The sequence below is a fragment of the Saccoglossus kowalevskii genome, chromosome 21 (assembly GCF_978046115.1).
Source record: "Saccoglossus kowalevskii chromosome 21, keSacKowa6.1, whole genome shotgun sequence".
NCBI classification, from domain to species: Eukaryota; Metazoa; Hemichordata; class Enteropneusta; family Harrimaniidae; genus Saccoglossus; species Saccoglossus kowalevskii.
The window spans coordinates 21,427,935-21,571,187 of NC_140661.1; the positions used below are offsets into that span (position 1 = coordinate 21,427,935).

The 143,253-nt window shown below is 35.3% G+C and overlaps 6 protein-coding genes across 6 annotated transcripts; 3 read left to right on the forward strand and 3 right to left on the reverse strand.

Moving 5' to 3' along the window:
* The first annotated feature begins 961 nt into the window (after nucleotides 1–961).
* LOC100373041 (myeloid differentiation primary response gene 88) lies at nucleotides 962–11,054 on the forward strand. Its single transcript, XM_006823850.3, has 5 exons — nucleotides 962–1,417; nucleotides 6,321–6,485; nucleotides 6,968–7,145; nucleotides 9,096–9,187; nucleotides 10,684–11,054. The coding sequence occupies exons 1-5, from the start codon at nucleotides 1,084–1,086 to the stop codon at nucleotides 10,830–10,832; spliced, it is 918 nt and encodes a 305-aa protein (XP_006823913.1). The 5' UTR covers nucleotides 962–1,083; the 3' UTR covers nucleotides 10,833–11,054.
* A 5,705-nt stretch (nucleotides 11,055–16,759) lies between these two features.
* On the reverse strand, nucleotides 16,760–22,174 carry LOC100372893 (max-like protein X). The gene is made up of 8 exons (XM_085495464.1): nucleotides 22,072–22,174; nucleotides 21,744–21,804; nucleotides 20,408–20,539; nucleotides 20,206–20,306; nucleotides 19,372–19,568; nucleotides 18,216–18,300; nucleotides 17,720–17,836; nucleotides 16,760–17,225 (listed from the first exon to the last, which is right to left on the reverse strand). Exons 1-8 carry the CDS (start codon nucleotides 22,108–22,110, stop codon nucleotides 17,169–17,171), a joined length of 789 nt encoding a protein of 262 aa, XP_085351590.1. The 5' UTR covers nucleotides 22,111–22,174; the 3' UTR covers nucleotides 16,760–17,168.
* A 243-nt stretch (nucleotides 22,175–22,417) lies between these two features.
* LOC100372743 (transmembrane protein 169-like) lies at nucleotides 22,418–24,391 on the forward strand. Its single transcript, XM_002740580.4, has 2 exons — nucleotides 22,418–22,551; nucleotides 23,542–24,391. Exon 2 carries the CDS (start codon nucleotides 23,567–23,569, stop codon nucleotides 24,386–24,388), a length of 822 nt encoding a protein of 273 aa, XP_002740626.3. The 5' UTR covers nucleotides 22,418–22,551; nucleotides 23,542–23,566; the 3' UTR covers nucleotides 24,389–24,391.
* Nucleotides 24,392–31,241: 6,850 nt separating this feature from the next.
* Nucleotides 31,242–63,977, reverse strand: LOC100372593 (F-box/LRR-repeat protein 7-like). The gene is made up of 4 exons (XM_002740579.4): nucleotides 63,540–63,977; nucleotides 60,175–60,276; nucleotides 46,212–46,787; nucleotides 31,242–39,398 (listed from the first exon to the last, which is right to left on the reverse strand). The coding sequence occupies exons 1-4, from the start codon at nucleotides 63,574–63,576 to the stop codon at nucleotides 38,662–38,664; spliced, it is 1,452 nt and encodes a 483-aa protein (XP_002740625.1). The 5' UTR covers nucleotides 63,577–63,977; the 3' UTR covers nucleotides 31,242–38,661.
* An 18,120-nt stretch (nucleotides 63,978–82,097) lies between these two features.
* On the reverse strand, nucleotides 82,098–111,728 carry LOC102801622 (uncharacterized). Its single transcript, XM_085495071.1, has 7 exons — nucleotides 111,599–111,728; nucleotides 101,379–102,541; nucleotides 100,505–100,622; nucleotides 98,509–98,609; nucleotides 97,880–97,980; nucleotides 93,659–93,711; nucleotides 82,098–89,206 (listed from the first exon to the last, which is right to left on the reverse strand). Exons 1-7 carry the CDS (start codon nucleotides 111,726–111,728, stop codon nucleotides 84,222–84,224), a joined length of 6,651 nt encoding a protein of 2,216 aa, XP_085351197.1. The 3' UTR covers nucleotides 82,098–84,221.
* An 11,796-nt stretch (nucleotides 111,729–123,524) lies between these two features.
* Nucleotides 123,525–141,605, forward strand: LOC100372442 (uncharacterized). The gene is made up of 5 exons (XM_002740578.4): nucleotides 123,525–123,688; nucleotides 132,691–132,987; nucleotides 134,684–137,185; nucleotides 137,775–137,942; nucleotides 138,446–141,605. The coding sequence occupies exons 1-5, from the start codon at nucleotides 123,631–123,633 to the stop codon at nucleotides 138,682–138,684; spliced, it is 3,264 nt and encodes a 1,087-aa protein (XP_002740624.1). The 5' UTR covers nucleotides 123,525–123,630; the 3' UTR covers nucleotides 138,685–141,605.
* Nucleotides 141,606–143,253: the final 1,648 nt, after the last annotated feature.

The window sequence follows — 143,253 nt, forward strand, 5'->3', positions numbered from 1 at the left end:
AGGACATTCAAACTCGCAGTTATCGTTCAAAAGATAATGATGGTGCGAAATATGTCTGGGTTTTTAAAGAAAATGCTTTGTCACAGAATAATAGTCTGTTAAAGGTGCCAAGTATGAAATAATTTAAGGACAAAAAAACAAATCTGCATAGAAATCGGAATAATAGCTCTTTTGATTATCGGAGACGCATTTCAATGGGCTTGATTACGGACAATGCATGACGTAAATTTCACCAGGAAATTCCGCAGTGTGCTCTCGCAATCGCGTACTTAGTCATTTTTACAAGGTTCGCCATTTTTGATGTCACGTGATAATTATGTAAACAATGACTGTCAAGTTTGTGCGAACTTGTACCTCTATACTTAGTCTTTTGATATATATAACCTAAATTACTGTTCTGAACGAGACAACAGACAGAGAATGTTTTATTTAAAAACGTCACAAAACCCTTCTCGCTACCTTAAGCATGGAAACAAGGTCTGATTTGGGGCAGTCTCGCGTCTAGAGGCCTTATCGCATTCTCCTTCCCAGAGTTCCTTGCGGTTAGATCACCGAAAGTATTCGCGATAGAACTCTGCCTGGGGAGATTGGCATTATCGGTCACGGTGATTTCACAATACTATCGGGATTTCCCACAACCACCACCATACTTTCCTAAGCTGACTTCTGATTGGACAATAATGCGATTTGCTTATGAGGAAATAGGGGTATTAGTACTACTACATGTAGTTAGCTACCGAAGTAAACGAGGAAATCTGAATATGTCGCAATACCATGCACAGTAATAACTAGATAACAAATGCTACGGGACGTTCGACGGGTTAATGCTGCGCATGCCCGGAACTATATTATACAAGAACCAAACCGAGAATAGCCTGGAATCACTTTCCAGTGCCAGTGCACTCACGATAAATCGAGAAGTATCTCTTGGTAGCGTTCCTGAGCTGAACAGGCGAATTTACCGTATATTTATTGCATCAATGTCCTGTCAACGAATATACGTGATTGGTTCAGCCGGTCAGTGTTACTAGTACAATAGCAGCCTGTTTGTCAACGTGCACGAGTTGAGAGACGTCGACATCAATGGCGGAAGTTGGCGCATATGGGTTTGAGGAAGTCGGTGAGGCCAGAGTACCCGCCTCATATTTTTCAATACCAGCTAATATAATCAGGCCGAAATCGTTACTCGTTTTGTGCCAGCATATGAATATCCCTCGTCCCGGCAAAGACTGGATGATGTTGGCCGACAATATGGATTATTCTATGCTAGAAATACAGACCTTCGAACGGAGCCAAGATCCGACAAGATCGTTAATGAACGACTGGGGTATGAAAGGGTCAACCATTGGAGAATTATTACAAATGTTACTTGACCTTGACCGTTATGATGTATTTGACGATCTTCGGAAACCTTTAGGTAAGTCTTCCAGTGTTCAATTTGCTAAAATATTATTGCGACAGTCGAAATGCGGAAGTGGTGAACTCTCATTACAGCTCCCTGGTTGAACTATTCTGATTACAGCAGGCCAAACGAGATTCGTGTGGGTAACATGCAACTTCCCTGGGATAGTCCGCAAATAAGATTCCTGTTACAAAAATGTTGCAATATGAAAACAGACAACTTAGCCATAGAACATAGATAACAAATATTTCATTACAGCTCCCTGGTCCAATTAATATCAAGTGGCGCAAGAAGGAAGTAAGATTGTCACAGAAATGTGGATCAGATCATCTAATAATAAGAAAGTCCCTTGCCATATTGCAATGTTCACAGGCACTTTCCTAGGGAGTTTGCGGCAGGGCTCCAGAAGGAGTACCTACACTTTATGCAATTTTTTTTTTAAATTATGCTAATTTATTCATGACGTAGCAGTTTCTGTGCTCATGAATATTCATTAATTAGTGGGTCAATACATTCTAAAAGGGGCGATATATTATTTTTGGGGGAAGAGTTAGAAAGGGGGATTAGCAATTCTTAGGGGGTCAATACAAAAGAAGGGACCCATTTGGAGAGCAGCCATGCTCCTCGTGTCTGTTGTTGCACGTGACCTACAGCTGTCAACTGTGTTCGTTCTTCGACTGTGTTCGTTCTTCGACGACTTCGACTGGCTTCCATGTGGGGTAGTATTCTTGCGTTCTGTTTTCCTGACTTGAGTTTTTGAATCCGCTGTTTATGTTTTTAACGTCTTTCATGTCTTTTGTAGGAGTGTCCAATCCGTGATTCAAACTTGCGATCTTTGAGTTCCCAGCGCACTGTCTTCACACAGGAGTTAGGATTTAAGTCCTATTCATAGGAGCACTGTCTTCACTAGCATTAAAAAATCTAACTAAACATACTGGATTCGAACCAGCGATCGCTCACATTGCTCAACTGAGCTATGTGGGTAGTCATGCAAATTAAATAATTTGTTGTCATATTTAGCTTTATTGCCAAATGGTGTTTGCGAGAAAAAGATGGGCAGGCAAGGGAATTGAACCCAGGTCTTCCTGATCACTATGTAGAGAACTGACCCACAAGACCACAATGGATTGACTGGATGTGTTTGCATTTGATAAGACTATATAGTGTGTGTATATATAGAAATACAACATATTTCTATTATTGAGTTACAATTGTCCAAAAAATTGCCAATTTTGTGTTTTTACTTGTGTAAACTATATGCATGCCATAACCCGTTAGTGTACATCTTGCCAATTGGGTGTTTGCCATTTGCGTTGCCCATACCTGACCCGACCCTAACCCTAATGCCAAAACACGTTCCTGTTAATAATTCCGTTGCCCATACCTGACCCGACCCTAACCCTAATGCCAAGACACGTTCCTGTTTATAATTGCTCAATAATGATACTCTGTTGTGCACTGTCTGCGGGTAAGTTGCATTGATGTCAACTGATTAAACAAGTCGCGTTTAAGTAATTTCCACTATTAACAAGTGGTTAAATTGTGACAATAAATGTGTGGACAAATATTTGAGATTAATTTTGGTGTAGACAACTCTCGTTTAATTATTTTACACCATTAAAAGTTGTTAAATTGAGAGAATAGATGTCTCAACAAATATTTAATACTTAGTTTGATGTAAACAACTCACGTTTGATTAATTCCCACAATTACAGGTTGTTAAATTGAAAGAATAAATGTGCGGACAAATATTTTAGACTTATTTTTGTGTAGACATCTCTCGTTTGATTAATTCCCACAATTACATGTTGTTAAATTGAGATAATAAATGTACGGACAAATATTTTAGACTTATTTTGGTGTAGACAGCTCTCGTTTAATTATTTTACACCATTACAAGTTGTTAAATTGAGAGAATAAATGTATGGACAAATATTTTAGACTTATTTTGGTGTAGACAGCTCTCGTTTAATTATTTTACACCATTACAAGTTGTTAAATTGAGAGAATAAGTGTGCGGACAAATATTTTAGACTTATTTTGGTGTAGACAGCTCTCGTTTGATTAATTCCCACAATTACAAGTTGTTAAATTGAGAGAATAAATGTGCGGACAAATATTTTAGACTTATTTTGGTGTAGACAGCTCTCGTTTAATTATTTTACACCATTACAAGTTGTTAAATTGAGAGAATAAATGTGCGGACAAATATTTTAGACTTATTTTGGTGTAGACAACTCTCATTTAATAATTTTACACCATTACAAGTTGTTAAATTGAGAGAATAAATGTATGGACAAGTATTTGAAACTTATTTTGGTGTAGACAACTCTCATTTGATTAATTCCAACAATTACAAGTTCTTAAATTGACAGAATGAATGTATGGACAAATATTGACCATTATATTTGTGAGTAAATACCTGTTGTTTAATTAATTTCCACCTCTACAAGGTTGAGAGAATAAATGTGTCGACAAATATTTGATACTTATTTAGGTGTAAGAACTCGTGTTTGACCAACTTCCACCATTGCAAGTTGTTAAACTAATGAAATAAATATACTGGTATCATTGGATATTTGATTTCATTGTGAAACTTTCTAACAAAATGTTAACTGCTGGCTTCGAACCCTCAATCAACAATTCCGCAGACCCAGTATAAATTCAACAACACCACAGAAGATATTCGTCTGTTGCCTGAATTGTTTTCGTAATATAGGGAACGCCATCGACACTTTAACAAAACTTACCTTGACTTGGGTCTTGTTTATCTCTTGTCACAATCTGGAAACTGTTGAACAAATTGCGCGTCGTCCAGTTTAAGACGTTCGTTATTTTATTATTTATTCATTCAGTTTTGTATGGTGGAGTTTTGTGAGGTTTATTATTTTTTTGCGACGTTCTTTGTTTACTTGTTTACGGTTTGAGAGATTTCAGTTTATTTGATTTACGTTTTTACGGTAGCTCTGAGCGGGACTCGAACCCACTGTCTTTTCAAGCTAATTTTGTTTTATTTTGATGGCACGCTTGTGTACCACGCCACGACGTTGGTCGTTAAGTGGTGTTCATTTTTCTAACTACTCCAGTGTTCCGATGAGTTGAACGGAAAAGCCAAAACGATTGCTGGTTTCTGATTGCTTCGGTTCTGGTGAGTGTGTATCTAGTGTGATTCGAACCCATGTCGTTTGTATTCGGCGTTTTTTTATTTCCCATGTTGGCTACGCCGTAATATGCAACCACTTCCCCGTTTTATTGTGATTTTGAGTGTTTAATGATGTCTTCCTCACCCGTCACGCCATGACCCAGTTTCAACCACACGGCCATTTTGCAACACAGTTCGTGACCCTCGGCGTCACCCGACTGACTATATGAGCGTTCTGTTCAACTGTTAAGCTAGGATTTATTACCGTTATTATCATTATATTGTCACGTGATTTGTTTTACCTTATGTGTAATGTCTTAAGTATCTTTATTGTAATTTGTATATACCAATTCGTATATACCGAGGAAACGACCCCGATTGAAGGTCATGTATTTTATGACGTAACCAATTCGTGTGTAGGTACTGCTTCTAGATCTGTGCCGAGTTTGCTAACTACACATGGTTTTGTCGGAATAGAGGGTTATTTACATTCTTAAATAAAAAATACACATGCAAAAATTCTAAAGATCACAGGTTATGCTCCAGTCAATGTCAACCCTCACCCTTCCCACCTCTGGGTTTAGTGGGGTTTTGGAAATTATTGTTGTAAAATTTGCCAAATGCCCCACCTCCTGGGGCAAGAAGGATAGGCAAATCCCCACCCAAAACAAACCCCCCACATTTCCCCCACCGATCGCCACTGTCTGCTATGCTTGCTATCAGCAGAGTACTCAATGAACGTATACGCATACGCAGCTAGCGGGACACGAAACACGACTATTACCCTACCTCCTTGGGCACAGTTTTGCGGTAAACCCTGTCTAATGCCCCACATTTGTGCCGTAACGCCCGAGATGGGAGGGGTCAGGGTTGACATTTACTGGGAGCATTACTAGGGCAGGACTCCAGAAGACTTAATTACACTTTATGCAAATTTTCAAAAAAATATGCTAATTTATTCATGATGTAGCAGTTTCTGTGCTCATGAATATTCATTAATTAGTGGGTCAATACATTCTAAAAGGGGCGATATATTATTTTGTAGCTATTTCACGTGTCTGTATTTTCGTTGAATTTCTTGTCTTCTGTCAAGTTGTGATCTGGCTTCAGGATTTTGGTTTTAGTAACTTGTTTTTGAAGTCGGTAATTCAGGTAATGGCTCATACCTGACATGAAGAGGCCTGTGTAGGGTACTACATTTTCTATACTTGAACATGCTTTCCTTCCTTTTATCAGGAAAACTAGTTATCTTTCTTGCAGGAATAAGTTTTTGAAGTCTTTTGACTTGTTTATTTTGCTCAATCATGTTTTCAATTTGACTCTTGCTGGCGTCTGCAGCATATGATACGTATCTATCGTGTTTTGCAGTATGACTCCTTGAACAAACTTTCTTTTTAAGTGCACATTCATTATACCCTGTACAATTTTATCAAGAATCGTACAGCCTTCCTGATTTGGCTTATAGAATTTGCATGACTTGGCTCTTGGTGTCAACCCCAAATTGTAAACTTTATCAGAGCATGAATCATAGTTTGTTCAAATATTGTGACAGAAAAGAGGCTCTAATTGCTAGATTATGCTTTGCTACATCAACAGACCTTCTATTTTGACAGTCAGGTAACTTGTTTACCTTTATCTAGTTTTGTGGTTTTATTTTTTCTGTAACTTTCTCTGTAGATTTTTTTTCCAACCCCCAAACTTTCTAATGGTCAACAGCTTAGTTTAGAATTTTTAAAATTAGCACCATTTCAATAATCTTATACTTTTGTTTTTAAGAAAGAGACATTGGAAAATGGAAAATAGATCAGAAGAAAGCACAAGATGAACTTGATGCTCCCATCCAAGTCAATGAAATACATACAAGTACACAGTCGGTAAATTATCCGAATCTACCTTCCACTGATGAATTAAGGGGAATTACTTTAAGAGATCATGCAAGTGGTGAGTATCATGCATGTACATGTATCTAGCTATGATTACTCAAAAGTAATATCCAGCATATTAATACAATTTTAGTTCAGCTGGCTACAACCCTAAAACAACTTGCTGAACTGCCATTCTGTACATGTGCAGTAGTGGGGGTGTATGTTCACCGATATTTAACAAATATTCACAATATAGAGTTTGTAGTTAACAAAATATTGAAATGTAGAATGAAGCAGAGCATCATGAATATTTTCTAGTTAACCGACTCAAAACTGTAGAGTGGCTTAGGTTTGTAATAAATTGTAAACATCAAAGTATTTTATGTTTAAAAACTACTTTAAGGAAGGCAACACGAGTTGACAATGGTGGTTCAAAGGGTAATGATATGCAAATTATCTAATTAGTATGCACAAACACAAGTTGAGTGGTGGTGAAAGGGTTAACAAATATCTACAGCTCGCTGGCCAGGCATGTTCTGACTTCCTCTTTACTTCCAGGTCCACCAGAAATTTTTGATGCCTATGTGTGTGCGTGCGATAAAGATCATTCATTTGTCCTTGAAGTAATGAAGCGACTGGAGAAACCACCGTATAATTTAAAGCTTTGCGTTGAATTTCGGGATTTAGTACCAGGAAATACTTATGTGTCAGCAACAGTAGAACTTATCCATAACAGGTATGTAGAGTATGTGATTTAAGTGAAATAAAAAATTTCTTTATCTTTTCTCACTTTTAATGGGTCTTTCCATGTATGTGTGTGTGTCTATATGTCTGTTCCATCGGTATCTTAAGAACTGCTTGATAAATTTCAATGACACTTGGTTCATAGATGCCTTGGAACAATGCACAAACCTGATTTGTGTTTGAAATCTGTGCATATTAATTTCCTATTTTGCTTAATAATTAACCATTCCCAAGAAGCACATCAGACTTCAATGATACTTGGTACATCGAAGCTCTGGGGTAAATATGTCATTCATTTAGAATTGAGTTTTGTGCATACTAATTGCCTAATTTGCATAATAATTAACCATTCCCAAGAACCACATCAGACATGATACTTGGTACATAGAAGCTCTGGGGTAAATATGTCATTCATTTAGAATTGAGTTTTGTGCATACTAATTACCTAATTTGCATAATAATTAACCATTCCCAAGAACCACATCAGACTTCAATGATACTTGGTACATAGAAGCTCTGGGGTAAATATGTCATTCATTTAGAGTTGAATTTTGTGCATACTAATTACCTAATTTGCATAATAATTTGGATGAATTAGCAGATTTATAGGGTTTTCACAGATATTTCTAGTACCATTCATAAAATTTGAATGAAACTAGGTGCTTTTGAATAATCCACAAACCAGATTGAAATGCATGCGTATTATTAATGATTAGCCAATTTCAGCCTTTCATTTGAAAACCACTTATCTGATTTCAATGAAACTCGGTACAAAGGTGATTGCTCTAGGAAAAGACTACACACCACAGATGTAAAATCTAATTTATTTCTGTTTATATTATGAACTTCAATATGTAGTGTCTCTCGAAGAAAAGATCTGTACTAGCCAACAGGAATCTTTTTTTTTTAAGAGGCTTTGGAACTTTTGAATGTAGGAGAAAAAAAACTTGGGTGACAGAAATAAATAAAAGAAATGAATTACTGTAAAATATTTTATTTTCGCTGAAAATAATTCTTGGATGTTTTGTATGGAATTTATTTTCACTGGTTTTTGGCGAGTTAGGAAATATAGGGAAAAACGTATATTCGCTGAATTTTATTTTCACTGAATCACTCCTTCCATTAATTCCAAGCGAAAATAAAAGTATTTTACAGTAGATTATACATATGTGGTTTGAAGTCTTGTGATATATCCTATAAACCACTCACTTTCAATCTCTGTGTGTGCCAAAGAAATGTATGATGAATGAATTCCAAACGAATGGCCAGGATAACTTGGGTAATTTGTTGTGTCTAATGTTTTTTAAACTTGGTTATGTTATGAATCTATGTATAATCTTTAAAATTGGCGTGACTGGTTGCTGGATCAAATTCAAAATGGCCATCTGGTGGTCATTTTGTTGTCTGATTCATTTACAACTTCAGATTTAGGTTGGTTTCATTGGCACATCAGTTACTTTCTTATATAGTTTATGGGCAATCAGGGAAAGGTACTAGTAGTTTAACTATGTTTATGTGTCTTAATGCCGACGAGTGTCTAATCATACCAAGGTAGGTTTCATGTAAATTGTGTACGAGTGCGTGATGTTATTTCAGATAGATGATATGATGATTGAAAATTCAAGTAATGTTTGTTAATGCAATCACCTGTTCTTTGATCGTTGTTCATAAAGTTAGGTAGGCTTTTATAAGTATCCTTAGGCAGCTTGGTATTGCCTTGTGTACTACTGTAGAATACTTTGTTAGCTGGAATAATATTCGCTGAAAAGACTTTTTGGATGTTTTGTATGGAATTTATTTTCACTGATTTTTGACAAGTTGAATGTAAAATATAGGAAAAAGATATATTCGCTGGATTTTATTTGCACAGAATCATTCCGTCAGTGAAAATAAAGTATTTTACAGTACATGTATGTGACCAGTTTGATGTTTTTGATTTCAGATGCAAAAGAATGATCATTGTTGTATCACCAGATTTTCTTAATAGTGAACAGTGTGAATTTCAAGCCAAAGTAGCACTCTCTTTCTCGCCTGGTAAGTACATTGAAATGGTGGAGACAAGAAAAAAATTCTGTTTCCTGTAATAGCCTAAAAAAATTAGTGTATATAGGGAGGATTTTCACTTTTATTTCAGTCTCTGTCTGTCTAGAGTCATATAATTCTTTCATTCTTTGCATGTGCCTAGTACTTTATGTTAGACATGTGCATGTGCAGTGGTTTAGTGATTTGATCCAAGACTGGCAGCCATTTTGTTTTTTTGAAAATGTGGTACCTTGAACATGTTTTGTCAGTTTTTGTTCAAATTCATTTCATACATTATACTATTAAGGAAGCATGTCCATGACAATTTGTTTCAAGATCGAATCATGTGGAAATATGGTACATACATTAAACATCTCAGAATACATACCCATGACAATTTGTTTTACAATCAGATCAAAGATGGCCAACTGCTGGCAATATACTACATCTTCAAAACTTATGTACCATTTTGATTTATATTTGGCACATACATCATACATATTGGAATACATATCCGTGTCAGTTTGTTTCATAATCAGATCAAAGATGATAGAATTGCAGCCATCTTGATTTTTGGTCATATTACTCTTAGACATGAATAACATTTCCCCTAATTGCAACAGGGACTGTTTCATTACCTACCAATGACTTGTTTTTTATATTTTACTTTTTTTCTTAAAGTGAACTTATTGAATGAAGTTATTTGTACCACAATCATGCAATTTATATAAACTTGACTTCGAGATTAAGAATTTAGAAATACTACTAATTAACATAATACTGTAGAATACTTTATTTTCGCTGGAATTAATTTTCGCTGAAAAGGCTTTTTGGGCGTTTTGTATTGAATTTATTTTCACTGATTTTTGATGAGTTTAATGTGAAATATAGGAAAAAAAGTATATTCGCTGGATTTTATTTTCACGGAATTATCCCTCCAGCGAAAATAAATTCCAAGCGAAAATAAAGTATTCTACAGTAGTTGATTTCCTTGTGTCATAATGTGCTGTGTGTGCAGACGTTTGTGGCAGCAAACTATTCAGCAATTTACTATACTGTAAAAACCATTTATTTTCACTAACATTTATGTTTTAATATATATCCACTGTGTTTTAATTTCAAGAATTTGTCAAGGAAACCATAAGTTTTATTGTTATTTTACATGTTCATGTAGATTTAATTTAGCGGATTTTACAGCAAAAATAGTGGAATTAGAACCAATAATTAATGCATTTACAGTATACAATAAATGACTGACTGGTGGCCATATCGTTGTCCTTTATTTGTCCATATCGCACTCATGGCAGACTGCAATGCAATCTGGGAGGCTTTGTGTGTGTATGTCTGTCTGTTCATCTGTTCCACTTGTATCTCAAAAAGCACTCACCAAATTCCAATAAAAACTTGATACATAGATGCTTCGGGAAAATCTGAAAACTGATTAGTTTTTCGTTGAAATATTAATTATCTAATTTCCATAATAATTCAATTTTGATTTCCTTTTCCAGGTGCAAGAATGAAGCGCATTGTTCCAATACTACTAAAAGCATGTGAAATGCCACCAATTCTGAGGCATATTACGAAATGCGACTACACCAGACCTGACCTGCGAGAATGGTTCTGGCAGAGACTCTTTCGTTCTTTGAACCTACGATAGTTATTCACACGTGGAGGACTGTGGCAGTTCTAGATGCATACTCATTATTGTTGAGGAATACACAAAATATTCACCAAATAGAATCAAAATATCGAATATTATATATTTTTGTACTGTTTTAATTAGAAGATATTTGTTGAATGACTATCGAGATGTTGCTGATTCTACTTTTAGTGTAGGTTTTTGGTGAAAATGAGTGAAATATCAAAGGTTTGGAAATGCTTCTTCGTGTCAAATGCTTTACTACAAAGTGACCAACACTGACAAAGTTGAGATAGATTTGTAATTTTGCTCTTTGTGTTGAGATTTTCACCCTGGGTCTTATAATAATTAGATAATCAATATGCATGTTTTTCAACATTAAACTAATGTCTGTGGATTATCCCAATGAACCAAATAAATTATGCAAATTTATCAATTATTATGCATAGATTTAGGTCTGTGTACGGTTCCAGGGTGCACATGTATCAAGTTTCATAATGTGATGATTAATCCTAAAAAAAAAAGGTGCCAAGCTGACAGTCTGCGAAATCCGTGGATTAAAAGTGCTAAGTCCAAATTGTGTGGGACGATATCGACGAACTTCAGTAATAAGTTGTAGGGATTTTGTTCGACGGCGACTTGGACTTTGAGGGTTTTGAGTTTGACGAAGATGGCAATGAACGTACAAATAAAGATCTGAGAAGTTTTTTTTCAAACAGCTATGAATTTTTATAATTTTTACTGTGTAAATTTGTAAGTTATTATTGATCTTGTATGACGGTTGATGCGTAATTTGTCGAGACCGGAAATCATTTTACGCAGTTTAACCCCTGACATTTTAATTAATTTTGAGTTCACGCGTGTTTGTTGGCGGGAAAATCCTAATTCAAATGATTCCTCACAGTCGATTTTTATTATTTCTGGTTTTTTGTCACATTATAAGCAATACATTATTTTTGTTCTACTTCTAGTATTGCATATTGTTCATTTATTTCCGTTGCATGTTTTCATTTGCCGTTCTATTCCCTGCCGCAGTTCGATCGAACTGCGTGTTGCCGATTTTCGCGAATTTTCGTTTTTTTTGCCGGGGATCTCCTGGCAAACGCCCACCCCTTCTTTTTGGCAATTTTCCATGTTCAAGACCCTGGGCTTATACCCGGATAAATACGGTACTAGAAGCCATTCACAATTATGGGGATTATCGGTATTTGAGGCCATAGTGATGCATGTTGTTGCAGAAAATATTTGGTTCACTGGGTGAAAAATGCAATGGGCAACCAAATGCCAGCATTTATACTGAATTCAAACAAATGTTAGCTTTAACCGCTTTATGCAAAACTACTGAAAACAGAGTTGCAGTGAACATTTTACTTTGCAATACACGTTTAGCGATAGAACTCTAAATGGTGATGCATAAACTGTAATAGGCATAATTATAGTGCATTGGGCAATTCAACAAACCTGAAACAATGCTTTGCAAACTTTTATCAATTAAGAACTTTCATTCACATCTAAAATTCAAAATCAAACTTGGTCAAAGCCAGAGCACCTCTGTGACAATTAAATTAGAAATGGTCTTATAATAATTAGATAATCAATATGCATGTTTTTTCAACATTAAACTAATGTCTGTGGATTATCCCAATGAACCAAATAAATTATGCAAATTTATCAATTATTATGCATAGATTTAGGTCTGTGTACTGTTCTAGGGTGCACATGTATCAAGTTTCATGTGATGATTAATCCTTAAAAAAACATAGTTGAACTCTGGAGACCTTGCCCTTTGTTATATAATATAATTCCCTTTAACATAGTTCGTTTCAATATAAATATACATTGTCATAATTAATTTTGAATACAAAAAAGTTTTGGGGTTGAACCAACAGTGGGGAATCAGTCTACCGAATGTCCTTTAAAGATGTACATATCTTACAAAAACATTTGTGCCTTATTTGTTTAATTATTTTAAGGGACATAATTTCCAGCTTTATTCAAAGTAATTCAGATATTTTAGTATAAAAACAAATGCCTCATTGCAAAAAAAAGTGCTGCATTTAGACGTGAATAGATTCATAAAACATGCAAGATAACAGAAAATCTTAGCTGGCTTTTGTCCAAGTATTTTGTACAGGTGTCTGTCAAAAATTAACGATTCACTGAGACAAATATGAACTGCCTCATTGTGTGACTACTGTATTATATGAAAAGTAAAAAAAAAAAAAAACCCTTTATGAATAGCTACATGTATCATGTTGCAAGCTCTGCTTTGTATGCAAATCAACTTGAATAGTTAGTTGGTGTCCAGTGGAGGGAGAAGTCAACAGTACTGTTGCCTCCTGAGAACCTACATCTTCAAACACTGCAATCTTTGTTTGAAGTGAGTTTTTAAACTAGTATTATAAAAACTATCATTCTGTTCTAATAGCTGAAACATATTCCTGTGAGTTTTCATTTGTCGAATGAACTGTTTGTCAAATACAGAATACATATATTTTAGAACAATTTTCTTTTTAAAATGTGGATGAAATGTTTTGCTTTTTATGTATTTTTTATGTATTGTTTTTGATTTGATAACTTTGAACTAAACAGATTTTCTATTAGCTTCAGATCTTGATCAAAGTTTGGCACCCAGTTCATAGGAGTGCTTATATTGATTTTCTGACATCTTGTTTTCTGTAAAGATTTATTGGTAGGTTTGCAAATGTGTATCAGACTGTGCAATCTCTCCATGAGTTGGTTTTGAAACCCAGTAAGGGATTCTGAGATACATTACCAAGGATATTATTACAAGATAAATCATTTGCTTCATTGAACACATACAACAATGCATATTTCCACTGAGATCAGTGACCTTTGATGTGTATCACCAGTGATCAGTCAAGTAGAAACAGTCAAAATATTTTATCAGTTTTTCTCAATTTTTGCATGATATTTTCATACAGGACATCTGTTGTTCAAACTCAGGGAAGACTTTATACTGATGAACAAGGTGACCAAGTTTGATGAAGTTTGGAATAGAATTAGTAAAGTTATCATGCACACAATAACAATTATTAACGACGACGACGACAATGCCGGACAAAAAATTTCCCTTAATATACCTTTCCCTTCCATCTTTGATGGTACGGGCAAGGTAAAAATGGTGGAAAGCTGAAAAGTAAATTATTATGCAAATTAGGAAATTATTATGGATATAACTCTAAACTAATTACCATAGATTATTGGATTGCCTTATAGTATACATGTACAAAGATTCATTGAATTTCAATTTCGCTAGACTTCATGTTCTATTTACCATGGAAAAACACCAGAGCATGTGCTGTTTGATTTTGTAGACAGTAAATATAGGTTTATAATATTGAGTATTCTGCCAAGGTATAATGGCGAGGCAGCAGGCAAAGATGGCCTGCAGCATGCAAAGATGGCCTGCAGCAGGCAAAGATGGCCTGCAGCAGGCAAAGATGGCTTGCAGAAGGCAAAGATGGCCTGCAGCATGCATGTTCCAAATACATTCATTTTTGAGAATAATTTAACAACTGGTCATATTGCAAGACTTGGACCCCTTTGATGCTGTTTACAGCTTTAATTTTTATTGGAAACTACAAGATTATCCAACTGTTTTCTATAAGGTGATACAAGTTTACAATGGCCCAATCTGATTCAATGCAATTATTGAAAAAGCTCTGGTCCTCGTTTTTTAATATATAGAACAGGAAGTTCTCTCCCACAAGGCATTGCTGCAACATGCCCAAATTGTCATCATTTGACTAAAACTGACTACTACCGGTATTACGCACCTCACAAAACTCTTATACTGGTTTGTAAACAATTACAACATTCCTTATACATTTGTTTGAAATGTATACAATAAATGTAACATAATTGAATGTGGAGGAAAAAAAGTATTTACCAACAAGATATCTTAAATCTTATATTTCAAATAACTTGCTTTAAAGTGGTGGAGTCGTCACTTACGCATACGTCAGGTGCCCATATAAACAAGCGTCTACCCATGAGCCTCTGCGTTTTTAGCATGTGTTGTTATCATTGCTTGGGACTCAATTCCTTTGAGTGCCCAGGTGACGACCCTCCCACTTTAATTTAAAAACACACTGCCTGCTGATGCTGTATTTTTTTTTCTCATTCATTCTAGCTGGCATTCAGCTGACCATGTGTTGCATTTAGGATTTTGACATTGCTACTATCAATTTCTCAAATTCACAAAAATGTTTAAATATTTGAGCGTTATCACATTGCCAGCTACAAACCACAAATAGCAAAAATGAATGGGAAACGGCATTAAATATAGTAACATAAATACCAGTAGATGAAAGAACTGCAATATATACAAACTTGCTTAGATTTAATTTGACAACACAAGCTTAGATTACCAAGAAATCCTCACTGGACACTCATTTATTGTCAACCTGCACGATTTTCTCACAGCCTGGGTGGCAATTGCACAGAGACATACACAACTTCCAATGATGGCAGAAGAACACTATCAGAGGAACTTGTACATTTAAGCTTGTGATTGGAATACACAATATTGAGTTGCAATCGCAGATTTATACCATGACAAAATTTGTAAAATTGAAAGAATCAGTGTGCAGTTACAGTTAATTACAATTATTAGTTCTTATACTGTAAAATACTTTATTTTAGCTGGAATTATATTTTGCTGAAAAGACACTGAGTGTTTTGTATGGAATTTATTTTCACTGATTTTTGGTGACTTGAATGTCAAATATAGGAAAAAAGGTATATTCACCGGATATTATTTTGACTGAATCATTCCTTCGTCGAAAAATTTATTCCAACAAAAATAAAGTATTTTATAATACTACCACATGGCATTGTAAACCACTACTCAAATCTGAATCCTATTCAGCTTTTATGTGCCACACTGAAGTGAGTGTTCGAAATCCACCTTTGGCTGTATTTCTTTCTTTTATTTATAAATAATTATATAATTATATTTATAAATTAAAGCAAGCCATGCACGGCACAGTCCCCATTTAGTTATCAAATTTAAGATGTAGTTGGAACATAAACACATCAGAGATATGGATCCAGAGAAGCTGATTACAATGATTTTTTTTAACATTAAGATGAATGACATTCAGTCATCTTGTATCTGATTATGAAAAGAGTACTTGTCCACATTGTGAGATATTGCTCTGGAACAGCATTAATTAAAAAAATGGCTACCGGTTGAATCAAATTGTCAAACCAATATATCTATGAAATTATGTATAATGAATATATAAAATTTGAACATCAGTCAAAGCATGTCAGAGATATGGCTTTAGAACTGCATTCATTTAAACTAAATGGCAGTCAGTAGGCCATTTTGAATGCGATCAGAAAAACAAAATGAGAAGCATCAAGGTCCCATAATGTCGAATGTATGTACATAGTTTGATTGAAATCTATCCATAAATGCCAGAAATGCTTGATATTTGATTATTTTTTAGCACAAAAATGGCCACCATTCGGCCATTTTGAATCAGATCATGAAACAAATGTATATGCATAATATTATGTATGATGTATGTGTGAAGTCCAGGCATGTCTATGATATAGGTCCGAACGAATGCACGCACAGTGATCAATCTATAAGACCCTGACTTTGGACAGTGTCTGAACAGGCACTAATAAGTGTCAAACAACTGACCTGAACAATGACCATATAAGAGGTATAATTATACTAGACACACAAACAACAGGTGTGATATATTTACAGAATCTAACCTATCAAATGATTGAAGGGAAATAAGCTATACGTGTTGGCAAATGTTATTATCTCTGCAGCACAAAAATCATCCATTAACACAACGACTGCTGAAAACCTATATGGATTGACGCATGAATGGGGAAAACAAAGTCAGCAAGCGAAGTGCTAAAGATGCACTACCTATGTTTCTTCATCAAAGTCAAAAATACTGTTGTGATAATTAAAGTGGGAGGGTTGTCACCTGCAAACGCGTGGGAATTGAGTTTCAAGCAACGATAACAAAACACGCTAAAAACGCAAAGGCTCATGGGTAGACACTTGTTTGTAAATAATGACACACTATGGCCATCTGACGCATGTGCAGGTGACAACTCCCCCGGTTTAATGCACACACAAGGGAAAAAATGTACATTTGCAACTAGACAGTTGGGAAAATATGGACATATCAGCAATTGCTCACTTATTTGGTGCCACAAAGGTAAAACAACGATGAATATCACAACTCCTACTCCTTCAAAAATATATGAAACAACTGGCATAAAAAAATGCAGCTCAAATTATTTTTAAAATAAGAAATAAATTATCATTAATTCAAAACACGATCCTGTGAATTCCTAATAAAGTTGACTGTTGAGATTTCGCAGTACTCTCAGAACCAATTCACGAAGTGACTACAAAAAAAAAAGATATTAAAAAAGAATTATAAAAAGAACAGGGAAACTTATTTTGTTCAACTTGATGAATGGCAAAGCCAATTTTTGTTTTTGACCTATAGCCAACTGCTATGTCAAACATAAGCAGCACTTATTTTGACTGAGCACTTATTTGCTATACAGGCAAATATATTCATATCGGTTATGTGGAAAGTTCTGTGGAAATATTCTTACTGGTTGCGAGAGAACCATAAGAAAGTAATCAAGGACAAGAGCTCAGTTGAACATGATAATATTTCTCATCAAAATTTTGCAGTTGAATTGAAGCATACAGTATATATAGAAGGCAGTATTTGATACATCGAAAAAGAACCTGTCAACAGGCAAACTGGTTTCTGATAAGGTCTGAAAGTGTCAACAAATTCATTAAATTTTATCTCCAAGAGTGCTTTAAAATCATCAAATTGCAAAATTGTCAAGCAGTGAAAATTAATTGGTTTACAGTACTTTACCTGTGGTTTGCAATACTCCTCCAACCAACTGAACACACCCTGTGACAATTCAGCAAAACTGACTACTGATATTGAAGAATTAAAGGACTGGAACTGTGCATCCATGATGGTTTTAAACTGAAGAATAAGAAACATCCCATTATTACAATGGCAACAGCAATGAAATCGCATTATCACAATGGCGACAGCGGTAAGATATGGAGAGGATGACAAAATTGCAGAACATAATGACAAATATAGGAGATATACGACTAAAAGAAGATGACAAAATCTCTGCATGTAATTCCTATCTACTGGTGGAAGCAGTGAAACTTGACTAGGAAGATAAATTGAGTATGCTTACGTAAATTACAGAGGTAATATTTTAATGATTCAGTATCTATCAAATGCACTTTATGATTACATGCAATTCTCTAGGTGATGCGCTTCTAATGAAGTAAATACGGTAGACTAGTGCCAACAGTAAGAATTTCCAATGAATGGCTAGTATACTTACAACTGTGAATTTGACTTCGTCCGACACTTGATTTCTACCACTGGCTGGAGTATTCTGGTGTGCTTTAACTATCTGTTCATAGTTTCTAAAACAGAAATTCTCAAATCAATCAACACCACAATATTAGCATATCTAGTAACAATGGCAAATATTATACATCTATAACACCGAAAACAAGAGAATATGAAACATTTGAGATGAACAAAATATTTTTTTGTGAGCATTTCAGTTTACAATATTACATTAAAGACTGTTACAATCAGAAATCTAGAAAGCTGAAAAATGAGTTTGGATAATAAAATTGACAGAATTTGTTATTATTTTTTAAGCACATGTCAACCAACTAATACTGCATCATTTAAATATGACTTATTTTGACCATAGAAACAGTTCTGTCACTCACGTAGAGCATGTGCTAGCCATTTAATAAATTTTTGTGTGGAAAGTTTATTTATTTTGACAGAAAATCACTTTTTACTATTTGTTATTTTTATTTATGAACATTTTCAGATAGCAACAGCAATAGCTAGTCTTGCCAAAATTGTTCATGCAACATTTTGCTAATTTTAGTGTATATTTTGTCTCAGTGGCTATAGGTTTGCTCAAAACTTAAACTTTAAAAGGTTAATGGTTAATTAGATACCTACTAAATACTGTGTATTTGAATCATATTGTGATACATGTACAAATTGATGTGCATATGTATAATATTATGTATGATGTATGTGTGAAGTTTGAATTTAAACAGTCTAGACATGTCTAAGATATAGGTCGGGAAGCACACATGCACGCACACACCGAGGTCAATCCATAAGTCCCATTTCCGAACAGGGGCTAAAAATATTAGATGGAAAACCCTGATAGATATAACCACAGTGTGCTCTAACAGAACTGATTTTATAGTGATGTAAAGTCAAAATGAAATTTCAAAAATCAAGTTGGTTCAGCTTTTCTAGAGATTTTACATGGCAATAGGTGATTTTTGAAGGCATAAACTTAAATGTTGTGGCCTCTGGTTACGAAACAAATTTCATGATTACTACATCAATACATGATTTTTTGTTGCCTCATTGTCACACCAGAGAATGATAAGCATATTTATTTAAGCACAAAATATCAGTGAGAAGTCATCAAATTTAAATTAAGAATTACATACGCTTTCATAATTTTAAGCGCCATGACTTCTTTTCTCAGTGCACTCAGTTCATCTTCTTGTTTCTTTTTCTGTTGAACCAAGTACTGTATATAATCTATTGATCTTTGAAGAATGGCGGCTTTGCTGAGTTTCTGTGATCCAACAGTATCAGCCTGCTGACACGTCGGCACAATGCATTGTAAATCTTCATATCCTTTCTGAAAATACAAAAAATATAAATATACAGTCAAGTCAAACAAGCCAAACTGGGGCACTCTGGTTTTATCAATAGCGTTTGTTTCAAATGACGTCACTGAGCAATAAGTCATGTAATAAACTATTTCGGACCTTCAATAACAAAATACAACATACTTATTTATAACTATTGAAATAATAAAAGAAGTTTGTTCAGGCAATAAACTTTATCGGGATTCACAACAAATTATCAAAAATCACAGTACAGTAAAGTAATCCAGTTGGGGGTTGGAAAAGTCCTTATCATTTGCACATGTTCAGCTGGAGAGTAACAATTTCTATCATTTTCACATGTTGTTCTCATTCCACATAACTGGAGAGTAACAATTTCTATAATTTTCACATGTTGTTCTCATTCCACACAAATAATGGTACAATATTTTGCAAATTTGTTTGCATTTTTTATCTACTCTTTTTCATTTTGGAAGTAAAAGAGACATATTTTTCATTATCCTTGAAATGAAAAATTATAAAAAAACAAAAAAATATTAAAACAAATGTAAATTAGATCATGTTTGCTATGAACTTTCCCAGGGGAGAACATTGCACACATGTACTTATGAAATGATCGGCTTTTGATATATAACCAAGATGGCTTGCCTTGATTGCATCTCTTCTTTTTTGCTCAGCTGCTGTATGAGCACTTCGTCTTCTATCTTTGTAACTTTTGAGATTAGTAGTGTCACCATCATCGTCGTCATCTAAAATGGAATGCACAAATTATTGACCACACCTTTCTCTATTTCAACACGAGTAAATCACAAAGTGGTGATACAGTCGCAATGCAAATGAGAGACTTTACCTGTTAACTGCAGTGATGAATTGCTTTCATTGTGAGACAATGACGTAGCAGACGTAGTTTGTCTGGGTGCAAATCCTCTCTGTCCACCATTATTTGGGTCTTCTATTTTCATATCACCGTTCCCACTGAAACCTAGATCAAAATTAATTAAAATTAGTTCAAGGAACACAGACAAGAAACCCCTATCCTAGGTGAACTATTTTCCAAAATTGAAACCAAAATCAAACTGTATGAAGGATTACTATGTGAACTCGGTTCCTGGCCCAGCATCTGAGAAATCTCAGAAGTGCTCTTTTCCAGTGTGTGAAACTCTTCTTGGTTTACTTAGAATTAGGTTCTCTGTTTACAATAAGGTACAGATCTGTGGGATACAGCAATCGTAAAAATCCGGAAGCTTGAAAATATGCTTACCCAGGGCCTGCATATTTGTTATCGTGACGAGAGCTAAATGAACAACTAATGAGTGCTAACTGAACAACTAATCTTGAGTTCCTGTTTACTCATCTATTCGTACATATTGTTTGTTAGCTGACCACTTCTCCCTTATTCAAATCTCTCATCATACTACTACTTTTACCAGGTTAGGATGGTTCTCAACACCATCTGGTATGTTGTGTGCATTTAAGTGGTCTTTTCATGTTGCATATTCCCAGCATAGAATAAGTTTGGTTATAAGCATCATTTTTTTAGGAATGGCAGGTGGCGGAGTGGAAGCCATATTGGGTTGTGCAGCTAGGCAATTTGGTTACCAGTTTGAATCATTATTTTCAGTGTTATTTTCTCCATATATAGCACTATGTTTCCTGTGAATTATTTCTATTATATTTTTTTCAAATGTTTTGTTTTGGATATTAAAATGTTTGTTATGGCGTATGTGAGATGATTACATGAGTGTAGTACAACAGGTATGTGCTAATTGTTGTGTTGTTGTATGACCCAAATAAACTCAACGACTTCCTGATTATTGTTGACCATTGTTTATACCAATACACAGTGACAATTGCAAATAACAAGTTTGTCTGATAACAGTAACAATAACTTATTCTAATGACTTGTGCATGCTAAACTGTCGGCACTAAATTTTAAGGGGTGTGTGTGCAAATGACAAATGCATAAACAGTGATGTTCTGATGTATATATTTACACAGATAATGTTTATTGGCATACAACGTCTTGTAAATAAGACTATGATAAACAGATCAACGAGCTGCAACTTTTGTTGACTAAATGTTGATCCGTGGATTATGACAGATTGCATGTTGACAGAGTGCCATCAACTACCTGCAACTTCTTTTTGTCAACAATGGCGTTAAGTGTAATTGTTGATTGTACTCACTTTGATCGAAACCTGTATCTCCGAAACTCGATTCGTTATTTCCAGCAGAATATCCTGCGGTCTACCAAAAATATAGAATGCGTTAAAAGTCAACAAAATATTGAAAAGTGTTGAAAAAAGATTGCAACATAACATAATCAAAACAAGATATATTAGCTATGACCAGGGCCAGGGGACAACATCTCGTAGTTTTCTGATACGAATAACGTTTCAGAAGCGTTGGCCATAACGATAAACAATATCTTCCTAACATGTCCACATATTAATTATAAAATCTGCACACTTAATTGTTTAATACGCGTCTTCGCAAACGCTAATTTTAACCAACCTGTTCCTGTAACCATATTCCATCTTCATCGTCCGCCATTTTGGTTTTGCACTGGCCAAAAGTACCCGGATAATAGAGGGTGTGGATGAATCCAATAAGTATTTAGGGATGTCCGTGCTACAAAATAATAAGGGGGCAACAAATCGCCTATGTTATGTTGTTGTACATTGAACGATGACATTTTTCTTATTTTTATATTATATTTTTAGCTTAAATGGTGTTCATGACAAGATATTTTTAGTCTGTGTAAAATATTTACAAACTTTCACTTTTTACATTGCCCTCAAAAATAAAATGACAATTTCACTCCATTCCTGAGGAAGTGCTAATCCAACGTACTAGTATTTCCGGTTATTAACTTGCAAACGCGCGATTGACCTTTCTGTGATTTGTTCGGCCTTTCTCTCCGAAATATCGACCTACACCATACTCGGATGAATCACAGAGACGAAATGAAAGACGAAGGAGTCAACATAAAAGGTAAAATTTACAAAAATGACTTGCCAGACGAGAGCATATTAATCATGGTTATGTAGAAGTTTGTCAACACCAGTGTCAGTGATCCTGTCTGTCAGTGTCGAAATATGGATGTTGATGTATAGTGAATGGAAGACGTTTGTTGAAATAACGTCGTCTTTATAATGCGACCCGTTTTGATATTTCTACGTTACGTGTACACAATGTAGTGATTCCCACTCTTATGACACTGTTGTCAACTGTTTTCAGTTTCTTACAGTGGAGTTACTGTTGCCCGCCTGTACCTAAAGTGAACACTAGTCCGCACTATCGGGTCAACTATTTGAACTCATGGGTAGTGGCTAGGAGGGTGAAAATTTGTTGTTTTGTTCGCATTCCCTTATCTTTACATTTTTCTTTTTTTTTTTGAATATACCAACATTTTTTTCCTGGAATCACCTTGCATGCATTTTTTTCTCTTTAAAGAAGTAGTGGTAATGTTAGTTCAGTTTCAGTTAGTTAAACAGCAATTTCACTTCGAATTTCTGCCAGATCGGTATTTGCAACAAATGATGTCGATTGATGGTTAAAGCCAGGGAGTTGTCACCTGTACATGTGGCAACGGCCATAGCGTCTTCTTGTTTGCAAATAAAAGTCTACGCATGAGCCTTTGCTATGTCTTGTTATCATCACTTTTATAGTTATAAGACTCAATTCCCCCATATGTATAGGTGGCGACCCCCTCCCTTTTTAATTAGTGTATAGTCGACCTGTATTGTAAAAAAATACTACAATGAATATCCATATGTGAAAATAATCCCAATGTTCATTCAAGCTATTGCAAACTAAATGTGGCAATAAGCATTCTGTAGAAGTAAATGCAAAATGGACGTAATAATACACTTGTTTGGCAATTTTTTTTCATCGATTCCTTGACATCATGGTATAATTTTTTGTCTGGCCTTGTATTCAGTGTAAAACAATAATTGATTTTGCATATTGCTTCATTTCTAGAAAGTAAAGTAAATAACGTCAACTGATGCCAGCAAACATGCCAAAAGCGCACGAGAAAACGCGTCACATGGATGATCAAGACAAAAACTTGAAGAAGGAACAGGAGAATATAAGTAATGAGGAAAGAAGCCAAAAACTTGAGCCAGTTGAAGAAACTGATGTGCACCTACTCCAACAAGGTACCAGAGAGAAATTAAATGATTGTTGTCATGACGATGAAAGACATATGACTCGCAGTCGGGATACGTTAAATACCACCACATCTTCAATCGGGAGTAAAAAAATCACATTGACTGGGACGATTCGAAGAGGTAAAAATTCTACCGACAATAACATCATACAAGTTACCTTATCTGAAGAACAGTTGGAGCTCATGAAAGACAACCATGCACAGAATGACTGTGTATGGGGAGTGGACAGAGGATTGCATGTTTTGCTCTTTAGCCTTATATGTATACCGTTTTCGTTTATTGCGTCATTTGTGTTTGCTGGTTATCAAGGAACACTTACGTGGTACAGCATATTTTTGTATTACTATGATGAGAAGACGATCCTTCATAAAATATTCATCTGTCCGGTTCTGATCCTTTTTTTCCCACCAGTGATAGTCGTTTTAACATTGGGAATCTCTTTGTACGCGATGGTCATCCAGGTTTCGTGGTTCTTCTCATCGTGGAGGAGAGACTTTTTCGACTTTGAGAAAGGTTTTTATGGTTGGTTATGCCATAAGTTGAATTTAGAGGATTGCTGTGCTTACGATGTTGTTGAAGTGTCTGCTGAAGTTACCATGGATGCCAGTGATAACGAGAATGATTTCCAAACGCTTGAGGCGCAAACTTCATTTTAAAAATTTGAACTTCTTGACTAGCCCCATGTTCATTGCTGGGAAACATGGCAGTATTAGAGTAAGATGAACCTAAAACATATTTTTACTCACCATTTTTTGACAGAATTTTGTGATCTTCGAAATTTATTTATAAAATCTTTTAACAATATTTAATCTGTTTGATCTGCAACAAACCTGTGACAAAAACAGCCATGAGATCTCATTGAGTGCAAGGAAACGATGCAACTTGTTTTTCCTCTCAATTTGTATTTTATTCTTTCCATCACCACTCATTATGGTTCCAGTCAGTGCCCAGTAGATGTGATCAAAGCGATTGAATTGGAACACTATTTGAAGATAAAAAACATGTTGCATGGTTCTTAAGATCTCTGCAGTCATTTTTGTCAAATAAACATAAAAATTAACAGATTTTAAAAGGGGAACATTGGGTCCAGAAAATAGTCACATGCAGTTAGACTATTAAATGGCATGCAATTTTTTGCTCGTCAGTTTATGCAATAGCTTATGTAATCGTGTAAGTTATATGCGACTACTTGCCCAACTCACCCGTCTGTGCTCAGAATGAAGTCTTATTTCCTAAGACATAGGTCGCACATCCTGGCCATCTCAAACTATTTTTTTTAATATTAGTGACTGCTGCTTTTATTTAATTTTTTTTGAAAAATAATTGAAAAATTCTTATTTATGATAAATTTGACAAAGACGTGTGACCTTTTTTTTAATTCTGAAAAAACCAGCATGGGAAATTATGCCCATTTAGCCAAAAATTTACAAAGAAATTATAGAAAATGACATTAAAATTTACAAAATCAGACAGGAAAAGTGATGGTGTTTTGAAGCTTCATTCAGACCTAGTGTTCAGGAGATTTAAATTGTTGCTGATAAGATTACACAGCCAAGATAAATCCCTACAGACTCTAAAATACAATAACATTTAATTTCCTGTCTGATTGCTGTATAGTGCCTACAGAGAAGATGAGTCATAGCAATCACTGTATATCACAGATACCGTAAATAGATCTCATGCATGACCTCCCTAAAGGTCACACAATGTGAATTCTCAATTATTTTCAAACAAAAATGTCATTGAAGTAAAAAAAAACAGTGAAACATGACAGAAATTGATGTATGATATTTAAAATTATTACTGTCAATGAGCAACAATACCACCAGAAAGTACCAGGATGTGTGACCTTTATTGGTCATGCATTAGACCTTTTGTATGTCCACAGTTAAATCTGTACAAAAGTGTTGATTGGATTTTATTGACTAGCTTTAAACGTAATTACAGATTCCATTGTATCCGCGGAAACGCATAGTTCAGCTCAGCATGCTGGTAATGCTGAGAAAGGGTGTATTGTTTGCTGGGTTATATTTTAGGTGGTAGCTAAATACGCCAAGTTATTTGTAAAATGCCTCATTTCCTTCACAAGCCAGTAAATTTCAAGACCTAATGAATAATCTTTAAAACTAGTTATTTACCATATTTACTCTATTAGGAGTTCACATATTATGTAGGGAAATCCTGCAGTCACAGTCACATATTTACTTGTGGGGGAATACTCTCAGTGCAACAAAAGTATTCCCTTCTTCTTTATAAATTACAATACCGCAGTTGAATTCAACCAGCCAATCAACATGCACATTGCGCAACAACGTCAATTGAAGACATTCTAATATTATTCTATCAGCCAATAGGAACCTTGTTTAAAATTGAATTGTGAAATTTTCAAATATTTATAAAGATGGAGGGAATGGGTTTATCACACTGAGAGTATGTATACAGCGTTTCATGAACTTGATAAACATGTTTGTCCACAGTGGCTGAATAAATAAACCTTGGCTGGTGAAGATGTTAGTAGATCAGATAGAAATTGGTATAACCTCGTTTCTTTTATCTTGATGTTTATTTTTTTATACTAATATTACAAATGCTTAATGCTAAAGGATTATTTGTAATGGAAAAGGGGAAGGAGAAATTCAGTTTTGTGCGAATATTTTCACAAATGTCCACCAAAAAGTTTTTATATTCACGTTTTTCGTAATTTGTTTACATTATGCAATATTATGCATTTTTTATGCAATTTTTCCCTGTTTCACCTATGCTAATTTTATTTGTAATGAAATCTTGCTTACTGCCCCGCATGAGTGTCTGAGAGACCCTTAGTAAGCACTTAACAATCTGTAAACCAAATACGAGTCTGCTGTGGATGAAGTTACTCAGAAATATTTCAAATGTTTATTTTAACTGTCACTAATTCAGATTTGACTCGTGCGTTCACCTTTAACCTTACAAATATCATATAATGATTTTAAGTATTTGTTATTCCAGTCATGGAATACTATTGTAATTCACATTCTGTCAGGAAATTATGACCCCCTAACGGTCACATATCCTGTGTTTTGTATGACCCTTAAAAAGAGTCGCGCATCGTGGCATTTTCTGTGATTTGTTATTCATTAACAATTGTCTGTGCCTTAGGAATCTATGGTGAAATGCCATAAGACCAACAAAACTTTACTGTATTTTGTCAACGTTTTCTGAACTTTGTACGATGACCCCATATTTATATACGTTTTTAATCATCCTGATATTTGTAAAAGATAAAGAAAATCAGATTTACTTTTCAGTATCATTTCCAAAATTATCAAAAGGAAACATAAAAGCATTGATATATTTTTATTCTGCAAACATTCCTTCGCAATTAACTGTTAGTAGTTTCATTGACATTCAATGTTTTTATTATTCTGACTACTGATATTTTTTTACTGCTCTAGAGGGCGCTATACTCATACGGTGAATTACAAGAATGTTGAGTTTTTGATGACTTCATCAATATTATTAAGATGCTGATTTTCATATTATTATTGAGATTGTTTTAAAAAGCAACCAAATATTTAAATCTGTACATGTTGTATTCTGCTCAGCTAAACACTAAGAGGCTGAACCAATGTCCACTTTTCAGAGAGATAATTTATTTAGATGGTTTTCATTGACTTTCTTGAAATTTTGTTCGTCTGAGCAGTGTGTCCGCTATTGAACTAATTTTTTATTGTTCTTGAGTCACAATAGAATCTCAAAAAATCAAGAGAGAGAAAGAGGTCTTCAGAAAAAAGAAAGAAAAAAGACTGGCTGCGAGTGATTTCTGAAGGCACAACTACTATAATTTCCTTTGTTTTTACGCCTATTTTGGTATATATAAAATGTGGATTTCATTTCATTAAAATCACAAATTCAATATATAGTAAGATGTTTTTCAAGATCCTTTATCGATTTTTTTGATTCTATGTTGTGTCAATAATGTACCAGGAAATTAGCGTAACAAGTTGTCATGAAATATTTGTCTGTGATGGATCATACCAGTGTAGAGGGCACACTGCATGCAAATTCCATTATTAGTGGACTCTTAAGATGACATGTTTATCTATGGGTGGAGACTTTTATACATCTTATCGAATGCATGAGACATATTTTAAGAGTGTCCATGTTTCATAATTACTGAGGTGAATTCACTTGCATTTGAAAGGTCAAAAGAAAAGCTGAAAAATCCACCAAAAATTGGAGGTACTAAAATGTGAACGTTTTGGACATATTTCCCAGAATTCACACATATGACTCGCAGCAGTCTCCAAACACAAATCTAAGAAAGCAATTTTAATCGTTTTGTGTTTAAAATAAGTCAAACATTGAAAAGCAAATACAGTGTTACTTTTAGTATAATGTATAACAACACTTTGGTGTTACAGTCATAGTTCCTGATTGTTATTCCATTTTCAGAAATCTCTAATCTTCACTGAATATGAATATTACATTTTATGATTTAACTATTTGATAAGCATTCATTATAGAAAAAAAATGAATGTGTGTGGAAACACTGCGTAGTTTTCAGTTTTTCTTATCACTATGAAATAATTTGTCATATTAACTGTCTTAGTTTTAACAAAGTGTCTTTGGTTTTAAGTGATACATTTGTAATCATATAACTTTTTAATACAACTTGAATTATTGCATATTCCATTTTAATTTAATACTCAGCATTAACATTTAATATTAAGTACAAACAAATCTGGCAATGTTTTTATGAAATATGATGTAAAATGCTTTTGCATTATCAACTTTTTTTATGTGATTTGACATTATTATTTTTTTTTTTTTGATGTGTTAATTTGTTTCAGGAATGAATGATTATGTTATAGAAATTATAAAGAATGTTTAACTTGAGTTGCTCTTTCAATTTTATACTTTGTCTTAACCACTGATTTTCTGGAAAGTTTTCTTTTCATCCATTTTTGTTACGCACCTTATTTTCTAAACTTTATACATTACCATAATCTGAATAATTTTTTATATTGTTTGTAAAATTGTCTTGATTATTGTAAAGAAGAAAATATTTTTAGGTTTTTGGTACCTGTGATATATTGTCTGATTACCTCAGCAACTAGTCGGCTCGTTCCAAGTTCGTTTGACATCCCCGATCCCATGCATACAAACAAATATTTTTAGGAGTTTGCAGTGTTTCGATGAAACTACTGTAAAATGACTAATTTTCACTGGGATTAAATTTCACTGATTTAGCATTTCAGGCATATTCAGTGAGTTTTAAATTCACGGTTTTATCATTTAGATAATGTGTTCTATGCTAAATTTGACATATTCCCTGGGTTTTAATTTAGCGCATTTTCCAGTCAGCGAAATAAGCAGAATTAAAACCCAGTGAATAATTAACCCTTTTACAGTATTTACCTGCCATGCTGGGGTGAGATAGATACATATGTTGGTGACAATTTGAGTAATGGCTACAAATAAGTGCAATACCAAGTGAAAATACCAATTTATACTGAAATATTTAAGCCATCAATTTCATTTTACAGAAAATATTCAGGAGGTAGGTTAATAATACAAGTAGCATAACACTTATTGTGTCGATAATCTGATTGCTAGAGTTCAATTCCTACTAATAGCTGAGTGCAAATAAAGGGTCAACAGCCGTGAGTGTGCCACAGACTAAATGTGGAAGCAAATCCACTGGCCAAGAATTATTTATTGTAACACTACTGTCTTGAATTGGCCAGTAAGGTTTCTAGAATTCCCTTGGTTATATGCCCTAACCTGGGTATGGGGTGGGAGCTGAGATTAAACAACAGACAACTCTGCATATATTACAAATAAATCTATGTGTAGGGTATTCACAACTACATTTTGATTGGCAGAAACTTACCATTTTGCAACAGTTGTGGTACAAATTACTTAAAACATGGTTACAGCACATGTATGCATTTGACACAAGATCATGATTGAGGTCTACTGCTACTTCTGCTTGAGGGAACTTGTTGGACGCCAGTATGATGCATGTATAGCCATAACGCCATTATGATAAAAAGATGGTTAAGAACTACTCGTCACAGAATATAGTTATTGTGGCAAAATGTGCTATACCATTATCACTTGTAACATAGATCTACTGAAGGGTCTATGCTTGTAATCAGCACATAAACAAATCAGTGACATTAAATGTCGGGAACAGACCTGGCACAATAATAATTTTGAAAAAAATGAGCTGAATGAAAATGAGTAAAATTTACACCACAGTATACCCATCAAAAGACTCATCCTTTGTGATTATACTGCCCTCTATGGCCACTGATTGGAAGTACTTGCCTGTTTATGGTTTGTTTGTCCACTCGAAAAATTAGAATTGTTGAATGTGTTATGTGACCTGCAAACACCAATAAGAAGAGAAAAGTGAAATGATGAGCTACCAAAGAAAAAAACAAAGATTTAGATTTCAAACATTGGGGGCGCTATATTCTATTTTTGTTTCATACAACCTACAAGTATTAGATTTCCATAAATGACAAAATTTTGGATGTACATGTATTGCGTTGAAAAACATGTTTCATATATAAAAATGTCAAGCCACATGTCAAACTCCTACAATACTATATGGATGGAAGCAACAAAAAAACTTCTAAAACATTGATTTTTCAATATTCAACAGTAGCCCGTCTTGACACAGGACTCTAGTGTTAACAATAAACAAACATACACACTCTAGTCTCACAGCTGATGTTATTGAAGTGAGCCCTCACACATCATGTTTCAGAGGAAAAAAACCTCATTGGGTAAAGAAAACCACATGATCTGGATACGGCTGCTGATTGGCTAATTGGTGATGTGACACCAGCAAAAATTATTTTAAGCTTGTTATGATCCTAAATTGTAACTGATAAGTGGGTAGAGAATTTAAGATATTTCTTTCTTTCTGTTAAATAATTTCAATAAAGGGGAAAATCAGTGTTGTAACACTGATGTTGATGGTGATTGCATATTCTGTAAATTACTTTATTTTCGTTTAGAATTTATTTTTTTGGCTGAAGGGATAATTCAGTGAAAATAAAATCCAGCGAATATACATACAAAAATCAGTGAAAATAAATTCCATACAAAACACCCAAAAAATCTTTTCAGCAAAAATTAATTCCAACTAAAATAAAGTATTTTACAGTAGTATTGCACAAAATAATAATACCACATACATTATTATGTGCATTAGATTCACATTTTATAAATATTTTTATAAATGTAATTTCAGTGTTTTTTTTTGTTTTTTTTGGGTTATTTCCATTTATTTACACTTTATAGTTCCTTTACATAAAGATATTATTATTATTTAAAATATAATTGACTAAAAAAACACATAGTTATTGCACTATTTTAGTACCAAATAGACCTAGGCAGGGTTTAGTTTTGTGAATGTTGACAAAAGTTGATTTTGATGGGTCTCTATTTTACAAGGGAAGTTAATTTTTTTAATATATTTTTTAATCCATTAAAACAAAATAACAGTCACAATTATGCCAAATATATATATTTTTTATTTAAAAAGCAGCCTTGTTTTAAAAGAAGCCTGACTTATGTACAGGATAAAAGCATATAATATTTTTATATTGAAATCATTAACGGCATAGGATACAAGTAATGTACAATCTAGTATGTGTTCTTTCAATGAACACCGTCAATGTGAAAATTAGTTACAGATGAGTTAATTCATTTAATAATAAATAGATTTTAAAACTATATTATCAGCATTCATGTTTGAATTTCATATTTCTATATTTTGACATTAATGAAATTTATATATTTTCACTTGTTTACAAGTTTTGGTGAATTGACGCAAGTTGTTCAAATATAATTGTATATTTACCTAACTTGATCTCCTATGTAAATTTACCAAGGCATATGAACAAATTATGTTAATTTATCAAATCACATGTTTTGGTAAATTTACATAACTTGTTCACATGTCTTGGTAAATTTACATTACTTGTTCACATGTCTTGGTAAATTTACATAACTTGTTCACATGTCTTGGTAAATTTACATAACTTGTTCACATGTTTTGGTAAATTTACATAACTTGTTCACATGTTTTGGTAAATTTACATAACTTGTTCACATGTTTTGGTAAATTTACGTAACTTGTTCACATGTCTTGGTAAATTTACATAACTTGTTCACATGTTTTGGTAAATTTACATAACTTGTTCACATGTCTTGGTAAATTTACATAACTTGTTCACATGTCTCTGTAAATTTACATAACTTGTTCACATTTCTTGGTAAATTTACATAACTTGTTCACATGTCTCTGTAAATTTAAGTAACTTGTTCACATGTCTCTGTAAATTTACATAACTTGTTCACATTTCTTGGTAAATTTACATAACTTGTTCACATGTCTCTGTAAATTTACATAACTTGTTCACATTTCTTGGTAAATTTACGTAACTTGTTCACATGTCTGTAAATTTACATAACTTGTTCACATGTCTCGGTAAATTTACATAAATTGTTCACATGTTTTGGTAAATTTAAATAACTTGTTCACATGTCTCGGTAAATTTACATACTTTGTTCACACGTCTCAGTAAATTTACATAACTTGTTAGATGTCTCAGTAAATTTACATACTTTGTTCACATGTCTTGGTAAATTTACATAAATTGTTCACATGTCTCGGCAAATTTACATAACTTGTTCACATGTCCTGGTAAATTAAGAGAAAAATAACTGAAGAAATGCCAGGCACTGAATAGAAGAATAAATAAAAACAAAAATGCCACTTTTTAAAGCAATCATCACTGATGTTAAAATGTTCAAGTGAAGTCAAACCAGAAGTATACTTTATTTAACAAGAAGGGGAGATTTTATAGGTTCAAATATTTTGTTTTTAGCTTTTTAATCATAAATAGGGTTGTTCAAGAGTCTTTTCGCTTATCTCTGTAGGGAATATTGCAGGAATTGGAAAATAATTTTTTGTCACAAATGTTTATTTAAGTGTGCTCATTCATTTAAAAAGACTAGATGTGGTATTCAGTGTAATGGGAAATTGTTAGGACCACTCCAAAAATAGTGTTGGATAGTGCATTATTTCAATATTTGTTTTCTTCGATATTCATCGTCCGTTGTTGAAAAGTGTCAGTGATTTCGTTGTTCACATTCCAGATAGACACCTGTCTATATGAAGTATTGCTACTTAAACAATGACATCACAGAACTGAAACTGCCGAAAATCGAAATGTGTTAAATTTTTCCACAACAAGGTATAATTTGTATCAATACACATAATTGCTTAATGAGGCGATGGTTACTGCATGGGACTACTTTGTTACGGTTCTTGAACACAGACATATTTCTCACAGGAAAGTAGTGATACATATTATTGTGAAGTGATCAAATCATGCAAGAGAGCCCTCAATGGTTGAGCTCACTGTGTTAGCATGAAGGTGATGAGAATAAAACAAAATTCAAAGAACTAAAACAAAACAAAAATTTCAAAGAACTAAAACATAAAATAGTATTACCAAAATTGTTTTTAATTTTGATTTTTCAATGGTGGTCCCTCTTATGCCACAAGCAAGTAAAATAGTTTGTCGTTCAGATTTGAATTCTCCACCCCTGCAAGCGAAATGGTACATTCCACAGCATTGAATTTTCCAACTATAATTTCAATGGCTATATACCAGCTTTAGTTGAGATTCAGTGAACCAGATCAGAATCTACAAATTGGATTACAGCTTAAGATCAAAGACAATAATCAGCGATACAGACGCTCACACCAAAATTGTTTTCAGATGCAAAGATTTTGTCACAGTTGTGAACTTTTCAACCCCAAACTCATTCATTATTCATAGCTTTTCACAAATTTTCACAATTTTCTCATAAATTTTGGTTGAAACCTATGAACAATGGAGTGTTCTGTGTAATTGGTTCAAAATTAGGGAAAACTGTTTATGTAAAAAAAAATGCTGCACAAGATTTCCCAGTGCCTGACAGTTTCATAATAAAAAATAAAAAAAATCATGGTACAATTTAATGAAAAAATTTTGGTAAACATATTTGATGAGAAATTGACACAATTATGTTTACCTTGCTCTAAACTTTGTTTTTGTTTTTGTAGTTTGGCTTCAAGTAAATGAACATTGACACCTGGTGTTAACTTCTTAAGTGGTTTGTGGTTTTGAGTTTTTGTGCGATAGTGGAGATATCAAATTTCAAGTTTCCATAGACTTTTTGTAGAGTGGTTGATAAGAAGAGAGAGGGAGGAAGGGTTAGGGAGGTCATTTCCGAAGGCAGTGCTCTGGGTTTTGTCCAAAAAAAAATGTACCAATACAAGCGCAATTTGGTTTCTTTTCTGACACACACTATCTGAAAGTGGGTCTAAAATTTCAGTATACAGTATTAAATTTGGACATAAGTTGGATCACTGGAAACATTGGGTCAGGAAAAAGAATATCTATGGCACACTTCTGGTTTCATTCATGTTGACATTCAAGACCAGTGAAATATGTAGTACCTATTCAGACCTCTAACCCAAGGCACTCTATGCATGTATCAAATTTCTACAACTTTATTAATGAAATATTACATGGGGGCATTTTAATTTGTTGATTTAATAATATCATCTCTATGCATACTGCAAAGAATTCTGGGTAACCCACTGAATAAATGATGAGACATTTTAAATTATGTTAGACTGGGGACAATATGCAGTATAGGTGACTTCTATACTGGTTTCCATGGTAACAGTAGCCGATAATTGTGTACGAGCAATATACAACTATAAGCCTGGTATTGTTATGTACATTGGAATTGGAAGTATATACAGCACTTTTTAATACTACAGTGCCTACTAATAATTAAAACTTGATTTAATACGACCATTCACTGTATTTTCTTCATGAAAAGCTTTTGAATTTACAGTGAAAAGTGGGAAGCTGTACTAAGGTATAAACATATTTATAAAAATTTGTAAATATCGATTCATTCAAAATATTAAATAGTGATCGGCTCCAAAGCTGAACATTATCATCACCGATAATGTGCGCGCATGCCTTAACAGGACATAGCAACTGTGAATGTCAGCTTATTTAGAATGAAGAACTTGTTGATATTAATTGGAACTCAGGATGCTGTTACAGAACCATTTCTGAATTGGTCAATTTGAAATCTAACAGCCATTTTGATTTATAAACCAGCAACTTTTTACCAAAAATGACAAAAATATTCATCAAAATTAGAGAATTGAAGATATCATCACGAAATGAACAAATCTAAGAGAGGTCTGCCTAAGGTACATATACACCAAGTATCAAAGCAATAAGAATAGTAGTTGTCAAGAAGAAGTCGAAAAAATAAAAAGTAGACATGAATGGCGATGGATGATCATATGATAAGCTCTGCTCGACAAAGTCAACAGCGAAGCTAAAAAGTATATTTATAAAATGTTTATAACATCCCCAGTCTTCTGCCTTTCACTGTATATAAAAAGGTTTGTATTAACAAATCACAAGTGGACCTTTCAACAACATGTTTCCAACCAAAGTTTCGGAACAGCATCCTGTGTATTTTCATGTAGTTTACTATAATTTATTCATTAACTTGGACGTAATTCACCATTGGCAACAGGACTTGATCACATTTTCTAAAAAAAAATATGAAAAATATCAAGTTTGTTTGTTTTGTGAAATGCTGACAAAATTTTCTTAGATGATTACAACACATCTGTGTGACTATCGGTACCGGTAATACTGTAAATAGGGTATTTGATTTTTTGGTAAAACCTGAAAGCATGTTCTTAACAATTCTTTATTTTGTTTCGTTGTTTCTGTTTTAATAGTAAATTATTTTAATCTGGCACATTCTGAACAGTTTTGATGAAAAAAAAGTTCAGAAACAGAGCATAAAACATTTCACTTCTAAGCTATATAAATGATATATTGCTTTGTTTCTTTGCTTGAAGGCTTTTACAGTGGGTGGGTAGGAAAATATATCCAGAGGCTGTTCAACATGCTGGGAACAAAAAATATTTACTTCCTATATTGACAAATTATCCCAATGGCATTTAAGTTATGAGAGAGGTCAAGAATCAGGGTCATCTGTGAAAAGCCAGTTTCAAGAGGCTGTTTAAGTATTCGTATCTCCAGACCATTAAGCACTTCCAAATCAATTAGAAAACTTGTTAGGGTTGGTAATTTGAGAAATTGAGTGTAACAATTTGGTGCTGTTTAGAATTATAATCATGTTATGCTTATTAGTACAAAGCATTTAATATGAAGTGACAAGTCACTGGTGATGAATGCCCCTCACATGCCCTGCAGTTGTTTAGGGTCATGGTTCCGACCTGAGGGGTTTTACCAAGTATATGTCTGAACTTATTCTACTTTTCACAAAAACATAATTAATGATTTCCTTGAGCTACTCTTGGTAAATCACCGATTAGAAAATGGTGTCTCAAGTCTTTGAGATGTCCTAGTTTTTTTCTGCAAACATTTCATTTGCAGTTATTGCATGTATTAATAAAGTGATTTTCATTTAAATTACAAATCAATTGCACATTTTAATTGCTATGAACAGTGTATGGGAAAAAGTGCCCCCCCCCCCTCAAACTGTGGCATCAGTGAATTTTTCTTTTAAAATGAAACTATCGAAATTGATTCACTCGATTAATTTTCAGTAGTCTTAACCTTTTTACCACCAGTTCCTTTTTATCACAAATTCACAAAATAGTCCCGTTTATAGTCTGCACTTTCCTTCAGAAGATTAGGACAAAAATATTTTGAGTAAAAACTGAAAATTGACTCAAATTGTGTCTGTTGGCTCCAAAATTAGGGTTCATTTCCAGAAATATTGAAGAATATTTAAGAATATATCCTGTGGTAAAAAGGTTAACTCTACCGACATCAGATTATGTTTCCTGACAGAACTTTTTCTATTTTCCAGTTTTTACCAAATGCGAGTTTAATCTTGGAACTAACTTACATCTAACTTAACACTGCTTACAACTTTTGGTGAAAAAATTAAAAATAGTGATTTAACTGATAGAAAGTGGATATTGTACAGGGACTTTCTTGGAGGTGATGATTATTGGACAATGACGAAAAGAGGTAAATTCTACTGTACTTGCATCCTCAAGTCTGCAGAAACTTGACATATCATTGCAAAAGATTTTTAGTTCATATTTTGCAATTGCAATTATAATTATAATTATTTGAAAAAAACATTATCATCAATAATTTTTGGCAGATCTTGTAGTTTGAGCAAACTGTTGACCACAGATAAGATTTTTATACCAGACTATAATATCTGATATCAGAGAGAAAAAGAATGTCCAATATCTAAATAAGGAATAAAACTTCTGGTTTCATTCATGTTTTTAACGTGAAAATTGGAACATTTCTAACATATGGAAAATTCTCCAAAGTTTGATCTGCTGGTGATTTCCCCCAATTTAAAAATTATTGAATTTCAAATTACAATTGTGGACCTTGCTCAATATTGATCAAAAACTGCCAGGAGCTTTAGTTCCAAATATGGAATTGACTGCCAAATTTGGGCATGCATATCCAAATACGGACATGGCAGCATAATTAGTCATGTGTTAACTACCAAATATGGAGTTTTGCAGACAAACTTGGTGAAAGGAAGTTGCACTATAACATTGATTGGCAGCATTAGCAACAATTAAAAAAATGATACATAATAATATAATTACATATATATTTACAACTTACTAAAAAAAGAAACTTTGCAATTACAAACACTTGATGAAATAAAAATATTTTTGAAGGTAAGTACTTACGAGTGGACCATTTAAATTACAAGGGCGTACTTGAAAGTTAGATTTCAAAGAAATTAGTTTTTTGACTATATTGCATACTGTTTGTATTTTTTTCAGCAGCTGCCTAATATTCAAATTTAATATGACATTCAGTTCACCCCCTCTGAAATTTTAATCGTTCACCATCTGAAATTTTAAAGGTTCACCTTTAAAATTTAGACTTGCTAAAAAAACAAGCTAAACATCTTGACAAGTTATTTTACTGTGTATTTCAAGGTAATAGTGGGGATTCAAGACTGAATGGCGGCATTACATTTTTTTTCTTAGTTGTGGATTAGTAACTTTGGCAATAATTGTATACCCTAGTGATATTTTTCAGACCACATGTGATGTCCTATCTGAATGTCTATCTTAGATGTTAAAAATATGAAGAAGTATAGAAATACTGGAAGACTTTTTAAAGACACTTGAGTGGTCTCACATGAGGAACAGTTTGATTCTTTGGTGATGAATACTTTTTAGTATCTTAGGAAGGCCTGGGAAACTGAATAAAACATTTGTGTCAACTACTGTTCAGTGTAATCGGCCTATTGCAGTACATGACTGGAGATTCACCTATTGCAACAAAAACAGGGATTGTGATTGGCCAACTTCATAAGCATGTGGTGATGAATAGCACAACTGCTGCAACACAAGCTGTTATTGGTCAGTTGCAGAAACAGAAATGTTGATTATTCAATTGCATTAACACAAACTGTGATTGGTCAATATCAGTATGACCAATTAACTGCTGTAACACCACTGACGGTGATAAAGGAAGTCCTACGCTGGCAAATTATGTCTGGTTGATTGTACTAATTAATGCAGGTGATGACTGGTTAATACTGGTTGGTAGTTCAGCTATAAGTATCAAAAGTTGCACCTGGACATCTCTAGCACAATTACCTCCTACACAAAGATATAAATAGTGTTGTTGAATAGCATCAATTGATCATCTCATGAAATATGAACATGAATCACATTGCAGATGGCAAAACATCATTTAAGATTTGTGGAATCAGGCAGCCAATATACACCACCCAGGCAGGATTTGAATAATACACTGTTTACACTTGCAGCTGATTCACAGTTACCTATACATATGTGGGCCTTTCAATAAAAGGCGGGGTTGGTGTGTTCAATGATACAACGTTTACACTCTCGCTTGATCGCTCGGTAGGCTTCTAACGAGAGATTACACTCTTGAATGTTAAGCTGTTGTAAATCCGGACAGCATTTGGATAGCGCTGATATGCCTTTATCGGTAATGGACGTGCACGATTTGATACTAAGTCTACGCAAACTCATGCAGTTGGCCGCAACTTTACTTAGTCCAACGTCTGAAATGGCAGTACATTTTCCCACATCCAGTGATCGTAACCGTTGGCAGTTACGAGCCAAGTGCTCCATGGATAAGTTTGTGATTTGATAGCAGCCTCTGACGTTCAAGTACCTGATTTTGAAACAATACTTGGCGATGTACCTGACTCCAACGTCTGTTACATGTTCGCATTTTGCCACGCTCAAATACCTAAGTCGTGTGTTCAACTTTGCAACTTCTCTTAATGCATAATCCGTTATTCGGTGGCAGTCACTGATGGACAGCTCTCGCAGTGCTGTACAATGGGTCGCTACGTACTGTACTCCAACGTCACTAATGTTCACGCAGCGACGTAAATACAAATTGACAAGTTCAATGCAATTTGACGCAATGATCTGTAGACCAGCGTCTTCCAATGCATAACAGTCTGTCATGTCGAGGTAACGGATACGGATACGTTTTCCATGAAGCGGGCATGCGTGTAAGCTTGCTTCAAGCGAGAGGTCGATGCAAGTTATCTGCGGGCAACCTAAGAAGAAATAAGAAAGATAAATTTTATGATCTTAAGAATACTATTAAGTATATGTATTTATGCAGTATGACAATCATATTGATCGCCATGTATGATGCAATGCCAAACTCTCTGAAAAGACATGGTGGGTCTATATTCACTGACAACTCCTCAATAGAAGATTCCACTCTTGAAAAGGGGTGACATAGTGGGTTGATATTCACCAACAGCTAATCTACTCAATGGAAGACTCCACTCTTGAAAAGGGGTGACATGATAGATTGATATTCACCAACAGATAATCTACTCAATGGAAGATTACACTCTTGAAAAGGGGTGACATGGTGGGTCAATATTCACCAACAGCTAATCTACTCAATGGAAAATTAAAAGGGCTGACATTGTGGGTTGATATTCACCAATAGCTAATCTTCTCAATGGAAGATTCCACTCTTGAAAAGGGGTGACATGATGGGTTGATATTCACCAACAGCTAATCTCCTAAATGGAAGATTACACTCTTGAAAAGGGGTGACATGGTGGGTCAATATTCACCAACAGCTAATCTACTCAATGGAAGATTAAAAGGGCTGACATTGTGGGTTGATATTTACCAATAGCTAATCTACTCAATGGAAGATTCCACTCTTGAAAAGGGGTGACATGATGGGTTGATATTCACCAACAGCTTATCTCCTAAATGGAAGATTCCACTCTTGAAAAGGGGTGACATGGTATGTCAATATTCACTGACAACTGATTCCACATCTGATAATGCCAATAGTATTTCATTCACATTTTCAAATTTTTTATCAACACTGATTCAGAAATGCTGGGGGAACTATTATTCATTATCTTATTATTTTCTTTGGTACTGAAGTGATGGTTGTATTTAGTGAATGGTGGCCATTTTGTTTGTATTATAAGCTTTTACCATTAGTTGCTATGGCAATTATGCAATATCTCAAATTGTACGCTAGTGACATAGCGTCAAATATCTGGGTTTAGATAAGTGTTAAGTGTGTTAACTATTATAAAAATAGTAATTTTGAAAACAATTAAGCCAATTTTCTCAAAATACGGTACTTGTAAACACACAAAAGAATGCTGTTGCATGTTACAATGGAACTACTGTGGAATACTTTATTTTCGCTGGAATTAATTTTCACTGAAAAGGCTTTTTGGGCGTTTTGCTTGGAATTTATTTTCACTGATTTTTGATGAGTTTAATGTAAATGTAATGTAATGTATATTCGCTGGATTTTATTTTCACGGAATCATGCCTTCAGCGAAAATAGCGAAAATACATTCCAAGCAAAAATAAAGTATTCTACAGTATAATTCCATGGCTATACTTAACACACCAATGAACATTGTCATGTGAGTTATCACCAACTTACTCAAAAATGAGTGTACATTAAAAAATGAAACACTTCTGGATCTATTTCTTATATACATGTACATTAATTTCAATAGTAAACCTTACACATTGAAATAAAATCATTGTTATAAATTTAGCATTATAAAATAAATGTCAAACAGCATCCAAAACAAAGAAAATTTAATAGTTTTTAATTCCAGTATATATTTGGTATATTTTTTTAAATTTTTTTTTAAAGTCAATCAAATAGTTATTTGATGAATAAAACATGATAAAGTTAATTTCAAAAGATCATTTCAATGAGTATTTGTTTATTTAAATTTTGTAACAATTAGTCTTCACACCTGCGTCTGGCCAGCAAACAGGAATGTGACCCGATATGATCTTTTTGACGCATTCCCTTTTATAGATTGTGGGATACTGTAATTTACGGCGTAGACTATGACAGCAGTATTGTCTGCTTTCACACTTAATGTGTAACCAACGTGCCATGTTATTGGTAGTCCACGTTAATGGAGCATGTCGCCTATCTCACCATACAGTCATGTTTTAGCATAATGGAATAATACTTCATGTTTATGGCGTTATCTCGTCTTTGTGGAACCCTTTGATAAAGTCGATATCAATTTTTATTCATCTATGCATTTATTTCATCCACAACTACAACAGAAATCAAAGAAAGCTCAGAAAGAACTCCCGTGTGCTGAGAGAGTTTTGGAGACACATTAAAAATTAATTCAAAATTACTTATACTTGAGATATTGATGGAATAGCTGAAAACTAATTATGCAAATAAGGTAACTAATATGAACAGATTTAAGTGTAAAACTAATAAGGTCTGCACAATGTACCAAGTTTCATTGAAATGTGATTAGAACCAAAAAAATATTAATTATTATGCTAATTAGAGAATTAATATGAACAGATTTTAACCCAAAATTAATCAGACTGTTTACTGTCCTAGAGCATTTATGTACCAAGTTTTATTCAAATGTGATGATCAATACTTGAGATATCAGTATTAATTAATTATGTTAATTAGGTGATTAAGAAGCATAAATATTTACCAAAAACTAATATGGTGCATAGTCTTAGGTTCATTGAAATGTGATGGGTACTCTTTAAAAGTTTTATTGAAATCCAATGAGTGGTTTTTAGACATCATAGAACAGCAAAAAATTAACTAATTATGCAAATTAGGTAATTAATAGGCACAATTATTTATCCCAAAATTAATTAGGTCTCTGCACAGTCCTAGAATATCTATGTCGCAAGTCTCATTGAAATGTGATGATTAGTACTTGAGATACATGTATCAGGTGAAAAGCTGAAAATTAACTAATTATGCTAATAAGGTGATTAATATGCACAAATATTTACCCAAAAAATAATTAGGTCTCTGCACAGTCCTCAAGTAACTATGTACTAAGTTTCATTGAAACGTGATCATTACTACTCGAAATATCAAAAGCTGAAAATTAATTAATTATGCAAATTAGGTAATTAATATGTACTGATATTACCCTAAAAACTATCAGGTATGTGCAGTGTCATATGACACCTATGTACCAAGTATTATTGAAATGTTATGATTAGTACTTGAGATATCAGTGGAAAAGCCGAAAATTGATTAATCATTATGTAAATTAGGTAATTAATAATATTAACAGATTTTTACATAAAACTAATCAAATCTGCGCATTAGTTCAGAGCATCCATGTGCCAAGTTTCATTGAAATCCAATGAGTGGTTCTTCAAAAATCAGTGGAACAGTCATAGAACAGCTTAAAATCAGTTAATTATCATGCAAATTAGGTAATTAATATTCATAGATTTTTACCCAAAACTAATCAAATCTGCGCACTAGTTCAGAGCATCCATGTGCCAAATTTCATCAAAATCCAATGAGTGGTTCTTCAGATATCAGTGGAACAGTCTTGGAACAGCTAAAAATCAGCTAATTATCATGCAAATTAGGTAATTAATATTCATAGATTTTTACCAAAACCTAATCAACTCTGCACATTATCCCAGAGCATCTATGTACCAAGTTTCACCAAAATTTGATTAGTGGTTCTTGAGATAACAGTGGAACAAAAAAAGTGACATTCATACATACATACATACATACATACATACATACATACATACATACATACATACATACATACATACATACATACAGACATACAGACATACAGACAGGGTAACTGCAAAGACTCCCTTTTGTGCTTCGCACACGGGAGTCAAAAACATTCATAACTTTTTTACTTAAGTTATACAAAATATCGTAAAATCTGTATTAGTAGCCGCATCCCTAATAGAAGTCGCATCCATTCTTTTTGAACAATTTGGAATCAAAAATTCACAATTTCTCATATGTGTAGATGCTCTAATAGAAGGCGCATCCCCTCTGTTGCATTGGACCATTTCAATAGAAGTCGCGGCTTCTAATACAGATTTACAGTAAATTTGTTCATAGACTCTTCATATTCGTCTGTTGATGCCCATTTTTTCTATAGATTTTTGTGTGTCCATGCCGATGTGTTAAAATGAAATCGTATTTAACGAAAACAAGTAAAATGTTATCTAATTTCCAAAAGTAGCACAAGACATGAAATGTTAATAATTTTTCTTTCCAGCCATACAGAATCAAATTATAGTTGCTTTCATCCATAAATTTTATTTAACTGGTTACCATGGAATCAATCAAAGTCCTAGAATAAATGTTAAGTGATGCCATCGATATGCATAAGTTTTACGGAACCATGGAAGAAAGGAAGAAATCATTATGGTTACTATGGTGATGACCAGTACTAGACATATATGTAGAAATTCCCTTTCATGGAATACACATACAGGAAAGCATTCACAATTTGATTTTTGAAGAGCATTCACAAGTTCAATATATCAAAAATGCTGCTGTAACTTCCTCTTATGGACCACCATGAATAGTTTCCTGTTACAAAATTATTCTGTTTTGCTTGAGCCACGAAATTTTATCTTATGCGATAGTAAAGCGGTTTACTGTATTTGCTCCAGTAGAATCTCACTTAATGTTTTCACCGTCAGACTTTCTCATCCAAATTATTCTAGACTTTTTTCATATATTCTTCAATATTTCTGGACATGAACTCTAATTTTGGAGTCAACAGACGAAATTTGAGTCAATTTTCAGTTTTTACTCAAAAGATTTGGTTATTTTTATCCCAATCTTCTGATTGAAACTGCAGACTATAAACTATTTTGTGAATTTGTGATAAAAAGAAGGAACTGGTGATGAGAAGGTTAAGGCAAAAAATTGCATTTACTGTTCTTGTTCTCATTGGCTACAGGTTACAAAAAAAAACATAGATAATTTATTTGTATGTTATTTACAAAATTTTATTTTTTGTAGTCGAGGGGTCAAAGGTCAAATCTACAAATGTATACATACATCCTGCACATAAAATGTACCTTTTAGATTTTTTAAACTTGTACTTTAGATTAATTGACACTAGTAAACCACAAGCAAGCTGTAACAGAAAATGTACCCGCATGTTACTAAAGAAACTGCAAAATGAAAATTTAGGCTAAGAAAAAAAAAAAGTTTCTGCACTATTTTTTTTAACTAAAATTGATGCAGATGAAAGGTTTTTTAATTTCATATTAGAATTCTCATAAAAATTTTAATTTTACGTTAATTTTGTTCAAAAATGTTAAATTAAATAAAAGCATGTAGCACTGGTAGCATAGTGGGTGTCGCATCAGACTCATGATCGGTAGACCCAAGTTCAAATCCAACCTTAGGCTATACATCAAAGGTGTTCAACCCCTACCCTGGGTGAGTGTGCCACAGACTCAATGGGAAGGCCAATTCCACTGGCCGAGATTCATTCACTAACGAATGCAACTTTGGGGGAACTTTGGTTAAGATCTATAGGTACATGTACTTGCGTTCAACCAAGCCTGGTTGACACCAGGATAGCGCATTAAATTGCCATTTGATAGAGAGATGGCCACATAGCCATGTCATGTGTTTAGTCCCAAAACATGAATATGACTCCTGTGGCAAAAATGCACTATATGTCAGCACTTGCCACTTGCAAATTGCACATACAAAAAAAAATTCAGGAGAGACAACAGTGGCATTCAATGTCCAGAGCTGTAAAAAAGCATGTTATTTTTTTATGTTACTATTTTATTAAAAAACTAGACTGAAATACTTCAGTCTATTTTTAGATAATTTTTTAACTATTTTTTAACTACTTCTCACACAAATTTTGCATATTTTTTGGTAATTTTCTATAAATGATTTGTTAATTTTGAACCAAAAAGGTAAAATATTTGTTATTGCTGTATATAAAAAAATTTCAAAAAAGATTTATTTAATATTGGTTTATTTTGAAAATGACAAAAACAGTTGATATTGTTCAGACTACTGAAGAAGATGTGTGGTTAGGTTTTAGTATAAACACAATGCTGATATTGTAAATGTTATGATCACAGTAAATGTCATATTAACAATTAACCATGATAGCCATGGTCAACATCACAGTATTCATGGTCAACATCATAACATTCACAGTGAAGCTCATGATATTCACACTTAACATTATGATATTCATGGTAAAAGTTATGATATTCTCAGTAAACATGATATTGATAGTAAACATTGTTGTATTCACAGTAAACATGATATTCTCAGTAAACATTATGATATCCACAGAGAACACCATGATAAACATGGTAAACATCATGATATTGATGAACATTATGATATTGATGGCAAACATGATATTCATGGTAAACATTATGATATTCATGGTAAACATGATATTCATGGTAAACATTATGATATTCATGGTAAACATTATGATATTCATGGTAAACATTATGATATTCATGATAACCATTATGATATTCATGGTAAACATTATGATATTCATGGTAAACATTATGATATTCATGGTAAACATTATGATATTCATGGTAAACATTATGATATTCATGATAACCATTATGATATTCATGGTAAACATTATGATATTCATGGTAAACATTATGATATTCATGATAACCATTATGATATTCATGGTAAACATTATGATATTCATGGTAAACATTATGATATTCATGATAACCATTATGATATTCATGGTAAACATTATGATATTCATGATAACCATTATGATATTCATGGTAAACATTATGATATTCATGGAAAACATTATGATATTCATGGTAACCATTAAGATATTCATGGTAAACATTAAACAATGTGTTCTACGTGTGTTGTATCATTACATGGATCCCACATTGAAAAGCCCTTTAAATTCATAGTAAACCACAAAACAGAGTTCTTTGTAATTCGCCAAAAGTCACTTCGCCTTCCTGTCTTGAGTATCCCAGCTGAGTGCTGCAAAATATAAAATAATTCCACTTTGCAAAATTCTTGGCGTTATACTGACCTGAAATGTCTAAATAGTCCAAGTGCGGACATTTTGATATAACTTCGAACAACGCATCGTTTGTGATCTGGTAACAGAATGATAACTCTAAGTGTTGCAACTCAGGACACCGACGACTTATTTCGTATAATCCTCGGTCAGTGAGCCTTTCGCAACCGCTTAATATAATCCTTTCCACCGTTAAACACACGTACGGCGTCTGTCGGCAGAGACGTTTTGTAAGTACTCTTAATGCACGATCAATGTTTATAAAATTTCCTTGCAGTTTTATTTGTCTCCATAGCAACGGTTGCCAACTGAGGTGATACCACATACGACATACTTGCGAAGATTTACATATGTCTAGTGTCGTTAAATACGAGAATATTTTGACAATAAGCACATCAGATAAAGTGTCAAAGATGCATTTCTCGCCGACTTTAATCCTCGTCTTTTTCCGTGTTGCACGCTTTTCGATTCCGGTGTCACTGGCAGTGCTGGAAGGGGGATCTGTGCTAGATACATTGCCACTGGAGAGATGACCATTGGACGCAATACCCGAGTTCATGGAAAGGTCACGATCCACAGGAAAATGATCTAGAAGTGGTAAAAGCAGAAAATTAATAATGTTAAAACAAAATATTTGTTCCCATGGAAACAGTGCTTGTCTTTGCTATAATAACAATATACATATGTCACATGACACCTGCATTGAGCACAACACAGCACTAGCAGACTTTCTCGTCCAATTTTTTCAGCACTTTTTTCTTATATTCTTCAATATTTCTGAAAATGGACCCTGATTTTGAAGTCAACAGACACAATTTTAGTCAGTTTCAGTTTTTACTCAAAAAATTTGGACAGTTCAGACTATAAACGGGGATGTTTTGTGAATTTGTGATGAAAAGAGGGAACTGGTGGTGAAAAGGTTAATTAAAGGGCCTTGATCACCACAGCACATTTTCGAATTTTGTGTAAACAAACACCTTATTTTACACATAATGGTTGTATACATTACTACCGTAATGTGACCCATATCGAACATGACACAACGCAATGATCACCACATTTTAACACTTCGAACATTAGAATTTTTCTAACTGAAAAATTTTGATGCAACATTTAGCCTATTTTTAAGTATTTTTTCATAATATCATTGTAAAAATGTTCTATTACCTACAGGTCAAGATAAAAAATGTGTGAAAAATACAACTTTATTTTATTTTATTTTGTGAATGATGACAAAAGTCTACTTTTGGTTAATACACGATGTCATTTTCCAGATTAACTATATGTAACATCAGTGTGCCCTCAAAAACCAATATGGTGTGCCACAGATTTGCTATGATGCACCTAGTTAATAATTAATTTAATAATTAATAATTAATTTATGCAACGGAAATAATAATCTTACTATATACAGAATTTGTAATTTGGTAGAATAAAATATATGAAAATCAGAGGAAACAACATTTCCGTCTGTGACTCGCAAGTCACGCACTCATGATTGTCACATTAATATTTATATTCAACAAACTTTATTTTTTGGTGGGGGAGGGGGTGATCTGGGATCCCTACAAAATCTGTCCTGTTAGAAGGCACCGTGTGGAACATGTAGATGCCAATTAATTTTGAACAAAAATATCTTAAGGTAGCGGGACTATTATTTGCATACTTGTTTTCATCTTCTAATTGTGACTAAATGACTACAAATAGACCCAGGAAAGTATATATTTTTAGAACCGTCAGACTTCAAGCTTTTCACAAGTGTATTTTGCATGCCCGTATCTGCATTCTACGACGCATTACTCAATCAAAGGTGAAAAATTACTTTTTCTGTAAAAAAAATAATTACGCATTTATGCTGGCGATAAGAAGTATTTTTTTCACTTTTCCTAGTTGTTCAATAGTCTGGTAAATTGAATGTGTCTGGTCAGTTTTATTCAAGCAACGCGTTTTAAAAAATAGTGTGCTGAATTTCAATTACTGTTTTAGTGGCATTGCCCCCAACTCAAACCACAACTCGTTGGTAAATAATCGATGAAATAGTTTGTCTGGACACAATTAAGTTCCTCTCACTGTCACCTTAAAGCTGTGAAAATTTGGTGTTAATCCGACGATAATAAGTATACCTTATTTTTTGTTAAAGACCTTGTATTTTTAAAAACATAAACTCCTAGAAAACGTCCATGAAGTAACAGCAAAGATTTTCAAGCTTGTTTATCGACACAATCAATTTGTTTTCCCATCAAGGTCTGTTTTAACATGTGTAGGGACATCCAAATGTGTAAGGCTATTGGAAACCAAACAAAATAAAGGAATGGGATAGCTATAGTTGTGTTCACGTTACACGAAGTACGGGCTAAGATTTAAGCTGATTTAGGCTTATCTAGCATATTTGCATTTCGGCTAGACCCAATTGCGTCCACGCACAGGGATGGCCAGTCGTTAGCACGGGCTAAGGGGTGCCATTAGTCGGTGACCTTTGGTAAGCCGCTTATTACAAACGAAAAATGGATGACACGCACACGCGCACGAGGTTCTATTTCTGCTGCTGGCATGTTTCGTTCTAATTTTGAAGCGACGTGCACAGGAACGCGAGAGAAGACGGACCCAACTTATTTGGATGCACATAAACAGTATACAACGGTCGTAACAGAATACAGAGTTTTATTAATGCATGTCGTAGACAGCGAACCAAATTTATTTTGTCTACGATTGGAGCTGCTGTACGCTCTACTACAGTGACCCGATTAGTGTGGAAGCGAGCGCGGAGTAATGACTGGTGGAATATTGTCGTACATCGTTGTGTCGTCACCGGAAGCGCTGTCCCAGCACAAACCTGTGTCATATGACGCCTTACTAGCCGATTTTGGCTAAAATTCCGCTCTGGCACCTCTTTACAACAGTGTTTATACGCGGAACTTGATATTGCTTTTTACAATTTGGGTTGCCTTTGAATCACATATTTTAGTGAAATATTGTTTATAGAGTGAAATATTATTGTCATACATAATTCAATTTTTGAAACAACAGAAACTAACACATAATAACGATAATCAAATCTGTGTTTGAAGTTCGAAAGTAGTTGCGTTATTTCCGGTTTCAACTAGTTCGAAAATAGAACGTCTTTGAGCGCAATAAAATCACGCGTAGAACTCCATCCGAACCAGACTCTAGCAGTGTAAACTTATTGCAATTTGCGCAATTTGGGCCCAGTTTGTTCTTATAAGTTTTCTAAGTTTCATTTATCATTATTTAGTAAACAGGTCTCTGAAAAGATTTAATATATCCGTAAAATACGTGGCAATCGACAATTGACTTCGAAACGTTCGAAATTTCAAACAAATTCCTGGCACACCTTGCGCGATATGCGTCAGATCGGTGTAGAAGACGCCGAACTGCAGCGTCAATGGTCGTACATGGGACAATTTTCACACCCAAAGGTCGCCGCAGAGGGCGCTTAGCCCTGGGCTAAGCGTTCGCGCATACTTCGTTAGCCCGTGCTAAGGTCTAGACCGCGTCTTAAATTCGGGTCAGATTTAACCCATACTTAGCATTCCTTAGCCCGTGCTAAGCGTTCACGCACGTTTCCTTAGCACGGGCTAAGGAATTTGACCTCTTAGCCCGTGCTAAGGAGCTGTGCGTGAACGCAACTTATAATTGGATAAATTCGGCATATGAAAACACCAAAATCAATGATTTTTTTCAGTGGCTGTGTGAACTTGTGTCTGACACATTCATATGCAAATGACTAATCTGTGAAACAAATAGGGGCGGAGACAAACCACTCAAATGTTCAGAAACATTAATTGTGTGTCAGATAGCTACTGATAACACATCCTAACAATGCTTTGTCTTGAGTTTATCTTTGAAACTTATAGGCACACAGATTAAACCTGTGTTGTTGATTTTGGAAAACACTATTGAGACTGCCTTGCTTCCCTTCAGAAAATCTACATTTTAACCAACTTACATGACATTCTATGTTTATGTTGACTTTATCACATGAAAGTTTATAGTGCATTTCATCAATTAATAAATAATAAATGTGAAAATTTTAATTTTCAACACAAATAATAGTCTCGCTACCTTAAATCAATATTTAAAATAACACACCAAATTTTATTTATATTTTTTCCACCAGGCGACAGTTTCAGACAATGTATATGATGAATGAGAGTACTGATGACAGAAACTATAATGCTCTCTGTCACAGAAATCATATTCTTATTTACAGAACTATTACATGACATAAAAATATAACTATTATAGTTTCTCATCCTACCATCAAGCGTGCAGAAAAGATCAAAAACAATCAGCTGCAAACCAAACCAGAAATCGCATCCATTTATTAACTAAAACTCAGGCAATTTTAAAAATTCTTCTAGAATAAAAAAAAAATACTTCTTTTTTATAACATGCTTGAATTTAATTAATTAGAAGATGTTGAATCAATATTTATGATATATGACAAAAAATGAGATTTATAAATAAATAAATAAACTGTTTTACTGAATATGATACCCAAACCTTATTTTTGATTGAAATTTAAACAAACACATACGTTTAAGTTGACTTTTCCGATATTACCAACACCAGAACGGTTAAATAGGCTTCATTTTTGGCAATTTTAACACTAGGCTGATACAGTTCACTCTTTGATTTGTAATCCAATATTAAAGTCACTGTATATTTAAGAAATTCCTTTAATGGGAAAACTTCCAAGTTAAGACTATAATCTCACAGCAAATTTACTTTCTGGATTAAAATTACAATAGAAAACGAAAGATTAACAGTGTAATCAAAATAAACAACAGTATCCCATAATTCCATAGTGGATTTACGTCTTTCAATTGAAGTGATCATACATGTTCATATATTTATTTTCAATAACATAAAATTGAAAGGAAACTTAAAGCATTTATCCTTCACATATCAATTCAACTTGAGACCAGTCAATGTTTTTGGGGTGAATCAAGGTTGGAGGCTTCGGGGGGGGGGGATTCGGGGGCTGGACAATCTTAAATGAAAAAAGTTTTCTAGTTGAATTGAAGATAAAAAAATAGACTACAACGACCTCACATTCTTTCACTTACAATACAATAAAAATAAAAGTTATCAATGTAAACATAAGGTTTCATTTGTCAAGCCTCCACCCCTGATTTTGAATGGTTTACCTTCACCATATAACACACAGCAGTAGTATTGGTAGGAGTTATGTCTGGGTACAATGCACTGTTGTCTACAAAAATAAAGCAAACAACTAAACAAAAGGCAATACAGTTTAATTGATCAAAGAATGTATACCCTGCTTTTTTGGTTGCAAGCCCTCGTTATGAGAGGTTCACTACGAACACTGAATACTGTCTGACACTGGGGTCATTATCAGCATATTAATTACCTTCAAGGAGACAGTATGGCTATTTATACAACCTCCAATGCATTATTAGTGGTATGTAAACATAAATTTAATGTGACATTGCTCAAAAAACAGAAAATTTGCTCAATGAGTTTAGTCATTATATTCTGGACTTTTTTTTTGTCAGTTACATCAGAAGACATGTATACATATTTTAGTGATGTAGATACATTGATATAACATGTATCTTATTTTACTTCAGTCTGTGAACATTTGGAGATATATTTTGCCAGCTTTGATGTAGAAATACAACATGAAACGAATAAATAACTATGTTGACATTGCAGTACATTTTTATACCAACATTGAACTTTTTAATACAACTAATTTTTCTATAATTTCTTAATTAATTAAAAACAATTGTTCACAATTTTTCAGTGGTCACAGATCTTGATATGATTTTTTTTTAAATCTGGGGAAAATTATTTTGGTTTAGTTTGTGAGAAGTGACAGAAGTTTACTTGGGTGTCAAAGGGTTAATAAGGTTAAGCAAATAATTTTATGAAAACAGTATATTTGTTTTCTGTTATTTTTCAAGTTTTCAGAAGATGGAGAATTATTTATGAGATGAGTGTTAATTATCTGAAAGCTGAAGTTTTGTACATAGGAAGGGATCATGCACCAATGAGTATTGAGTACATAATAACAACCGCCATATTTAGAAATCTGCAAAAAGCCATTTGTGAATTTATAAAGCGAGTTTAGTAAATTCAAACATTTGTCAAAATTATATGTAGTGGTTGGTCATTGATTTTTGTCACAATAATGTGGAGTCACGACATGAGCAATATTTAGATGTTGTACTGTGTATAGAACAAGGCATGGTGTGCGCTATATGTTAGACAGAAAAACAGTAATAGAACAATGAGAACTTGTTTATGCAACTCTGACATCAGGAGTGCTTTACTGTGGGCACTTCATCTCAGAATACCCATATCGCCAACCATTCAGTCAGTTAACTGCCACGCTAGTTTGCAACATTGCTAGCCATTTCGCTGAAACTTTTAGCGTGTATGATATCAAAACACAGACAGTATTGCACATGTTTGCAATCACAAACAACCTAACCATTCAGCAAAGTGGCTGCAAGACAATGTTCAAACTAGTGAGGTATATAGCTGGATGAATGACTGACTAGAGGTATTCAGAGAGGTTTCGACCACATGATTTGGCGAAAATAAAATCCAGTGAATATATCATTTTTTTCTATATTTTTCATTCAACTCATCAATAATTAGTGAAAATAAATTTAATACAAAACACCCAAAAATTCTTTTCAGCGAAAATTAATTCCAGCTAAAACAAAATATTTTACAATATTAAGAATTTATTGAAGGGAATATGCGTGTTTGAATGTTTATTCTCTACTCAAATATATTTGAATCGAAATCTATTACTTTTAAGTTAACATGCACGTATTCACAAAGATTCGCCTTCGTTTTCAAATTACGCGACCTGTAGTAATTTCAGAATAATCTTGAATCCAAGTGATTCCTAAAATATTTCCCAGTTGAATATTGTCTAACAATTATAAATATTTAACATTAATACATAAAAGACTACAATAAGGCAATCGTAAATGAATAATCAGGATGTACGATTTGAAAACGTACCATCCTGCATGTGGAATTACTGACTAACGCATTATAGACAAAATAATTTGTACATTTATAATGTCTACCACCTCATTATTCAGGAAAATGTCTCACAACACAGGAATTACATAAACCCAATAAAATTCCAAAACAAACAACCATTTTCACTTTAATATGCCGATAAATGTGGTGGAATAATATTCCTGATTCAGAAGTATATCTTTGTTTGCGCAACCTCTAACAACATAAATATGCAAAGAAAATGTTATCTGAATACAAACAGATAAATATATCCAGTGACATGCCATTATGGTGATGTAAACAATTGCATATTTAATTTAGTAGACTCTGACCCAGGTATCGAGATCTCAATACCAATATTAAGACTGAATTCAGAAATGCTATACCAGCATATCTGGATGACGCATGATTATATTTTTGTGTTCTACATTTTTTGGAAATTTTAGAAATTATTTAATTATAGATACATCATAAAATGATTTTTTTTTTGGATGTGTGTGTTTGGGGAGACAGGGGCGTTACCAATGGTGGTGGTTAGGAAGGTAGTGTGTAAAATGCCTTTTTTAGTTAATATAAGATATGGCTTTTTTATGATTCAATGCGACAAAATGTTAGAATCAAGTCGACGATTCATATTAAATCACCATCAAATTATTATCAGTTTATCTTGAACATTATAATCATATAGTCATGACAAAATATTGTATATCACTATGTTGATAATTTTTATCAAAATTATACTTTGTTTTTTTAAATGTTTTGAAATAACTTCTTTTTGAAATTATATTTTAACAATATAGTTTAAACAAAAGAATATTTATATGCCGTGTATGCCTTACTTGCCTCTAAAATTATGTACATTCCCGATCGCCGAATCGTCTGTTGAAGTGATGTCAGCACCATCCAATTCAATACTAAACCAAGTATCCACCATTGCAAACACCACTGTGTTCTTTTTACATACACGCACAAAAAATTATACGTCCTTTTGAAACGGAAGATGCTGACAACTGCCAGTAATTTGCGAACAACAAAATTGCGTATTTATAAATGCTGACAGCTGTCACCGCTGACTCGGTGATAACCCGATAGACACAGATTGGTCTGCTTCAATTTCTGTTGCTATATTGGATACAACGAATGCCAACACAACATATGTTCTATTGTTATATTCAGAATATCAGTATGTGGGCGAAACTGAATAAAACATGTTTAATATCATTGGTTTTATTTTCTGTTGTTGTTGTTTTTTTCGGTAAAAAATGTCAGTGCTGATAACATACACTTACTGATTAATCCTCTCAATACCAAGGTAAACTTTTGTCACAGAATAAATTCCATAATTACTAAAATCTGGATCAAGGTTTACAACTAATCTGAGATTATGTCAATTTTCTCCAAAATTATCAAACATACAAACATGCAAAAATTGTCATCAAAATTTTGGTGGAAAAAATCATGGCCCTGAGATTGGTAATTGGTAATTGCTAATCACAGTGACAAATATTTTTTTATTTATTATTTTTATTTATTTGTATATAAATTATGCATTAAACCCATATTATTTATTAGTAAACATAGAAATATTTTTTTCAAAATTTCTGAAAATTTGTTATATCAATGTCACAATCATTTTAACATATGTTTGCAAACTCCTCCTCCACCCACTCGATATAAAGGTCACCGCCCTCACTTCATGAATATTCATGACACCATATTGTTACATTGTCCACACCAATAAACAAACTCATTATCCACTGGTTTTTTTAGAGGGTGCATTATAATACAGAAAACACTAGATTTATATTGCAGAATAAATACCAAATGCTCAGAGATTGTCTCTCAGCTATTGTCTTGTTGGTCATAGATCATGGGGTCAAAGGTCAGGAATATTATAAGTGCTTGTGATCAAAGTATGGAAATAAACATTGCGACATACGATCAATGAATTACAAATAAACACCAATAGTGAACAATATGTTAAATGGCGGTGATCGTCACACCATGTCCTGTTTGATATGGATGTATACAACGCATGTAAAATACATTGTTTACACAAAATTCGAACACGCTCTGCATGACGACCACCGTCCTTTAATATAATTAATATAGTCTAGTAGTTTATAAAAACATTTCCTCAATAAAGCATTCCCTATCAAATGTATATTCTTACTCAGATCATGGTGTTTATCATACTTAAATAAATTACTATAAATTGCTTTAATTTCTCGAGAGTTATTTCGAATTTCACGGTTCTACGCCACTTCCCTACCAATAGAATTGGGCTAAATTTTGTCGCCATAATTGCCATAAAATTGACAAATTGTGAATAGTTAGCAATCAACAATATTCAGAAAAACATTTTGGCAGGTCAAATTATGGGGTTCAAAGGTAAAATTAAAATTGTTGTATAACCAGCCAGTCTAATAAGTACTACCCCCCACCCCCACCCCCGTATCTTTTTAACCAAAGTTCAGATTATTTTTCCCTTGACAATTGGTAAGCATTCATTATATGAAAAGCTCAATTTAACATTATCAATTTAATCTCGGATTCAAATCAGGTATGACATGGAAAAATTTTAATTAGCTTATAGTATAGTATAGTAGTTGCATTTGTGAACAGCTCTTCAGCACGTGCTAAGAGGACAGAAAAGTTAACCCATGCTAAGAAATTTTGCGTTACCCTTTATGTATGGGCTAAGAAATGTTAAAGCGCGGTAGTCGCAGTCCAAATGGCCAAATGCCAGTTATTTTTGTGCTAAAAATCATAAAAATCAAGCATTTCTGGCATTCCATAACTGGATCTTGGCAATTATGGATAGATTTTGTTCAAACTTAGTACACACATTAGAGACTATGCACGTCATTTTATTTTTCAGATCGGATTTAAAATGGCTGAGCCATTTTGTTTAAATGAATGCACTTCTAGAGCCATATCTCTGATATGCTTCGAATGATTATGTTCAAATTTTATATATTCGTTTTACATCATGTTATAGATATATAGATGTATTCACAATGGCCGACTGGTGGCCATTTTGTTTTAATTAATGCTGTTCCAGAGCAATATTTCTCAATATGAACAAGCGCTCGTTTGACAATCAGATACAAGATGTCAATCATTTTAAAGCGCGGTAGTCGTGGGTCTCATATAAACAAAGATGGCGACTTTGACTGTTGCGCAGATCAACGAGTACGAACTGAGACGTTTCCAAGCTTTAATTAGGTAATTTTCATGTGATTGAAAGGTATCGAAGGAGCCACCGGCGGTAATCAGTGCAAGTCCCGCCCAGGTCAAACCTCATACTTGTGATTTCCATTTGAAGAGCGCATTGGATTGTGGGAAAATCAATGTTTATCAACACAAATGTCGAACATGCGCAGCGCGGCGACTATCGCGTTTTAAGTGCATAGAAGATGAGACTCTAGTAATAGTTGATGAAACTGTATTTTACTACTGTCATTCTGCAATCTGCACTTACCAGTACTAAATTTTCATTGTTATTGTTTTATAACATAGTAGAACAAACATGTTATTAACGTGAGTGCATGGTTAAAAGGACTGAAGATTTGTATATTCTTAACAAGATTGGACACCGCTTTAGTCTGTGCTAATTGCTGTTCTCGTACGTGCATGAATGCAATTGGGTATAGCCCATATGCAAACACATGGGATTATCATTAAATCTTAATTAGCCCATACTTGGTATAGCCTGAACACCGCTAATTTTAATTTTAACCAAAAAGTGAAACTTGTATACAGATTATTTCCCCCTAGACAGTTGATAAACATTCATTATTTGAAAAGCTCAACTTAAGATTATCAATAATCTCAGATTCAAATCTTGTATGACGTGGGAAAATTTTAATTTACATATTGATGAACAATACGTTTATGTAATCATATCAAGTATAGCATTAACGCGTCGCTGATTTTTTACCACAACAATCAATAATGTCATATTGGCGGTGGCAGCAATAACAATTTTATTGGAAAGTATCCAGACTTGCATAATCTCACATCTGCCTTACTTGTAATAGAGAGTGATTTAATAATCACTACAAATTCTTAATGTTTGTCTGAGTGAGCGGAACAAAGGTTTCCTAAAACTTGTAAGAGCTATAAGTGAATGCTTGTTAGTAGATTACCTATATGTACCATGGGTATTCACAGACAGAGTACTTGTGTATCGTTCATTTGGGCATTCACTGCAATGCAATGTAAGTGATTAAAAAAATACATTTAATTAAACCTAGATTTTTTGTCTCATTTTATTTTGTCATATGAGATTGTGAAAACGAATTTCAAGAATGAAGTTTCAAATTATACAGATTCAGGGGCCTCTAACTGTGAAATGTTTTGTTCACTGTGAATTTTGCTTGACGTTTTCTGCTTTATCCTGGCAGCAATTTCACTGGTATTGACGCTACAAAATAATAACAATAATGAACTCCCGGCCAACTGATAATGGACTCACTGCACACACTGTGCCCTGTATATTTCAAACAAAGTGTGTTTTCACCCATTATGGGTTGGTGGGTCATATATTGTTATTTAAATTAAGGTTTGTAGATGTGATATTTGATAAGGATCACACGAAAATTGAAGAAGTCGTGTAAATTACAATATGATCGCAAGAGAACAGAATCCCAATGCAATAGTTTCTGGTAGTGTTTTTGCTTATACATGTATTACATATGTTTAACATTTTTAAATGCAGCAATAATCTTGTTTATTTATGTTTACGACATCAAACATGATTCGTTGCTATTGGTTAGTACAACATTTGATTGATGTGCATGAAATAAGCTAGACTTTAAAAAACAAAGAAAGATTAAAATTGATACTGTACAAAAAGATTAAAATACCGTAAAGGTTAGATTAAAAAATACTGTAAATGCTTTTAGTTATTTGCTATGTAATTATATATTTGCCTATTTGTTATATGTTATATTCACTTATTTTCTAGATAGCTAAATGTTTTCAATAACTTAAAACAATTTAACGCACAATTTATCAAGACTTATTTGACTTTCAATATTTATCTTACAATTTTTTCCTTCGGTCATGGTCAATTCACAAGAATTAGGATTACGACACTTTTAATATACTGATCAAAGCTTACGAAGTGGAGTAAATGATTTATCTGTTGCAAGTTTAACGATAAACTTACTTCAATCCTTTAAACGCTACCAGTGCACATGCTGAGAACGCAAATCAAGATAATTACACGTTCGTAATCACTGTATTAGAAAGGTTTCGCAAACTGCTTGACATTGATGTAAACAGTACTTCACACCATGTAGACGAGCATCAAGAAGTCACCATTGATGTCCAAATAAAACAACTTTAAAAGCAGTCTACTTAGTTTTTTTCCAATGATATCAATGCATGCATTGAGATGTCCTCGGTTTGTATTGTGTTCGGCCGGACCCATCTTTATGTTCCCAGAACAATCGTTAAGAAGGCTGAGATAAAAGGGTGCATGATCTAGTGAGGCAGGTCAGATCTTGATGTCCACTAGACAGCCATACTACTATTATGCACATAATACTTCAAGCTTTCACTCAAAATGTATTACCGGTAAGAATTAATTCACATGAGGAGCAAATTCCTAGCATAAAATGGTGAAAGCACCTCAATAATCAATAATTATGCACGCCAATATTTGTTACTTCTCTTTCGAATTTATTTCGCTGAAATTTATACCAGAAAATCTATTTGTCTTATTTCCGAAATCTTGAAAGTTCACTTAGCCAATCACAATAGACCTTACTTACTGATGGATGATATGTTATAAATGTTTTGATTGGTTAAGCAAATTTTGCTTAAATTCCTGCATTTTTTTTATTTCTATCTACCTTACCCCCCCCCCTCCCATCTTGCTAACAACTAACAAAAAATAAAATGCCAAAATGCACTATTATTAACTGTGAATACTAACATATTGATAATTGCCAGTTTTTAGACATCAAACACAGGCACATAAATCAAGCACACTTTGTGCCCCGTATATTTCAAACAAAGTGTGTTTTAATTCACCCATTATGAGTAGGTGGGACATGAATGAAGGTTTGTAGATGTGATATGTGATCACACGAAAATTGAAGAAGTCATGTAAATTTCAATATGATTGCAATATCACAAGAGAACTCACGGAATCCTAATATATGAGTATGCACATCCCCAACAGTATTTGGAAGTGTTCTTGTTTATACATGTATTACAGATTACGTAATCAAACATTTTCAATCACTAGATTCGTTCTGTGTTGCTATTGGTTAATACAACATTTGATTGATGTGCACGAAATAAGCTAGACTTTAAAACAAAGAAAGATTAAAATTGGTACTGTACTTTGCTCAGTGACATATGGTTCAAAATAAGATATGTATAGTGTCTTACAAGGTGAGAGGTTTTTCATGCGTCTTTATTGTGGTACATGGAAACCACTGCTAAAATAGCATTTTATGATTATATACCTTAGAAGTTGTTTTTTTAACAATAAAGTACGAGTTAGGACCATGAGCCTTGAACGCAAATAGCAGATATGTGTGCAAGGTAAAAGTCAACCAAAGAAGAATAATAGAACAGAACTACACTGCATATATCAAGAGAGTTAAAAATATTGGTTTATCAATTTTCATAACTCGTAAATATACTATAATTTCATGATTATTAAATTATTATTATTATTATTATATTCTGGAGGTATTCAACTTAGCTATTATTACATGATTTTATGTTGATTTAAACTATACATGAATTATAAACACCTCATTAACATAATCAGATTACATGTGCCTTGACAGAACACAGAGTTGTTGACAACAGGTTTTATTGACTCACCAGGCATAAGGCATATCTTGTATTGATTATAAGTGTTCATTAATAGAGATCAAGTGCGTGCATACTAGGAGACTGAACGCAAAGATTCACTTACCGCCATGATTCACTCTACCATTCGGTATTGACTTAGTCGGTGCTACTTCGTCAATGGTTGCCGTACTCAAGTCTGAATGTGATAGGCTGGAGTTGGTGTTCGCTGTGAACAGAATGTAGTAAATAGATGATGAATATTATGTTTGAATGTAACCCTCTTGTTGCCATAGAAACTAGTCCACACTAGCTTCCTGTTTTTTTCTTTCTTTCTTTCTTTCTTAATAATAATAATAATAATAATAATAATGTTTTATTGCATCTTTGGAAATAATATTTCCATCCGTGTACAGCAATAAACTGATAAGATATAAAAATAGTTTAAAATTGAGAACACTCAGGAGTCAATGCCCTCTCTTCTAATAGAAAAAAGGTTCTATAAATATTCTCCAACCTGTCTGACCATGTTGTCTTCACTCGTACTCATTAGATAAATTAATTCCTGCTTTTTTGCTTTTTTTTCAACATTTGAAAGTAATCTTTGTATGTGTTTCCATGAAGAAATGTTGTTCATTTTCAATCTTTCCAATATTTACATGTTCTCATTTCTAGAGATGTTTTGGGTTGGGTATGTCATACTTTCTCTATGTCCATTGTATGGTTACTTACACTAAAACATGTCATTGTGTTTCTTTCCTTTCAATTGAGTATAGATAAATAACATTCAAAAGTGTTCAACTCTTTGAATTTAGCAAACATCCTAAATTAAGTTTGCTATTTGCTATTCCAATTGTACCCAGTCTCTATTGCCTCCAGGTTCAATTCACCTTGGCCCCAATTTCCCAACTGTACCCAGGCTCTATTGCCTCCAGGCTCAATTCACCTTGGCCCCAATTTCCCAACTGTACCCAGGCTCTATTGTCTCCAGGCTCAATTCACCTTGGCCCCAATTTTCCAACTGTACCCAGGCTCTATTGCCTCCAGGCTCAATTCACCTTGGCCCCAATTTCCCCCACTATACCCAGTCTCTATTGCCTCCAGGCTCAATTCACCTTGGCCCCAATTTCCCCCACTATACCCAGTCTCTATTGCCTCCAGGCTCAATTCACCTTGGCCCTAATTTCCCCCACTATACCCAGTCTCTATTGCCTCCAGGCTCAATTCACCTTGGCCCCAATTTTCCAACTGTACCCAGGCTCTATTGCCTTCAGGCTCAATTCACCTTGGCCCCAATTTCCCAACTGAACCCAGGCTCTATTGCCTTCAGGCTCAATTCACCTTGGCCCCAATTTTCCAACTGTACCCAGGCTCTATTGCCTCCAGGCTCAATTCACCTTGGCCCCAATTTCCCCCACTATACCCAGTCTCTATTGCCTCCAGGCTCAATTCACCTTGGCCCCAATTTTCCAACTGTACCCAGGCTCTATTGCCTCCAGGCTCAATTCACCTTGGCCCCAATTTCCCCCACTATACCCAGTCTCTATTGCCTCCAGGCTCAATTCACCTTGGCCCCAATTTCCCAACTGTACCCAGGCTCTATTGCCTTCAGGCTCAATTCACCTTGGCCCCAATTTCCCAACTGTACCCAGGCTCTATTGCCTCCAGGCTCAATTCACCTTGGCCCCAATTTCCCAACTGTACCCAGGCTCTATTGGCTCCAGACCCAATTCACCCTGGCTCCAATTTCCCCACTATACCCAGGCTCTATTGCCTCTATGCCCAGTTCACCCTGTTAGAATATGACTTTATTTCCCACTTTAAATCCCAAAATACAACCTAATTTTGAATCTGGAATCTTGCTTTGAGACATGTTCAATACAACTTACCTAGAAAGTATGAAATGTTCAATGTTTGCTTGGACGCAGTGGCAATGTATTTTACATAAAGTTAAAGCGCAGTGGTCGTCGTGCAGTGTGTGTTCCAATTTTATGTAAATAAACAATGTATTTCACATGCGTTGTATACGTCGCTATGAGTCCCATATCGAACAGGACGCAGCATGACGACTACCGTCCTTTAACTTTTATTCTCTCTTTTGACACTGATTTGCTTTTGCAATTTAACATTCTGTGTCAAACGATGATAGTACCTCTTGTACTTGCATTCTTTAAAATTTATTTCAGTGAACAAATCTCTGTAGTTTTTGCATTAACAAATTTGATGGAATCAATCTTTTGCATTTATGACAGTAAATCAGCCAATGATTGAAAAAAATATATACAAAGACTCATGGGTAATGGATGTTACCAAGTATGTTCTATAGCCAATGAAAGCATCTTCTTTGCATTTGAATGAAGTGTGAGGATCTTTTGGAATATATGTTGTTTTATAAATGTCCATGTTTATGTTTTCATGAAACCGGTATACTCTGAAATTATACTTTGTATAAATCTTAAAGCTTATAGACTTGTCATTCAGGCAAACTCTTAGTTAGTGGCGAATTGAGAGACGGCTCTTGGTGGCAGATAATGGAACAGAAACGTATTTGTTTCCATTGTACATTTTCCGGAGATACAACATAACAGAACTTACATTCTCAGTGTTGCTGGACAATGCTCAGGGTTATCTATGGGCGTTAGATTTCAAAACATACTTGTCAAATCATTAAATCACGAAATGATGCGAGTATTTAAACAATGAATATTGTTAACAAAAGTGGACACTGGACCGTCGTGTTTGTTTGTTTTTGACGCTAATTTCGCTCCGATTTGTTTATTACACGTTGTGTATTGGCAACCTGTAGACATTGATATTCAATTCACTCGCGCTGTTCTTGCTGGATGAGTACTAGTACTCCAAACAACCGACTGACTCGATTGCCGTGGTTGTAGGCGCCGATGAGTAGGTGTTAACTTGATAAGTGAAATAACAATCATCGCGGTAATGACGGACAGTAAATATAACACAGGCTTTTGTTCTATAAATAGCTTAATTAGATCACATTTGTAAACTGCATTGTGCGAGGGGCGTGTGTTATTTTTTGTTTTGGAAGCACGCAATTGTTTCCTCACGTCGCGCTTTACCAACACTTAGAAAAAATTTTAGGTTTGTTTACAGCAAAGCTGACAAATACTTTGCGTGAAATACGATCAGGATTGTGACGTTCTGCTCCAAGTCCTCTGTATAGGTGTGCGCCAACTAAAACTCTGAGTCTGGGCTCTGTTTCGACTGTTGAAAAACGGGCGACGAACCGATTGTTAACACTGCAACACTTACTCACGTTCAGTAATCGTACGTGACGTATGCCTGTTTTTGTGGAATAAATGTCGAAACTAAATAATGTTTCTGACACCTACTCAAAGCAGAGATGGATCGGTCACTCACTGGGGGGAAACAATCTGCCTTAAAATGTATTGGTGATACAACGGGGGAATAACATACAGACATATCCCATCTATCCCATCAACAAGTATCGACATATATTCTTACCTTCGCCGTGAAGTTGACGGGAACTATTTACACCCATAATCTGCCTAATACAATCCGCACAAGCGCCGGAAGAAAGTCAAGAACTATCAAAACTTAACCGTTGTCCAGACATTGGCGGTTCCACCGACACATAATTATATGTCACTTGATTCGACTTTTGGACTCCACGCATCCTTAACTTATATCCATTTGCAAAAAAACACTTGTTGTTGACTCAAATAAGCTCAAACTAACGATCTACAGATATCCCGGGCAACGAAGATCCTCTCTAGGTTTGAGGTGATGATCACGGTCGATGTGCTCGGAAACTGAAAGCGGGTCAACGATCCGATTGTGGCCGTGCTGTTTGTAAGCTATTCGTAAAAAGCGTGGTGTGTAGGTCGACGTGTAAGCTGTCCCCGTATGGACCGACACAGTGTAATAATACAAAGCAATGCCCGACAACTGTTCGTCTACTCTGTATTATGTTGGAAGGCTTCAAATCGATCCCCTTAATTTAAATATCAATGCACAGACGGCCATTTTTCGTGTCTGGTGTCACGGAAGGGAGGCGCTCGACGTGTTTATTTCCATTCAACACGACCTATTCCATTCCAATGTCCATTGCTCTAAAACGGCACGGATGGAAGGCGTTGGTATTTGACGAAAGAGTTTAAATCCATTGTGTTTTGGTACCAGCGATTACAAGTTCCACAAAATCACTTCTCCGTAAGCACAGGACATATTTGGAAAGCCAGCACGTATTAAATATTTTTTTGGGGAAATGCTCGTGCTTCCGCACTTTTTACATGGAAACCGAGGCACGTTAAACAATCAACGCCCTCTATCGGCGAAATATCAAGACATCATTGTTTTCTTTTTTCGAGCGATTGTGAATAAATGAATTTTGAAGGTGAACATTTCTAAGATCATTAAATGTTCACAGAAAAAAGGGCGCTGATATTCAATACAATAACATTATTAAATATAGCGAAAACAAAATAAAAATTAAGTATTTCACAGTACACACGATATAAGCAGGATATCCGAATCAGAAGTTACTTGTAATTAGCGCAGATGTGGCTGTAATTGAGTTTTTAGCATCTAGGAAGCACGCGGGACTCTCCGACCGACAATTCCAATACAGCCTTCTCATAAATGAGAATACTCGGAATTTATTAATTTCGCAATACAAAGTACTCAAAGGAAATACAAGAATATTGACTTTAAAAAGTTGAGGGTTGCCTTATTTTCGAGAAAATGGTGGTTGTATTTTAGTGGATTGTTGTCATTTTTTGCGATATTATAGCGCTTTTACCATAGGTTTCCATGACAGTGCAAACGAATCGAACAGGGTTTTAAGTTGTCCAAGATAAAAAAAAAAAAAAAAAAAAAAAAAACTAGCGGAAAAATTTTGACATGCATATATCAGGGGTAAATCTCTTCCACGGGGTCTCCACACTTGTCAGGGGGGGAACTCGTCTCGTCTCTCTATCTCGTCCCCTTGAGGTACGGGATCGGGAAAGTCACTTTAACTTTACAGTCAAATAAGACACACACAACGAAATACGTTTCAACTCTCGTCTTAGTCGGTCAATCGAGCACTCTATAAGACACAGCGCCCTGGGGAAAAGTCCCCAAGACTGTCGCAAGGCTGAACCAAGACTCGCCCAAGACTGGACTGCCTCAAGGCTCGCCCCTGGACTCTCTCGGACTCTCGACTGCCCAGGACTGCCCTCGACTGCGTCTATCGTGCTGTACTCGCCAAGACCAACTCAAACTCTCCTTATTCATTTTCAAAACTCTAACCAATTACAAAACAGTAAAAAGACTCTATGGCGTAACCTTCAATCATAAAGCCAATCATACTAAGTACTGAATACGTCATATCTTTTGATTAATCGTTCACTACATTAATAACTATGGAATACCAACTGTCAGAATCGCGACGGATATCTGGTAATTAGTTCTAAATCACTGAGCCAAGTTCCGTCCAAAACTTCAAATAGGCCTACACGATGACAGACATAACACAGCAATTCGCTAATAATCAGTTAATTAAGTCGGTTAAAAGATACGCAAAAACAAATTCATGACACATAACCCACGAACGCCCTGCCCTAACTATAGATTTCGGAACCAGACTTCAAACAAATAATGTCTTGGTGTATTTGTTTTTATCCCAGATTATCATAATGTAAATGTAAAAATTCAATGCTTTCTTCTACTGTCTAGCATGTAAGTTTGTTTCTAATATTACCTCTATTGAATGGGCCAGGAGATCGAATATTCCATGAACAGAAAGCCTACTAGTGGCTTCATTAAAAAAAATCAAGTGACACTCTTCCCCACAAAAAAAGACATATAAAGACCACGCATACAGGTATTTTAAAACCGGGACAATCAAAATAATAATCACGTACCACTAGTCGCAGACGACTGTAAACGCAGTACTACTACACTGCATCGAGTCGACTGGCGCAGTCGGGGCGATTAATTTGTTTTTGTAGTTTAAATAAAATATAAAAAAAAAACGCGAAATGGCAGTTACACCTTCATTTCGCAATTTATTTAATTTTATTTAAACTACAAAAACAAATTAATCGCCCCGACTGCGCCAGTCTATGAATCGAGCAGAGAGTTTACAAGAGTGTGTGATTTATTATTACATAGACTTATGATGCATATCATTTACGGTGATGTCCAGTGTGAAATTTCGCAATATTTACGTTAAACCAGAGGTGCGTTTGTGTATCTATAACATCATTGTACGAGTTCAAATAGTACACGGAGAAAAACAAGTTGAAACAAAATCCAGAAATGCTAGATTTTGGTGATTTGAAAAGGCTGCCATCTTGAATCTAATCGGCAGACAAATATATATGCCTATGTGTGACATGATGTAAGATGTAATGTGATTGGTCAATGTATAACAGAGATAGGGATACGTGATCAATCGCGGCCATCGTATAAAGATCGAGAATATTCGATATAACATATCGCATAACACAGCCTTTACTCCTTTGGGTGTTCTACTTCTTACATCTTTATCCATGTTCATGTACAGAGAGGGGTGTTAACAATAATAATACTAATAATTAATACTACTACTACTACTACTACTACTACTACTACTACTACTACTACTACTACTACTACTAATAATAATAATAATAATAATAATAATAATAATTTATTGCATCCTTAGAAATACAATGTTTCTATCACTTAATAGCAATAAAGATTAGTTGTGATAACTACTACTACAAAAAGAAAGTTAGTTGTTAATGGGATAAAGCAAGTGTTACATATCAAATGGCATTTTCATTTCTTGATTGAAATGAGTCGTGAATATAATTGCCAATCTTTTTTATCATTACATAATTTTTTGAAATCATCAAGAATTGAATTTCTGGAGATCATCCTGTGTTTCTTGTGGAAATGTAATGTTATATATCATAATAACAATTCATCTTCTATTTCATTCTGTGTACATTGTCTGCAAATTCAGTTTTCAGTAGGTATTTTTGGTAATTTTTCTATTGCTAAATTGTGATTACTAGTTCGAAATGTTGTCATTGAAATTCTTTGTTTCAAATTCAACACATCCAAGTATTTTTTCAAAATTATGAGAGTCTTTGTATTTTTCATTAGTCCCCCAGTTTTTTTTGTCAGTTATATTCCCCCGAAATTTATGTATTTTTGTTTGACAACTTTGGCAAATCATTCTGTTGTTCTAGTGAAAAAATCATGAACTGTGCGCATCTAGGAGAGGGTATGTAGTGTGATAACATATTGGTCCGCTTACTATATTTTGAGGTTTTAAAGTGTCTGTATACATTCTAACAGGGTTCTAACAGGGTCGGTCACAAAATCATACAATACCGGTATACAATTAACCCAAGCGATAATTAATTAAATCAGGATGTGATTGTTTGTATTGGACAGAAGACGCCCAAAATTAATAACCAAGCGATTATCGCCATTGTAGTGACCAATTGTGTTACGGGCGTCATTGCGTCGCGCTAGTCTTGTTTCAAAAATGATAGACGCCCTGACCAACACAATATTCAGGTATGAGGTAGCGAAGACGATTTCGGGCGGAGGCCGATAAATGTCACGTGTAAGAAAGGTCAATGTCCTAACCCTAACCCTTGGGGTTTTTGCTTGTCTTTCTAATAAAGGAGGTCGATCTCGTATAAATTACAATTTTGCCTCTTAGTCCTTCGTTGAGGGCGCAGTGACTCCGCTGATCGCGATGCCAACGTGGAAAGGCTCAAAGAGCCAAGACATAAAGGGTGTATTCTGTAATATTAATTGTTGTAACGATAGCAATGGCCATGATAAGTACTCTGTGTACATAATTTATAGACGATGAACATCAGTATATAACAGATAAAGGCTGCTTATTTTGCAATATTCAATTTTATAGGAAAGACACTTTCTGAAAAGTGTAAATGGACTGTATTGATATTATAGTACTGTTTAAAAAAAAACGCTCTAAGTGATAAAGGGTGTGTTATGCGGTATTGATTTTAATTCTCGTTCCTCGGATTGATATGGCCCTGGAACAGCATTCTTAAAAGCATTTTGTATCAGATCTGAAAACCAAAATGGCGTACGTGTATCAAAGTCATATAATCAAAAATAATTTCTTAACCAAGAAATCTAATTAAAAAATCTATGTATGTATTTTTAGAAAGCATCTGACAGCGTCTGGTAAGTCTGTACTTAATATTCTTCAATTGTGCTAGTAACAGCAAAAACACATTACTGAAGGAAGCATTCAAGTCCCAAGTGGCGTACTAGTATACAACAGATTGTTTATTCACATCACATTCGAACACGTGTTGCGTGACGAACCCCCCGATTTAAGACATAGCAAAGAAAAACATAGATCACAAGTGAAAGCATGTCCAAGTTATCACATTTTAAACAAACAAGATGGCCGCCAGTTGGCCATATTTGATCTCATTGCAAATTGAATTGACATGTACATATATCCATTTATGACATGCTAAATATCAATGAAAATGATACATGGGTGACAGAGATGTAGTAATATGGCCAAAAATAAAAACAGCCGTTATTCGGCCATATTTGATCTGATTATGAAACAAACTGACATGTATGATATATGTGTCAAATACGGATGAAAATGGTACATAAATATTGGAAATATAGTAGTAAGGCCAACAAGTCAGATGGCTGTCAATTGACCATCCTTGATCCGATTTTAAAACGAATTGTCCTGGACATGTATCTTAACATGTATAAAGTCTGTGCCAAATTTGAATGAAAACTGACAAAGCATGTCCAAAATACCACATATAAAAAAAACAAGATGCCTGTCAAATCGGCCATGTTTGATCCAATTGCAAAAGAAATTGCCGTGGACATGTATCCTAAAATGTATAATCTATGTACCAAGTTTGAATGAAAACTGATAGCTGAGAGTCAGCCATTTTGAATCGAGCCGATAAATCACTGCAAGTGCATATGTCCAACATAAAGAACTAGGCACATGCAAAGAATGAACGGAATCGGTCCAAAGGATTATGAAATACGACTCTGGACGGACGGACGGACGGACTGACGTACAGACGGACGGAAGGGCGGACTCAAGGACGGTCGGATGACATGTGTCCTAACATGTATAATCTATGTACCAAATTTGAATGAAAACTGACAAAGCATGTCCAAAATACGACATTTTCAAATAACAAGATGGCTGCCAGTCGGCCAATTTGAATCGAATCGCTAAACCACTGCATGTGCATATGTCCCACATAAAGTACTAGGCACATGCAAAGAATGAACGGAATCAGTCCAAAGGATTCTGAGATACGACTCCGGACGGACGGACGGACGGAGGCCGAATTATAAGTCCCGGTTTTCGGACTTCGTCCGAACAGGGACTAAAAAGGGCAGACAACTACAATGACAATAATTTCGAAATTTCAATTAAACAACATTTATGAAAATTTTAAGGATTTATTCAAACAACATTGCATGGACAGAAGAGATTAGCGATGATAATCGAAAAAAAAGTGCAAAAAATAAACTTAGAACTTACAGGTTATTTAAAAAATCCGCATTGAAAGATAATTAATTGATTTGAAAAATGTTTCCCTTCGCGAGTCGCTAACCAAATTTTGATTAAGTAATCACTCCCTGAAAATTTAATATGGTCGCCATATACCTGTTGATGAAAGGATCTGTGAACATTGTGACGAAGATGAAGGTCGAAGATGAACGACATTTTGTAATGGTTTGTACAAAATACCAAATGCACAGAAAGAAATTGTTTTCAGATACTAACAATAATAAATTTGACACAATGCAAAATAAATTTGAATACATAATGGACACCAATTACTTGTCAATACCTCTTGAAAAGTTCATCTCATTAAGTATGCACGTACAGAAATAACTCCTCAGTCTGATTTGACTTTTCCTCTAATTTTTCTTCGTGTTTTTATTTGTTTGTTTGTTAGTTTTTCCGTTGTTTTTCAATTGTAACCCTTTTCATCTATTCCGAAGAATGTTATATAAATATATAATATACAATGTATCTCCCAGGTTTGAACGAAATCCGTCCATACGCGACCAAGATCGGGACCCCAAATAGCAGTGATCTTTGATTTTTTAGCATGGAAAGGCACGCATCCTGAAACGCATGTGTATATGATTCTACGTTATCCGTGATTCATATTCCAATCTTATCAAAAAAATAACTGAACTCATGATTTGTTGTTTGTCGTCAAAACAGAGAAACTTTTGCTGCGTTGTCAAAAAATAAATTTCTTTGCTGTTCGTATTGTTGGCATGCCATTACGAAGTGTGCTTCGTCTTCAATTTCCATAGCAGTACATAAGTCGCACATTGCTTTGTCAAATTCAAATATATGAAGCACTCACTTTGAGAGACTGTTTCGATTTAATTGAATAGTAAGCAAGTTCGAGAAGTCGTAACAACTAAATAACTTAGGCATTACGTATCCTGCGTTCTGTTAGAGAATGCCAACATTGGCAGGCAGTCTCAACAACTGTTGGTGCAGGGTATTATTCTTGTACGTATTTTTTTTATGTGCACTTGGCTGTTAATCTAGCTTGATTCCGTACTTGTTGCGCTTCTATGTACAATTATGGCGGAACTATAAGAAATCTTCAACCAATACCATAATGTTTTTAAGGTAGCGAGAAGGTTTTGTGACGTTTTCGAATAAAACATTCTCTGTCTGTTGTCTCGTTCAGAACAGTAATTTAGCTTATATATTTCAAAAGACTAAGTATAGAGGTACAAGTTCGCACAAACTGGACAGTCATTGTTTACATAATTATCACGTGATATCAAAAATGGCGAACCTTGTAAAAATGACTAAGTCCGCGATTGCAAGAGCACACTGCGGAATTTCCTGGTGAAATTTACGTCATGCATTGTCCGTAATCAAGTCCATTGAAATGTGTCCCCGGTAATCAAAAGATCTATTATTCCGATTTCTATGCAGGTTTATTTTTTTGTCCCCAAATTATTTCATACTTGGCGCCTTTAACAGATTATTATTCTGTGACAAAGCATTTTCTTTAAAAACCCAGACATATTTCGCACCATCATTATCTTTTGAACGATAACTGCGAGTTTGAATGTCCTAGTCCGAACGCACTTCATTTGGCGGCGGTCCCAATGAGTCGTACTCAGTCAAAACCTCAACTCGAGAAAAACGCGAAAAACAGTTTTGGTTAATGAAACACTGTAGATTTGCTGCATTATTATAAATATACACTAAAAATGGCCAAAAATATTAACCTCTGATATCATAGAACTCATAAAGAGTGTCAGATAATGAATAATTTCATGCTCGAGCGTGTAAAATGAAGAAAAATGCTGGCATTTGAGTCCGTACTCCAGGAACGTTCGGGTTTCCATTGTTATGCAAACGCACAACGAGGGATAATCCTCTGACAAACATTACTGTCCCAATGTACACGCTGACAGTTTACAAACAGGCTAATCCTTCAAGTGTCTCTGATAAGAGATCTAATAGAACGGTTTTCATGGTGAAACAAAATGGCCGATGTTTGAAAAAAATTTCTGTTTCAGACTGCGACACTGAGTGGCAGATTTTTCTTTGCCTCGTCTGTCAACGCTTTCTTTTCTTCGCCATTGCGTTATAAAAATGGTATTAGTAAAATAGATAATTGACTTGAAAAATAAAACGATTTAAAAGAAAGTTGCGCAAAGTTACAGTACTTATTTCGCACAACCTCCCACCCGCTTCCGCTTTCCAATCACCTTTTTCACTCGCTTTTGCGACCGCTTGTTGTATTCGACCGGACAATTTCCGCTTTATTTTTGACCGTGCAAACCCTGAAATATCACCGCCCGCTCGCTCGCGCGCATTTGAAATTAGGATTAATAGACAAATTTCCGAGGTTCACATTGTCTTATAATTGTCTTTCTGGTTTTTATGAATGTTCAACAGCTGACAAAAGTTCAAATACTTGAATGGGCTACATAAGTTCGAAAGTACAAGCATGCTATGTACGATATTTGATGGGCAGTGCTGTCTGTCTGTTATTAGTAATACGGTTTTGGCCTTGATACTGCCGAGAATGTACTCTGCTCCAAGTATGACATTTACCGGTATATGCAGAATTAGAATTCATTGGAATGCAAATGTAATAAATTTATATTAAGGTAGAGATGCAGTTTACCTGACAGGTATTTTAATTAGTTAATTAGGAAACCAAGATGACCTCGCTTGTCCACAAAACTATATATTTTCGGAAAGCTTATTGTATGAATTTTAAAATGTTGTTAGTATTTTTTTTATGGACACTGTAGTTTGAAATATGCTCAAAAATGTACTTTTTTGGTCAAAAGTGATTTAAAAAAATTAGCTTCTGTTTCCTGTCAAAATTGGTTTATGGGTACATCTGTTTAATATGCAGAAAGTGCCGTCTTGAAAACACTCTACCAGTTGTCAATTTTGCAGGGCAGCAGCTCAAATTTCACTATTTCAGGTTTATGCATAAATTAACACCCAGGCGAGTGGATGTGTGATAAAAATATAGGTCATCCTTGGTAAACAAATTTCAAAAACAGCTTGAAAAAGTTGGAGGCATTCACTTTCTTTTGAGGTGTAATTTCAACCTGAAAAAAATGAATATAGAATTTGTAGAAAGGGAAATAATATATGTGGGACAACTTTTTAAAACTCCTGTAGAATTAAGGACATGGAAAGACTTATTACAGAATGGAATCCCACAGAATTCAATGTTACGTTGGTTTGGCATTATTAATGCCATTCCACATGAATGGAAAACTAATGTAAACAGAAAGAAATTACAAAATTTTGAAATAACTGAAGAAAATATACAGATGCAAATAGGTAATATAAATGTTCATTTAACTGATTGGAACACTAGAAATATTACAAAAAAGCTTGTAGAATTTTATTTTATACCACCAAGATCTGAACTGTATTTCACCTTGACATTGAATGCACAAATAGATTGCTGGTTAGCATTATATTCACTACCATTTATAACAACAATTGACACAAAATTGAGAACTTTTCAGTTTAAGATTTTACACAATATACTGCAAACAAATGTATTATTGGCGAAAATCAAACCATCTCTTGCTGAATCTTCAAAGTGTTTCTTTTGCGGAGAACAGGATGAAACTTTGTTACATCTATTTTACGATTTTATTTTTATTAGGGAATTCTGGGATGTTTTTTACATGCTGTAGGGAAGGAAAATGGGATTGGTAAATACACTTAATCCCATACAGGTTATCTTTGGAGATTTTTCCATTCTCTTAAATTTTACATTATTGGCAGCCAGATATTACATATACAGTGTGTCACGCGCAACGTAATATTACCGTAATTGGTATAGTACAGGTGTGATGGTTCAAATACCAAAATGGCAACAGTAACAAAAAGACTTCCCTGGCGGCGATGATCAAATACGAACACGGAGCCAACAGATGAGGTTTCAACTGGTACTGGTATTATTATACTCTGCAAACATCAAGTACAATAACGCGGTAAAACTCCACTACTCCAATAACTAGATACTTAAACTCCAATACAATTCAACGAGATCTCCGATCTGAACTCAGTGCTGAACAACTCCCCTATATATACCCCCACTGTCTATAAATAGACCATTACATCAGCATACATAATGAGTCTGGAACTACAAATTTCTAGAATGTTCCATTACCTTCTATTGCCTTCTACAGTGTTCTATTACCTATTCAACCAGTTTCTAAAAATTCCACCCAGACACAGTACGGTTCTAGAACATTCTCAGTCACACGGAAGTGGTAAACAAGTCGTATGCGACATGCCTCCTCTCTCAAGAATATTATAACATATAATATTACATGACTAGCAACGACGTCAATAATACGAATACGATAACAATTTCAAATAAAACAACAATACAATATATCAAATCGAACTGAATAAAGCTCTGAGTACATAAATTCGAAAATCACATACAGTAGAATATAATAAAATATGAAATATAGTCATAAACGAATAACATTCTACTATACTGTTCAAAAGTTCCTCAGTCCATCAATCTACTCAGGTAGTCTGCTACCACATTGTCCCGTCCAGGAATATCCTCAACACGATAAATATATCCTTGCAGAGTCATCGCCCATCTCATCACTCGGTCATTTGCAAACTTGGCTTTATCCAGGTAAGACAATGGTTTATGATCCATCTGCAAAATGAACTCCACACCAGCTAAATATAGGCAAAATTTATTCATGCCCCATACAATGGCTAAACATTCCCTTTCTACAGTTGAATATTTCTTTTCTGCATCCGATAACTTTTTACTTGCATAAGCAACTGGATGAAGCTTCTCACCATGATTCTGCATAAGTACTGCTCCAATTCCTACCTGAGACGCGTCCGTCCGCAACACATGGTTCCTGTGGGTCTGGCAACTGCAAAATTGCTTTGCCCAATAAGTATTCCCGCAAAGTGTTATATTCTTTCTCCTGGGCTTCTCCCCATACAACTTTGTTAGGTTGTCCTTTCCCAATTGTGTCCAATTTCATGACCCAGGAATTCTACTGATGTTGCACCCAGAACACACTTGGATGGTCTAGCTGTTATGTCCGCTGCCCTTAGTCTTCGTAACAACTTAGATAATACTTGAACATGCTCATCCTAGCAGCTGGAATAAACTATCAGGTCATCTATCTAGCTTCCAACCCCCTCCATACCTGACAATAATTTCCTGATTCCCCGCACCAGAGTAGCTCCCAAATTCTTCATTCCAAATGGCATCTTTAAAAATTCATAAGTTCCATCGGGAGTAACAAATGCTGTCTTTGGTATATCTGGTATCTGCCAATAACCCTTACTTAAATCAATTTTTGATAGGAACTTACTATTATGTAGCCTCTGGAATATGTCCCCTGTTGTTACCATTGGCTCAGGGTCGGTTACAGTGACCTTAATCAATTTCCTATAGTCTACACATATGCGATTCGATCCATCCTTCTTCTTTACAATCACCACCGGTGACGCATAGGGTGATGTGGACTTCCTGATTACTCCCATTTTTAACATATCTTCAATATCTTGCCTAAGGTTCTCCCTTATTGCATATGGTAGTGAGTATGGCTTAGATCGTATTGGTGTATCATTTGTCAGGTCAATCTTATGACTGATTATCTTGGTCTTTCCTGGCAAGTCAGTAAACACCTTATCATAGGTATTGACTAAACCCACCAGTTCTTTTCTCTGGTGTTCTGTCAGGTCTGTACCAATTTGAACATCTTTACCTGACTCCTTGGGTTTACAAGTTCCTAACTCTAGAAGATCATCTTCGTCTACAGCATTCTCTTCATCTGACTCGTTGCACTCCGCTGTAGCTGCGCGCACAGCATTCATCAGGTCTATGGCCGTATTTGGTGAGTAACTTGTCCCACTTCCATCTGGTTGAGGTGACGTCTCCCGCTCAACATACAACTTTAACATATTTACATGATACGTCTTCACTTTGTCACCTACCCTCACTCGATAATCGTTTTCGCCTATTACCTGCTCCACCACATAAGGACAATCAATAGCTTGTTGTTGTCAGTTGGCAGCAAAATTAACACCTTATCTCCTTCCTTGAGCACTCGCTTCTTCGTTTTACGATCATAGTAACACTTGTATCGGTTCTGCGCCTTTTGTAATTCCTCTCGAGCAATCTCTAAAGTCTGTTCTAATCGATCTCTCAACTCAAATACATACTGGTAACTACTAACTATCTCAGGAGTATCGCTTTCTTTGGTCCATAACTCTTTAAGGATCTTCATTGGGCCTCTAACCGTTCGACCATATAACAGCTCAAATGGGAAAAAACCAGTTGATTCCTGTGGTACCTCTCTATATGCGAAGAGTAAAGCACTAATATACCGATGCCATTGCCTTGGTTGTTCATGGCACAACCGCTTTAACATCTTCTTCAAAGTACCATTAAACTTTTCCACCAGTCCATTACAAATGGGGTGATAGAGCGTAGACGTCAGTGTCTTAATGCTGAGCAATCTTGATACTTCTTGCATGCATTCTGACACAAACTGAGTCCCCATGTCACTTAGTACTTCTTCTGGAACCCCCAATCGGCTATAAAAGTCAATCAACGCCTCGGCTACAGTCTCTGTATCTATATTTTTAAGTGGAACCGCCTCTGAATACCGTGTAGAATACCATAGTTAAGATGTATCGATGACCCCCATCACTGGCTGGCGTAATTGGTCCAACCAAATCTATAGCCACACGCTTGAATGGCATATCAATTAAAGGGGCCTTCACAACTGATCCCTTTGAAACAGTCTTCTGGCACACATCACACGACCTACAAAAACTGGTAACATCTTGATGTAGCCCAGACCAATAAAAGCTAGTCACAATCCGGTCTTCTGTCTTCTTTATCCCCATGTGTCCACCAAATATTGAATCATGGGCAATCTCCATAACATGAGTCCTCAACAGTTTCGGCACAACCACTTGACGTACCGTCTTGCCTCCTGGAACTGAACGATCCCGATACACATGATATATATCAAGCCTCCATATACCTGGAACTCGGTTGTATGGTGCCCTCTCACTTCTGGTTCTCTCTCTTATTATAATACTTCTTCAACGTGTGTCTGCTTGCTGCATCTCGATTAATTTGTCTTTTGTTACATGTGCTCCAGTCTTCACATCACACACTTTGAGCGGATTCACCTTACCAGATTTTTACGCTTGCGCTCTGGTTGTTACTGCTCCACTCACATTCCACACTGGATCCGGGTCATCTGGTGGTCTTGCTCCGGGCACATTCCCAACAATTAACTCATAGATTGGGTCCTGCACACATAATGCTTCAACCATGCCTCTCAAATATGGCGTATCAATTTCCACCATGGGGACTGGAACCAATCTTACAGTACGATCAACCATCAATATATGACCCATCTTTTTTGTATACTGGTCATCTGGTACCAAGCTCTTCTTGACTAAAATGCCATTACACCCAGTGTCTCTCAACATGGTCACAGCTGTGTCACCAACCTTCCCTTGACCCACAGGCAAAGTCCTGTCCTCCACAACACCACTTCGATCCATACATACACCATTCACAACCTTTAACTGCTCCCCCGATGCCAACAACAAATGATCCTTCTCAATCATTTTAGGCACATCACTGTTAATTTGAACAGCACAGCTAGCACTGATATTAGACTCCTCTTTAACCACTGCAGCTGCACCAGTAGTAGTGCTGGGTTTGACACTCTTTCTTTCTTGACCCCTGTGTTGTCCACTACAGCAGAACTTAGCCACATGTCCTATGGCACCACACTGAAGGCACTGTTCACCTTTGTCATGGTTGACATCAGTAATGCGGGATGGACATTGTGCTGCTCGATGACCAACACCCTGACATACATAACACCGGATACTACTACCCTGTCCCACATCAGTATTTCTAATGGCAGTCTCATTATCATTACGCCTCACCTGGTCCTTTGTGGATAACTGTCGACCATGTGCCACTAGATACTGCTTTGCTATTACTGCCAACTCATCTAAATCTTTGGGTGCTCTTTCTTTAAGATAAACTGCAAGATCTCTTGTACAGGCACCAATAAACTGCTCCTTCACCATCAAGTCGGTAACACCATCATATGTTACTGCAGTGCCTGACAACTCAACCCATTTAGCAAAATAATTCTTAAGCCGCACAATTAACTGGTCAGGACTCTTGGAACTTTCAGGTTTAATTTCACGGAATCGCTTCCTGTACCCATCCTCTGTGAAATTGTATCTTGTCAACAGCGCCACCTTCACACGATCATAGTCAACTGCATCAGTGTTGGACATCCTGGAATATACTTCCAGTGCTCTACCAGTCAACAGCGCACTCAATTTTGTGGCTCATCCATCTCTATGCCAACTCGCATTCGTTGCAAACCTCTCAAACCGCAATAAATAACTATCAAGTTCGTCCTTACCATCAACAAATGCAGGCAACTTTGGTGACTGTGCATCACTGACCACATTTCGTTGACCGCCAAAATCAGCCTGTTGGAACCCCGGCATTGCTGCTTGCAACTCTAATTTCTTCAACTCAAATTCTCTTTCCTTTTCTCGCTGCTCTGCTTCCACTTCCAGCCGTAACTTTTCCTTTCTTTCTTCAATCTCCATTTTCCTCACCTCTACTTCTATTTCCATTTTTGCCTTTCTCTCTTCCCTCGCCGCTTGTCTGTCAGCCCGCTGAGAACTCAGTTGCTTCAAAATAAATTTCCTCTTGTCTTCTCCAGTCATTTCCAGTTCATCCGCCCATTCCATCAACTCGTTTCGACATATCTTTCATCTCGCTGGCCATGTTGTCTTCTATATGTCTTCACTGTTCCCGGACGAGCCCCCAGATGTCACACGCAACGTAATATTACCATAATTGGTATATTACAGGTGTGATGGTTCAAATACCAAAATGGCAACAGTAACAGAAAGACTTCCCTGGCGGCGATGATATAATACGAACACGGAGCCAACAGATGAGGTATAGGTAGGGCAGTTCTACCACAATTATGATTTCCATATTTTAAAATTGTCTGCTAATTATTAAATGTCACCTATTGCAAATTGTTGTCAATACATGTATGTTTCATACCACATAGGTGGTTAAGGTGCACACTCAATATTTTTACTGTAATTAGTGACTTAATTAGTGTCTGCTAGCATATAGATAGGCCAGTTCCACCACAATTATGATTTCCATATTTTAAAATTGTTTGCTAATTATTAAATGTCACCTATCACAAATTGTAGTCCATACATGTATGTTTCATACCACATAGGTGGTTAAGGTGCACACTCAATATTTTAACTGTAATTTGTGATTTAATTAGTGTCTGCTAGCAAAAAGAGCAGTTCTACCACAATTATGATTTCCATATTTTAAAATTGTCTGCTAATTATTAAATGTCACCTATCACAAATTGTAGTCCATACATGTATGTTTCATACCACATAGGTGGTTAGGGTGCACACTCAATATTTTTACTGTAATTAGTGACTTAATTAGTGTCTGCTAGCAAATAGATAGGGCAGTTCTACCACAATTATGATTTCCATATTTTAAAATGGTCTGCTAATTATTGAATGTCACCTATCACAAATTGTAGTCCATACATGTATGTTTCATACCACATAGGTGGTTAAGGTGCACACTCAATATTGTTACTGTAATTTGTGACTTAATTAGTGTCTGCTAGCAAAAAGAGCAGTTCTACCATAATTATGATTTCCATATTTTAAAATTGTCTGCTAATTATTAAATGTCACCTATCACAAATTGTAGTCCATACATGTATGTTTCACACCACATAGGTGGTTAAGGTGCACACTCAATATTTTAACTGTAATTTGTGATTTAATTAGTGTCTGCTAGCAAAAAGAGCAGTTCTACCATAATTATGATTTCCATATTTTAAAATTGTCTGCTAATTATTAAATGTCACCTATCACAAATTGTAGTCAATACATGTATGTTTCATACCATATATGTGGATAAGGTGCACACTCAATATTTTTACTGTAATTTGTGATTTAATTAGTGTCTGCTAGCAAAAAGAGCAGTTCTACCATAATTATGATTTCCATATTTTAAAATTGTCTGCTAATTATTAAATGTCACCTATCACAAATTGTAATCAATACATGTATGTTTCATACCATATATGTGGATAAGGTGCACACTCAATATTTCCCAAAAAATATTGGGAATAGTGTTTATATACACGCACATAGAGATACACTTTCAGGGGGAGAGAGTACATTTTTTAGAATTTCTCTGTTTAAATGAATATTAGCCATTTACATTAATAATAATGATGTCAAACTATGATTACGTGATGCAAAAAGATGTGATAAACTTTGATTCAAAGCATTATTATGCCTTATAGATTGTGGCTGCTAGTGTGTCTGCTAGCTTCCACTGTCTGTTGGGAGTGTCTGCCAGCTTCAGCCGAGTTCAAACGGTTTGTTAACACTGAGAGTATCCTGCAAGGAAAGCGTAAGAGCGACCAATCCGTGACTAAAAAACTAACTGACAACGTTATAGAATATGACGAATATTATAAAACATTGCGACCGCGCATTTACGGACGGGAAATTCGACAAAAAACTACTTGAAACCGTATCATGTATGTACGGCGACAACCCTCCCCAGACGTGTGATCGTGTGTTGCCAGTGATAACCTTTTTAAAGCGATTATTTGGTGGCACATCAACCTTTTGGTTCTCATCGTCGAGAACTTATAATCGAATAACACCCATTCTACTTATGTATTCAATTTCATTATTGATATACTGGATGAAGTCTTCATAGGACATTTGTTGCAGGCAGCTTTCAGTTATATACATCGGCGTGATACGGATATTTCCATAGTAGGAATAATGCACTTTGATCAATAATTCTGTCATGATCAATCGGTCAGCTGGTTCTGTAAAATAACTCTACGGGTAACTAACGTTCTTTACAGTGCCACCACTTTATGCGCCCCTCTCACTGGAATAACATGTGACGCAAATTGAAGTATGAAACTAAGAGAGCGGCCTCGATCGTTTATTGGAGGAAAAATTTAAAACTAATGTACCGCCACTTTTATGGGCGGAGCTTTCTTCTGGTGCGCTTCAATTTGCAGACATGCTGTCTGCATTATTTGTAACAACTTCTGTAAATGTGAAAACAAAGTGTGTAACCTATTGCAGTAAGTTATCAACGTCTAGCGTCAAATCAGTGCCTGGAATTGCTGTAAAATCGTTTTTTGAGTATGTTCCACTATTCACAATTCTACAAAATTTTAACAGTCTATAGCCCTGGATAATAAAAAAAATTCACTCCCAAGTGCCCACGAACCTGCATCTCAACCTTAAGTTAATTCACTGATTTGTTATTCTTTTTTGATATATGGACCATGCTTCATGTATCTATTTGTTCATTGTCTTTTGGGGGTGATGATGATTCTGAATAAAGTCAATAATAATAATAATAAATATCCCAAGATGTGTGTATGAAAATTGAAATTAGGCGGTCCAGACATGTCCAAAATACAGATGGGGCACTGAAAAATCATGTGATTATACTGCAATACTTTATGGTGTTTTGATTTTTCCAAAGTTTGTGATTTATCAAAAAAGGGAGGTAAATTTTTATTTAAAAATCAGTGGGACAGGGATAGTTTTTGATTTTGAGAACACAGTATGTGTCCTACCTTCACCAGCCAAATACTCAAGACATGATGCTGTTACGTTATACAACTATTGCTTACTGAAATTATTTTTTAAACACACATAGTTAAATATAATAATTCATCGAAAAAGATTTGTGTTTATAACTGAAAATGCATGTTTATTTGCGCACTTCAGAAATTTTCTCATGTATCCACTTCCCATCAATTAATGAATCATTAAATCTATTGCTGTCTCCATTGTTTACCTGCTGTCGCGTGTATTGAATCATTAATTCCGTGTTGGTGCTTACTGCTCCGTGTTTCGGGAAACAAGATCGCTAACTACATGTATAATAAAAGACATACATTGCCAAGAACTCTAGATAAGTGTACCGTATTTGCTCTATTAGAAGAGCATCTCCAATAGAAGCACATGTAAAACAAACGTTGAATTGATTGTATATCGATTTATTAAAATATCTAGCATTTTGATCATAGAAACACTTGTCATTTACGTTAGAGCATGAGCTACTAATAGAGCAAATACGGTATCACTTTATTGATGAGCTCATCAAGGTTGTAAACCATTTCTTGGTAACATATTTACATAATGTACTTTTCATGTTCTTGTTGAGATAAACATAGTCTATGCAGTTTGCCTTGAACTCAATCGCACTTGCCATTTTGTTATTCATTTTGTGTACAAAGTGGCGACCACCACCGCTTTTCCGCCATTTTGTGACACTAGCATACAAGACCACTTATATTAACAGACTCAACAAACATGTGACACACTGTAACCCATACAATTCACCACACAAGACATTTCATTTATTAATGAATAATTTGGGTTTCTTTAATTGAAATCATGATTCATTTGTACAGACACCATACATTTTAAAAGTCCAATCATTGCAAACATTTAAAAAAAAAAACAATTCACAGAAAATTAAAATAATATGCAATTTGTAGCACGAGAAAATCCCAACAGAGCACGAGAAATTACAAGTTATTACATCAGGCAAATTTGACTACCGGGGTATATTTTTTATATTCCATATAATATTATATTAACATGAACATTGTGACACAACACGAGAAGGAAGAAAACAATGGCTGATAAGGTCAACAATAAACACAAGGTTTAATACACTAGCATGCAGTTAGTATAAACAGAATTGTGATTCTAATATAAATTAACTGGCCAACTATGAGCATAGCCTGTATGTCTTAAAACATTACTGATTTCATGTGTATTCAAGAGTATACCTCATGTGTTTTTGCATTCACTTGTGTTTATCCACAGTAATACACAAAAATAATATCGCTAACAAACGCAAGTTGTTTCTTTTAATTATTCACCATATTATGAATCACAGAACTCGTAAAGAATAAAACAATACAGGACATTGGATGCACTATTGAGATAAAAATAGATTATGCAGGATAAAACTAAATCAATCAAACAATAAAATATTAAACGCAAATTTGCAATACCGACAAATAATTTAAATTGCAGATTTTGTATTATTTTAACTTTATCTAAAAGACTGGTAAAACATTACTATTAGAGACTCGCATAGGAACAATCTCTCTTACTGGCAGTCAATTGGTTCATACCTGAAATGGGCTGTGATTGGACTTATCAGGCCAGGCCAATCAGAGAGTTCCTTAGTGGTAGTTAATTGGGTCATACATAAAGGACTGACATGGCCAATCATAAAGTCCCTTATTTCAGTTAGTTACCAGTCAGTTAGTCCAAAACACAGACTCTGATCCAAAGTTTAGAATATATTGTCAAATTTTTTTTTTGATTTATGCAAAATGAAAAAACAAAGCAGCACTAACAATAAAATATAAACAAGTTTTTTGTTGCACTTACTATACAAGTATTTTCTCAAGAATTGCACATGATTGAATAAGTATTTTTGTGTGTGAATTTCTGAAGATTGAGACTTAACAAAAATATTTTCATCATTTATAAAATATTAAAACAAGGCTGGCAAAATATAAAAATGATCTAATTCAAAAAAATTACCCAGCTGTTTCCCATCACATAAGAACAATCTGTATTCAGTTTTTAAAAAGTAACAATCACAAAAACACCATTATATACATCTACAAGTATAAAAATTGAAATATATATCGGAAATACATTTTTATGTTGTATTCAATTATGATTCTCTTGACACACGTAACAAAATAGTTTCCCTGTTAATCAATACTGTTAATTTGCAGTTTTCATAGCAAACATAATGTGACTGCAGTTTGGTGAGAGACTATTGACAGACACAGGACCTAATTTGACTGTTAACAAGATAAATGTAGTGAAATACTGTATTTGTTTTATATACTAGCGCATATACCGGTACCTACGAAAATGACTGAAATGTGTCCATGGTCGATATAAGTTGTGATCTTACAAAACAATTACAGTTTATGGTTTATGCAAGTTTCTATTAGAGATGTATTTCTAATAGAGCAAATTTAGTATTACATAATTGCAAACGTGAGTGGAGTGATGTTGCCGATTAATCCATCATGACTACACGACAGAACCCACGGCCTAAGTTATATTGCACATTAACTCACCCCCCCATAAATGCTATATATGTAGAAGTCAGTAAAAAGTGTTTAAAAAAGCTTTTACACTTCTATTCACCTCTGATAAGGGTTAAAATTTGATTCAGACAGCTCGAGTTCAGATTCTTAATCCTTTAAACGCATGAATTTTTTTTGTCAAAATTATGATGCAACATTTTGCCCGATGTATTTTCAATAATTTATTTTTGACTAGACGAACACATAATACAGATCTGGATCAAAATTTTGGAAAAAAATATTGAAATGTGGCAAAAATTTGATTTTGCCGCTCAAAAGTTTAAGTCTCTACCAATATTATCTGTTTTTGCTTCATTTAATTGAGGTCAATATGAAATAATTCTAGAATTATTGTTTTTTCTTCCCACGAAGTACTATTTTGTGTTTGAACACTGGACAATGGTACCTTTTATGTGCACTCAATGAACCAGAGTGAGTAAACTTTTTCTGGCACCAGGAGCACTGAAACTGTCGAATCTTCAGATGTATGCTTTGTATGTGGCTAACGAGGTGGGATGGAGTCTGAAATGATTTACTGCATTTATCGCATTTGTAGCAACGAATGGCACCGCAGTGCTGCAACTTGTAGTGTCGCTTTAAACTATGTTTATTGTCGTACACCTTCTCGCACTTTTTACAATGATATCCCATGTTTTGTTTCTGGATCTCGTCTTTGATATCTTTGATTCCACGGTGGGACGTTCTCAGATGCGTTTCCAGATCACTGACGCTACGTAAACACAACTTGCACTCCTGTGCCGTGCCAGTGTTTAGTTTTGTGTTGCTATTCCCATGCTTGTGTACATTCATGTGTTGCACAAATTGTGATCGCTCGTTCACCTCATTGCATATGCAGCAAAGAACATGACTGGTATTGATTTTTTGATAAAAATGACAGTTACATAATTGGCATATAAATGGCAGAGACTCAATACCGATTACATCGCTCTCAAGTCCACTCTCACCCTCCTCTTCACTATCTTCCGCTCTGATCAGACCATCAACGACAACATATCGTTTGGGGTTGACTTTCTCATCACACTTTTTACATTTATTGTTCTTCGCAAAGTATTTAAACTTCGTCCAACAAGTTGGACACTGATGAAGTATGGACCCTGCATTGACAGCAATTCGGAGCTCGTTTTTAACGCGACAGACAAATGATTCATTACATGCAGGGCACTGCTGGATGGCTATTTGGCAGCTGTAATCATCGCCTATCGTACGATGTGATGAGACTAAACACATTATACAGCTTGACTTTTTAATTTTACTCGCATCAGCCTGACTGGAAGGTATCACCTCAGTCGTTTTCTTCTCAACGGTCTCAATGTCAGGTGTGCCAGTTTCCGGCACACTGGCATTGTGCACCGAGACAGATTCTACGCCTGCATTCGTTTCATCACCCGATACCAAATCGGGGATACTGTCATCCGAGGAAGTAACAGAATGCACCGTCTTACTGTTGGACGTAGCATCGGCTTCCTCCCGCACCTCCTCCTGGAAGAACAAGTACGGGTTTGAACACCGATGATAACCAGTAATATGACGCGTTAGAGTCGGTAAATCAAGGAAGTAGTGGAGGCATAAAATACACTTGTACTTTGTGACGATTGACATACTCGCTGGAATTGTGATCACGGATGTTGACGGCATTGAGTGAAGTTGTTCCTGGGCAACAGTAGACCTCTCTTGATGCTCTTTAGTCATGTGGAAAGTAAGATGCAGTTTATTGTCAAAAGATTTCTCACAATATTTACATTGATGATCTCGTTTCTGGTATGCAGGTAGTTTGCCAGCCTCTAACATTTGATAGTAACTTTCTCTACATAACGTAGTTGCAGATTGTTGTTGAATTCCAGTTGATTCACCGCTAGATGAATATGTACCAGGTTCTACAGGTAGAGATGTGGCAGTAGCAGGGAGGGTTACAATCACAGGTTTCCCCAATAATGGTCGAGGTAATATGCTGCGATATTTTGATAAAGCACTGCTTTGATGAGAAGATGATGATGTTTTGGCGGCTATTTGTGCATAATTTAGAACAGCTTCATTTTGTTGTGGTGACTGTTTCTCTATTAATGGAGATGGTCGCTGTTGCAATGACTGTTGCTGCATCTGAGATTGTTGTTGCTCAGATGACTGTTGCTGTTCCAATGACTGTTGCTGTTCTGATGGTTGTTGCTGTTGCTGTTCTGATGGTTGTTGCTGTTGCAATGAATGTTGTTGCTGAGTTATCTGCATCTGTTTCCGGCGTTGTCGCTCTTCTTCAATAAAAGGCTGCAGCGAAAAAGTGTTTGCAATCTTTAATTCCAACCCCTGCGCCTGTTTGGCTGCTAGCCGCTTTGATCTTCGTTTTCTGCTTACCCTTTTTCGCATCGTTTCCGCCACATTAGTAGATGATTTTTTGGAAAATACCTTTACTGGTATTGTTTTCACACGCTGCCATGACGACGGAGTTGGTGGAGATGTTTTCTGCATCAGCACAGAGTGGCGTTCTTCTAAGTGTTTGTAGTACGTTCCCTCATATGCGAATACTTTACTGCATAATTTGCACTTCATAACTTCTCGTAATGGAATATTTTCGTTTCTATGAGCAACTTTCAAATGTCCACTCAATGTTCCAGAATGATTGTACGCCTTACCGCACAGATGACATTTGTATGGCCGTAAATCAAAGTGTTTGTTCATATGCTCTTTTAAATGGTATGACAAATGAAATGTCTTATCGCAAATTTCGCATTTAAATCTTTTGTCTTGCAGATGTGACGGATAATGGCGGTTGTAGTTACGAGTACAGTTAAACAGCCGTCCACACTCTTCACATTCAAGATAGCCATCAGCCCGATAAATCGGTTGCCGAGTAACAATGGAGACATCAAGCCCATCTTTGGTTTTCAACAACTCACCTTCTGATCCACTCGCTGGTATCGCAGGTAATTCAACCGCCTCAGAATGTTGCGGCAAAGACATTGGAGGATCTGGAGGATTATTAAATCCTAATGGTACGCAATGCATCAAATTTGATGATGGTTCGATTTGCACAGGTACAGGCTCAGAGGTGTCAGCCTGCAGTAGTAGCGATGTGAGTACTGGCGTTGATTCAGATGAGGAATGCACAGTGTTTCTCTCTTCTTCGAATTCCCTGCTGTCTGTGGTTTCACTCGTTTCTTGCTTAATGCGTACACCAACAAATACATCTTTATCGGAACACTCCATTTCACTCATATCTTCATCACACTCTCCTGCAGGGGAACATGGTTCTTGCTTTATTTTGACGATCTGCTCTTGGACAAGATCATGCGACCCATCACGTGGCATGGCCTCTTCAGTGGGTGATGCCACCTTGGGGGATGCCATTTCCTTTTCTTCAGATGCTGGATCAAATTCAGAAGCACTCTCTGAAGAGTCCCCAAATTTCATATTCACTTGCCGAACACCCAAAAGTTCAGAGACATCCACTCTCTGGATTTTCTCTCCTGCAACGCTCTTACTAAGAACCATGGGTAATTTACGCTTTTTGATAACTTGCTTCTGCAAATGTGGATGCATGGTTCGTCCCCCTATGGGTCGAGTCAGTCGAGGTATGGCGATTTTACCAGGGATTCTATGCAAGCCGCTTGCTACACTGTCATCAATTTTAGCAGTATCAAAATCTGACCCACTTTTCATTGGTGCCTCAAGATGGTCACTGTTATCAGCAGGGATTTCTGGTTTGTATGATGAAGTCTGGGGATCGTCAGCTGGCAATTCAACAGCACAAGTTTTGCTATCAGGAACAGGTAGTGCTTGATTCTGATGCTGAGTGAACTGTTGTACTGCCTGTATGGGTTGTATTGGTGATACCTGTATCACACGTTTGGGTTGAATGGCAGCAAGATGGGACATTGTCTGGATGGCAGGACTAGGCTTGGGTTGAATGGGTGACATATGGGGTACTGACTGAAGTGCAGGACTTATTCTAGGTTGAATGGGTGAGACATGGGGCATTGTTTGCAGTGATTGACTTGGTTTGGGTTGAATGGGTGAGACATGGGACATTGTTTGCAGTGATGGACTCGGTTTGGGTTGAATGGGCGAGACATGGGACATTGGCTGAAATGATGGACTTGGCTTTGGCTGAATATGTGAGGTGTGGGACATTGTCTGGATAGCTTGATTTGGTTTGGGTTGAATTGGGGAAACATGTGACATTGTCTGCACAGCTGGACTTAGTCTGGTTCTCAGTGGAGGAGTGTAGGATGTTGGCTTTGGTTGTATTGAAAGTTGTTGAGGTACTGCTTGCATGGGACTGGGTGTTGAAACAACTTGTACAACTGGCTTAGTATGTTGTGTCATTCCAAGGGATTTTGCCTGGATCTGTGCTCCTGGAGACTTTTGTTGTATCACTGGACTTGGTCGCGGTGAAATAACTGCATAGGAAGTACTGGCTGGTGTGATAGTGCTCGGCAGTTGTGCAGGCATCCCTGGTTTTGCAGGCATCAGTGGGGCGAGCACTTTGAGAGGCTTAATTCCTGCAGCAGCAGATCCTGTTGATGTCATAGTGGATGCAGCGGAAACTGCAGTAACTGTGACTGAAGTTATCTCTGAAGGTGTTGCTGTCACTACAGGTGCTGCAGCATTTGTGAATACTGTTTGCGTTGGCGCAATATTTGCATGCGTTGTCTGGTTCTGTAAGCCGGCAAACATTGGTTGTATCATACTAGCTGGTAGGAGTGAACCAGCCTGGCCAGTCATCATATTTGGAGGAATGTTGGCGAGAACGAATATTGGTGCAGTACTGTTCACTGCGGTATTTCCTCCACCTGTACCAATTGGTGCCATGACATATTGAATTTGCGGCTGTGAAACGGGCATGACAATACTCGGAGATGACATAGTTGACACGGTAACTGGTGGCGGGCTAGACATAGAAGTAACTGTATTTGACACAGGCTCAATACTTGTAGGCACTGATTCAGCAGTTTTTGGTAAAATAACTCGACGATGCTGTGACTGCAACTGTGACTCGGTGACCATTTTACAACGGGATAGATGTTTCATTAAAGATCGACTCAGTATTTCTTTTTTACAATACATACAGCTAGTCATGTCAGGAACGCGTAACATTTGTGTTCGCTTATACAAAGTCCCACATTTTTTCTCATGCCTTTTCATGGAGCTCCTTGTGGAAAACATAGCGTTGCATTTCCAGCACTGTACACGTGGGTCGGTTGAGAGAATCTCTTTATCGATCGAAGCATTGTCCTCGGTACATCGATGTAGGTGGATCTTCAGCCCTCCAATGCTCATGAATGACCTGTTGCAGTATTTACACGTTGGACGGCCATCTTCTGTAAAAGATATAGGTTATATAGTTTTCAAGTGCCAATGTCAACTTTTGTCACCTTCCATCACCTTCAACAAAGTAAATTCTACCTGTGCATATTAATTAGGCAATTTGCATATTAGCAGTATGAAGATTTCCTATTTTTCCTTTAAGACAAGCTGCCTGGTCGATAGACAATTATGTTAATTTGGTCAAAATTTAACGAAAAATATTATGGACACAAATTTTGTAATTTTTGTAGGAAAAATAATGGCATTCGAAAGGTGAAGACAGATCTGTATTGCATGCATGAATTTGATTTTCTTTCATTTTTTCTTAAAATGTGACTAATAACTAAAAAAAAGGTACAAATTAGAACATCATGTCCTTGTACCAAATGTAACAAAATGTGAACAAAATGTGACCCAAATGTGAACAAAATGTGACTGAAATGTGAACAAAATGTGACCCAAATATGAACAAAATGTGACCCAAATATGAACAAAATGTGACCAAAATGTAACCCAAATATGAACAAAATGTGACCCAAATATGAACAAAATGTGACCAAAATGTAACCCAAATATGAACAAAATGTAACCCAAATATGAACAAAATGTAACCCAAATATGAACAAAATGTGACCCAAATATGAACAAAATGTGAACAAAATGTGACCCAAATATGAACAAAATGTGAACAAAATGTGACTGAAATGTGAACAAAATGTGACCCAAATATGAACAAAATGTGACCCAAATATGAACAAAATGTGACCAAAATGTAACCCAAATATGAACAAAATGTGACCCAAATATGAACAAAATGTGACCAAAATGTAACCCAAATATGAACAAAATGTAACCCAAATATGAACAAAATGTGACCCAAATATGAACAAAATGTGAACAAAATGTGACCCAAATATGAACAAAATGTGACACAAATATGAACAAAATGTAACCCAAATATGAACAAAATGTGACCCAAATATGAACAAAATGTGACCCAAATATGAACAAAATGTGACCCAAATATGCAAAAAATGTGAACAAAATGTGACCCAAATTTTGTAATTTTTGTAGGAAAAATAATGGCATTCGAAAGGTGAAGACAGATCTGTATTGCATGCATAAATTTGATTTTCTTTCATTTTTTCTTAAAATGTGACTAATAACTAAAAAAAAAAGGTACAAATTAGAACATCATGTCCTTGTACCAAATGTAACAAAATGTGAACAAAATGTGACCCAAATGTGAACAAAATGTGACTGAAATGTGAACAAAATGTGACCCAAATATGAACAAAATGTGACCCAAATATGAACAAAATGTGACCAAAATGTAACCCAAATATGAACAAAATGTGACCCAAATATGAACAAAATGTGACCCAAATGTGAACAAAATGTGACTGAAATGTGAATAAAATGTGACCCAAATATGAACAAAATGTGACCCAAATATGAACAAAATGTGGCCAAAATGTAACCCAAATATGAACAAAATGTGACCCAAATATGAACAAAATGTGACCAAAATGTAACCCAAATATGAACAAAATGTAACCCAAATATGAACAAAATGTAACCCAAATATGAACAAAATGTGACCCAAATATGAACAAAATGTGAACAAAATGTGACCCAAATATGAACAAAATGTGAACAAAATGTGACTGAAATGTGAACAAAATGTGACCCAAATATGAACAAAATGTGACCCAAATATGAACAAAATGTGACCAAAATGTAACCCAAATATGAACAAAATGTGACCCAAATATGAACAAAATGTGACCAAAATGTAACCCAAATATGAACAAAATGTAACCCAAATATGAACAAAATGTGACCCAAATATGAACAAAATGTGAACAAAATGTGACCCAAATATGAACAAAATGTGACACAAATATGAACAAAATGTAACCCAAATATGAACAAAATGTGACCCAAATATGAACAAAATGTGACCCAAATATGAACAAAATGTGACCCAAATATGCAAAAAATGTGAACAAAATGTGACCCAAATTTTGTAATTTTTGTAGGAAAAATAATGGCATTCGAAAGGTGAAGACAGATCTGTATTGCATGCATGAATTTGATTTTCTTTCATTTTTTCTTAAAATGTGACTAATAACTAAAAAAAAAGGTACAAATTAGAACATCATGTCCTTGTACCAAATGTAACAAAATGTGAACAAAATGTGACCCAAATGTGAACAAAATGTGACTGAAATGTGAACAAAATGTGACCCAAATATGAACAAAATGTGACCCAAATATGAACAAAATGTGGCCAAAATGTAACCCAAATATGAACAAAATGTAACCCAAATATGAACAAAATGTGACCCAAATATGAACAAAATGTGAACAAAATGTGACCCAAATATGAACAAAATGTGGCCAAAATGTAACCCAAATATGAACAAAATGTAACCCAAATATGAACAAAATGTGACCCAAATATGAACAAAATGTGACCCAAATATGAACAAAATGTGACCCAAATATGAACAAAATGTAACCCAAATATGAACAAAATGTGACCCAAATATGAACAAAATGTGACCCAAATATGAACAAAATGTGACCCAAATATGAACAAAATGTGACCCAAATATGCAAAAAATGTGAACAAAATGTGACCCAAATGTGAACAAAGTGTGAACAAAATGTGACCCAAATGTGAACAAAATGTAACCCAAATATGAACAAGTCATTGTCAATGACACGTCCCCGTTCCGTTCATATTTGAGTGACATATACATTCAAAGCAGATCATGACCGAAATGCACCTGCATATGTACAACACATTGTGCTAAATCTGAACAAAATCCATCCATGCATGACTGAGATCCGGTTCTGGAATTGTGAAAATACGTGATTTTGATGCATTTTCGGCCTTAAAATGGCCATCATTCCGCTATTGTTAAGCAGATCATGAAACAAATGCACATATCTATTTGTGACATGATGTACCATGTGTGTGTGAAGTTTGAACTTGATCAATCCAGACATGTCTTGGATACGGATCCAGAACTGAATTCTTTAAAACAAAATGGCCGCCAGTCGGCCATTTCGAACTTGATCCGAAAAAAAAAAAAAAAAAGACGTGCATCAAGGTCCTATTATGTTTAATGTATGTACCAAATTTGAACAAAATCCATCCATGCATAACTGAGATACGGGTCCGGAATGGTGAAAATGTGCGATTTCAATGCATTTTCGGCCTTAAAGCGGCCCCCATTTGGCTATCGTTAATGAGATCATGAAACAAATGCACATACATATTTGTGACATGATGTACCTTGTGTGTGTGAAGTTTGAACTTGATCAATCCAGACATGTCTCGGATACGGATCCAGAACTGAATTCTTTAAAACAAAATGGCCGCCAGTCGGCTATTTTGAACTTGATCCGAAAAAAAATGACGTGCATCAAGGTCCTATTATGTTTAATGTATGTACCAAATTTGAACAAAATCCGTCCATGCATAACTGAGATCCGGGTCCGGAATGGTGAAAATGTGCGATTTTGATGCATTTTCGGCCTTAAAATGGCCGCTATTCGGCTATCGTTAATTGGATCATGAAAAAAATGCATGTGCATATGTCCCATATAATGTGTGATGTATGAGTGAAGTTTGAACTTAATTGGTCCATGCATGTTCGAGATACAGGTGATCACGGACGGACGGACGGACGCACGGACGGACGGACGCACACAGGGCAAAACATAAGTCCCCGTTTTCGGACTGCGTCCGAACGGGGACTAACAAAATGTGACCCAAATATGAACAAAATGTGGCCCAAATATGAACAAAACGTGACCCAAATATGAACAAAATGTGATCCAAATATGAAAAAAATGTGACCCAAATATGAACAAAATGTGATCCAAATATGAAAAAAATGTGACCCAAATATGAACAAAATATAACCCAAATGTAAACCAAAATGTGAACAAAATGTGATCCAAATAGGAACAAAATGTTACCCAAATGTGAACAAAATGTGAACCAAATGTGACCCAAATATGAACAAAATGTGACCCAAATGTGACCCAAATATGAACAAAATGTGACCCAAATATGAACAAAATGTGACCCAAATGTGACCCAAATGTGAACAAAATTTGAACAAAATTTGACCCAAATGTGAACAAAATGTAACCCAAATATGAACAAAATGTGATCCAAATATGAACAAAATGTGACCCAAATATGAACAAAATGTGACCCAAATATGAACAAAATGTGACCCAAATGTAAACCAAAATGTGACCCAAATGTAAACAAAATGTGAACAAAATGTGATCCAAATATGAACAAAATGTAACCCAAATATGAACAAAATGTGACCCAAATATGAACAAAATGTGACCCAAATGTGAACAAAATGTGAACAAAATGTGACCCAAATGTGAACAAAATTGCTGGATCTATTCTTTTTTCATACAATACTTACTCATAGAATAATTGGCCAATGATAACGGGACATCAGAATCTTCAGAACTTTCTCTGTAAATAAAAATATTAAGAAGTGAAAAACAACAAAAACATCGGCCTCAACCATATTTTCTCTACAAAGAGCATGCACTTAACCCTTTGAGTGTGAAATTTTGTTCCTGTTAAAACTAGGGTAAAGGATGAGACAAACATTTTATGCTGAAAATAGCAGACTATTGTCTAGATGGTACCTGAAGTTGACTGACGCTCAAAGGATTAACCAACATGACAAAATACATGCAGCTTCAATAACGGACATGGTTAACACACTATTCCCACAGGAATATTCTGAAACTGTGCTTAACAAGTCATTGATTTGTGAAATACTTGACAAAAGACAGTATGGCAATATTATCAACTATTGACCTAAGGTCAATTCGACTGCGTACTTTGCGAGATAAATTCAAGATGTATGTGACTCAAGATGACATAGCTGGAGGGACAACTGGACAATGTACAAGATACAAGATGACATGGCTGGAGGGACAACTGGACAATGTACATGATACAAGATGACATAGCTGGAGAAACAACTGGACAATGTACATGATACAAGATGACATGGCTGCACGGACAACAGGACAATGTACATGATACAAGATGACATGGCTGGAGGGACAACTGGATGATGTACATGATACAAGATGACATGGCTGGAGGGACAACTGGATAATGTACATGATACAAGATGACATGGCTGGAGGGACAACTGGACAATGTACATGATACAAGATGACATGGCTGGAGAGACAACTGGACGATGTACATGATACAAGATGACATAGCTGGAGAGACAACTGGACAATGTACATGATATAAGATGACATGGCTGCACGGACAACTGGACAATGTACATGATACAAGATGACACGGCTGGAGGGACAACTGGACGATGTACATGATACAAGATGACATGGCTGGAGAGACAACTGGATGATGTACATGATACAAGATGACATAGCTGGAGAGACAACTGGATGATGTACATGATACAAGATGACATGGCTGGAGAGACAACTGGACGATGTACATGATACAAGATGACATAGCTGGAGAGACAACTGGACAATGTACATGATACAAGATGACATGGCTGCACGGACAACTGGACAATGTACATGATACAAGAATGACATGGCTGGAGGAACAACTGGACGATGTACATGATACAAGATGACATAGCTGGAGAGACAACTGGACAATGTACATGATACAAGATGACATGGCTGCACGGACAACTGGACAATGTACATGATACAAGATGACATGGCTGGAGGGACAACTGGACGATGTACATGATACAAGATGACATGGCTGGAGAGACAACTGGATGATGTACATGATACAAGATGACATAGCTGGAGAGACAACTGGATGATGTACATGATACAAGATGACATGGCTGGAGAGACAACTGGACGATGTACATGATACAAGATGACATAGCTGGAGAGACAACTGGACAATGTACATGATACAAGATGACATGGCTGCACGGACAACTGGACAATGTACATGATACAAGATGACATGGCTGGAGGAACAACTGGATGATGTACATGATACAAGATGACATAACTGGAGAGACAACTGGACAATGTACATGATACAAGATGACATGGCTGCACGGACAACTGGACAATGTACATGATACAAGATGACATGGCTGGAGGAACAACTGGACGATGTACATGATACAAGATGACATAGCTGGAGAGACAACTGGACAATGTACATGATACAAGATGACATGGCTGCACGGACAACTGGACAATGTACATGATACAAGATGACATAGCTGGACGGACAACTGGATGATGTACATGATACAAGATGACATGGCTGGAGGGACAACTGGATGATGTACATGATACAAGATGACATAGCTGGAGAGACAACTGGACAATGTACATGATACAAGATGACATGGCTGGAGGGACAACTGGACAATGTACATGATACAAGATGACATGGCTGCACGGACAACTGGACAATGTACATGATACAAGATGACATGGCTGGAGGGACAACTGGACAATGTACATGATACAAGATGACATAGCTGGAGAAACAACTGGACAATGTACATGATACAAGATGACATGGCTGGAGAGACAACTGGATGATGTACATGATACAAGATGACATGGCTGGAGAGACAACTGGATGATGTACATGATACAAGATGACATAGCTAGAGGGACAACTGGATAATGCACATGATACAAGATGACATGGCTGGAGGGACAACTGGATGATGTACATGATACAAGATGACATGGCTGGAGAGACAACTGGACGATGTACATGATACAAGATGACATAGCTGGAGAGACAACTGGACAATGTACATGATACAAGATGACATGGCTGCACGGACAACTGGACAATGTACATGATACAAGATGACATGGCTGGAGGAACAACTGGACAATGTACATGATACAAGATGACATAGCTGGAGAGACAACTGGACAATGTACATGATACAAGATGACATGGCTGCACGGACAACTGGACAATGTACATGATACAAGATGACATAGCTGGACGGACAACTGGATGATGTACATGATACAAGATGACATGGCTGGAGGGACAACTGGATGATGTACATGATACAAGATGACATAGCTGGAGAGACAACTGGACAATGTACATGATACAAGATGACATGGCTGGAGGGACAACTGGACAATGTACATGATACAAGATGACATGGCTGGAGGGACAACTGGACAATGTACATGATACAAGATGACATGGCTGGAGGGACAACTGGACAATGTACATGATACAAGATGACATAGCTGGAGAAACAACTGGACAATGTACATGATACAAGATGACATGGCTGGAGAGACAACTGGATGATGTACATGATACAAGATGACATAGCTAGAGGGACAACTGGATAATGCACATGATACAAGATGACATGGCTGGAGAGACAACTGGATAATGTACATGATACAAGATGACATAGCTGGAGGGACAACTGGACAATGTACATGATACAAGATGACATAGCTGGAGAAACAACTGGACAATGTACATGATACAAGATGACATAGCTGGAGGGACAACTGGACAATGTACATGATACAAGGTGACACAGCTGGAGGGACAACTGGACAATGTACATGATACAAGATGACATGGCTGGAGAAACAACTGGACAATGTACATGATACAAGATGACATAGCTGGAGAAACAACTGGACAATGTACATGATACAAGATGACATAGCTGGAGGGACAACTGGACAATGTACATGATACAAGATGACATGGCTGGAGGAACAACTGGACAATGTACATGATACAAGATGACATGGCTGGACGGACAACTGGACAATGTACATAATACAAGATGACATAGCTGGAGGGACAACTGGATGATGTACACGATACAAGATGACATAGCTGGAGGGACAACTGGATGATGCACATGATACAAGGTGACACAGCTGGAGGGACAACTGGATAATGTACATGATACAAGATGACATGGCTGGAGAGACAACTGGACAATGTACATGATACAAGATGACATAGCTGGAGGGACAACTGGATGATGCACATGATACAAGGTGACACAGCTGGAGGGACAACTGGATAATGTACATGCTACAAGATGACATAGCTGGAGGGACAACTGGACAATGTACATAATACAAGATGACACAGCTGGAGGGACAACTGGATAATGTACATGATACAAGATGACATGGCTGGAGGGACAACTGGACAATGTACATGATACAAGATGACACAGCTGGAGGGACAACTGGACAATGTACATGATACAAGATGACATGGCTGGAGGGACAACTGGACAATGTACATAATACAAGATGACACAGCTGGAGGGACAACTGGATAATGTACATGATACAAGATGACATGGCTGGAGGGACAACTGGACAATGTACATGATACATGATGACACAGCTGGAGGGACAACTGGATGATGTACATGATACAAGATGACATAGCTGGAGGGACAATTGGATATTAATGTACATGATACAAGATGACATGGCTGGAGGGACAACTGGACAATGTACATGATACATGATGACATAGCTGGAGGGACAACTGGATGATGTACATGATACAAGATGACATGGCTGGAGGGACAACTGGATGATGATTCAATATTAGACAAGATACTTACACTGTACTGTCAACAGACTGTTCACATGATATCAGCATACTACTGTCATCCATACTGTCATGTTCATTATCGCTGTCATTTTCATCTTCCTCTGCAATAACCTAAAATGTGCATACACAACGTTAAGCCATTATTCTTCACAAGAAGAACTAATTTTTATGTATTTTTCTATAATAATTTACATAATAATAATTTTTCTATAATAATTTACATGAGATGGACAAAACAGAAAAATTCAAGACAATCATCAACGCATCAAATAAACATTTACTGAAAACACTAATCCAATAAATTGATAATGCAAACTTGAAATGAAGCATTTATTAATTTCTTTGTTTTTTGATACTTTTATTATAATTAATTTGTGTTCATATTTATTAATTTAACTTTATTACTCAGAGCCCAAAAAGATTGTAGTTTCTTTATGATGATAATAAAGTGTTATTGTATTGTTTTGTAATATAGACCAAATGGCCATAATAGTCACTTTTTTTTCACTTTCTTATTTGTTTAAAATTATTAACTTAATTAAATTAATTTCTCAAAATGAGTTATAAATATTGAGGTCAGAGTACATGTAGAAAATCCAAACTAAATATAGAATCAACCATGTTGCCATGGTTACTCACCCATTTGTACTCTTCATCTTCATCTTCTACATCTTCTGGTTCTTGTTTTATTTTAATAGCAGAGGTTGAGGGGGCACTGTCATCGAGCTCTTCATCAGTCTCTGCAAGAAAGAACACTCCAATCAGTTTTGCAAAGTTTTATCATACAGTTGGCAACAAATTTTCACAAATTTCTTGAGACTGTGGAATTGATGTCATTAATCTGTGGTCCACGAGATGAGTTGCAGCATCTTTTGTGAAATATTGTCTTTATCAATGTCCTTAAATCCTAAAGAACCTAAGATTCCTAAAGGCAAAAATTAAACAGTTTAAACAGTTCTGTTACCATAGAAACCAATGAGTAAAAATCAAAACTGAGATAAGTGGAATTTTCTTGAGAAATTCCAGACTATGTTTTCTCTGACATTCCATACGTTGTATTAACAGGGAATGCTAAGCAAATTTAAACATTTAAACTTAAAGCGGGGATGTCGTCACCTGCGCATGCGTCAGATGGCCATAGCGTATCATTGTTTTAAAAAAAAGCATTTACCCATGAGCCTTTGCGTTTCTTAGCATGTGTTGTTCTAGTCGCTTGGGACTCAATTCCCGTGCATGCTCAGGTGACGATCTTCATGCTTTAAATTCGGCATATTCAAAACATAAAACTGCTGATAGGTTTCTACTTTTTAAGATTTATGATTTAATCTGTTATGACATTTGCATATGATTTTGAAACATGTAATTTTCTTAGTAAAGCTGAAGTACTGAAGTGCTGTATGCATTATTAGAGTAAGTTATCACCTTAATAGAAGGTTGCACTGACATGCATAGTTATCTTTACAATTACACTGTATTAGTATCAATAGATGTTGGTGGTTGTCATGCAGAGCATGTTGGAATATCATGGAAACAAAAGTATTTTACAAGACTTGGTTATGTTGTATGACACAGCTAGAAACTTTAGTGATTTTTGGATTTTATGGCTATGCTGAAGACAAAGTTTCCCAAAATTCACCAACACTCTGTGTCATAAGACACCATAGAAATTGTCCATGCTACAAATTTTCGATATTTCATTTCACTCATGGAAACAGTACGTCATCAATCTATTTTCTATTCTAGTTTGAAGCTTGCTATAATACATATTTTTTCATCACCTGTCTACATGCCTTTTCACAGTCCAGTATTCCTCATTTAACACAGCTAAAAAAACTGTCGATTGACAGTAAAATTTCACCAAACCTGCTGACTCTGTCAGAAAAAAAGTTTTGATTTCCAACTATCCATATTACATTTCAATATTTATAAACAGAAGATTTATAATTCCTGGCTGTAACCATGACAACTGCCAATCAATTTAGTGTTGCCGTCAACTATTTGAATTATATTTTTACACACAGAATGTAAAAAGACAGTTTGTTACTACTGATATTAGTGGAAGAACACAAAGACACTATTAGTGACGAAATAATTGAAAAGGTATGGTTTTAAGAAAATATATTAATCCTTTGAGCACCAAAGTTGACTTCTGTCAGCTTTCAAAAAATAAAACCATATTTTTTGTTCAAAAACTTCAATTAAGACCTGTAGCCAATTGATTGAAAATGAAGTCCATTTGTTACAAAATTATCAAAACAAATTTCGGAAAATGCATAAATATAGGCAAAATTTGGATGGGAGAAATTCTGGTGCTCAAAAAGTTAACACACTCCTTGTATACAGGATCCATTGACACCCAACAGAGCAATGTAGACACATGGATGTGAAATTATTGCTTCCATGGAAAGAAACATCACCCATAATGCAATGAGGCAAACACTAGAACTTATGAATAATTACTTTATTTTATAATATATTGAATACACTTGAATGATATCTAGTTTGGAAGATAAAATGAAATGTCAGAAGGAAGGTCAGCTTCACCCCGACCCGACCCAGCTAGATCTGACCCAGAAACATCACTTATCTAAACCATAAAATTTAGGAAATCCATTGTCTTCAATCGATAATTTACCTGAATAAACTGGACTTTGACAATTTGTATCATACTTGTCGTCCTGACCAGTTGACGACATATCAGGGATCGCAGCGGTCTCAGAGGACTGGTCATTGGCTGGTACATCTTCACTGGCCTGGAAAGGTGAACAAAAAATAATTGAAACTATCCCAGAAATTTGCAATAAATGCTAGCCGATTCATGTAACATTTTAAGAATATATGAAAGGCTTAATCTATAATGATGACTTGTAGTGAAATATTTAAACTTTCGAATAATTACCGGGTATCTAATAATATTATCAAAAACAACATTTTTAGTTCCTAGGAGATTACTGACTAGCACAAAGAAAGAACGGCGATCAAATTGACCGACATATAGCAGAGGTTGATGAGATCCCATATATGGTATTCTCATGATACCGGTAACCTCATTATTAAAACCTCTCAACAAACAAGCTGCTTTCTGATTGGTCTGAATTTTAGGTGTTAGGGTTGGGTAGCCAATCAGGCACAATCTTGCATTGATTCCATTCTATTCACTCAACAGTACAAACCAGGAGCAGAGACCTCCCTGCTTTCACTAAAAAACACTAGAAAAGAGTTGAACTTGAAGTAAATTTTTTTTTGATTCACATATTATTTTTGATGAGAAATTAATGTTTAATATGATATTTTAATACAAGGTCAAAAATTTCTTATATAACAGGATAGACGTTGCATACCTCTGAAATGATTTGATAATCAAAAAATGTCCATGAAAATAAAATATGGGATAGCCATGACCCCAGAGAAATTTTCAGAGTGCCGAAAATAATGCGTTTTTTCCTGGATTCCATGAAGTAGAACGGCGAATAACATGCTCACCGAGATCAGTGAAATAAGGCATTTACCTGGTTGTCAAGTTGTATACCAGCAAGATTGAACATTTCTCGAATGTAGCCACGTAGTCTATTGATCCCGACGGTCCTCATGGAAAAACGGATATTTCCAGTGGGACCATTGGGCAGAGGTCGGCGGTAGAATTCACCACTCCGCTGTATCAACTCAATGTATCTTTTCATTAGCTTTACAACACATCTTGAACTGTCTGGGACAGCGTACACTTTCCCACCACGGTGTGTTCTTTTTCGTCTCCTCGTAGATATTTTCCCGACGTTGATCTTCAGAAACTCGCCATCAGCATCTACGTCAAACTGAAACTGGCTGACTTGCAAATCCAAATGATCCTGAGCGGCCACGTAATCAAACAACTTACACAGATAAAAATAAACAGCAAAACTATAGGACTGTGCAGTTTCCAGAGCAAACACTTTCTCCCAAAGTTTATTCTCGTGCTTCTCTGTAAAGTTTGAAAGCTTGAACTGAGGTAAACTGTTGATAGGTGGAATTTCTCTTGTGGATAGCTCTTGCCATCGCTCTTCATAGGCCCGCCGGAAATTTTTAAACATCGGATTGTAGCCATCCATAAAATTCATATCGCTTCGAAGGCACTCATCTCGTAGATATCGACAAATGGAAAAACATATACACCTCAACGTGTCTGCCGGGTACTCACTGCGATCACGCCGATGAACTTCTTTGACAAATTTACAGCTCCAGAGATTGAATTCCTCTGGAGTTAGTCGAGACGTTAACTCGGGTGCCTGAAGGTGAGGGTTGCTCTTATTGTGCTCCCTGCGCCATTCATTCCATACCCGCATGCCGTATAGTGTTGAACGCTTTGTATTGCCACGTCTCTTTTCAAAGTCACCAGTAGGTGCGACAACCTGAGGGACTTGCGAGTTACTAAAGACCTGAACATTTGGTGGAGCCATTTGATTGGTTAATTGGAACACCATATTACTATCAATTAGTGGAAAACTCGTTATTGATGTTGGCTCATTCACAGTCCCTGGCTGTGAAGCTACTAATCGTGGCCTCTCATTGTCAGTCATTAATCGTGAAGTCTTCCCATCTGTGGTTAGATTCAAAGCTTCACCATCACTTGTGAGTTGCGGAACCTCACCTCCAGTCACGTTTTGTGGTACCTCGCCATCAGACTGTTGATCAGATTCTGCTAGACACAAAAAAATAAAAGATACATGCTATGTTTCCTAGGTAACCTCAAATTACTTACAATCAATTTTGTTATTTTAATGACAACAGCCAATATACAGTCAGATGATGAAAACTGTATGTTTTTGACTTATTCATAAGTCATTGAACATAAAGTCAAACACAAAACCGCTCAAGTTTGAAATTTAAAATGGGAATCATCTTTGATCAAATTTCAAAACAAAATATGTAGGCCATTATTTCATTCTGTGAAATGAATCAGTTTTAAGATTGAACTACCGGTATAATATAATTACAAAATGTTCATTTATCAAAATAAAGTCAAATACACCATTCGTATGTTTCTGGTGCGCAGCGTAGTATTTCGATAGTTGCTCAAGTTTGTTCATGTTCCACATGGTCACTGGCTTGTCGTAAGTGCATATACCAACTACACCAAGCGACAGTAACTATCACGCTATTTTAAATCACACATTTGCCAGCTAAGTTGTGCTGGTCTGGCAAATATTTGGAGAACTATTTTAGTTAATATCACATGCCTGCTTTGACTACAAACAGGAAAGAATAAAATGCCAAATTTGATGATATCATGTGATACTGAAATCAACAAATGGTCCAGGGACAAAATGGTGGATTTGATGAAGTACTCATTAATCAGACAAAATTATCAGTGGATGAAGTACTCAGACAAAAATACCACCGAAACCTGCAAATGGTCTATGGGATGAATTAAATGGCGGAGTGGATGAAGTACTCAGTCAAAAATATCACTGAAACCTGAAAATGGTCTATGGGATGAATTAAATGGTGGAGTGGATGAAGTACTCAGTCAAAAATATCACTGAAACCTGCAAATGATCTATGGGATAAATTAAATGGCGGAGTTGATGAAGTACTCAGACAAAAATATTACTGAAACCTGCAAATGATCTATGGGATGAATTAAATGGCTGAATGGATGAAGTACTCAGTCAAAAATATCACTGAAACCTGCAAATGGTAAATTAATTTTATTGGTGTAAACTGTATGATGATTTGACAGCATTCGTAAAGACACTGTTACTTGTGGAATCCTAATAAATGTTCACTATTACAAAATGTCATCATGAAGATTCATTGAGTGTATGGTCTCAAGGACAAAATCCCTCTAAACACTTCATATAAAATGCAGTGTGCACCGAAGTACTTCAAAACCCTGGCCATATTCACAGTTAATATCATGCAACAAGTTTGGAATTAAAGCAATATCGCCCTCTAGAGAAAGGTGCAAGAAATTCCCTTGTTTTTATGTGTCTGTAAGTGAAGTTCCCCAAACTTATTACAGTAACATGAAAATCTCTCTTTTTTACATGACAACATAAAGGTACAGTAAGGCCCACAAAAATATATGCAAGCTTTTGGTCATCAAGCCTGACTTCGCCTTCATTGTTTTTTTTTGTCAGCATTTTAGAAAAAAAAAAAAAAAAAATTTTCTTGAGAAATTAAATAAAAGCATTACCGGTACTTTAGTGGCAATTTGAAAATAAAAAAGCAGTGCGTGCATCAATTTTTAAAGTCAAATTACCAATGAATAATTTTCTTGTTTGGGCTGATTGGCTTCAAAACATACAACTTAATTTAAATTCATTGAAAACTGCTACATTTTGCAGCTGTGAACATCTTATCAAAATTCTCATAGTTTAGACTTAATGTCCTGAAAATTATCACGAAATTTGAACAGTGACAACAATTTTGATATTAAATGTTACATCTAATGACGCCAGTACAAGTAGTTACTAATATTCCTGGAAAGACAAAAGATTTATTCTTGATATTTAAAAATGCATGTTCAGTCTGAGATTACAATGTTCTTTTCCAAATTACCCCCCCCCCCCTCCTCCTTCTCCTCCTCCATACCCAGACCTTCTTTCTGCCCCTAAAAAGTTATTGTTAATGAGCAGCTTCTCACTGACAAATATACACAAAAAATGTTACATAATACAAACCACACAAGCAGAAATACTAAACCACATGCAAAGAGCAAGTAGTGAAGATAAAAGACATCTGGATATAATTGTCACATTACTGAGGTGTTCAGTTTACCCTTTCAATGTCAAAGTCAACTTTTTGTTTACCACTCACAAAATAAAAATCTCACAATAGTTTGTTATATCTTTTCCAAAATTTTAATCAAGTCATTCGGCAAATTAGTTTAAAATTAACCAAAAAATGAAACTACATAAAAATAGGCAGAACATTGCACCAAAATTGAGGTGCCCAAATGTGTTAAGCCCTAAAATAATTGAGCAGCATTCAGAAAAAGAAACCATGGCAGATACATTTGTTTGTTCTTAAAATACCAAACACTTTTACATGTATATGTATTTCAATTATTAACATTGCACAACATTGCCATAATTTTTTTCGGCAAATATCAAATTTGATGATATTTATTTTCACCCCTGCAGAAATAGTGATGCAGTCCACAGAAGGCATGACAATAGTGCAGACACCAGTAAAACACAGCAGGATACAGTCAGTTGTAGCTCACTGTTATCACAAACTAGTCAATTACTCAAAGAAACCAGATACCTTCACAGGAATGACCATTTTATTGATGGTTTTGGGGGGATCCCGGTCACAAAACTTAGGAGGGGGAAAGATAAGCCAAGACGAAATGAACAAATATATTGCTTCAACATGGTGAAGAAGAACAACAACATTCATGATTACTTAAATGCGGCGCAGTTATGGTAATATGTAAATTAGACTGTGCGCAAAACGTATTTTTGAAGATACTGATCATAAGTACGTTCCCTGTATTTCCACTGATAATGGTATCTTCTGCACTGTACACAGTGTAGAACTATCAGAAAACCTCTGATAAAATTGGTATGTTGTTTAGAAGATAGAAACACTGCTGGAAGGAGAATGGAAGGAGAATGGAAGGTGAAATTTATGAACCACTGTCGTCAAAAACTTGAAAACTATCAACTTTGAAAGCGAAAGGTATGGCAGATTGCCGACGGCATTCCACAGAATCGTGCCTACGTGTTTGAAACATCACCGCTGGGGCCAGGCAAAGGTTGGCTGCATTATCCAGATTCAAACCACATGCCAGCAAACCATTCCCTCGATTACACCTTGCTGGGCTCCAGCATTGTTAATTGCAATGTCAAAATAAACACGAAAACATCACCACATCGGTGAAAACTATTTTTTTTACGTACATGTTTATCATAAACACAAGCAAAAGACTTGGAGGAGTCTTTCTTATGTAACTGGTTTCTCAGCCTGTTAAGGTGTTTTTCACCCTTGATCTTTGCCTCTGCTTATCAAGGGGGCAATGTACAGACCATTTGTGTTGTGTGTAATCATTCAATGAAGGGAAACCAGGGAGAACACGCAAGCACGCATGTACAACATATTAGATGATATGATGAGTGAAAAACAATGAAAAACAGCAACAGAAACAAACACAGCTTTTGTATAAAATATCTAGGGTGTGTGAAGGTATGTAATGACGTACATAGTCACTTGTGATATAGATAACTGCCCATTAACTTCACAACATACAACCTTTGCTGCAAGGAGAGCACTTATTCAGATCATTGCTATGTATGTCATACACACTTAAGGGTTTAACCTGCATACTGAAGGGGGGGGTCAAAACAAAAAGATTTGTTGTCACTATGTATGTCATACAGTTAAGGATTTGAACCAAATTTAGGAGACAAAAAAACTTTGAAAGATCACGACAGTGCATTTCAAACAGTTAAAAAAAAAAGGGACAAACCAGCATTTTGAAGGGGGGTCAAAAAATTTAATATTTTTTTTTGTCAACACACGAAATGCACCTGTTTTGTAACTTGTTTGGCCAATCCTCTCAAAATATTTCGATCAAAATCTGTGAATGTTTTTTTTGAAAAATATGTTGACTAATAATTTACAAGCAAGATTAATTGAACAAATCTGAAAGTTATTGCATTCGCAAGGTATACTTATCAAACCAGGCCATATTTCTCAACTAACTTAATCTACGGAAACATGATTTTTGGCAACTGAAAGAAACCACAATATACTGTTGCTTTTATTATATTACGATTATGACTTCCCATGTCAAAGACTTCAAACAAAATGTTGCCAACACAAAAACAGAAAGTAATCACCTCAAATAAGTAAACGCATGGTAATAAGTCACATGGTGTTTTTTATCAATAATATCATAGATGGGGAAATCAATAATAGATTTAAAAAAATCATTTTTCATCTGTCTTGGTGATGTTTGCATGTGTATACTGTAGAATACTTTATTTTCGCATAGAATTAATTTTTGCTATTTTTGCTGAAGGAGTGATTCAGTGAAAATAAAATCCAGCAAATATACCGGTTTTCCTATATTTTACATTCAAAAATCAGTGAAAATAAACTCCATACAAAACACCCAAAAGTCTTTTCAGCAAAAATTAATGCCAGCTAAAATAAAGTATTTTACTGTAGCATAAAACTTCCTAAAATGTTACCTTGTACATGTATTTTGGTGCAAAAACTGTAATTTTGGCTCATTATTACATGAAAAGTACAACAACAACAAAATATCATGCCTTTTACTTTAGTAATTTACATCAAGACAAGAAACATCTCTTCTAAGACACAGGTATGCTGGATCCCCTACTGTCTAAATGGTTACTCCCAAACTGAGCACCAGAGATATCTCCCATACCAGCTAGTTCTCGTTGTCTGATATAATAACTGTGGCTCCATTTAAAAGTACAGTCATGTGTTTTCACTCAGGTATTCTAATCTTGTACAGCCCACTAATACCAAGACTACCCTGAGTGAACAAAAGAACTCTATTACAATTTGAAAGCTATTACAGAGATTAGCTGGCACTAAATTTAAAAGACTAACTTTGATAAGTTTAGAACACACACACACATTCACTCAAACACTGCACATCAAAAATAGGGTTGACTCGTAAAATTAGAAGGGGGGGGGGGTTAGTACAGTAAATTTTTGTAAAACGACCAGCAAACACCAGTTAAAATTCCAACACAGTAAAATTGGAAAAAAAATATTTAAAATAAAACCCACTCAGAGTTTCTAATGGACAACCTCTAGATCTTTAATTGCTTGGCTTGACAAAAAATTAACACAATGTGTAATTGTAAAATTCGTAAAAAAAAAAAAATGACACCACATCTATATATAGACAAGTTTGTTCAGTTATAATAACTTACAATATGCTGCTTTGGGGTTTGATTTATTTTTAAATGAAAGATTGTCATGATTTCTCCAGGACTTGTGAAAATCTCGCATCCTTGTGGAGCAAAGTTTCTAGGATGCAGTAATTTTGAACATCCGACCAAGACAAGTTAGGTGGGAGGTATAACAATATACCTTGTAGTAAAGAACAGTGTGCTGTGAATCTTTTCATGTTGTTTTAATCAATGTAAATACCAATCAAAAATATTTTATTTTTGTTGTGCCAAATGAACATACATAGCGTTAAATGTGACAGCACCAAGACAGCTGGAAAATGACTTATGGTGTGAAAAAAATTTAGTTTCCATTTCCGCATGTGCTAAGCGGCTCAACCGGATCTGGATGACGCCGGGATAGTACCGGTACATTAAATTGCCATACTATGTCAATATGATGGAATGATGTTCAGACATGTCCAAAACATGGAATACGATTTCTGTGACAAAGTAAGCATAGTAATTCAGTTCAGTTCATTCAATAAACTAACTCTTTCAATAGTATTGTTCACGCACAGATCCTTAGCACGGGCTGAAAGGTCAAATATACTAGCCCATGCTAATATAGCCTTTCTTAGCCTGTGCTAAGCGTTCGCGTAGGTTAAGTACAGATTAAATCTGGCCCATCTTTACGACACAGTCCAGATGCTTAACATGGGCTAATGAAGTGTGCGTGAACGCTTAGTTCGGACTAAGCGCCCAAAACGCTATTGTATTCAATGTTCATTTTGAAGATTTACTATTATCTTCATAACTATTCATTTCGGTGTGCCATTTCCAACATGACGATCAATGCGAACACACATAGAGAGATTGTTCTCGAGAAAAAATGAACTGATGGCAAGACTCTGTGCTACTTCCTGTTATTCTGCAATCTGCGCTTTCTGAATTTGCTTGGTATCATTTTATTGTATACCATCCTAGTTACTATACTAGTAATCATAGTTAAAGTTATATTCTCAACAAGTTTGGGCATTCTTCAGCCTGTGCTAAACGGTGTATCCATGCGTGAACGCAATTGGGTCTATCCGAGATGCAAACATACGAGATTAGCATAAATCTTAGCCCGTACTCTACGTAGTGTGAGCACTACAAATATACAAATTACGGTTGCTGGTCCTCAGTTCAATGTTTATATACCTAGTAATAGACAAGTATGGTTCAATAGCAGTAATCTTTTTTTTTTAATTAACCTTAAGTGTGCTATCATCTTTTCCAAATGGTGATTTCCAAAGACTGGTGTAGTTTTATTCAATTTTAGTTTTTATAGTATTTAAAAATTTGTTCGTGAAAGTTCTTGATGAATTGGTTTCTGGTTCAAGTGACAAATTTAGATTACTATATACATGTAATGCACTAATCGGTATATGTTTCATTTGCAATTTCAATTTGCACATTAAAGTCACAGGAGACAGTGAAGTTCAAAGATGGGAACTGTCACCGAGCACAAAAATATAACAGTATTTACAAAAATTTGAAGTGCAACACTTAGAGATGAGGACAAGTGAAACAATACATAAGGCATACAATTGCCAATTTTACGCTCCAATTCACTTTCTAATCCAAAAATGAATGCTTGAATTAGTGAGGAAAGATAGTGATCTGAAAAACAAATTGAAACCACCTATGAGTCAAACAACATAACACAGGTACAGCGGTGATACTGACAAAACTATACCTCCAGTCACAATAAACCCTCAATTATAATCAAATTGCAGCACTAGACATAAAAAAAAAAAGGGCATTGCATGTCAGCTACCTTTGATAGTCGCAGAAAAAAAAGTGTTGCTTCTCGTCATTGGATGCTTGAGTTTGAAACCAGGGCCTCATCCATTTTAATTTTGCCACTGAACTTATAGATTCTTGTTGTAGCATTGAATATGAACAAATCGGCTGTAGACGCCATTTTTTTTTTTATTCATTCCTGCTATCTATGGCGGCTTTCAGCAGGCAATGACGTAACTGCAACAAATTAAATTTCGAAACTGCATCATTTTTCAATTCTTCCTGGGATGAGAAACTAAAACTAATTTTTTTCTGGCCTTACTTCAAAAGGTAGTAACAAGCTAAATTTCAAATGGTAATTACCCACTTAAAAAATAATTACCTAAGTGAATGAAACACAAGACTGCACAGTCCCAAACAGGAAGTAAACAGTGATAAGTTTATTATCAGATACAGATGTGTGACAACAGGAAGGCCTGTTTGTTCAAGGTAAACTGTTAATACAAGTTTGGGAGGCTGGCTGGGATAAACAAAACGAAGAAAAAAACTTTCTGGTCAATTTGTTTACCCAAAATTTGATGTAAGCATGCATTCTTAATAATTTTTATTTTCAAATTGTCATTTTTTTTTTTTCAATTCGCACTAAAACCTACAATAGAGGTGAGGAGGATGCACCTACTTTAATTGATTTGCAAAATGAACAAAAATACAAATACTGTAAATCATTTTAAATTTGTGAGGCAAATGTCATGAGTCGGTGAGAAGCATGAACATTTCTCATGGGTGGCAGCTACTTTCGCAAAATTTTGTATTCACGAAAAATAATTTACAATATTCTTTCCGAGACTAAAATTGTACTCTCCTAAAAATAATCAATGCTAATAAATTTGTTTAAATTTTTCCAGGTTGTACTGAGACAAATTTCATAAAACAGAATAAAGTACTTTTACTTTAACTAGTATTTGCTGGAAAGACAAAGGTTGCAGAGGTTAAACCACTTTTATTTATACACAAGTGACATTCACAAATTGGTCAAACTGAAGGATTCTTCAGTAGGTAAACATACATACAATATGCTCTCAAGTATCCAAAGTTTGTAAACTCTAAAATTCACATCTCCTTAAAAGGGGGTTGACCATTGGGAGACGAAAGAAAACTGTGAAAATTAATTTTTATCTTGTCATTTAGTTTTGAGGAGAGTAGCCCAACACCCCCACCCCAGTGTTCCTAATGTTCAACACTTAACTAAAGGCGGAAATGAGGTGTCACTCGTGTCTCATTGTAGGACCCCCCTAAATTTATTATCAATCCCCCCAAGAGTTTCTAATGGTCAGTCCCTAAACTAGTGTCATTGTAAAAATGGTGGTTGCATCCTGTGTGACTGAACTGTACGACTTGATTGGAAAGGGGTCCGGTATCTCAATTACATTCTCATCTGAATGTCGTCAATAAAAGTAATTTTATATTTTTGGTATCAGACCAACTTGTGACGTGTGAATAATGGTTTATGAACTCTTTAACACAAAGTTTCTACATTCTCACACATCACACAGACAAAGCACAACATGGTCAATCAGCATTGTAATCATAAACATATGTAGACCACACCCCTTCGCTACGGATGATGATACAATGTATCAGTTTAAAGAAAATCAGGGCCAAGCACAGAAGCAACCGCAAAATTAATTTAGGCCCCAGGTAAAATGAATTCAAATGCGATTGAATATTAAAATTACGTCGATTCATGAGTAAAACCTAGCTAGCTATACTTAGGGTATGCATCAAGCCATAGTCAGCCACCAAGATAACACCAAGTTTGGCACATTGCCATGCCATCAATAGGGTCTTCATGCACTGACCAGATTTTTTTAACAGACACCTGTCACTAAGATCAAAGATGAAACTGACCTCCTCGTAAACGAATCAAGCTATATGGATACAATATTAGGGCCTCTTGGGTTGTCATGTTTTAAGATGGTGAGGTACACGGAGACGGGGAGTCTAGACACAATAACTCAATAGATTAAACAGCTGTACCAAACGTGATAAACAACTACTTCCACTCAATTCAATTATGTATGCACTTTCACCTTCGTAAGCTCTTCTATCAGTCATCGTTCCACCCCCACCCCACCCAGTTATCTCAAGGTGCAACCTGACCCTGTTTACGAGTTCTTCCCACTCGTCGTCATCTTCTACTCCTGTGTTAGGTTGGGCCATCTCTGCGTTTATCTGTTCTGCGTGGATCTCGAATAAAAGGCAATTATATGATGTTACATCATTTTCAAGATCTATCTTCCTGCTATTCCAGCTTTCACCTGCACCCCCACCTGAAGATTGATTTTCCATCCATTCAATTCATTTGAAGCTTGAACCACAATTACAAAGATTCTTGTAACAACCCCAAGGCCCCACCCCCCTGGGGAGTGGCCCTTCTCATGTGAATACCCATCAGATTAAAGCATTACACACTGAAACAAGCAGATAACCCCCAAAGTTCTTCATTCTGCGACCCCTTTGTTTCATAACACTTGACCTTTGACCCTTCATAAAAACGAACATTATTCATTCAAATGATTCAGAAAATAAAAATTTTGTTGGATTTTCCCCAACCATTGTTTCGAGAAACACCCACAACGCATCCACATTTAAAACAACCGCCAAATTTTCATTGCTAGGAATTATCATGGTGAGATGATTTTATGAAACAAAGACAAAATTTCTTGAAAGTTGCTCACACTTTGAGTAGTATGAACACAGGAAATTATTAATTTCACCGACTTTGAGCAAAATTAGTTTACAGTTTTACTCAATAAAATAAGAAGTATTCAACAAAAGCCATTTGCATTTTAAAGTTTTTTTTCTTTCTTTCTTTTCATTGATTTAATGTCCATTTGTTAATCTTACACACAAAACTCTTTGAAGCTTTCGTTTGTTTTCTAATAGTTATTTTTTCAGATTACAACTTGTGAGCAATGATCCACCAATCAACATGTTTAGGGTTCTCTGGTTGCTTGGCTACAAGCTTGTGATAACATCGATCTCGTGAAAAACGGGTTGATTAACGTTAATAAACATTTCTGTCATCAGAAATATGCAATTTTAGAGCAGATATATTACTACAGTGAAATTATTAGTTATTCACTGTTTTTTTTATTTTTATCATTTTTCCTGATTAAGAGAAATTTTCTGAATTAAATCCCTGTGAACAAGCAACTCATTCTTTATTGACAAATCAGTGTAGATACTCATAATGTCAAAATAGTAAAACTAAATACCCAGTGAAAATTAATTATACTTTGTACAAAACTTGTAAAGTACTTATTTTCACTTGAATTTATTTTCGCAGAGGGGGTGATTCAGTGGAAATAGAATCCAGTGAATATACCTTTTTTCTTATATTTTACACAGGGAAAATAAACTCTGTTTAAAACAAGCCAAAATGTCGTTTCAGTGAAAATTAATTCCATCTAAAATAAAGTATTTTACAGTATAAGGATGTATATACAACTTGTGAAAAGCTGAGATGACGTTTCATGAAGGAGTGTACCAGCATCCTTTACTCTGTCTTTTTTTTATTACCTCAACCCTTGCAAATAGAAGTGTGCATGGAATCATGGGAAGAAACGGTGTGCATTGCCATGAGATAACTGTCATAAAGGTGATTGACAGGTCATACTTGTTTACAACTCTGGAAAGGCAATTGGAATCTACCAGGTGTGCTCGTGATTTACATAACAAAGGGTGTTTACAACTCTGGAAGGACAATTGGAATCCACCAGGTGTGCTTGTGATTTACATAACAAAGGGTGTTTACAACTTTGGTAGGACAATTGGAATCCACCAGGTGTGCTTGTGATTTACATAACAAAGGGTGTTTACAACTCTGGAAGGACAATTGGAATCCACCAGGTGTGATTGTGATTTACATAACAAAGAGTGTTTACAACTTTGGTAGGACAATTGGAATCTACCAGGTGTGCTTGTGATTTACATAACAAAGGGTGTTTACAACTCTGGAAAGACAATTGGAATCCACCAGGTGTGCTTGTGATTTACATAACAAAGGATGTTTACAACTCTGGAAGGACAATTGGAATATACCAGTTGTGCTTGTGATTTACATAACAAAGGGTGTTTACAACTCTGGAAAGACAATTGGAATCCACCAGGTGTGCTTGTGATTTACATAACAAAGGATGTTTACAACTCCGGAAGGACAATTGGAATATACCAGTTGTGCTTGTGATTTACATAACAAAGGGTGTTTGCAACTCTGGAAAGACAATTGGAATCCACCAGGTGTGCTTGTGATTTACATAACAAAGGATGTTTACAACTCTGGAAGGACAATTGGAATCCACCAGGTGTGCTTGTGATTTACATAACAAAGGGTGTTTTCAACTCTGGAAAGACAATTGGAATCCACCAGGTGTGCTTGTGATTTACATAACAAAGGGTGTTTACAACTTTGGTAGGACAATTGGAATCCACCAGGTGTGCTTGTGATTTACATAACAAAGGATGTTTACAACTCTTGAAAGACAATTGGAATCCACCAGGTGTGCTTGTGATTTACATAAAAAAGGGTGTTTACAACTCTGGAAGGACAATTGGAATCCACCAGGTGTGCTTGTGATTTACATAACAAAGGGTGTTTACAACTCTGGAAGGACAATTGGAATCTACCAGGTGTGCTTGTGATTTACATAACAAAGGGTGTTTACAACTCTGGAAGGACAATTGGAATCCACCAGGTGTGCTTGTGATTTACATAACAAAGGGTGTTTACAACTCTGGAAGGACAATTGGAATCCACCAGGTGTGCTTGTGATTTACATAACAAAGGATGTTTACAAATCTGGAAGGACAATTGGAACATACCAGTTGTGCTTGTGATTTACATAACAAAGGGTGTTTACAACTCTGGAAAGACAATTGGAATCCACCAGGTGTGCTTGTGATTTACATAACAAAGGATGTTTACAACTCTGGAAGGACAATTGGAATCCACCAGGTGTGCTTGTGATTTACATAACAAAGAGTGTTTACAACTCTGGAAGGACAATTGGAATCCACCAGGTGTGCTTGTGATTTACATAACAAAGGGTGTTTACAACTCTGGAAGGACAATTGGAATCCACCAGGTGTGCTTGTGATTTACATAACAAAGGGTGTTTACAACTTTGGTAGGACAATTGGAATCCACCAGGTGTGCTTGTGATTTACATAACAAAGGGTGTTTACAACTCTGGAAAGACAATTGGAATCCACCAGGTGTGCTTGTGATTTACATAACAAAGGATGTTTACAACTCTGGAAGGACAATTGGAACATACCAGTTGTGCTTGTGATTTACATAACAAAGGGTGTTTACAACTCTGGAAAGACAATTGGAATCCACCAGGTGTGCTTGTGATTTACATAACAAAAGATGTTTACAACTCTGGAAGGACAATTGGAATCCACCAGGTGTGCTTGTGATTTACATAACAAAGGGTGTTTACAACTCTGGAAGGACAATTGGAATCCACCAGATGTGCTTGTGATTTACATAACAAAGGATGTTTACAACTCTGGAAGGACAATTGGAACATACCAGTTGTGCTTGTGATTTACATAACAAAGGGTGTTTACAACTCTGGAAAGACAATTGGAATCCACCAGGTGTGCTTGTGATTTACATAACAAAGGATGTTTACAACTCTGGAAGGACAATTGGAATCCACCAGGTGTGCTTGTGATTTACATAACAAAGAGTGTTTACAACTCTGGAAGGACAATTGGAATCCACCAGGTGTGCTTGTGATTTACATAACAAAGGGTGTTTACAACTCTGGAAGGACAATTGGAATCCACCAGGTGTGCTTGTGATTTACATAACAAAGGGTGTTTACAACTTTGGTAGGACAATTGGAATCCACCAGGTGTGCTTGTGATTTACATAACAAAGGGTGTTTACAACTCTGGAAGGACAATTGGAATCCACCAGGTGTGCTTGTGATTTACATAACAAAGGATGTTTACAACTCTGGAAGGACAATTGGAACATACCAGTTGTGCTTGTGATTTACATAACAAAGGGTGTTTACAACTCTGGAAAGACAATTGGAATCCACCAGGTGCGCTTGTGATTTACATAACAAAGGATGTTTACAACTCTTGAAGGACAATTGGAATCCACCAGGTGTGCTTGTGATTTACATAACAAAGGATGTTTACAACTCTGGAAGGACAATTGGAACATACCAGTTGTGCTTGTGATTTACATAACAAAGGGTGTTTACAACTCTGGAAAGACAATTGGAATCCACCAGGTGTGCTTGTGATTTACATAACAAAGGATGTTTACAACTCTGGAAGGACAATTGGAATCCACCAGGTGTGCTTGTGATTTACATAACAAAGAGTGTTTACAACTCTGGAAGGACAATTGGAATCCACCAGGTGTGCTTGTGATTTACATAACAAAGGGTGTTTACAACTCTGGAAGGACAATTGGAATCCACCAGGTGTGCTTGTGATTTACATAACAAAGGGTGTTTACAACTTTGGTAGGACAATTGGAATCCACCAGGTGTGCTTGTGATTTACATAACAAAGGGTGTTTACAACTCTGGAAGGACAATTGGAATCCACCAGGTGTGCTTGTGATTTACATAACAAAGGGTGTTTACAACTTTGGTAGGACAATTGGAATCCACCAGGTGTGCTTGTGATTTACATAACAAAGGGTGTTTACAACTCTGGAAGGACAATTGGAATCCACCAGGTGTGCTTGTGATTTACATAACAAAGAGTGTTTACAACTCTGGAAGGACAATTGGAATCCACCAGGTGTGCTTGTGATTTACATAACAAAGGGTGTTTACAACTCTGGAAGGACAATTGGAATCCACCAGGTGTGCTTGTGATTTACATAACAAAGGGTGTTTACAACTTTGGTAGGACAATTGGAATCCACCAGGTGTGCTTGTGATTTACATAACAAAGGGTGTTTACAACTCTTGAAGGACAATTGGAATCCACCAGGTGTGCTTGTGATTTACATAACAAAGAGTGTTTACAACTTTGGAAGGACAGTTGGGAGTTCACCATTTCAATTTATTTTTTATCATCATTTTGAGAAGTATTAAAGCTAGAAGCTTTAACTTGATATTAACTTTTTCTGTATAGACTTTTTGGGTGTTTTGTATGGAACCTATTTTCACTGATTTTTGTTGAGTTGTATGTGGGATAAAAGGTATATTCAATGGATTTTATTTTCATTTAATCATTCCTTCAGCGAAAATTAATTCCAAACGAAAATAAAGTATTCCACAGTTCTCTTCACTGCTACAATTGCAATTAGCATGAAATTAAATTAGTTTACAGTATCTACCATCTATTCTTTTGAGAATCCCCACTAAACTTTAAGCATCCATACTAGATGGTTATAACACATCTATTAAAACCAGCCCACCTGCTGCATCCAAATATCTAACAACTGGGATTGAATCATTTGTAGGAGTTCACTATGCATTAGAAGTAATGCATCGCATCAATCTTACTTAATAACCATATAGTGTTTAATCTTTTCTGATATTCGGAAAACAGACTTGACAAGCACAACATTTGCTAATTGCTTCTTTCCTGCCAATGATGGTGTAATTATTGTTGTATTATATTAATAATTATTTTATAGCAATAAACTGGATCATATAATGTTAAGTTATTGAAGAGAAATTTAATAATAAAATATTAACTAAATTAAGTGCATAGGTACTGATTTAAAGATGAACCAATCAAATTATTGCATTCATACAAATTGAACATATTTATTGACTCTATATGACAGGGCTGTGTGGGCATCTTGCAATTTAATGCACAAACCTGGTGCCAACCTGACCTGGTCGAAAGCACCTGTACGTTCTCCCAAAGCAGCATAATAGAATACATAATATCCAGTGGCTTCCCACTTTAGTACAAGTCATTCTGAAGTCAAATTATTCAAAATGATTTTCCATATTCAAAATGATTAAGGTGGGATTGGAAGTTAGGATAACAACCACGATACTAATGATATTGATTTCTATTATTATCAATTATTATTTTTGCTTGTCATACTGTGACTTAAGTATTTATATTGGTCATCTGATTTCTGGCGTAAAATATTTTCATATACATTTTGATTATTACTCAGAATTTTCTGGCCTGAGGTAATTAGTAACCAAGACTTGTGGGAGATTGCTCATCAGCAACCCATTGAGGCAGAGCTCTTGCAGAGACGATGGCAGTGGATTGGCCACACCCTACGGAAACCAATGCCTAATATTACTAGACAGGCATTGACTTGGAATCCTCAAGGAAAAAGGAAGAGGGGAAGGCCTCGTAACTCATGGCGCAGAGACATGGAGGCAGATGTTAAGAAGATGGGCCGCACATGGAAAGAACTGGAGACGCTGGCTCAGGACCGCTCTGCCTGGAGGAACCTGGTTGACGGCCTATGTCCCAGGAGGGGCGATAAGCGTAAATAAAAATAAAAAATAAAAATTTGATTATTACCCAATGTATCTCAATTGTCATTGAGCTTTAAACCAATACAAGTTGTTCTTGTTTCATCAAAGCTTTAAAAGATCATTTTGGTTCAATGCAAGCTCCAGCATTATTCATGAAATTGAAAGTGAAAACAGGACAAACAAAGGTCATAGTGACGTGGTCAACTCAAAACGTTGAATGAGATTCGACAAAAAGTGAAAGTATTTTTTTGGGTATTCCCAAAGATAATAATATACTATAGACATTTGATGATGGTCAATTTTGATGAGGTAAGGGTATTCTTCACATCATATCCCCCACTTCTGAAAGATCGGCATTTGCGAAACAGTGAAACCAACCAACAACAAAAATTAAACAAAATTTTGATTTTTAACTTATTACCAAACATAAAAATTGAAATTACAGTAAAAATAAATTCTTGCAAACGTAATATATTCAGCAGTGACATGTGTGTTCACCATACAAAAATTGATCCTGATCGAGGTCATTCAGTGAAGGTGAAAAAATAATACATTTGTATAAATGTGCATGTAGAATATTGTACGGATTAACTACAGGTGTTAACAAAAGCATGGCAATAGAAATAGTGGTAACACCATGTTGAGGAAATAACCTATTTTTTGTATTTTTTTAATTCCATCCTTTCACTCGTTATGCACAAAAAAACATTGAATGAAGAGTTTCGAAGCTTTTCAAATTTTATCTGTGGTATAATTGAAAGGTAGTTATGAGCTTTCATTTTTTTTCCTGAAAATTGAAATTCTGTTGAAATTCTGCCAAAAAACCTAAAAAAAACAAACCTGTGACACATATTTAATGCACGATGATCAACTTTTGCTTTATTATAACTCCTCAAATGCAAGCTCTTTAATACCTAAGTGTAACATAAATGAGTCAATTATAGTTTGGTTAACCCACTAGTAGTATGCCCTTGATTCGATGGCTTCGTTCAGGAGCGTTCCATCTGACGTGCTTCCCATCAGATATCTATGCACAAATATTGAAATCATTGTTTTGACTCTAAATCTTATCTGTTCACAGCCTTAGACCTCAGAGACCTACCTTACCTACCAGTCGCTATGTTTACAAACATGCAAGGTCTGAACACCACTGTGACGTAAATCCAAAATCCAGATTTATCACATGCTGAATTATTTGGAATGGTTCTAAAACTGCGATTTAATGGATAAAAATTAGTTATTTTTGCAAATTTCGTCGATGAGGTCATGATACCGACTGGAGCACTGCGTAACTTAAAGTGTGTTGTTCAGAAAGGTCCAGCTGTTGTAAATAACCTAAATTCAGCTATCGGTCCAACTTTCTATACCGAAGTCTTAGAATAATTAGACAGATTGATGCATGGCAGGGGTGGAGTATGTCAAAAGTCAAAATGGTAAACAAACGTTCCAAACTGAAACTATGGGACCAAGGGTGAGTACAAGATGGTAACTATGAAAAACAGAATATCTTGTTTTCTAAGACGAATGATCATTCCACTCCACTCCAAAAAATCAAGACCCACATCTAATTATCACTCTGCCAATCCATACCATTTTGAAGCGATTTTAAAAACATAACTCAATCCCTTAATCACTTGTTGGATATTATCAAAAATAAATATCTCCAGAAATCCACACATAGCCTATATATTCTTTGCATGTTCGGTATTATGAATACTGTCAACGTAATGGCGGTCGTACTGGTGCCTTTTCAAAAGTCCACAATACCTCTAGCATATAGAACAGTGCAAGGTGGCACACTTGTGATCTCACACGCAAAGAATAAAGAAGCTCATACAAAATGAAAAACATTTACTTTTGTATTTAATTTGATTACAGATTAATTGATGATGTTATATTCACGCAAACTTATAGAATACAAGTTGCATTCTCTGTTTACAATATGAAAAACAAATTAAGTTTAAAAAAAAACATTATTATGCAAATTAGATGCATTTTCTTTACTGACAGGACTAAAAGTGCAGCTAATTTGCATAATAATGGCCAGGAATATTAAGCTTGTACACGCCATGTATGCAGGAGGTAAACTATAGACCTGTAGTGATTTTTTAGAATATTTTGTTGCCTGGTGACAGTTCCTAGATAACTAACCATTGCGCTATCTCAGTAACCAGATCTGTACTTCATTTGTTCCAATACAAATGCATAACCTTGTATATACCTTGTATAACCCAAAAATTGCAGGTATTCAATCATTAAAATACAGCTTATTTGGTCCACAGATAAGTCTATCATTTACGTAAGTGCATGCACTACTAAAACAGGAAATACAGTAACCATAGTTTCCTCAATGTTACACTACTTTTTTTATGTATGGAAACGTTAGTCACTCATTTTGAAACTGTGATCATTCTAACCATTATATCCCATACTCAATCATTTTTGTTGGCTGCTGTATCAACCTAGCTGCATTATCTGCAAGTTACTGTAAAATGAATTATTTTCGTTTGGAATTATTAATTTTCACTATTTTCGCTGAAGGGATGGATTCAGCGAAAATAAAATCCAGCGAAAATACCTTTTTTTCCTATATTTTACATTCAACTTGTCAAAACAAAAACAACTTGTGAAAATAAATTCCATACAAAACACCCACTTCATATACCAAGTCTTATTGAAATGCAATAATTAGTTTTTGAGATATAGGTAGAAAATTGGGTAATTATTATGCAAATTAAGCAATTATTATGCATGGATTTCAACCCAAAACTAATTAGGTCTGTGTATTGTTCCATGGCACATATGTACCAAGTTTCATATTGATATTGATTGAAAAGCTAACAACTGACAAATTATTATGCAAATCAGGTAATTAATATGCACAGTTTTTAATGTAAAACTAATATGGTCTGCACAATATCACAGACCATCTATGTACTAAGTTTCATTGAAATGTGCTTAGAACTTGAGATATCTGAGTAAAATCCGAAAATTGGCTAATAATACAAATTAGATAATATGAAAAAATTTTAATCCAAAACTAATCAGGTCTGTGCATAGTCCCAGAGCATCTACCTACCAAGTTTCACTGAAATGTAATGATTAGTACTTAAAACATACTTGAAAGTGACTAATCATTATGCAAATTAGATAATTAATATGTATGGAATTTTACCCAAAACTAATCTGGTCTGCACAATCTCCCAGAGCATCAATGTACATTGTACCAAGTTTCATCAAAATCCATTAAGCGGTTCTTTAGATATCAGTGGAACAGTCATGAAACAGCTACAAAATTGGTGAATTATCATGCAAATTAGGGACAACGTCAAAAGATCGATGTCGGATAAAAAACTTATTTGCTTTAGTTTAGGGGTGGGGGGGGGGGGGTTTGACCTCAAAAAGTTTCCATCCTACAAAAACGATTTTATTTTTTAATGAAGTCAACATTTTTTTGAAGTATTTGTAATTCTTTTTTTTTCTATCCAATCATGGACAGAAATAACAGAAAATGAAAAAAACACATTCAAGATGAGAAAATGGTTTGGTCCGAGTGTAAAGTCTTTTTATACACCCCCCCCCCCCCTCCCCGACAACCAACTGCTATGCCATACTACTGTCGGATTATCAATTTGTATTTAATGGTGAATGTAGTCTGACGCCATGGTCAATATTTATCAATTAAGTTTCAGTGGGGGATAAGGGGGTTTGGGAAAAAACTAAAGGAATTAAGTTTTTTATCCTACATTGAACTTTTGATGTTGTCCCTTAGGTAATTAATATGCACGGATTTCAACCAAAAACTAGCCAGGAGCATCTATGTATTAAGTTTCATCAAAAACCAACATTTGATTCTTGAGATATCAGTGGAACAGACAGACACAGACAAACACACACATATACAGACACACAGGAGTCAACAAATATATCCTGACTTTGATGTTCCAAGTAACCCCACCCCCACCCATTTTTCAAATAATTCACCCCTGACAATATAACTGCCACCTATCGATTACTGATACATTACAAGTAACTTTATAAACATCCAAATCAGTTTTCACTTCAAGATGTCACCTAATCAGAAAATTAATTAAATGTGAGTTTAATTAAACATAATTATAATATATAATAAAAAATTTTAAAAAAATTTCAGAAAAAATATAAAATTTCTGATTTTTTTATTTTAATGTGATAGATATGAAAGGGATAGAGCTAGTACACATAGCTACTATATAATTTAAACTACTGTAAAATACTTTATTTTAGCTGGAATTAATTTTCGCTGAAAGGCTTTTTGGGTGTTTTGTATGGTATTTATTTTCACTGATTTTTGATGAGTTGAATGTGAAATATAGGAAAAAGGGTATATTTGCTGGATTTTATTCTCACTGAATCATCTCTTCAGCGAAAATAGCAAAAATAAATTCCAAGCGTAAATAAAGTATTTTACAGTATTTCACACACCAACATTTTTACATAATTATTATGTAGATTTTTAACACTTTTCATCTAAATTGTTAGTACTAATTATAGGTATGATTGATATGAAATTTGTGAAATAGGAAGAAAGATAAAAACTTATTACCTCAATTCCCTCCTTAAAAAAAAATTAAGGTTTGTAAGGTTTGGAAAATTAAAACACTTTAATAACACTAGGTAAAATGATGAAAATGAATTCACTATTTCTATATTGATATTGGATTTCTCAATTTTTCTCAAATCACAACAAATATGTTTACGGAAATAAATTATGCTGTACTTGTTACTTGGCTGTGAGTATGTAAATTTCACATATGAACTCTGTGTACACGTACTAACAGTGCAGTGGGGAAACCTGGGACAACTCATTATGTATTCAAAATGGCAGCCAATCAGTAACAATCTGTGACGAAGAAGCCAGGCAGGCATTTGTTTCGTGATTTGTAAGCTCGATTCGCCGATCTCCATCGCTTTGAAATACGATTTCACGTGTACCGCTGAAGCACATTTTGTTACGATCGCGCAGAAAAAGTCAACTTACGTTTAATAGACCTAGGTGCGGCCTGTTTTCGACGAGACATGGTCAACAATCGACTCCAATATGCAGAAGCTTGGCATCCAATGAACCGTTCGGAGTGCTATCCTTCCGCACAAGTCCAGGTGTGAGTACCCATAAATAAGTCCGTACAAGCCGTCGAATGGGCATAACCTGCTGTTAAATTCGGTCACGGGGATATACAATATTACTCAAATTTACGAGGATAGCTTTCCAAGCCCCTCTCGTTGCTGTGGTGATCCGTGAATGTAAAATTTGTCGCGAATCGCAGTAATACAGACAAAGCGACTACGCACACCTGGCGTGGATTTGCATAAAATACCGCATGATATAAACACGACATATATTTGCGTACATATTGCGAAGGTTTAAAAATAAAGAACTAAGACACTGTATTTTTCAGAATTTAAGCACCTCTGTTAATTCCGCGTAATGTAAACGTATTCCAGATGGTGTTAACATTATCCACCTATCAAAATATAAAGTGGGACTGGCAAGTACGAAATGACGAGGAACTCCCATCAATGACGTCAACAAGGTAAGCTGCGCATGCGTTAAGTTTCTCTCAATCAACTCATTGAAACGGAACATGGCGGAGGGACCCAGGTGTACACGCAGAAAACAAGCGAACCCGAGACGAAAAAAAGGTAACGAATAGTTTTATAATCATACCGATTCACAGTCCATCTTTAGTTAAAAGTAAGTGTCAACTTTTATCGCGGAGAAATAGTTTTGCGCGTAGTTTTGAGGTTCGTTTCTGAGGTGCGCGTTGTATACACATTGTTCACCGCTGCGTACACTTTCATGTGTATCGTACCTGAGCGGCAATGCGTACGTACGTTTATGTACAGTGCATGTTCGATCATCATTGTGTCTTTCTATGCTGTTTGTTGGATGCGTCGATGAGGAAAAAAGGATGGAACGACACTTGTGAAACAGGAGAAACATTTTGGTTCTTTAATTTACCGAGTGTTACCTTTTGATCTGAAGGGGAGTCTGTTTTCGAACGTTTCAGCTTTCCCGATCAGAAGTGGCGATGGCTTGCATCTTTAGCACAATGACATAGCCCGCTGAACAATGACAGGGGAAAGCCGAATGTATAATTAATCTATTGCAGGTGTTAACAAAGAGAAAACGTGGCCGTATAATCACACAGGCTGTTTGAATTTTATTTCTAGCTCCGGTAATTTCCTCCATCATTTTCAAACACGTTCATTTTTTTTCACGTGGAATATACGATCGCGTTTTACTTAAGCTCACTGCCCGATGTTGTAGGAGATGTTTTCGGTTCTATCGTTTAAATTTAGGTGAGAGTTCGGACAATGCACCTCTGTGTTTATGCAACAAACCTACAGGCAAGCTGACCAATTTTAAATCATCATTAAAATCGTCCCATCAAGCAACAATGGCCTCGTTTCCCGGTATTTTTTATTTTTATTAGCCGATACCTGGCTCGCTCGAAGTGGTCATTTAGTCGCGATTTCAACTGGACTTCCCGTGGCGGTTGTTTGTTTTCTTTTTATCTGGATTTTCAGTGATTACTGCTGTTGTCCTTTGTAAACCCAACCTATTGATTCGGGACAGATGGCACCTTCCAACAACACCTTTCCCCCTACGACTCGAAGCAAGTAACGAATTACTCGAAGTGCGCCCCAGCATATCATCACTCGCTGACGCAGCAAAGTTTATGTACGCAAATGTGAAGGTGCTAATATGACCGAAAGTGAAAAAATATAAAGGCATAATCGTTTATTTTACTTTTCTCTCTTTTTTTTTTTTTTTGCTCTTCTGTTCACAAAGGAAGGTATATGCAAACGACGTGGTCTATTCTTCAATAGACACAGCATTCAGTAGCGGTGCTTTCACGGCACTTAATTCAATGAAAAGGCACCCTTTAAGGAAACTCCGGTTAATCACAACTTTTAGTCACTTTCACATCACCCCAATGTAACAGCTTCAAACACCTCACTCGCATCACAGTTTACATCCTTTTCCCACATTCACGCATTTTCCGAGTAAGATATACAGTTACAGGACACTGTTTCAAACCTTGGCTGCTGGGGGGTGGTGGTAATTGATGTAAGTTCCATTTAGCCAGATGTCAGAAGTATTGTTTAGAACCCAGCAGGTGCTACATGTGCATAACATAATTAGGAATTTCAGCCTCTCAAATTTCTTAATTCAAATACCTTATTTTTGTTATCTGTTATGTGGACTTCACTTAAAATTTCTTACTGGACTTTTGAATATTGAAACATCCTTATTAGAAAAGTGCCTACCCTCCCCTTTACCTGATGGATTTGCCCCACTTTTTCTTTCTTCTTGTCTATTCCTTTTATAAAATACAATTTTGTTTAAAAAATGAAGTTGCCAAGTTTTGATGTGTTTTTGATATGTTTGTTAGGTTTAAGCAGTGTAACAAGACACCGATCACACAACAGTAAAAATAAATCGGTAGACTACCTGACTGCCTTGACCAGCTTGTTTAGATTGCAGGGGCCCTGAGAGTAGATTGTGATTTCAAACCTTTGCAGTTATAATCATGTATTTAAGAAATTTAGCGCATTTGTAGTGCCTTATCTAGCAATACCACCAAGTAATTCAGACAGTTTAAATACCAGCATCTCCTTTTGTTTAAAGTGTTTATATTGTAATTGGCTTATTGGATAAATAAGCTCTGCGTCTATAGACTCAGTAGTAGTATTAAGTTTGATTCACTTGGGCTGTGTGTCCACTTTAGAACCTCCGCAGTGAAGTCAGGAAGAACAATTTTTTCCACCTCAGCAAGAAAGTACTGAGTCAGAAAACTTGCCCCATGGTGATATTTTTATTAGCAGTTCTGTTATTTTGCAAGTCTCCTGCCGAGAGTCTTCGCTTAATACCTTTTACCTTTGCAACAGCTGATGTGCTGGCATTCCGGCCGCATTTTTGAGATGCTATCAGCAGACTACATGTTTGGAATACTGCAGCCTGAGGTCTCATCTCATCTTGTTTCACTGCAAACCGACCTGGCGTTTAGACACTCTTGGTGTAATCAAATCCGCTGAGCTCTTTAGTACATCTGTCTTTAGAAACAATAGGTTTGGTTCTTGAATCAAAATCAAATAAAACTTAAATATGAAGTGTATAATATAAAAGAATTATTTTTTTTTAGATTCCTGCAGTATTTAATCTTCAATATTGCGTCACAGAAAAGTGAAATAATTTTGTATATAGCAATTAATAACATTCTTGAAGAAAACTTTTACAGATCTTGTAACAGCAGCCACTTTTAGCTCCGCTGTCGACTTTGTCGAGCGGAGCTTATCATATGAGTGATTGTCAGTCGTTGTCCGTGTCAATGTTTTACTTTTTCGACTTCTTCTTGAAAACTACAAGCCTGAATGCTTTGATACTTGGTGTATATGTACCTTGGGTAGACCTCTCTCAGATTTGTTCATTTTGTAATGATATCTTTAATTCTCTAATTTTGGTGAATATTTTTGTCATTTTTGGTAAAAAGTGATATTTTTGACTTCTTGTTGAAAACCGCAAGTCCAATTACTTAGATATTACATATATAGGTACTACATGTGGACCTCTCTCAGATTTGTTCATTTTGTGATGATATATTTAATTCTCTAATTTTGGTGAATATTTTTGTCATTTTTGGTAAAAAGTGATATTTTCAACTTCTTGTTAAAAACCGCAAGTCCAATTGCTTTGATATTACATATATAGGTACTACATGTGGACCTCTCTCAGATTTGTTCATTTTCTAATGATATCTTCTGTTCTTTAATTGCCATGTGCATTGCTAACAGCGGAGCTATCTCAGCCGACAGGCTGCTTGTTTTTTGTCGGGCTTATCATTGCAATTGTATAAGGAATGACCAGATACAGCAAATAGAGGAGGGGCATTGAATTATATATTAAAAAAAACACCTTTTCATTTCATTTTTTTTTATAATAACACTGTCTGTACAATGTTCCAAATTCTGCTGGCATCAGCTGGTCTCAAACCAATAGAAAAGAATGTTTTTGAATCTGTGCAATGCTTTTGTTCTTGGCTTGTGTATTTTGTTAATTTCTGATTTGCAAATAAACATGTTTGTTATAAATGACAAATTCATTTTATATCTCTATAGGTGTATATACATTTTTCACAGGGGTCAGATCTAGGGAAAAAAATCTTCGATAACAAATGATTGTAATTTTGGGATTCAAAAGTAGAAAAAGATAATCATTTAGTTAGAATGGAAGGGAAAAATGTCCAAAATGAGGATGGCTAATCTGGAAAAGTCATGCATCGTCAAACAATTGGTGCTGTAGATCTCTTCTAAGACAGCATCAAATATTATGATAGATATGTTATGAACAAATTGTGTGTTTATCTGCCATCGCCATTGGAATTTGAGCACATCTCAATAACACAAAGTTTCAATACCAATCCAACTAAAGGCTTATTATATTATTCTCTGTATAAAAATAAAATACATTGCAGCTAGTTCTGAATTGTCCAACTTTTAATCCTTCCTCTGGATTAAGTAGTTTGTTTTGGTATTTTGATTAGTGAATTGTATTAATGGATTGTATCACACTATTGTAAATTACTTTATTTTCACTTGAAATTTATTTTAGCTATTTTCGGTGAAATATTACATCTGTGGAGATAAAATCCAACAAAAATACTTTTTTTTTCTTATATTTTACATCCAACACATCAAAAATCAGTGAAAATAAACTTCATACATGTACAAAAAATAAGGTATTTTACAGTGATAATATGCTTTTTAGCATGATATTTTAGCTAATTTATGTTTGTTAATTCAAGGTCTAGCTATTTTATCTACTTTGTATGGTTTGTTAATTCAAGATGTAGCTATAATATATTGACAACGTATTTCCACTCTAGATAAAATAGTTGTTCTGAGCAAAATTTCGGGGAATATTTGACTAAATTCTGACAAACTCAATGAAATTACATCTATAATGTACCTATTATACGTCTCCAATTTTAAGCGGAACAGTTTTATTAAATGTGTGGAATAAACTTTTGTTCTTTCCTCATCAAGCAAATATCCTGGATTGATGTGATAATAAAGTTTTCCAAGATTTGCGAAACTTTAATCAGTGACAAGTGAGCTTTTTTCCCTTGATGACGTTCGGTTTGAGTAAATTACGTCTAAAGGTAAAACAATCAAGACAAACATCCTGGTACGTTAGATCATCCGGTTTATCTTTCGTCATGAAGTCTTGAGTCATCCATACCTATGACTGGTCATAATGGGTTTGCGTACCACGCTCCACGTGGTATATTACATATAGACTGCTAAATAAGTGCGTAATTTGAGACGTTGTATCAAGTCTTGACTTCAGATTGTCTCTGTCCTTAATACCTACATCAGGTTGCTGTAAATATAAGTGAATGCCTATGAAAAGTGTAATTTGTAAACTATAAACTTTCTAAATGTTTTAAAGTTGAAACATTTGAAAGTGAGGTTTGAACAGCATTTATATGAAAGTTTACTCCCAAGGTAAATTTTTTTTTAAAAAAGAGAAAACATTTTCTTTTTTCCCCTTGGCCCCCTTCCTGGAAGGTAACCTTGAGTCATCCATGTGGGTTATGTCTTCCAGTGAAGGCTGCAAAATACACGTCTTGAATTAACATCTTTAATTATAATCCATTTTCAAATTAATCACACGATTCAGAGCTTTTTATATAGAATTGGCATTTGGATTGACAAATCTTCTTAAAAAAACAGTTTCAACGTTACTCATTCTTTGAGATAGAATTCTTGTAATATTTTTGTTAATTTCAGACAGAATAATTTAAAAAAATTTTTTTTTTTAATAATTTCAACTCAAAAACAAAAATGTCAAAATTTGTGTTGAATTAATGACTGAACAGTAGTAATTCAGGTGTTCAGGTAATATAAAAATAGCGCTGACTTAAACTTAGTTCATGTCGTCTTTTAGTCTGGACTGAATGACTCCTTAGGGTGAATCGCAGACTCCAAGCTTTTTACCTTGAATTTCAAAATGCATGGAACATAGCCATGGAGTCTGTATTTGTATGGCTATCGCATGTTCCTTATTAATAATGTCTTCAGTTGCACCTGCCCGTACATTAAATATATGCTTGTCTCACTTGACTCGCATCAACAAATCTTTTTTAAATATTTTTTTCTCTCCAAACTGTATACTTATTTATTGAAATTCAGCTCCAACTGTTGTTGGAATAAATATTTTGACAAGTCGGTACACGTATATATGGCAACGCAAATTTGCAAGTGAATTCTTTTTCAGTAGTTGCTTTATTTTCGTATTCTGTGCGCAAAATTCTGAAACGCGTTTCAGATCACGACGATAATGTTGGTGGATTCAGACAAAAAATTGTGGATCTAGAGAAATGCGGCTTGAGTAACTTTTCAAATATGTCTGAAAAAGTCTACATGAAATTAAATTTTTCCCACCCGTTGATTCAAGAAATAAATTAATGGCTCAAAATTTATGCAAATAAGTACAACTACTAAGTGATTAACAATTGTTGGTTGGTGATACAATTACAATATGGTTGCTTTTTTTCCCATAATGCACCTGAAGAAGTGTTGGCAATATGCAAATTACATGTTGTATTCATTCCCATTATGAAGGACAATTCACACACACACGAACATGCAGGTACCTGTGTCAGATGTTACAACGAATATAAATAATACATAAAACTAACTGATTTTTTTTTGGCAATTTTAATGAGATATGAAAACTGAAATTGGTTGAATATAAAAAAAATTTTGCGTATCTATAAAATTTTTAGTGAAATGAGTTGTATGCATTGATTTAGCTATGACAACCTGGTTTAATAAAATGTTACAATTTGAACAATATCTGTAAATGATTATATTCATTCATTGTTAAATCATCGGAGTTTATGGCCATTATTTGTTATGTATGTTGCATATACATTTTAATGTTACTGTGATGACCGATTAGTTTTTCAGGTTGTATTATTTTAGTATACAAAATATTGTTTTTTGAATTTTGAATGCATTATTGCAGTAATAAACACAACCATGATTGGTATTATTAACTTAATTATGTGTAGGTACGAAGAAGATAGAGAAAACAACCTGTATGAAAATATTAGGTCAAAGAGGGACGTTCTCACAATACCATCAGACCATGAAAAGTAATTTTTTTCACTTATGGAACACATTCACCCTAAAACCGAAATGTATCGGTACTGTAGAATTGATTGACATACAGTCTGTTTTCAATGTCAGATTATTCACATACGCTACTGTTAACAGTTTAAATTTTGCAAGAAACAAATTTTCAGTAAAAAAAAATTTGTAGCAGTGAAAATAAAAGTGTGAGTGACTTTCTCGAAAATTATTTTTTTTCTTCACAAATGGCATAAAATATGTAATCAGAAAAAATCCTCGAAGTGATGGTTTTCAGTGTGATGATATAACTGCTAAAACCATGTCCAAATCAACGGTCGTGTCACACTGCACTCAAATTTGTCACACTGTAAATTTAATTTCATGAGCGGTGCATTTTCACGACTCGAGGGCAGTCACAAAATTTGAACATAAATTTAGTCATCATGGCTTTGCAAAAATTTGTGAATGCTCTTCAAAACATAATTGATTGCACTGAAAATATAATGGTAGATAGAATTTTGGCTAACTTTACCCAAGTTTTTTTTTTTTTTATATTATTCAACTTGGGTCTGTATGCTTTTTTAAAAAGTGTATAAGGACAAAACCACTACACTTCATTGAAGAAATTAGTGTTTTTTTTAGCACCTGTAGAGATTGGAAATCTGACCAAAAACGTGTTATAATTTTTCATGCCCAAATTCTAATGCAACATTTCTTTGTTTCCAACAAAATGAACATAATTTCCAATTAGTTGAAATTTTTAATCAAACTTAAAAAAAAAAATTGGAACTACTACGCTGGGAACTTTTGTGAAGGTGGTGAAAGTACTTAAAGCAAAGGGTTAATCTTAATATTTAAATTAGGAGAAAAAGATCATTAAACAAGCACCCCTACATTATGTGTTATCCACTTCATGTTCGCCGAGTATCAGAGAACATGTTTTACGGTTTGATTTAATGAATTTTGTAGACAGACCAAGAAAACAACCAAGGAAAGTTTACAAGATAACCAGTCTAAGTGGAGCCGCTTTTATAGCCAAGGGAACAACCGATATTTTCTCCTGGGGTTGATGTTGAATCAGTGTAGTTTTCACAGCATCGGTTAAAGGTGGAAACCACATCAAAGATGGGAAGACTTATTGCAAACAAAATTTTCTACTACTCATGTCAGTTTAAGGATTCTGACGAAAATATCGTTACTTAATATTATAATTTTAGGGAATTTGGACGCTTTTCTCCATCTTTATAGATAACCTATTGACAAATTTGTAAAGATTAATTTTGTTAATTCCCTCATAGAGCCCAGTGTATAAAGTTGCCACCTACTAGAAAATAACATTTTTCATCTACAGTAATCAATAATAAAAATTATATCCAAAATCTCCCCAAAATCCTAAATAATATGAAAGAAAAATACATAAATCAAAATATGGAAAAATTTACACCAACATTTTGTTGCGAGAGATTTGGTTCAAATAAACAAGTATTTCTCAGGGATATCTCGCCACATGTAATAATAGAAAATTATCTCCATGTTTTTTGAAAACATTAACAATTATCCATTTTTTGGATTGAAACTACCTATCAAAATTAACAAAATATTGATGATTTTGAAATAAATGTATTAAAATTGCAACATGTAGTGTTTCTCTAAAAGATGCTAATAGACTAATGAATATACTGTTGAATACTTTATTTTCACTTGGAATTAATTTTTTGTTAGAAAGAAAGAATGATTCAGTGAAAATAAAATGTTTTACATTCAACTCGCCAAAAATCAGTGAAAATAAATTTCATATAACACACCTAAAAAGTCTTTTCAGCGAAATATATTCCAGTGAAAGTAAAGTATTTTACAGTACACACTGATTGAGGAATTAATTTTTTTACCCCGTCTTCATAAATCATTGCCTGTCCCTTACAAAATTTGATGCTGACCAACAGGTGAAGGTTAAGAAATCTATTTTATAGCCATGAATGCGATGTCCACTGGGACTACATACTAGTCTATGGTGTCACTGATGTTTGTTTCTTGGTAGTAATGTCAATCTCTAAAAATCGTTTTATTAGCAAAGTTGTGATGATACATAAATTGTCCGTTTAAATGTTCTTGTGGAGAGTCATAGTTTCGGTGTCGATGGTCGCTAGCTCTGTGACCCGTGAATTCTGCGTGGTAATTGTGCATATTTTATAGGAGTGGTTCTCGCAATTTTACTTTTTTATGCAGATTAGTGAGATTATTTGTTGTTAAAAACTTCTTTATTTGTCTCTTCATTAAATTTCTTCTTATCATATCTACTATAACTTTATTCAAAGCCAGAAACTGTTCTTGACACTTGCAGTTTTGCATTTGTTTGTATGAAAAGGAAGAAATTTACCTAATCCACAATATAAAGTATTTTTTTTTTTATCTTTTGAGTGAGTTTATCAATCCGCCTAACTCCTTCGCTATGCAGTAATGTTCAATTAATTTTTCATGATTTTATTTTTTTTATTCTTCAGAACTTCTTGAAGAGAACGAAGCTGAAGAAAAGTGCAACAAAGAAAACAACAATAGTGACGGTTACCATAGCAATGAAAACGAACTGAATCAGGATGAGATGAGCAGCAATGATGGTAGTTACCATGGTGATGATGGTTATCAAAGCAATAAAGAACTTGGGGAAGATGAATGTGCAGCACCTGGTGGAGGAGGAGGAGGAGGAAGAGCAGGCTTGAATCTACAAGAGTACCTCAGTCGAGGCGATACAGCAATAATTTATCCCGAGGCGCCGGATGATGAGAATAGCGACCCGTCAGGTTGGTACTGATGATATATGAATCACAGCTGTCTACTGTATGCTTGTTCACACAGGAAGAAAGTCGGCAGAGTTTGAAAAAGTAATTCGAGCCAAATGCCACCTCCGGTGATAGGTGAAAAACAACACTCAGGTTAAATTGTGCTGAGGACCAAAGAGAATGCCCATACAGACTTCAATTATTGTGTCCATGTCTCGAGGCATCCTGAAGCGAAATTCTTGTCGTAATTCGAAACTTTCATAATATTTGACGTTTTTAATTACCTGATGTGAGAAATTTCGACAAATTTTATGGTAGCATTTTTGTAACTTTTAATGCCTTTCTCGGATGGTGCCCTCTTTTTATTTTTTGATTATTTTTTCCCTCTCTACCTGAGGTTCAAAGATCCAACCCAGCCCCACTGAAACAATAATTCCATGTGATGTTTTTTTTTGTGTTTGTTGAAAATTCTCGGCGCCATGCCAATTTGTGTTGAATATTTCAATAATGAAACAAACATCCGAACAATCAAATGACCTTTCTTTTTAAACTGCATGTCTTGACAAAACAAGGTTGAATCAATGTTTAAATAATTTAGATTTAGATATTTTCCCCACTGTCAGCCTTATGAGGGAGGTATTGCAGAGACAGGAACAGCTTTTCTCTCTCTTTCTTTTTATGACACATTTCAATGTTAACAACCAGGACAGACTAATTTTTTCAATGTGTTTAGAGGTATAGCCTAGTTAAGGTGATAAAAAAGCTTCATAGACTTGTATGTTTATATTGAAACCAGACCCCATGACTTGGAGGATAAATGTTGACAAGATGCTCTCACCATTCTGACTCCATATTGTTTATATTACACTGGTACCTGTCTCTCCACCGCTCTTGTCTCCATAAATCAGCTACAAATGTTTTAAACAAAGAACACTTTCTGACCCAATTTGGTCTAAAAAAAACAGAAAACAAACCTATCTCCCTTCTAGAGCAAGGTACACATCATATTGTTTGTATCTTGCTTCTCTGTACTTGTAATTAAGCTTGTGAAAATTTGAACTGACTTCATTTTTGGTTTTAATTGAACCACCCCTCGGTTTGTATGGTTTGGTCCAGTGTGAATGGCCTTTGACATCTATCAGATGTTGTAATCCGTGATTCAGTCACTATTTTGATGTACATCACCTGTTTATTTTAGTTAGTACCAAGGTGTGGCTTCATAGCAGTGAGACGTGAGGCCTCAGAGACGATTGAAATCTCATGCCAGGATGCCAGCGGATAGCATTACCTACACAGATCCTGAAATCTTATACAATTCTGGGATTATTTTTTTGTCAAAATGCCAGCAATAAATAATAGAAAATGACATCGTTGTTTATGTAGCTATTAATATACGAGATACTTTATAATGTCTGCAATAGGTATTGAATTATAACCAATGGAAAATTGGTTTTAGTTTCATACATGTTTCGATTCTTGTTAAAAGCGTTAATGAATTTTTGATATGATATTTCGTTTAATAACTTCAAAAATTTGTCTTGTGTTCTCGCAATTATTTTTGTTTGATGACTTTTTTTTTTGAAATTTAAAAAAAAATCAAAACAGTGCCCTCTATCAACACTGTCTATAAAAACAAAAGAATTGCACCATAAAAACAAAAGTTTTTTTTTTTAAAGTAAAAATCTTATGTTTTCTATCCTTTTTTTATATATTACAGGACAAAATGGTGAAAGCAATGATGATACCATTCTTAGTTGTCCATACTGCGACCGTGTCTACAAGAGAGCCACGTCTTTGAAAGAGCACATCAAATACCGCCACGAAAAAAACGCAAACAATTATGCCTGCTCAGAGTGCAATTACAGTTTTGCGTACAAGTCGCAATTGGAACGTCACATGGCTACGCACATGCCCGGAAGAGATCAAATCTGCGAGATCTGTAACAAAGCATTTGTGAATATTTATCGGCTACAGCGCCACATGTTAACGCACTCCACGGGCAATCGAAAGTTTAAGTGTGGAGAATGTCACAAAGCCTTTAAGTATAAACACCATTTAAAAGAACATTTGAGGATACACAGCGGGGAGAAACCTTATGAATGCACTACGTGTAAAAAACGATTCTCACATTCAGGTTCCTATAGTTCTCATATAAGTAGTAAAAAGTGTACACCTTCCAAATACATGCCGTCATTGTTGCTCTCGACAAAAGCCGCTCCAGTTAAACTCATCTCCGAGGATATGAGTCCAGTCACTGGCCCACACAATATACATAATTATATCCCCGGTAGCTTCTATGATCAATCTGATAAGCCGTCCAATGATGATGACGATGCTTTGTCCATCAACGTCAATACATCCGATGATCAGTCTCAAGATAAATCAATCACCATAACATCACCTCCTAATGATGCTGTGAAGAAAGTTCTTCAAATCGTTGGGGCAACAGTCTCCAGGCAACAGATGGAGGGACAAAATAAGAATGTGGCGAAACTAAAGAAAGCAAAGCAGCCTCCAATGGAGAGAGAAAGCAAGGATCCAGTGAATGAAGTCAAAACTGCCGAGAAAATTGTCATTCCTGAAATTCCACGAGAAGAAACTCCTGCTAAGAGTCCACAAGTTAATCAAAATAAACGAGTTGATAAAAAGGGGAAAAGTTATGACATAGTTGATTACACGCTAAGAAAAGTAAATGAAGCGAAAGCTGTTGAAGCGTTTACAAATATCCATTTTAAAAGAGATAAAAATGCCTGTAGATACTGCCAAGAAATGTTTTTCAACCCAATTGAGTTGCACCAGCATGAACGTTACTTGTGTGATGAGAATGAGGACGTGCAGAAAGTAAAAAATCATGTCTCCTTGACAAAATATATCAACTTTCAAAGGGAAGTGGTTAGCATGCAAAATGACGATGACCTCCAGTCAAGGAAGCAGTCACATGATCAGCAAGATAAAGCTGAAATTGATGATATTACAATGTCACATGATAAAGCCTCATCATCAGATGAGTTTGAAGAGGAAGAGGTGGAGGAGGAAAAGGGCGAGGAGGAGCAGGAGCAGGAGAAAAACAAAGAGCATTCCAGAAATATTGAGATAAATGAAAAGCTGATGGAATGTGAGGAGGAAGAGTCTGATAAGGTTTTAATAGGAGAAAATCAACAACATGCTTTGAGTGCTTATTACGCAATGTCTTCAAATCCATCTTCTGATGACATAGATAAGATCTCGCAAAGATTAGGTCTTCCCGTTCATGCCATACAAACTTGGTTTGAAAACAAGAAAGCACAACTTGAACATGAAAGAGATGCTCATGATGATGAGGATGATGCTGATGAAAATCACACCCCATTGGTTAACAGTCATCATGTTGATTCCAGTGATGAAAGTGACAGTAACCATAGCAATATTGAGTCTTCCAGAAGTGATCAGATGAAAAGGGGAAATGATGAACCCGATTGTGCTAGGCCATTACAAATTACGACAACACCACCGTATGCAAATAGACTTAGAACTGATGACAATCGCAATTATGGGGGGCTTTTGATGGTGAGCATGCCGCCGTTGGACACCTGCGAAAACGGGTTGAATTTATCCAAAAAAAATGTTCCTCATGATGAACCAATAGCTTTAACAAAAAAAAAAATTGTGTCTGAACCTTCACCTCCGTCGCAAGAACGAACAAAAAACAATGAGCAGCCGCTTGATCTCTCAATGCCCAAAAAATTAAAAGTATCAAGTAAAGCGAGACGATTTCCTCAAACATCGCAGTATCACCAACAGCAATTTGACGCAGCTCGGTCCGTGTTCCACATGAAGGGTTATCATTCCACACCAAATACTACTCCTGACTTCTACTTTAGTTCATTTAAAGTTGATCCTCGTTTGGCTCAACCATACTTTGAAAATAACATCAAAGCTCATTGCAATGGACAAGCCCATAACCCGTCTGCCGCCAGAATCCTGACACATGCTATCGAACTGCCGCATTTATATGCAGCACATCACCACCCAGGATTGCATAACAGTCTACTGGCTGCTGCGGCACCCACGCAGGGCCCCACAAAGAAGTTGAAGTTGATGGACAGCCTGGGCTTAATGAGCACGGGAAGCCCTCCAGATATCATGCCTGCTGGGAGACATTTCATGACGGAAGACGAGATACGAAATTCCCTCGGATCGAATCCCATGTCTTCGTATCATCCTGGTGCTGTCCATCGAGGTAAGTCATGATACAATGCTGGTAACCAAATAAATGCGCTTCTAGTAAAGCATACATGGTAACAGTAATTGCTGCATTTCTTGCATTCAGTTGAGAATACTTTTTTTTCAACCACTCAAACTTGGGTTTGTTGAAATTTGTTACAGCTGTGCGTATTCTCTCCCCACATTCTACCCTTTGCAATATTGTGTATGAATAAAAACATAACCACAAGATTGGTTGGTCTTACTTGTGTATTACATTTGGTGATTCTGTCACATCACAGTACCGCATACTGTAAAATACTTTATTTTCGCTTGGAATTAATTTTCGCTGGAGGGGATGATTCAGTGAAATTAAACTCCAGTGAATATACCTTTTCCTATATTTTACATTCAACTTGTCAAAAATCAGTAAAAATAAATTCCATACAAAACAACCAAGTCTTTTCAGAGAAAATTTATTCCAGCTAAAATAAAGTATTTTACAGTAGTAAGATTTACATTGTAAAAGGGCAGAAAAATGAAAACCACTAAAAATATGGTTTGCATGAACATAACAAATCAGTGATAGTTTGACGTGTTGAATAACAAATTATTTTTTTTTTCAGATGACTCATTGAGTGAAGGTAGTTTGGATGAATCTATTGGTGAATGTCGAACAAGACGGCGCAAAGACCGATCATCACGCACAATTAATGGAATGTATGCTTGCAGTCAGTGCCCCAAGACTTTTCAGAAACATAGCTCGCTTTTAAGACATGTCTATGAACACTCAGGTTGGTGTATACTCTATTGTCCTCTCAAAATCCCTTCGCAACAAACTTTAAAAATCATAGATCGCTTTTTGGTAAAAAAAATAAATTTTTGTTTCAATTATTTCGAAAATCTAGGTTTTAAAATGTGGCAAAAAAGTTGTTCACAGGGTGAATCAGGTACTTGTTACTATGACAGACATAAATAAATGCAAGAAGTGTTCCATTTCATACATGTTTACTTTTCAATATGACAATTTTGACATTGATAACTTAAACTTTGAAAAATAGTTTTTCTCCCCCCTTTTCAAAAACAATTCTCTGTGGAAAAAATAAACATATGTTTAAAAATGATGTACCCTTAACTCGCCATGAAATATACAAGATAACTGACAAAAGTGCCCTTAACTTGCAATAAAATCTGCAAGATGACCAATAAAGCCACCACAGCAAATAAATGCACCATTCTGACTATAGAGGGCAGCAAACATGCATACTCATGATATGTTCCGACTTGTTTTTTTCAGGGAAACGTCCCCATCAGTGCAAGGAGTGTGGCAAAGCATTCAAGCACAAACATCATCTAATGGAACATTCACGTCTGCACAGCGGAGAGAAACCTTATCAATGCGATAAATGCTTAAAGAAGTTTTCACACTCAGGATCCTACAGTCAGCATATGAACCACAGGTACAGTTACTGTAAACGAGAGGATACGCTAAGACAGCTGAAAAAAGAAGCATCAACCGAGGTCTACCGAGACTAATTCTCAAGTTTAATACTGGTTCTATATGAATACTTTTTTTTTTATTCAAAATTGCTTTGTGTAAAAGCTGCCATGCCATTTTTAACGTTTGACTGAAGCAATTGTTTACCATGACAACTTAATGGTTGTAAATATGCTAAATTTATAGATTTTATAGTTAAATAAATTATTTTTTTAAAAAATGATGTAGATAGGAGAAAGGATGTAGGGATAGGTCAAAGGTCGTAGATTGCACACCATTGCATCTTGGGATTGATTTCACAATCAAAGAATTATGTCAAAGCAATACTTAAAATAACAAAAAATGACAATGATTTGTTTTTTTTTTTATGCATGTGTGTGCGTGTCTGTCTGCGTGTGTGGGTGTGTGTGTGTGAGAAAGAGTGCTTCCAAGATTTGTCAGAGTACAATTCCCGCCATCTCTAGCAATACAAATACCACTTATAATACTCAGTTACGAGGATGCAGTCAAGGTGCTAATACCTTCAAAGTAATATAGCTATATATTGAATATATATTTTATGAATTGCCACATCATAGCATTTTTTAATAGCCTTTTATGAGCTGTTTTACGTAGATATTTTACAAAAGCAATAATGATGCTAAAGAAACTAAAATCTTGTTTTAAGATTGTTTAATTTGTTTTTGTTTTTGTTTTTGTCTGGGTGACTTTCTCAAGTTGTACATTCACATTTTAAAACTTCCAACCAGAACAGAATCAAATATTCCAGTTATATCCGTCAAAATTAAATAACACAAAAGTGTTTTGCCACATTTTAATTGGTTGGCTAATCTGAACCTCTGATTGGTTGGTGTCTTTCATTAACATAAAGGCCACCCAGAACACAAATAAAAAATCTGTTTTTTTTACAACCTAATTATTCATTCATTCTTGTTCTATAATTATATTTCTTCAATCATATTTTAATGTTTTTAGCCAGAAATTTACTTAATGATAAGTAATGGTAACCCAAATAATTAATATTAAAATAAAAACTAACAATAATAACAATGGGGAACACTAGGAAAATTGGATATGGAGAACAATAGGGTAACATAAGGGATTTTTACATTTGTGTTAGTTTTTCTAAAATCTACAGTTTTCATTTAAAATTATTTTTAACAATTACTATTCTTCATATTAATTACCAATAACAGCTTTCCCTTGCTTGTAGATTGCAGGTGAAAGGTCAATTATGTAAATTTCAAAGAAGTGCTTCCTTTTAATTAAAAAAACGGGCCGTTTCATGGTGCTCAATTCTGTTTCAGAAGCTCATGCATTGCCAGTGTTGGATTTCATATTTTAACACCTTTTTTTAATTATCCTGAATTGAGTCATGTTTGATTTTTTTAAACTTTTAATTTGAACCTTAGTACTTTTGAAGTACGTTTGCTCTGCAATTGTATTGAAAACTTAAAATTGCTATTAACTTGCCACAGAAATATGAGCAATGCATTACCAGGTATGAGGGGGAGAGAGAGGACTGTGTCCATTTATACCAAAACAAGTTTTACAATGTTCAAACATAGCCACATTATTTAAACAATTTTACCAAAGACCTGCCAAGAAGGAGTCACTGCTAAAATATATATTGTGTGTACTTCACTGCCGATTTGACCTCGTGTATAACCTCTGAAGGTCACTAATCCTGGTACTTTTTGGTGGCGCAGATTCACTCTTCAAGAATTGCTCGATTATTTTTTTTTTCTCCAAAAAATGTTCAAAAATAGATAAGTTGGTAAATATTTGAAATATACTATTAGAAATTGTTGCTGTACCATCAGAAAATGTGAGGATGTGTTACCTTTAGGGATCAGGCGTAAGGGTATACGATTGATTTTCACAAATGTCAAGACACATTCCTGTGTGAATCTCTCATCCAACATGATTTACTTAATATTCGATATAAAAGACACTTACATAGCACCGTATAAATTTGGTGCATAGAATTTGTTTATTTTTTAGTATTTTGAGTTCTTTTTTTTTGTTATGACATTTCAGGCTTCAAGTTATTTTTTTTTATTATATTCCGAATTTTTGTTTTTAAGAGACACAATCTTGCCATTTCTTGTCATTATAATTTTATTATTATCAGATGTACACTGCAGTATTCATGTAAATTTTAAACTGAAACTTTTCGGAGGAACAAATTTAGAAATTTTGTCAATAATTTAGATTTGTGTACTTAAAGAAAGAGCAAAGAAAAATTATAGTACTTCCCTCTCGCATAATAATGAACTGTTCCAGTTGCACATCAGCCAATCATAGCCAGTTCAACTGCCCACTCACCCCACCCCTTCTTTAAGAATGGGATGTTCCAATATTAAATAACCAAATCGTAGTTCAAAGTTTAATTTAATGAAGAGGTGAATGGACCTCTGAATATTGCAGTGTGTGACAATACAGTCTAGTTCACAATAAATTCCAAAGACGTTAAAATACACGATTATGTAACCACTCCTGCCATGTTATGATATGTTATGTTACCGGTATATTATATATTTAAAGTCACTTTTTTTTTACATATTGCACCTGATCCTTATTCACTGCCATTAGAAATATATTGCAATAAGGAGTTACAGTACTTTCATACAAAAATCATTGACTTCCATGAGTAAGTTAAAAGTTCTTTTTGGGGGTATTTAGGCTCCCAATAAAAAGCTTCCAAGAAAGTTTTTTTTTTTTTTATTTCCAGAGACTTAAATTGTAACTGCCATTTTTATGAAAACTTGATTTAACTATTATATTATTCCATCGCAATAGTATTTAAGTATATTTTAAATTATTGTTTTTTATTTAGTACCATATATGTAGTCCCCTTAATTTATTTTCCTCCCCTGTAGAGCACACAAATGTTTGTGTTTTTTTGTATTTTATGCACTCGTATTATGCAATAAAGGTGTGTTTTTATGAAGTAAAATCATTTTGAGTCTACAAGTTTCATTAGGCTTGACCATTGAAAACTGGGGGGGGGGGCAGTAGCCCCCCCTCTATCCCTTATAACTTTCACTTGAACCAAGCCATTGCTAAAACACTGGAATGTAGTGTTTGAAGTTCCCTTTTTTACTCCAGTATTCCAGTATGTATCACTGCTTTAAAACGCCTTTAGAGGTTTACCATTTGAAATCATAGCGGGGTGGCCGGGAGATTTGTTGGAAAAGAAATTTGTAGACACCAACAATTGCATGCAAGTTAATGCAGGAAACGAATGTTGACACATTCAAGGAAAATAAAAATATGCAGATAAGACGCTGTGAAAAAAAAAGTCTTCACAATCTTTAAGACACCCCACCCCCTACTATTTCAAATGATGGACACCTTGGACTCCAGCCACTCTGCTATACTGTTCTTTCTTCCACATAACACTATTATTACCGTAAGTAACAAAATGATAGGAATGTGTAGCCAGAACCCAATCTGATTAAAATCTGATGTAGTGTACGGGCTTCAATTACTTTGGCTATAAACTTATTTAAATTTTATTTTTTATTACTTTTGTTATTTTTTTTTAATTCTGCCCTACCTAGGTAGAGCGGAATTAAAAAAATCACAAAATCAAAATCAAAGTAAAATAATAAAATAAAATAAAATAAAATAAAAGGGTATTAATAACAAAAGTAATAAAAAATAAAATTAAAATAAGTTTATAGCCAAAATAACTAAAGCCCGTACACTACATCAGATTTTAATCAGATTGGCCAGAACCTTACAGATGCCAGCCACTTTGAGACAATGTGAAAATGAATATCCTTTTTCAGACAATTTTTAAAAAAATGTATACCCCTTTTATTTGACATGGGTATAGAACCACTTGAGTAATTTTTCTTGCAATATTAATATTAATTTGGTGGCATATATGCATATAGCTTTCTATCAGAAGTACCCCCCCCCCCCCCACACACACACACACACCATAGGGGCTGGGCAGGGGTATAAAACCATTGAAATATACTTGAAAAAGCATAAGGGAAACAGAATTGATGGGTTTGCTATTTTTAAATAATTTACATACTGGTAGTTACAGCAAGTCTCAGAAGTATTGGAGCAGCCAACTTGCAAACTCGCTAGCAAATTGGTTAACTGCTTGGGTTTTGACTAAACAGTTGACTTTCGAATCTCGCTGGCGCCGACTCGTGGTCTCGTCCACTCTGGGCGAGCCTATATTGCATTAGGGGACATGGACTGCTTTTACGTACGTAGCCAGGTACATGTTTGGATTCCCCTGAATGATTTGCTTTGCGAGGCGTAATAATGTATAAATAGATTTCCTGGTAAGTCTGAGAATAGCCAGTCAGCTGACGTACAAGTAATAATATGATAAGCGATTAATCCACCGATATTTACTATATATATGGGGGTAGACATATTGAACACTGATTGAAACTACGTTGAGAAACAGATTCCTACAAAACAATTCGTTGGGGTAACATTAAGCCAATCGCTAATAAAATTCGACATCACTTCATTATACGAAGAACACAGAACACTTTCCTGGTATATTTGAACACGAAATCGCCATCCAACTGTAAGGCCGTCGCTGACTAGCTTCTAAAATTCTTTATTGTTGC

Excerpts from the sequence above, each read along its gene's own strand:
- LOC102801622 (XM_085495071.1), bottom strand. The coding sequence starts at position 111,728 with ATGGCCCAACCTAACACAGGAGTAGAAGATGACGACGAGTGGGAAGAA. Across the intron at positions 102,542-111,598 it reads TGATAGAAGAGCTTACGAAG|AATCTGATCAACAGTCTGAT; the intron begins GTGAAAGTGCAT and ends TGTGTCTAGCAG. Across the intron at positions 97,981-98,508 it reads AAGATGAAGAGTACAAATGG|GTTATTGCAGAGGAAGATGA; the intron begins GTGAGTAACCAT and ends TGCACATTTTAG.
- LOC100372893 (XM_085495464.1), bottom strand. The coding sequence starts at position 22,110 with ATGGCGGACGATGAAGATGGAATATGGTTACAGGAACAG. Across the intron at positions 21,805-22,071 it reads GAATATGGTTACAGGAACAG|ACCGCAGGATATTCTGCTGG; the intron begins GTTGGTTAAAAT and ends TATTTTTGGTAG. Across the intron at positions 18,301-19,371 it reads GCGCTTAAAATTATGAAAGC|AAACTATGAACAGATAGTTA; the intron begins GTATGTAATTCT and ends TTTCTGTTTTAG.
- LOC100372743 (XM_002740580.4), top strand. The coding sequence starts at position 23,567 with ATGCCAGCAAACATGCCAAAAGCGCACGAGAAAACGCGTCACATGGAT.
- LOC100372442 (XM_002740578.4), top strand. The coding sequence starts at position 123,631 with ATGGCGGAGGGACCCAGGTGTACACGCAGAAAACAAGCGAACCCGAGA. Across the intron at positions 123,689-132,690 it reads GAACCCGAGACGAAAAAAAG|AACTTCTTGAAGAGAACGAA; the intron begins GTAACGAATAGT and ends TTTATTCTTCAG. Across the intron at positions 132,988-134,683 it reads TGAGAATAGCGACCCGTCAG|GACAAAATGGTGAAAGCAAT; the intron begins GTTGGTACTGAT and ends TATATATTACAG.
- LOC100372593 (XM_002740579.4), bottom strand. The coding sequence starts at position 63,576 with ATGGGTGTAAATAGTTCCCGTCAACTTCACGGCGAAG. Across the intron at positions 46,788-60,174 it reads TGGTAGAGTGAATCATGGCG|ATCATTTTCCTGTGGATCGT; the intron begins GTAAGTGAATCT and ends TACCACTTCTAG. Across the intron at positions 39,399-46,211 it reads GGACTATTTAGACATTTCAG|GTTGCCCGCAGATAACTTGC; the intron begins GTCAGTATAACG and ends ATTTCTTCTTAG.
- LOC100373041 (XM_006823850.3), top strand. The coding sequence starts at position 1,084 with ATGGCGGAAGTTGGCGCATATGGGTTTGAGGAAGTCGGTGAGGCCAGA. Across the intron at positions 1,418-6,320 it reads CGATCTTCGGAAACCTTTAG|AAAGAGACATTGGAAAATGG; the intron begins GTAAGTCTTCCA and ends TTTGTTTTTAAG. Across the intron at positions 7,146-9,095 it reads GTAGAACTTATCCATAACAG|ATGCAAAAGAATGATCATTG; the intron begins GTATGTAGAGTA and ends TTTTGATTTCAG.